We start from the raw sequence: 144179 nt of genomic DNA, 5'->3' as shown, positions 1-144179 counted from the left end.
GTTCAGAGCCACAGAGAAGGCAGGGCCAGGCTAGGATGTTGAACTGAAAACTGGAGATAGCTTTTGCTGCTAGAATAGAAGAGAATGATAATATTTTAAATTACTTAAATGAATCTTTCAGATCTTGCCTGTTAGAATCTTAGTTATGCTCATGTGTGTTCAAGTTTACCTGTGTTAGTTGAAAAATCAGGAAATCATGGAAAATCAGGTTGTAGTTACAACTGCGATATCACATTATTTTTTTACATTCAGACTGCAATTTCTCTATATTTATGTATATTGCAACTGTTTCAGGCCATTAGGTGAGGCAGTTCTTCCAGGCCATGTGTGTTTTCATCTTCCACTTATCTCTGTGAAGTTCTGAGCACCATTCTCAGTGCCAATCAACGTAAGACTGTTTAATTTAAATCATATATATTGTTCTGATATCTAGCTTTAGAGGATGTGTTTCTTCCTTTCAGATAGTTATTGAATTAGCCTTTGAAACTTTGCATCTCTGTTAGCTCTTAGGTATCACACTAACATTCTCTAAAATGACTAAATTATCTTAAATTCTCTTGAAATTCTCTTTAATTATCTTTTTTATTTTGGGGGTGTTTAACAAATTCAATGTATTGTTTGTTTATTTTATTCTCAATGGAAAAGATAATAATTCCTCCAAGTACATAAAACTATGAGACACATCATGTTTGAACCTGTATCTTAATAAATTCTGGAACCACAGCAGAAACTGTGACTGTAGACAGGTAAATAAAACCAACCCATCACCTTATAAATGTGACCTGTGTGACATTGGTAAAATAATGTTATTGCCACTTTAATTTGCCCCAGAAGTTTGAATACTAAACTTGGTGAAGATTGGTATGTATGTTGAAGACTAAACTTGGGGAAAATTTGTTTGTCCTCTACATCTTTACTTACAGGGCATCTGCTGAGTCTCTAAAACTGAAATGTGATCTGTGAGAATCATAAGAATTAAATCAACCAACTGAGGCTTTCTCCTTCCCTTGGGTCAGAATGCTACATGTTATAGCCCTAAGCAAAACAAGTCCATTGTAGTGGTCTGTTTTTGTGTCGTGTCTTGTCTTATCCCTTTTCTGATAAAAAAAGGTTATGCCTAGAAGGTGTAGTTTTTTCAAGTGAATGAATTTAAATAACGTAAATATATTTAATATATTAAATAACATCTTTTAAAAAATTAAGTCCCTATAGAAGAGTTTTCAGTCATGCTGTGATATCAGTTTAAACATTACTACAGAAAGTATTTTAAAAGCAATTTTTAGTCAGAGAATAAGGGACAAATAACTATACTTTCATTTAATGCTTATTTCAGCTGCTGAAATGGTTTATGACCTAATCTCTTTGTGTAATTTTGTCAATTCATTCTGTTTTGTTTTGTTGATTATGAGGCATTTGGGGCTGTAATATTTGTCAGCCTTTTTGCAGCATTAGGATCTGGCCCAACTTTCGGCCAGCAATAAATATTCTACCACAAAAGTAGAGTTCTTTGAGCTCAGTGTTCAGTTCTCTGAAATTTTTCTTATTATTCACAGACATCTTCATAATGCTTTTGACTTTTTAGGAAACTAACTTTTTTTTCAGAAAAGGTTTTCCACTTCGTTTTTGGTTTAATGCTTTGAACCACATCCATATACTTTTCTAATGTGCAAAACAAGTGAGTTTCTAAGAACACATTTCTTGTATCTAAGGACATCTCTGTATTGAACTACACATGCAATGCTACATATGAAATAGTTCTGTATATTATATTCTTCTATGCATTTGTGGTTGGTTGACTAGCAGCTGTATTGGTTGGCCAGCAGCTAAACACCACACAGTTCTTTGTTGACAGGGGCTGCTCCCTTGCCCCAGGAGGACTGGGAAAAGAACAGAATGAGCAAAAGTGAGAAAACCTGTGTACTTGTGTGTTGGTACGGACAGTTTAATGAAGGAAAAACAGGAGAATAAATCCCCCAAGGAACGTAGATCAATACCTAGCCAGTCTCTGAGCAGACAAATCACCATCTCCCTTAGATTTTATTGTTACGTGGTGTATGTGGGAAATGCCCATTTGGTCATTTGGGACCAGTTGTCCATCCCAGCTGCGTTCCCTCCCTACATTTTCTGCATCCCCAGCCCACTTGCTGAGGTGACAGTATGAGAAACAGGAGACCCTGACACTGTGCCAGTGCTACTTAGCAATGGCTGGTATGTTAGCAGCACTGATTTAGTTACAAATCCCAAACACTGCACCTTAGAAGCTGTTGAAAGACAATTAACTACATCTCCATTTGTGCTGGAGGAAGCCAGCAGGAAAAATACTGGTCTGGTTTAACAGAGACCTTAGGCTCGAACTTGTGACAAAAAGTTCGAGTGTAGCATCTCTGGAAAGATGAACAGGTAATTTTGGGGGAAATACAAAGATGTTGTCAAGTATGTGGGGAGAAAATTAGAAGGGCCAAAGCTAAACTGAACCTTGATTTGGCCACTGTGGTTGAAGACTAGGTGATGCTGAAGGTCTCTTCCAACTTTGATGATTCTGTGATCTCAGTCAGATGCAGCACACTCTTATTACTATAGTACAAAACACAGTAAAGCTTTAAATTATCCATGACTCATGAGCCATGGCCTCTGACATGAGATCTGCACCAGTTCAGGACTGAAATCTGGCTATATATAGGTACAGTGCTAGCTAGTGTCAGAAATTGTCTTGGGACCATTAAGTTTTATTATGCTACAAACAATAATAGTATACAAATTAACATGGTAATTACAGGAAAAATTTTTGGCCTTGCCTTGGTCATACAACATTACTTAAGGCCATTGATCAAGTTGTGTTAATTCCAGGATCAACGAGTGTCAGTGTGAGTGTCACTGTTTTGGGATGCGAAGGCCTTATTAATAGTGTGCTGTCAGGGTGTTTGTGCCACCAAGGCTTCTTTGAGTGTTTAATTAAATATGACCTTCTAATTGAAAGAAGACCTTTGTCTTTATACATCTCAAAACTGGCAAAAGATGCAGTGCTAAGAAGTGATTACATGCTGAGGCCATATTTGAAAACAATATATTCTTAAGAATGAGTATTTGAGGAAGTGAAAATAAAGTAAAAAGGTTTGTAATGGAGATATCTCAGAATTATTTGTAACCCAACATCTGTAATGTTTATTATAGGAAATATATGGAGTTGGTTGGTAACTCAACAATTGTAATGATTAAAAAGGACTAGGAATCTTAAGGTAATTTTGTTAGAATTTTAAGCTTCTTTTTTTCTTGTCAGATCAGGAATAGTTGCACTGGTCTGACAAGAAATGGTATAGATTCGTTTCAGGAATTAATCAAGAATTCCTATTCTAGTTGGCTGGTAGCAGCAAAGTGTGTCCCGCAGGACTAACTCTGATAGTAACATCTGAGTTAGGAAAATGGCTTTCCTAACAAAATATCCTATACATTTGATGGCAAAAGAAAAAAAAACAAAGATAAAATCTCAAATCCTAGTGTTACTGGTACTAATAAAGGCATTGTTACAAATCAGTGTAGTAAAGAAGTCATGTGCTGCACTGATTTCATTTTAGGTACCTTGCATCACCTATGTATGCTTATTAGTTTAAAAATAAACAATTTTGTAATACACAGAGGGAAATGTTTTCGTTCAAAATCCTACACCTAGCTCCAGAATGCATTGGATCAAATTCTTAATCACAGAACAATGTTGTACTGCCTTCAGTACACTCATCAGCAAAACCTGGGTTGCTTAACTCTTGAGTCTGTACTTTTGAGTTTGGAAATGGGTCTTTCAGTTTCTAAAAGCTGTGTGGCTTGAGACTGAACATATCTGTATTGGTGCATGAACTGACATATGAATTAAATCACTAATAAGTAAACAATTTAGCACATGAATACATTAGCATATGAAGGTTGAGAAAATAACAGAAGAAAAAGCAACTTAAAATCATAGGAAAACTATAAATTTCAAGGCACTTATTTTGTGATAAAATTTATATCAAAACATTATATCAATAACATGAAGGAGGGAGGTTCAAAAATAGCTAGTCTCTCAGAGTCCAGTTTTAAAGTCCATAAAGTAGCCTTATTTTTCACATATGCTTTGTGCTTTGCATATGCTTTAGTGTATTTGAACTGCTCAAGGGTAAGAGAAATTGAAATGCAAGTCCTCCATATGAATGATTTGCTGTGATTATATATAAAGTATATACTTGCATATTAAAATCTATTTGTTGTAATTTTCTCTTTCTAAGATTTTTGTTTAAACTTGGTTTTTCTTTTTTCTTTTCTTAATTTTTTTTTCAATTTTTTATTTCTTTTTTAAAAATTGATGCTATAAATTCTTCCATGTCTTTCTGATACCTTTCTTTCTGGCACCTTCATTTCTGGAACCATGGGCTAAAAGCCAATCACACTGAAGTTGCAGTTTCTGAGTTCCACTGTTGCTATCAGCTTGTTCATTCATCATTAACTTCTTTTGGAATTTGGATACACCAATAACATTTATGTACTAATGTCAAATGGCTGTTGCCTGGCAATGTTTCTGTGTTTTCTAAGGCATTCGAACAAATGTTTAACATTGTTTATTATCATGGGGTTTTTTGTTTGTTTTTGGTTTTGGTTTTTGTTGTTTTGTGTAGCCTTTCCAAGTAGCTTTGCAGGTAATTTTTTTGCTATTTTGCTCCTTTAATTTACATTTCCTCTTTGCATCAGGTTACACATGTGCATGTTCTAGAGTGATCAGTTATGCCTGAGAGAGATGTCTTTTTAAAACATGGGAAGCTGATTCAATTTGATTGAAAAAGTATGGTTGAACTTATTTTTCCATTGTCAAATACATCTCCTATATGTTGCAAGAGCAAATTTACTCTTAGACCATTTCAAATGCTACAAAAACATGCGATTTAACTGTATTGTTTTTCATAGTGTGTGCTTTTCCTGGGGGGGCTCCCTCTTCTCTTAGTCTATTTCCTTCTGTGAGCTTAGTTCAAGTTGCTCTAGGTCCCTGCCCATTACACTTCAAGTTTCTTCATTCCTCTCAGCTCTGCACTTGCAGATAGCTTTATGTCCAAAATAGTTTGTTGGAAATTCTGTGGATGAAGGGACCCACACTTGAATAAGAAAATTGGACAAATTTCACTGTACCTTCTCTTCCCAGATTTGTGGCAGGATGTTTTTATTTTTAATAATTAAATTTTATTAAGTACAGAAAAATGTTAAGTTGGGAAGTGGTAGGAAGAAAAAATCTTGGAATTGGATGAGTCTGCTGCGCCTTTGTTGAAATGTGTTAGCAAATACTCTCTAATAACTGTTTCAAATACACTAGAGGCTGTAAAATACTTTACCCAAAATGCCAGTAAACAGGCTTCATTATCCTGTAGTCAGTTTTTATGAGATGAAGGTATTCTGTATGATACGAATTTTGAGGATCTGATCAGCTACTGTTGAGATGTATCTTAATAAGATGAGCTTCACTAGGATGATCAAAAGAAAATCTTCTTTGCTCATTTTCAGCTCAGCCAAGGTGTTTGTGTTGACCATCATGGCTCTACTTGAGTCATGGCAGTTGAATATTTTAGGAGGATCTTCTGAAAATGGATTAGTACTCTTGTTTGTTAGTCAACAATTTTTAAATAAAATTGTCATGTTCAGCTTTTGATGAAATCTTTTTGTCATAGTTACATAAATATTAAACCAAAATTGCTTCATTTATAAAACTGATTAATTACGCTGATATTTAGTTTAATTTCATTAAACCAAAGAATCTAAGAAATAGATAAGATAGGAGCTTGGTAGCCAGGACAATTTTGAATAACTCTCTCCTGGTGGGAAACAAATTTCAGATTTTGAATAAAGAGGTGTACTGGTGCTTCTGCATGCAGAGAATATCAATAAGCTTTTAAAAAAAATAAATCCCTATTTGACCACAATGAAGCCTGACACTTATGTTCTTATTTCAAGAACATTTCTGTTAGACTGTGTCAGAAAAGGATTTTGATTCTGTGGAAGTTGCTTTTTCTTACTAATGATGGCATTATAAGAATAATTACTTTGCTAAAGACATACCAAAACAGTATGTACATTTAAGAACATTTTTGGCTTACTGTATTAATTCATATTTTTTGTTTTAAGCAGCATGTTGTTTAATATTCCAGCACATATCCTGTTGAACAAATAAATCCAGCACATATCCTGTTGAACAAATAACACAGAATGAAGATAATTCCCATCTAAAGGAGCTTAGTCTAAATGATACTGGTTTTCCATCTTATTTGCACTATTAAAATATGACAGTATTTTTTTGCTTATGCCTTCTAAAAACTAACCAGAGAGTTACATCACAGTGGACAATAGCTGAGAACAAAAATTAAACTGGCAAAAAAAAAAAAGGGAGAAATGAAAGCATGCAAAAAGTGTCTTTTCCAAGAGAGTATTCAATTAGCGTCTATCCTTAATGTTTCAACAACTGATCTTTATGAAATACTACAAGAAGGAGATGATGAGGTAAGTTATTTTAAGGACTTCAGTAAAAAAGGCATAGATGAGGAGATGCTGACTATATCCCTCCTTGAAGAAAAGGATTTGCAGGTAAAGACTGAAATTTCATTGTGCAAGATACAGTACAGAAATCAAGAAGGGTTTAATCTAAATGAAAAGGTCAGGTTAGAGATTTGTAAAGTGGCAAGACTTAGAGCATACATAAATATACACATAACTGCTTTGAGCATATGTATGTAGAGATATTATTCAGTATTTTCCTCTTTTGTGAGGCTATTTGGCAAGATTGTATGTTTTAAATAGACTTCAGCATTAAAGGAAACAGAATTAGAATGTATGTCTTGCTGTGCCAGATTGATTTTGTTGATACTTCCTCTCTGAATTGTGATACCTATTACAGGTATTTCTGGTAGACAGATGGTTTCTGGGTGAATTCATAGCCTTTTTTGTTGATTCTATCATACATTTTGCTATGAAATATTTGATAGTGTTTCATCAAATCACTCTATTAAATAGATGCAGTGATGGGATTTCTTATCCAGATTTGTTTAGTCCTGATCCAATAATATATGAAAATCCTGTGCAGGTACCTTAGCAAGTGTCTAGGAGCTGGCCATTATTGGCCTGTAAGGGTACTCTGGTGATGACTTAGATTTAGCCTTGTTGGAGCTTTATATTAAAGAGGCCACAAAAAGGAAGCTTTCCTGTTGGTGAAACAACTGTGCATGGTATGTATATGCACTGATAGGGATTACACTCATGAATACAAATAAAATGGGCTGATTCCTGCTTTGTTTACTAACATTTATACAACCCTATAAAGTGATTCACTTTGACAGAGCTGTTCCATGCTTATCTCATTCTCAGAGTAATTTCTACATCCTGTATCTTTTTTGTTATAGTCACTGTGAATATATGTGTAAAACACATAAACATACTTAACTATAAATATAAAACAAATTTGTTAGACAGGAGATGAATTTACACTACACATACACTACATATTCTATCTATCAGAGCATAGACTTAGGCACCTTTATCTAGAACTCATACAATTTAGACATAGATCACACATACACCAGTATATTCATATGAAAAGAACATGCTATGCACATTTCTAGAGGCATGCACAGACAAGGGTAGGTTTAAAAATTTAATAGAGCACTGATACTTGATGAGTATGCTTCAGATAACTAATTTTGCAAATGTGATTCCGACTTCCACATGCTCTATATTTAGTGTATACCCAGTTACACATTTCCTTTATTGCTCCTAATGTTTTTATGTTTTTAGGAAACAGCAGAAATGGAAAAATGGAATTTGAAAAAAATAAAAAATGGCTACAGCGCATACAGAAACTTCTTGAAGCACAGGTGCTCAATTTATATAATCCCACAATGAATTATAATTTTCTGCTCTGATTAGCTACAACATTTTAGGTTGTAATTAATACATTGTATTTGTAATTATGGTGCTGTTGATGGTCTCAAAGTATACTGTGATGAGCAATGTGAAATCCTTGTTTTGTAGCATTCCCTTTGTATTTCTCTTAAAATCAGAGTTACTGTGTAAAACTCAAGATATGTTAATCAAGGATTTGTGATAGCTAATTTAACAGCTAACTTAAGCTAACATAACCAGTAAAACAATGCTGGCGAAAACCAGCGCAGATTTTGGCAAATGTGTTAATTGAATTATTGAAACACTGTATAATGCTTGCTAGAGTGAAAATGATCTGTTCTCTCATGCCTCTTAGGAAAAAGAGACTTTTTTTAATGTGCCTTTAAAGTTACTAGTTGTTATGGACACCTGAGGAGTTCATGGGTTTCTGTGACCTTTTACTGTGGACCTGTTTCCAGTCAATTCATGTTTTCCTCATAGCCAGACAGCTGTTTATTATCGTGTCTTCTCGCATTCTCTACAATATTTTCTACTGAGACCTCGAGCAGCTTGTTAGTGGGAAGTAAATATTGATTTGGCATCCTGTCAATGCAGAAAGAATGAAAAAATTTCCACCAGAGGCCCCTCAAACATTTTCCTATCGACATTTTCTGGGCAGAGAGGAAAGCTGCATAGAGGATGACAAGTCTGAGACTAGCAGAAATCCCTGAGGGGTCCATTGAGACTGCTGCTGTGACCTGTGTGATACTTTTTCTTCTCTTTCAAGTCTTTTTTTTTAATACACACAGAGTCTGCTGGGATGCTCCCCTCTTGTAAGTGATCAAGGGCAGTTTATTGGCAGGTGAGAGCCCAGCTTTTCTACCCATAGTCAGCTTTTGTTTGGACATCACTGAAAACATACCCTGACTCTTAAAACTTTTCTGCTACATTTTTAGTTTTCTCTTTTATTTAAATGATGGGCAGTTGATGTCTGGGAAGAAATAACACTTGATTTGTAAATCCAGTGCATAATGCATATTCACTAGCATGGGTCCGTTAGTGATGTAGTTGGTATCAGTTAAGAATGCGAATGATTGAAAATATTTTGAAAGCCATTTTAAAGAAACACACACATCAGACTTATGTATTTAACCATCAGTAACTTTTGTGTTGAGATTGTATCCTGTGACCAGATTTTTAAAAAATGACAGGTTTTCCTTTCATTATCAAAACTTACTACCGTGAAGACTGCTTAATTGCTGCAGCAGAGGAAATAGAAATATCAGTGTGCTTTTACTGGCTTTGTCAAAAAAACTGGCATTTTAATTAAACCTCATAATGCTATGTGAAACTCAGCATTAAAAGCACAGTTATTTATATTCACTTTATTGCCTTCATTTTAAGAATTTAAAAAAATATATATAAACTTCAATATCCTGTTCATATTACAGGCTCCAAAACATGAATCAGATCCATGGAATACAATGAAGACTTCTTGTTCTGTTTTTCATTGTTATTTGGTAAATTGCTAAAAAATATGAAGCAGAATTTTATCACTTTTCTTCATCTGCTATAGACAGACAGCAAAAAGCAGGGGATGGAGAGTGAAGGAATTGTTGAATGAAACCAGGTATATTAAGATTGCAAATGTTATATAAGGATAGAAGACCTCATTGTTCTTAGCCACATACATTTGTGTACAAGTTAATAGCGATTTTCTGTGATTTTTGCTCCATCTTGTGGGGTTCCTCAGAAGAAACACTGAGGGTAGAAGTAATTTTTGGCAAGCAGACCATTTTTAGAATTGCAAGAGGGTTATAGTGGTTTTGGGGAGCAGCCAGCTCTGCTTTTCATTTCTGTCCATGCTAAGGCATGTAGATGGAAACAGTTAAGATTTCTTCATCTGTATTTGAAAGCGGCTCATGGAACAGCTCTGTGCCCTTTAAAATGCTTTACTCACATCCTGCAGAGTTTGGTTGTGGTTTCTTCTAGTAAGATTTGGTAATATTTCTGATCAGCAAACTAATAAAGCCCATGGTGAAATGTAAGCTTTCTGCAGGGTTTTGCTCATAACCAACTGCCTGCTAAGTGTTACATGTTGGCAAACTGTGCTAGCCATTTGCATCTTGAACAAAGATGCAGGATTGCTCTTTTCTGTTTTTCTGAGTAAACGTTCAGTGGAAAATTGCATCAGATCACTTAATATTGCAGTTTGATATAGTGTCTTTTTGTGCCATTGAGCCAGGACTTTGAAACATAATTGCCCAGCAGTATTGATTTAATTGCCTAGGTTTATTTGTGGACTCCTAATTATTGACTGGAGGTAAATTTAATGGAGAAACCTTTATGAACACTGGGAAACTGCTGCTATTGCTGTTATACATAATGAACTGCATCATATCCCTTTAGATCATTCTTCAAGCTAATTTTATTCTACTGTGACAGTACGATAACATTTAAAATGTCATAGACATTTTATTTTTATTACTGACATACACCATTTTACTGCTGCTCTAGAATTTTGGGGGGGGACTGAGTGAAGCACTCCTTGCTTTTTACTGTCATTTTATAGGTTCCCCTAAGTGTGATGATAAAGGATGCCACAAATCTGTTTTCACTTCATCTGTACCTTTATTTTCCATACTCTTATGACTTGGAAAAGTCTCATATCTGTCAGCTTTACAAGATTATTAATATTTTAGTGACAAATACTCTTGTGTTCCTGAAACTCACAGATACCAGTCTGTGTCCTTGTTTTATCAACTGCTATGTCAAGAAACCAGACTACTACTAAGAGGCTTATGATTTGAAAGAGACATCTCTGCATAGTGATGTTATTATGTAAACAAGAATCATATAATAGGAAAATGCAGTCATATTATAAACTCTGCAGAGCTGGTAAAAATTACTTCTTGTCTAAATCTACATCTTGAATGGCCAAGAAGTTTTTTTTCTATTGTCTCTGTATTTATACAGTAACACTCTAGATTGTTCTCACTAAAGAATGAAAGAATAAAAATAAATCATCTCAATAACTGACACTGGGATAAAAGTAAAAGGTTCTCTGGCCTGTGAAGAAGTTGTATGTGGAGAGTTTTCACACAACTGCACAAAAATACCTGATACCTGCACATGGGTAGAGGCATCAGACTAATTATACATAACTGGTTGGACTTGGGAGGAGTCTCAAGTTATAGATGTTTAAGCTTTTAGTGGTTTATATTATTTAGGGGGGAATAAGTATGGTTATCTCAACATGCATGTGTATTTACATCCTGTAAGGCAAGTGATGAGGCTTTTACCCCCTTTATCCCTCACATCTGAGTGTGTATGTCTTATTAATTGAGCCAGGCTCTTCATAGTAGCACTCTCTTCTTATAATCATAAACAATCCCCCTAAAACTCAAACAAAAGCAATCTTTCTAGCTTTTTCCCATCATAGGAAACTTATGGCTAAACCAAGAGGATGACTTCTTCTCATGTAACTTAAACATGATTTCTTATACTACCCTTGGCTTTCACTTACTGTGACTTATTGTAAGGCACACGGTCTCAGAAAAATCTGTTAATAATTTTGTGTGTGAGTACAGCATGGTAGCCCAGTATTCCACATTAATGCCTGAAGTCTCCAAGAATTATTTTTTAATAAAATACAAATCATCTGTCTAAGTTTTTACAGCAGCACTTGCCTTTCCTCCGTCTTCATACACTCCTTGGGATATGACATATCGCACTAACAAAGCTGCCTACTAAAATCTTTCCTCACATGACTTCATTATGGGTCTGAAAGTCATATTCCAATAGTTAAAACCTCTAGAAAGGCTCCCTTTTCCTCTATTCTGTCGACACTCTCTGTGAAACAGATCTCTAGAATAGGGTTTAGAACAATGTATTCACTAATCATCATTAAGGATTTTCCCCAATACCTTTTTAGGATTTGCACTGGCTTCTAAGGGCATGTTGCTGTTGCTGTCATCTGGGAAGGACATTAATGGCCACAGTTGTTTCCTTCCAAATTTCTTGGCTTGTAACTCGCCTGCTCTACCTTCATTAGTCTCTCTGCAGTCTGTGTGTGCTGTTCAACAGCTCAGATCCAGAAATGAGGATTCACCCATGTACAAACACCTGTGCACAATCAACACTGACACCATCACCAGGGCTTTCAAGTACCTGCACCTCAAAAAGCAGCACCAGTCTGAACCACATTCTGGGCACCAGTAGCACCGATACCAGGTCATGATTTGCTTCTCATTATGAGAATAAGAGCCTAGTCCTGTGCACTGACAATGCATTATGGCATAAATCTATGTTTTATCAGATGAAAAAACCTGAATACCTCTATTATATTACTCATCCTAAACTGAAAACAAGGAGAAATTGGCTTGGTCACTCATGATAAAAGGCATATATGTATTTATATAATGATGTATATGCAGCCACCATGAAGCAGAATAAGAGCAAAGAGTAAGACAACAACAATAAAGTGAAGCATTTCTCTCTCTTTTTTTTTTTTTAATTTTGACTTTATTTTTTCGTTATTTTAGGATATTTTAATTACTAGTTCTAGCGCCTAGTTTTATTTCATATTATTTTTTGTTGTTCACTTAATTCAATCTAAGGCAGCTCTGCAGTGTGTTTGAAGAGTATTTGTTGGGAAAAATGTATTGTACTGATGATCCATATGGGAAGGTGTAAAATAGTTGTAACCACTAATTTGTATATTCCAAAACCTAAATACTTTTACATTTATGCTAACACATTTTAGAGTTTGTGAAACAGAAGCCGAAGTTATGCTACACTCTGCAAATGGAGATTCTGTGTCTCATTAGAAAAAAAACATTGCCTTCCATTCATTATAATACTTTCCACTGGCAGACTGGTCTATATTTATGCACTTGTGCTGACAGAGACTAAGTCATGTGGTTTAAGGTCAATAAATATTACTAGTTTGTTTTTCTACAGAAGGGATCTCCAAAAGAAGAAAATTTAGAGTTGGAATAAATAGGTGAGAGAAGGAGAATTAACTGTCACTATTTCTGACTCTTTAGGATCACATTACCTTCCATTTATCCATACACCCAGATATCTGGCTGATGGGTTGTGTAAGCAATATGCCTTTCACTCATATGTGTTCCTACTATAAAGAAGAAATTTGTCAATCTGGGAAGTCAAATAAATAAAATTCTTCTATTCCAGATGTAGTTTGCACATTCAGATGTTGTGAAATCTTACAGATCAATTAAATACTAGTTCTGTTAAAGCCTACCATAATGTATGGATTGCGGATCACCACAATTAATGTTAAGTGGGTTGTGGCACAGATAATTGTAAAAAATCTGAAAGTATCATTCTGTACTAAAATATCTCACGATCAGTGGTAAAAACAAGCTTTCACTCCTTAGGCGTGCGCTTATCACTCCCTGAACTTGCAAAGCCTTCCCCAAGCACATATGGCAGGTTTTGAAGCTGGGATGAATGCTTTAGAGAAGAGATTACTTCAATGGTTGTGAAGATCTGGAGAGAAATGCAAAGGGAGGTTTCCCAGGATAGTTACAGACCCATCATTAAAAGTAAATCTGACAAGCTTCTATTAAAGATTAAGATTGTAGAGATCATCCAGTTCTGGGTGTCTGCAAGAAAAGAAAACCAGAGAGAAACATACAGCACTTTCTCTGAAACCAACAAATATTGAAAGAATGACATAATGTTCCACTTTCAAATCCTCTTGATTTAAATGAATCACTTCAATGGCAAGAGTTCCTGAAAGATCACTTTGCTATGACATGGGAGACACAGAGAGTAGTGAGCAGCAAGTAAAATGTACTTAGAACGATACAATCCAGAGACATCAATAAAAAGCCATTCATCTCAGGCATGGCATTAAGGAGGTGAAATGTATCAGAAATGGATGTAGTCAAGGTAGGCAAGAAGAATTAGAGACTTTGAGATAATGACACAGTGTTCTTGTCCTAAACATACCTAGAAAAAAAGGGAGAGAAATTAGAGTGAACAGGATGCTGGAGTCAGTGTTTTTAAAGCATAGTAGCAAGTGTCAGAGAATTTCAGAGAAGATTATGTTTTATATTAAACCAAATAGATTTGTGATCAGTGAATTTAAGCCCTCTATTCCCCAAAAAGTCATCACAATAGCACACAGGAGAAAGCTGGCAGGTGTAGGTGTCTTCTAGAAATGTCTTACTATACACATAAGTTATTTATGACAGATGGAGGCATGTCTGGCCAGCAAGCACCAGCCCTTGAAAATCCCCTTCCCTGTAGAAAAAGGAAATAATACATATTGTTGTCCTTTCTCTATAACTATAAAGTGACTGTTGAGCAGCACTTAGGATACTATTTTATCTCTTCACAGTACATGCCTTCTATTAACAATATTTTCCTTTTTTAGATGTTTTTTTTGACTTGTTAGCAATTATAAGTATCAGTATATAGATTTGTGTCTGTATATCAGTTCAAATGTTACATTTTGTATTTGATGTGCTGTATATCTGCATTTTTTATTTGTTTCTTTTATAATTTTCAATTCATGTCTATTTAGGAAACGAGCACTACTCTATCTGGAGTAAGGACCATACAATTTTCTCTTTCAGATGGCATAGAGAAGTGAAAAAATGAAACTAGAGCAGCAATACTGAAGTGTGGAACTAGACAGGAGATCTAGATGGAAAAGTGTTGTTTTGAACTAAAGTTGTGAAAAACAGAAAATGATGATTGGCCAGCAGCTTGTTTCACCAGCTACTACATTTTACCTTATTCATTTCTGGTGGCTTTATAATGTAAAATTATCTCTCCTCCTGAATGAGCTGTTACTTTTGGTGTAGTAGTGACCCCTCACTTACCACTGTCTCACCATGTGTCCAGGAAGCTGACAGAGTTCTGTGAAGTTGATAGAGACTTTTCAACAGTGTAGGGAAACTGTCCTGTTCTCCTCTGGCACAGCACTGGCCCCTCAGGATGGACCTGCCACGACCACTCTTCTGTACCACCTCTAAAAATGCTTCCCAGCAAACAGTGCACTGATATACCAAGACTTTGAAAGAAAACCTCTTTAAGCGTTAAAGTGATGACACTGAAAAATATACCAAATCTCCTTTGAAGGCATTGCTTGTGCAAATGCATCTTTTATATCAGAGAAGTTAAAAGAGGTTTTAATTTTTCTCTGTACATACGTCACTACAATTTTTTGGTATCATGTTTTAGAGAAGCAGACATTTGTGTCATATTCCAGTTAATGCAGTTGGAGGTTTGGGATTTTACTTTGCTTTGAGAGATTTTTTTGTGGTTTTGTTTGTTTTGTTTTGGGGTTTTGTTCTTGGTTTTTTGGGGTTTTTGTTGTTGTTTGTTGTTGTTGTTTAATTATTTACAAGGTTTTGTGTGTGAGTCTAAGGCAATTTGCTATAGCATTGAGAATTATACTGGTAGTTCTGTCTCATCCTCCTGAGAGTAGCAAACTTACACTCATACACTACCATTTCTGCATGCCCTAGAGGTGACTGTAACCTTTTATTGATCAGCTGATTGAAGATAAATGACAGAGATGCTGGTACTGCAGTTTACATCATTAACATGGTCAGTAAAGCATGAATTGTTCAATAAGGAGTTTATCTTTTTTCATTTTACACTGCTCTTTTATCATTTTTATGATAGAGAGCAAATTTTCAGACACTAACCAGGCAGATGAACTTTAAAGATCAGAAATGTGTGTGTGGTAGTTGTCAGAACTAAGTGAAATCTGATAGTTTAAAGATATTTTGTAAATGTATTTCACAAGAAAAAAAAAGTTTAATGATCATTTTTCCTACTCTATTTCTTTCTCAGTTTCCTTTTGCCTCATACTTAATGGATGCTGTACTGGAAAAATTAAATGAGAAGAAGAAATTGGTGGAAGAGTACAGTTCCCTCATGAACTGTATGATATTGCAAAGATTTATATTTGCAAAGTGTGACTAAATTGTGTGCTGTTTCCTCATGTCTTTCCTCTTCTCATAAAGAACTGTCAATATGCATGTTCAATACATGCACAGAAACCATGAACTAATTAATTGTTGAACAAGAAGAATTAATTAAATTCCTATTAGAAAGCAGTGTGGTATTTGATTCCTGAAGAGAAAAATTGCTGCAAATCAATGCAAAGCTCAAAATTGTTTGCCTTTAAATGCATTGGCAGTGAACACATGTGCAGGCTCTGTAGAGAGAGGATGTCTTTGTTATGACTAATACACATCTGTGCAATTTTGAAAGAACAAAAAGCAGCCAAGTAACACCTGATTGTACTAATCAGAACAGTAGAAGTAGGATTTACAAAGGAACTTATTCATTTTAGATTCCTTGTAAAGCCCAACTTTATGACATATGCTGCATAAAACTATATGCTTTTATGTTAGAAAAAATGAATTATTATAGAATAAAAATATTCTGTGTGGAGTAATACAGGAAAAACTGTACTTACCTCTGAGCATACTGGAGCAAAATGTGTGCAATGCATTTTAAAAATTCAAAAAAATAAAGTTTTTTCTATTATGGTTTTTTTCACTAGTAGATCCAGTTATTTCTCAGCTAGAAAGTAGGTGCAAGCTCTTACTTTCCTTGGGGAAGTAGTGTACAGTTTTAGCCAGTTATTTCCACCAAGATTTCTATGGCACTAGTGACGAATAATTGCTGCTGCTTCAGATTTTTGATTTTAGTGTTTGAATTCCTCTGGACGAACCTACCTTGTGTCTTTTAGGAAAAAAAAAGACACAATTTCTGAGTTCATGTGTAAATAATGTTCAGCCGTTATATTTGTCTCATTTATGGATGTCAAGTTGTTTTACAACAGATATCATTATCTGACCCGTATTGTGTGGGGAATCATAATAAAGATCTATTTGGACTAAGTTCACTTAAGTCAAGCATGAAACAGAGGTTTTCTGCATGTCAGTCCAGTGTTTTCCTAGGATGTCATCATGTATCTTCTAATTTATGGAGTTTGGTATTTGGGGTCTCTGACAAAACGAAGACATCTCTAAACTTTTGCTCAGTTGAGCCTGGTGAACACAGGGGCTTGAGGGAATTTTTATTGGAATTAGAGAAAATCATGCAAACATACTCCACCTACACCTGTAAATTAAGACTGGGAACTGTCCCTGTATGAAAAACTGCTGGAGCTCTAGGAATGGTTGATCAATATAAGAAATAAGGGCCATCATATGAAATTGTTTGGTGATACATTCAAGTAAGCCAAAGGATGCCACCCACACGCAAATGAAATGGAACAGTTGGAACTGTTTGCCTCGGGTTTTACGTGAACTAAACATTTACATAGGCTCCAATGCCAATAAAACAATGACAACAAAAATTAGGGAAGATAAATCCATCAAGACATGTGGAAACTGTGCTCGAATTTTGTTCAGTAATTCCAGCAAGATGTATTTGAACTTAATTTCATCAAAGTGTGTATTGCAGTTTAGTGAAAAGGGCTTCAGGAGGCCAATGATCTCTGAAAATTTTCCCCACTGTCTTCATTTCCACATTGCCAAACACCCATTGTTGCAAGTCTGCTCTTGGTGCTGATCTTTAACACTTGGTCTTTTGTCATAGTGAAAATGCAGGGAGCAGCAGCTAATTCATGTAGAAAATATGCCTCAGACAGAGGGAATTTTCCAGACTACTGTGTTTTTCTCAAATATCTTGCTTTACTGCACTTGAAATTTTCTGTATCTCCTGGGCAACTGGGTACAAAAAGACATCTTCTCTTGATGCCAGAGTAAGCAAGAGCACGGCATAACCAAATTGCTATTTACTTCATCTGAAAAGAGAGAGCAAAATGAAATCCTTAAATCCACCTGGAGACAGATTTATGCACACATGCTCCTGAAACTATAACATTGCTGTCTTTCTTAAAACTTTTCTGGAAAGTTTGCCAAATACCATTAAAATGCCTTTTAAAGATTAAGATTATATTTTCATTCCAAAATTATTTTCTTCTCTAATTTGACATAAACAAATGAAAACGGAAACACCAGTCTGTGGGAATCCACAAAATCAGAGGATTTGGGGAAAGCTGCAAAAGGCAGGCCTCAGAGACAGCAGAGATGTGACCGGAGCGAAGCAGTAGCCATGAGATAGATCAGCAGAAAAATTATTTACAAAGTAGAAAAGCAAGGACAAATAGAACAATGATCTGTGTATTAACCCCTGTCTAGAATAACTCCCTAAGCTACAGAAAAGTTTATCTAGCAAGATATTAGGAAGTTTTAAGCTTAATAATGGAGCTCTTGCATTGTGTTTTAAGGCTTATAAGCAGGTATTGTATTCAAAACAAGCAGGCATTGTTTTAACCAAAGGTACGTGTGCTCACAATGGTTGGATAGAACTACTGTCAATGTGCTTTTGCTTTGTGTGATTGGTCAAAAAACTTATAAAGTATGTTGTAACATTAAGTTCTTGGTCTGCTGCCTGGGATGTGAGCTGATGGCATCTTCCCATTGTCATAATCATGTAATGAGACTGATGCTGGAAAACAAAACAGCTCAAGGCACGTTCCTCAGCAGTCCTGTCCCATTTGTGATTTGCACATAAACCCCCAGCCAGCAATACCAGTCAACATTTTTCAGAAATAAAAATTCATGTAGATTGATAGATATTTGTAAGGAAAACAAAAAGGATGATACTTCAAAGAAAATAAATTTTTGCCTTTTGCTGACACAAATGTTAAATTCTGTCTGCGATGATCATACTTGTTTTTACTACTTATTTGATCTTTCTTGCACCAGCAGAGCAGGAGATGGTCTCTGAAAAGATCTTTATTGCAATAAAAAGATTAAGATTAATTATTTTGTTTCTATTTTATGAATATTTTTAAAATTTCCTTTCATTATAACCAAGCTCATTACACTGAGTGAAGAACTGATTCTGATTTGGGGAAAAGCTCAACACTTTCAGATGCTACTGCTAACAAAGCTAAACATTAAAGATATTAAAGGCATTCCTCTTTAGAACTAAATATGCCTACGGACATCCAGAAAATCCACTTAATCTGTTTTTTGTTTTGTTAAGGTGGTTTCCTCTCCCGGTGCTGCCTGATACGGCCTCTAGATGGCAAACTCTCCCAAAAAATGAGCTCAGTGCTTTGGACCCTGCCGCGCCCCCGATGCTGAGTCAGGCAGGCCCGTCCTTCGGGCAGCAGAGCTGACATCTGTGCGTGTGAAATTAATGGGGTCTTTACGGTCCTTGCGTACCGTGACACAAGGGTGAGGCCCTGAAACAATGCACCTTTTATATTCATACATATATAAAAAATTTGTATGTATATAGAAACACATATATATATATATGTATCTATATATATATCTATGTAGAAACACGTGAGTATGGCTCTGTGTGTGTGTGTGTGTGTGTGTGTGTTTATGCACACGTTCATTACATATGAAATAAACAAAGTTGTACGGTGGTTCGAACTTGTTTAAATGTTTAGTCCTTCCAAAAACTTTTATTGTGCACTAGCAGGTCCACAGGAGGGTGTGAGACACTGAAACATTAATGGTTAATGTCTCAGACAATCTGGGTGTTTTGCTGTCAATGCTCAAGAAGCAGCCTGTGTGCAGGGGGTGTGAGCACCAGATGACCACGACAAATCAACCTTTGCTTAGCAAGAAGCTGGGATTTCAGCTGGATAAGGGAGGAGGCTGATAAGCAGATCCTGCAAGGTGGGATAACGCTTTTAATTCTAGTACTGTCATCCCTTCTGATGGAGTGTAAATGACTCTATTATACTGATGTGAGAGACAGTGTCATAAACTATCAGAGACCCCCAGAATGTCCCCAGAGTAATTTCTGGGGCCTTCCAGCAGAGGAATGGGCATAATCCACAGTTTTACAATATGATTCACAGCATTGCATTAGACAGTGTGAAAGTCCCCACCCCAGGGAAAGTACCTGGGTGTTCCACCTGAACTTGAGTGTATATTAACCCACTGAAATTTGTGTTTTGTGGTCTTCCCCTACCGCAGATCAATGAAGACTGGCCATCACTTTGACAATGGACATCAAAATTGCAACATTGAAGTTTCATTGATGGATCCACAAGTGGTGATGTTTTTCTACCATTATCCTTTCTTTCTCTTTCTTTCCCTCTTTCTTCTCCTATTTTTTCTCAAAACATATTGCAAACCAGACTAAAAAATTCCAGTCAATGCCTTAGGAAGTGCCTTGTTGTGTCTGGATAGGTTGAAGTTGGCTAATTGTAAGTTTGCTAAGTTCAAGTTTATGAAGTGCCTTACTTACTTTGTTGGTATTTTAAAATTTGCCACATTGCCCAGAGTGAATTAAACAACATTCCCCTAAACCTGCTGAGGGGACAGGGACATAACTGAGAGCTGCAAAGATAATCTGGGGGCTGGAGCACCTTTCCTGTGAGAAGGACCAAGTTGGGGTGATTCGATGTGGAGAAGAGGAGGCTCTGGGGAAACTTTAGAGCAGCCTTCCAGTTCCTGAAGGGGACCAGCAAGGAGGCTGGAAAGAAAGGCTACGTTGTAGTAGTAGGACAAAGGGGAATGGCTTCAAGCTGAAGGAGAATGTGTAAAGGTGAGATACTAGGAGGAAGTTCTTTACTGTGAGGATGGTGAGGCACTGGCACAGGTTGCCCAGGGAAGTTCTGGATGAACACAATTCCACATCCCTGGAATTGTTCAAGGCCAGGCTGGATGAGGCTCTGAGCAACCTGTGGAAGGTGCCCCTGCACATGGCAGGAGGTTGGAATGATGATCTTTAAGGTCCCTTCCAACCCAAACCATTCTATGATTTTGTACTCTAAAATGTAAAAATTAAAGTCAAAGCATCTGCCAATAGTCACTTCTCACAGTATGTTTCTATAGTGCCATCTGTTTAACCCACACAAATCCTAATTTACCTTGACAGGAATAAAGATATGAGTCTTCCTAAATGCAGAACTCATACAAATGAGATCCATTTTCTTCTGTATGAGGATTCTTTGTTAGAAAAGGCACTGTGTGTATCTCCCCATGTGTCTCTGGACTTCCTCATTGTCTGAATGGTTTGCAACTTCCAAGGCTAGGTATTCTAAATGAGACTGAAGTGTAAGTGTAGGCTCTAACAAGAGGAGTTAAGGGAGAGATTTAAAATGTCTCAAAGCATTCATATAGCCACCATGTAATATCTCATTTTTTGTATTCTTGAAATAAAGAAATTTCAGTGAACAATTATTTTTTCTCTGTAGTGTCCATGTTCCCATACATAGAGTAAGGATCTATTTGTGAGGTTTCCTCAAATTTGTGATTTGAGAATTTGCAGTGTGTAACTATTTGAAATAACTTGTAGCATAGTAAGTGATTGAGAGAGCTGGGGACGCTTCTTGGCTCCTGTTATAATCACATACTTAGAAATTAATTAATTTGTGTTGCTGTGTCAATTTTTTGGCTTTTGTCTTCAGGATTGCAGAAAAGCTATGGAGGAAGGAAGGAAGGTCTGAATTTTGATTCTGTCATACCTTCAGTTAGGTTATTTCTCTTTTCTGTTTCACTTCTACAACTGAATTAATATCTAGCTACACTCCAGGCTAAACATCAGAACAAGGAAAACAAAAGCTAATTTCCATAGTTGTGTGCCATGGTACACAGTTTCTGCATCACCATTGGATTGCTCTATGTGATTTAAAATTGATATGTAACTATTATTTGTAGGGAATATAGCTCCAAATGGGTCCAGAGCCAGGTATGCAAAGGGCCCAGTTCTCTGAGGATATTTACTGAGTATCTTGGTTCTTAGGTGAAGATAGCAAGCTTTCTGATATAAGAAAACAAGTATTCACATCTTGCTCAGCTACATATAAGTCCAGCATTCTGTGAGGGTTACTTTACAGAACATTTAACAGGTTGGGGAAATGTAAGGCTCCTGTCTTTGTGAAAGAATAAGCTTATGGGATTAAGAGCCTACTTGGAAATCTCTATCAGACAGTATAAAGTAGAGGTTTAAGTGACTCTGAACTATTGAACCTATTGCAGATTTGACATTTTTCTGGTATAGGAAATCTCTCTTGTTAAAGGAATCACAAAACACTATCTATAATTCAACAAATCCTTCATTTTGAGGGATGACAGATTTCTTTCATGATTGTTTGTTGTGGAGGAAAACAGAACTTTTAGCATAAACCACTTAAATTTGTATTTAAAAACAGTACTCAGCCTGGGCTGAAGAAATTATGTGATAGAAAACCCACCAGAGTAGCTCTATGATCAAGAATTCTCACAGCTCAAGATTTCCCATTGACATTTTCTAGATTCAGTTTCAAAGCCTGGTATTTATGAGTGTCAAAAAAAAATCCCTCCACACTGGTAATGAAGGCTTTGAGCTAGACAGAACTTATGAGTCATGGTGTACATATGGGGACAAAGGGCATCAGTGGACCTCAAGCCTTAAAATGCATCTTTGACGTATCATTGCACATTGCTTATTCTGCAGAAAAACTTTTAAAAATATCTGTCAAGTAATAAACTCAGTATGTGATGATAATTATTGAAAAAGTACTATTTTCTTATTCTCTTTGATCTTTCTCTAGTTATACATGCACAGACTACATTTACCCTCTTAGCTACAACTCTACATTTGAAACTGGTTTTTTTTCAAGGGATTAGCCGTTATTCTATAAGGATTTTTTCTTCTATTGATAACCACACATCAGAAATAACTGCAGCCAACAGGAGCTCTAACTATAGCTTATCCATATGAAAATCAAGGTTTGAAGGTGTCAGTTGAAAATGTAATTATTTTATGCTAAAAATATTGATTTTTTTTATGATCTACCTTTTAAGAATGCAAATTGGAGAATAATGTTGACCTTCTAGAAAAGCTTGGGTGAATGGTTGGTTGAATGCTTATTTATGTAAATCACTATCTCTATTAAATTTAATTTGAGATGTTCATGTAATGAAGCTGCTGATTCTGAGCTTGTTTTTCAAATTAGAATTTTTAACTTTTGAAGAAAAGTAATACATGAAAAAGGAAATCAGTTGTTGTACTAGCCAAATATCACATATATCAGAAATTTTCTGATTTGGGGAGTGCAATTTTGTGTTCTCCATACTCCCAACCCTTGAGCATCTGGCTCAAGACAGGAATTTGTCTTGTCCATTTCTCTGTTTTCGTGCATGTTTACCCAGGCCTAAGAAGCCTGTGAGGCTGCCAGCTGGCACGGGAACTGGTGTGTTTAGAACAGGACAGTTTGATGTTCTGACACAGATACTGGATGAGCTGGGCTCACCCTTTGGCTCCCTGGGCCCTGAAATGTGCTTGCTCCAGGAGCACAGTCTGCTCCGGCGCCTGGATCCAGGATCTGTGTCAGCAGGCTTTTAGTGAGCATGCATTGAGTGACAGCCTGCAATCATCAGGCAACTGAAGTGTTGGCTCACGCCCAGCATCAGCCCAGGAAAGCCAACAGGAGACAGGACTGGAGGCAAGAATCCCTGGGGTATAGCTCAGCCTGGGCTGAGACACTTCCTCTTGCTTTTCCTGCAGAGCAGGTTTCACTTCCCACTTCAGCCCATCAGGCTGCTTCTCTCTGAGCTCTGCTTTGATTCCTTGCTCTCTCTTTGCTCATGCTCTGCTTCCAGTATGATTTTCCAAGCCTTCACAGTTATGATACCATGGCTGTAAGTTAAAGAATGTTTGTATGTCATTGTTGTGGCTATTGTTGCATTCATTTATTATTTTAGAAGAAATCTATATTTGATAAGAATGCCTGTGAAGTGTTAGTCTGAGCTAGAGCTCGTAAAAAAATCTAGTACATCAGTTCAACACTGACTGAAGATCATGATCTTTAAAGACAGCAAAATGAAGTAACATGGTCCCTTCCTCATGGAAGAGATTCCACGGTGTGTCAGTTCAAAGAGAAAATAAGCAGTGATAATTCTTTAAATATTTTGCCAATAAAATTCTCTCCTTCAGAGGAAGTTTTTAGTGGGGTTTTCTATGGAAGGAAGTGGCCACAGAGTAAGTTCTCAGCCTTCTAATATGGACACAGCCATTCCCTCCAGATAATACAGACTTCTCCTCCAAAAAATGAACGAACAGGGAGCACGTTGCTTGCAACTGATATGAGCTGCCACTAAGAGAAATAGGAGTCAAATGATCTTTTATTTTTTCAGGACACAGAATTTCTCAGATCACTGTGATTGTCTTCCTTTTCTATGTTTATCACGTTCAATTTTGCAATTGAATTTAAAAACTAATGCTTCTACAAGATTTTTCATTAGTGTGTATTGAACATATGTGCTATAAACTGGGAGAGGTAACTTAGAAACTGAAGTATTAAAGCATCAGATTCTTTTTTTAGGTAAATGACCTTGTATCTAACACTGGATGGCTCTGAAGTACACACTATGGAGCCAAGTAGGGTTCAGGAAGTGGCTAAGTTCCATTACAAAGCTTCATTCTGCATGGAACTAACTGGATAAGGAGTTTTCATGGTATTAACCTCTCTCAAAATAGTATCTCTTTAAGGTGCTATGCAAAGAGGATTTGTAAGTCATCTGTGAGGTCTGATTCAGAATTTATTCTGGCATTATGACAGAAACTTAGCAGGCACTTGATATAGCGACAATTTAAAAATTTACATTGAGACTTCAAGGCAGAGTGCAAACTCTGTCTTGACTCAGTGTGGGCTAAGTTTCTGTCTGGTTTCCTGTGAAGCTGTCTTACCTACTGACTGACATATGTGGTTTGCTGAGAGTTGAATATATGCCTTCTATTTAAGAGGGATATTTCAATGTTCATTAATATGAAAGATTTGCAATGATGCAATCCAGATGAGGACGTGACCTGAGAGTGTGCTGAATTTTGAGCACATTAGAAGTCCTCTAGAGGGTATTAAATATCCTCTTGCTTCAGAGCTGCCTGTGTGAGAAGGATGAAGAACGAAGAATGATGCTGCAATGCAAACATCAGATGCCTGTCTAGGTCTCTTTCCTGCCCTCTTCAATCTGTGCCCACTGTGTATTCTACAGAAGAAATGTCTTAAAACATTCCATTTTGGGGTGATTTTGAAGAAATCATTTTAAGTTTTCCATTTTTCTTATTCTTAGAATTTCTGTGTCTTCAGAAGTCTTGTGTCTAGCAGAGCAATAAAAGGGCAGGATCCCTCCTATTTTGTACTTGTCGAGTTCCTTGTCATTTGCTATGACACAAAGGCCATCTGCAGGAGCTGGGCTGAGTCTTTCACGTAACTCCCTTTAAAAAAAAAAAATCACAGTCATTCTTGGTATTGCAAGGAATACATGCATGTCCCTTGTTCTTTTTGAAACCATAATGATTAATTTTTAGCCTTGTCCTTAACCACATACTGTTAATTTTGATGCTTGTACTACCTTGGAATATGATCCTGTATTTTGTCAGAGATACATAAAGTATCAGAGACTGCTCAGTTCATACAAAAAAAATCATTTTCCTCAAACAAGCGTAGTGCAGTAATAATGTTAAGATTATAATTTTTATAGCCATCATTACCTGGATGAGGTCTTCCAGCTTCCTGTTTATGCAAAGCTTCTTTTGTAACAACTTTTCAGTGGCCTCCAAAACACCTTCTTAGTTATGACTTCTAAGTGGGGATGTTCTGTGTTGGTAACATAAACAAACCGAAGCCTAATTTTGCCACCATTTTCCACAAATTACTGAGATCAGTAAGATTTTATCTTGTGTGATGGAGACTGGCACATGGCAGCAGCATCTGGAACTGTACTAGCATCAGCATCTGGCTAGTAATTAATATTTAAACGCACTGATTAAAGCCAATACACAGATGTAAAGTAGCAGAAGGTCTAGTAGTGCTTATGTCTTACATCCAAAACCTGAAATTTGGCAATGGGACTACTGTGTCCATGTAGAGGTGTGGAATGAGCCAGTCATACTCCAAGACAGACATAAAAACCAGAGCTGTGTTTTCCAGCTTCGCACCACATGGACCTCAGATCATAATAAGATATGACAGCCTGTGGAGTTCCTCTTTCCATGCTGGGGCACCCACGCTGCTTTTCCTACATTTTAATTCTCCTGTCATGCTGCATTGTTGCAGGCTCCTGTGCTGGCAGGTTGTACATTAGATACCTGACCTAGAGGACTAGAGATTGCCTCGAATCTGTGATCAAAGAATTACAAGTTTATGCAGGTGTTAAGATAAGGATGGGAAAACTATCCAAGAGGGAGATAAACTTAGAAGCACTTTTTAGTAGTTAAGAACTTGTCTCTTACAAACAGTTCCAAGGAAAAAAGCACACAAATATAGAACATGGTTTTAAAATGTATATATTTATATAATTCATAAAGTGAGATGCAAACATGTCATAACATAATTTTTATATTATCCAGCAATAAATTCCGACATCAACGACTCATTCCTTCACTTCCTAGTCCTTCAAAACTTTTGAAAAGTTTTTTTGACAGTGACAAGTAATGGCTGTTAACTTTTAAGGTCTATTCTTCTGAAACGTGCCAACTGAAAAAACAATAGTGACTCATTGTTCTTGTGTGTGGTTCTTTGCTGCACAATATTTTTTGATAGTGTGTGAAATGCCACATACATAAATCAAAATAAATATGCCCCTCTTTATGCTCTTTTTGTATTTTGTATCTTATGTATTTTGAAGTCAAAAATCCTGAAACACTGCTAAAACCACAGTGACTTTCCTATGAATGAATAAAAAGTGTCTCACCTTTTCATCAGCTGCTGATGTTCCTAAGTAAACAATTACTTGGTCTAAAAGGAAATGTAGATGGATAGAAAAACAAGTCTTCCTTCTTGTGAAATATCCAATAGCATTTACTTCACAGGGGTTACACAGAAGTCTATCAAACCAGGGAAAGGAAAATAAATCAATTGTAATGTGTCTATAGATCGTGCCACAAAATAATCCTGATCGATGCTCATGAAATTTTCAGTGTAGTTCAACCCTGAGAAGCCTTAAATTGTTTCTGACATTGCAGTGGTTTATATATCATTTTTATTGGCTTAATGAAATATACATGTGTACATTCTTCCTTGCCTACCCTTGACTTTTCCTAATGAGCTCATCTTTTTGTAGCTTTCATTTGCCATAACAACCACCTTAAAGCAAAAGGAACAGCATAAATAACTTGCTAACTACTGGGAGTTAAACTTGATATTAAGATGTATTCTCAGTATTATATATATTCTAGACTTCGTACAGTTGCCCATTCAAGCTATCTGTCCTAACTCTGCTCATGAAAAAATCTGATTTCATTGATAAAAAAATTCTTACATAAAATTATTTGACTACAGTTATGTTTATCATCCATCTTATTATTTACTGCTTACTAGTATTTATATTAAAATTTTATGACCCACTGTAAACCCAAGAAAACAGTTAGCAAGAAGAGGTAATTTTTAATGAAGAACAGGACTAAGATTTAGGTGTTGATTCCTAATCAAACTCAAGGCACAGGATAAATGATCGTGTTTGTTTTGAATATGGGATAATGCTGAGATCTTTGAATTTAGGAAACCAAAAGCAGCAGTGTATACCTTGCTGGTTGATCAACCCACAGTGATGTTCATTTACAGCATGGTTTTCATACTAGAGGTAACAGAAGGGGAAAGTGCGAAGAACATAATTAGTTTATTTAAATTCTGATGGTATTGCTACATTAGGGTAAACTCATAATTGTATTTTATTTGCCTTCTTTATCATACTTTCTGTTTTGCTGTGACACTGTTTTTGCCTCCAGTGTCTGATGCATAAGTGCCACAATTATACAGCCTTTTCCATTGACAGAGCTCATCTGAGCACATATATGTGCAGTGAACATGCTTGGCTGATGTTTCTAAACTTACAAATTTTATTTCTTGGTTGATTATCTTGGTTAGTAAGAATTGAGAGAGAAAGAGGGAGCAAGAGGAAGTTACGGTATTTGATATTCCCAAGTCATTGCCAAATGTGATGGGGCCATGCTTTCCTGGGGATGACTGAATACCTGCCTACATGGGAAGTGGTGAATGAATTCCTGCTTTTGATTTGTTTGTGTGCACAGCTTTTGCTTTACCTATTAAACTGTTTTTGTCTCCAGCCATGACTTTTCTCACTTTTACTCTTCCAATTCTCTCCCTCATCCCCCCAGGGTGGCAGTGAATGAGCAGCAGCTTGGGACTCAGCTGCCCACCAGAGTTAAACTTGGCACCTGTCTTCTTCAGACATTGTTTCTTTTCAGATTGGACGCTCAGATAGAGAGTGCTGTGAACTCTTGCGTAGCTTCATTACAGGCTCTGACTTCCTGCCCCTGAGAGTCTCTTATTGTTCTGTCAGAAATTCATTGTGTTCACCTGCCTCACCTGATCCATGACGTCTTTGAACTTCTTGTCCCAGAACCTTCTCCTGATCTGCTGTCTCAATAGTTATTTGGTCCTTCAAAATCATAAGACTGTTTCTTTTTCTAACCTCATCTCTAATGAGGTTAGCCACATGCTCTTTTTTGCACTTTCCTTAAAATAGAATTTTTTTTCTTATATTTCACTTTTTGTATGGAGTACTATTGTCTCTGGTTTCATAGAATTCAGTTACCATTGCCCAACAAAAAGGCATTTAATTTATCATGTGCTTCAAAGCCAAATATCATCCTTTATTCTCCTTGCAAAGTGAGGTTTTGTTTAAAATTTTTCCAACAGCCATGTCTATAGCTCCAAAGTCTGTACTCATCTGTACAGATTTTAAACTATATTTGGGGTTTTAGCTGCTCCATCTTTCCAATTTGGGTTTCTTTCCTCTGTGGTGACCAGGCAGTGCGGTTTTACAATTTCCCTAAACCAACAAAATAACTGGCTGCCATTAAAGGTAATGATCTCTCTGTTATTTCCCTGCTTTGGCTGCACGTCCTGCTACTGTCTATGGCTTGGTGCTAGCAGCTGTCTACATAAATGAAAACTCAACCTTTTTTCTTTTCTTTGGCACCTTTTCATCTGTGTAAGTTTCCTGATCCAGACTGTTGTACAGATTCAGAAATCCAGCCTGTCATAGCAGGCCTGGGGAGAAGAAGAAGTGTCAGAAACTTTAGGTCTTAATCTTTCCACTAGAAATCTATTTACCTTGTGTTCACCTTGTACAGCAACATGCCCCATCCAGATTCAGATGTAATAATGAGCTTTTAAATTTCAGGATTTTCTATGTGGCAAGAATGAGAAAATGGACCAGATTCTTTTGACAATGGATGTAAAATCTCTTTTGATTTCAATATAATAAAGATTTCACTTTGGGCAACACAGAAATCAAAGCAGACCTTGTTGGTTGTTGTGTGCTTAACATCTTTCAATCTGTTTGGCCATGTTTAGACTGTGCAGGTGAGAGATGATCTTGCAGGCAGAATTGGGAACCTGTAGAAAACTAATTAGTTTGTATGTGACAAAAAAAGTAGTACAGGCAAAGAGGTTCCATTGTTAGAATACTGAGGTTTATAAACATAGCCTTCCGTTTAGCCTTTGATTGTGCAGATGGCTCCACCTCTGATTCAGACCTTGTGGCTATGTCTACAGTGCAGATTTTATAGGTCACCTCCCAGCAGTGTAATGGTGTGCTGGGGGTTGACTCTCAGTGGATACCTGGTGCCCTCCAAAATTGCTCCATCACTCCCCCTCTTCAGCTGGACAGGAGAGAGAGAGAAAATATAAAGAAAGACTCATGGATTAGGATCAGGATGGAGAGATCACTCACCAATTACTGTCACAGGCAAAATGGACTCAGCCCAGGGAAACTGACTTAATTTGTTGCCAGTCAAGTCAGAGTAGGACAATAAGAAACAAAAAAAATTTTAAAACACGTTCACCCCATCCCTCCCTTCTTCCCAACCTCAACTTTTCTCCACTTTACCTTTCCCCAAGAGTAGCGCAGGTGCACTGGAAATGGAGACTGTGGTTAGTTCAAAACTCTTCTGTATGGCTCCTTCCTCCTGTCTCTTCCCTTCCTCCAGTGTGGTGTCCTTCCCATGGGACACAGTTCTTTATGAACTTTTTCAACATGGATTCTTACCATAGGCTGCAGTTTCTCACCAACTTCTCAGTGTGAGTCCCCCATGATTTGTCGTTCTTCAAGAGCAGGCTGCTCCAGCATGAGTTCCCTGTGGGGTCAACAATCATGCTGCATACCTGCTCCAGGCTGGGCTCCTTCCCATGGGGTCACAGCTTTGGTGTGGGCTTTTGCATCAGTTCTAGCTGAGTATCTCCTCCACCCTGGAGCACAGCTGCCTCATTGTGGTCTGCACCATGGGCTGCAGGGAATCTCAGCTCCAGTGCCCAGAGTACCTCCTGCCCCTTTTCTCCACTGACCTTCGTGTCTGCAGGGCTGCTTCTCTCACAGGCTGTCACTCCTCTCTCCAGCTGCAGCTGCTCTTGCACAGTTTGATTTCACTCCCTGCTCTGCTCCTCCTCCCACCACTTCTTAAACAAGTTATCTCAGAGGTGCTGACACTGTCACCAGTGGGGTGGCACTGGCTCTGTCACAAGGGACAGCTGCTGGCTGTTGCTCAAAAAGTCAAAAACAGCCAAAACTTTGCCAAGACAAATGGCAAAAGTACAGCAGGAGCATCACAAAATCTTTCATGCGCCTTCTGCAAATGTATCATCACATAGAAATGCCCTGTGTGCTACTAGTTCACAAAAGACAAATCTGTCTTAAATTCAATAGGAAAATTGTTGTCTCCAGGAAGTTTTAGATTAAGTAGCACCCAAGGTGCTATTTCAGTAAGTTCTTAAAATAGTGACTGCATCATTTCATTAAAACAAAGAAACAAAGAAACAAAGAAACACAAGAACAAAACCCCCCACCACTGTTGCTACAGCAATGTTAAAAAATACTTTGTGACACAGAGTTTCAAAATGTTTTACTCTTTTTACTTTTTCTTACAAAAAAACCCTGTTTGTATCTGAAGAACTTTTCTTCCTTTCAAATCCATTTTCAAAACACCTAAGGAATGCATTAATAAGGATATTAGAGTGCCAGGGATGTATGAAGAATTCACACCGTCACTGCAAAGATCATGACACAAAGGAAGAGTGTGCCCTGAGAGTAGTTAATGATGTTATAACTGTTCTTAACTCAGCCAGATGTTTTAATTTGAAATCTGAACACAGGACACTGCTGCAGAATTTGCAAGTATACAGGGAATCAAAATGAAGGAAAACTATTCTTCATATAATTGTTAAAAAAGGCAGATAGAAATGTTTTCTTTCTCTATTTCCAGCTGAAAACAAAGATGCTTATCCCGTAATGACTAGTTCCTAGTGAATTCAAAGTGCTCAGTTTTTTTTCTGGAAACTTCAGGCAGATTATGAACATGATTACTGCACTAACCAAAGAGGAGACTGCTTTGGGAACCATCCTATAATTCTGTCTTTCCTTCGGAAATGACTCACTCTTACAGAGATAATATTCTATTATATTTAACAAAAAAATTTTGTAGTATTTAAAATATCTCACTACTCTTTCTCTCATCTGAAATAAGGTAATCTGAATTTCCATCTGAAGCCTCTCCATACATTGGCTTTTATACTGAGAATTAAAAAATATGTTGGTAACCATATCTGACAGAAGCACATACATTATAACACAGGCCATTATTTTTAAGATATTTGTTTGATGACTTGGACATTAATTTTTCTAGTTTCCTCTCTACTTACCATCAGAAGGAAAGGTATCATCCCAGGTGCATGTAACTTCCTTCTGCATCCTCATGCCTGAAGGGAAAGAAACAGAAAGATCCAAGATGGCATATAGATAAAGTAAAACATATACATTGGAGAGTAAAACAGCTGGCAAGAAGAATCAAGACAAAAGTGTAACAATGCACCAAATAGATAAAATGTGCAGGGAAAGAACAATTATGAAAGAACAAAGAAAAAAAGACAGTTAGAAAATAGTTTATTGAATGAGGGTCAGGAGGAAAAACACAAGGGAAAACAGATTTCATGGTTGTGAATTTGTCAATGACTGCTTTGTCAGTATGTGAAATGTATGTGAAAGACTGTTCCTTGAATGATTAATACAAGTTGGGTATCTGATATGATGCATATTTTTATCCTCTTTCTACAGTGGCATAACTGAAACTATCTAAACATGTGATAAAAATAATGTAGTAGATTGATCACACAGAATAGGAATTGGAAAGATTTGGATTTGGGCCTCTTTGTAAGTATTCCATAGAATAACATTTGTACTTGGTCTTTTCCCATATGCTATGAATAACTTCTGAAAGCACGATGTCCAGATTTTGGAAGTGATCTAAAATAAGGGTTTGTTAATAACTGTAAGAACAAAGCTGAAAAATTTTAGCCTAATATTCTTGGAGCACAGAATCACAATATACAGTTTCAGTACTTAATTGCTGTGTGACAGTTATTCTATACTGTTTTTTGCTTTCCAAACATGTCTAGTAATTGTGATGATAAGAGAGTTTAATGCACTGAGGTTTTTTTACTGTTAATGCTAATCCACTGGCCTTAAGCAGCTTGAACTGAAGATATTTATAGTTTGGCACTGTCTGAAGTCTTGGATGTTGAATGGGAAAGCAGTAAGTGCTTCCTTCAATTGTTTGTTTCTGACTATCGGGTTAGACTCGGCATTCCATCAACATCTAGAAGCAGGTGGTCTGTTTTGTCTTGTATTCACTAATGTTGCTGAAGTATTTAAAATTACATTTGTGAGAATGGTGTGATGACAGCACTGTGCTACATGACCTGTGATCCAGGGTCAGTTTCCAGTTTTCAAGCGTTATGACAGAGGCAAGTGCAGAGCAGCTCCACTTTGAGCAGTTCTGAAGACCCTAGGGGCTCTAAAAAACTAAACAAAGGATGGAAAGGAGCATTTAGCATTTCTCTTTATAGCAGGCCTAAGGCAAGTCTTCTTATTCTTTTTCATTGTTCTTCTTCAAAGAATATAAAGAATAAGTTTTTAATACTTGGATTAATTTATTGAAAAATATGTGGAGTTTTTTTTTTTGGTTGGTTGGTTTTGTTTCTTGGTTTTTTACATTTAACTTCATGAAACCAAATGAAATTTTGGGAGATAAAAGTGATTCTGCACAATTTCTATCTCCTCTGCAGCAGGTCTGGTTCAGTTTGCAAATGAAACTGTGCACAAAAATAGGGATTCTTAAAATACACCTTACTTTTAATATGGATGATTAATTTAAGGATAGACCAAGAAGTAGTAGGAGAGTTCAGGGTAGAATGTCAGTAATACATTATAGTTAATGTGCTGAGCAAGGACTGCACCCCTGAAAGTTTAATATAATCTTTTAGAAGGTTCTTCAAGTCTGCAGGGAAAGATATCTCCCCTTATATTGGATCTCCAGACTGGAATACTTGGAAAAAGAAGCCTTCTGCAGAAGTTATGGACACTTTAAATGTACCAAAAACCTGCCTGATTTTACCAATGTTATCCTTTGTTCTAACAACCTGCCTATAAAATATGGTCTGTGTGCATTTCAACAAAATATTATAGGTACTAAATTAACCACAGTTTAATTGTCTGTTTACATACATGTCCTATGGAAGTTTCATTGGGACTTCAGCAAAGCATGCCTCTGTTTGTTTAACTGGGAGAGGAGATACTTCCCATGTTATCCAGATCTCTCCTTCCTTCCTCCTCCCATGTTATCCAGATCTCTCCTTCCTCACTCCCACATAATATTTCCTTTAGAAAATATTTTCAAAATAGTTTCCACTGTTATAAATGATCAAATAGGAAACCAAATGTATAAGAAAATTTAGCAATGATTTTTTGGATCGTTAACAAACTAGAATTTCGAGAAAAAGCCGCCACATCCAAGGCAGCGTCAACCCCGGGTGTCGGTGCTGGGTGAGCCCGGATCCGTCTGACAAAGTGTCAGGGCTTCCCCGTGGGTTCACCCCCGGCTGCTTCTCGCAGCAAGCTTGTATGCAGTTTATTCTGCCTGAGGCAGAGATGACCGAATGTTCCTTTGTGTCCCTTCACATGCAGAACTGGGGCCATACATGTGCAGGGATACACAAAAGTGAGTCCAGGTGTCCAGATGGTTGTCTGAACACTTCGGAAGAGTCCGTATTCACATGTAGCAGAGTGGTGACGGTGCTTGAGTGTGGTAGATGCAATCTCCCAGGTGCGGATCCCTTGTGAGTGGTTCTGACATTCCAGGGAAGTCAGTGATCATGGCCCGGGAAGGTTTCATTCATACGTTAACGGAACTTGATATTATCTTAATGTTGTCCGTGAACAAATTGAATAAACATAAGACTCTGCTCCCAGCCAGGGTGGTCAAAGACATAGCTTGGATTTTACAATATTTTATACATAAATAGCATGAATTATCTCTACCATATACTACATCCATCAAAATTATTTTTTAAAAATGCCAAATGTTTATACCAGCATATTTTTATTGAATCTGGGGTATTGTTTTGGCAGTTTAGCGAAGCCTCAGTGTAAATTGCTGCTACATTTAAAAGACAAATTGACTGATTGCAGTGAATGTGGCATTACTAGCAAAGAGGTTATATTGCAAACATAACAAACCCACAAATGATCTTTCTTTGAAACCATGAGGAAAATACATTATTAGAAAAAGATTCTTGCTTCAAAAAGTGTCATACATTTTTAAGTTATTGTATTATTTCAAGATTTTTTTCTTCTAGAAGACAGCTTCCAAGACTTGCCCCTCTAAACTTACTATTCAGCAAAAAATTAAGGTCACTTATAAGTGAAAAAACACCAAACAAGTGATTTTTTTCAACAATCAGCTGCAGTCCTCTAATGGAAAATTATTAACTATCTTAAATAGATGCAAACTAAAAAAAAAAAAAGGAAATGTTAATGAAAAAGCGATAGGAAATTTCAGATTACGAGGATTCCTCAAATATTATGAAAGAGGCAACTCAAATTAAAATGTTTCTGCCTCTATTTCTATAATTAGCTCTTCAGTCTCTTTCTTTTCCCCTCCATCATGATGAGGTTTCAGGTTATTTTCGTAATGAATTAAATAATCTCTTTATAGCACTTTGCAGTCTCTTTAGGAAAACAATAGCATTGGGAAAATCCTGTGGACTTAACAGGTAAGTAGTGAATTCTGTGTCTTGAAAACCTAACATTTTCTGCTATGTGAGTGTCAACGACTGGTTTAGTTACACAACCTTCAGTTAGTAAGAAGTGGAAATATCTGTCTATATCTATCCCATTGTAACACTGTCTTCTGCATATCTTTTGTATTTTTAATACAATAAACAAATGTACTTCCCTCTCTCTACACAAGACTCTTCTCTTCTACTCTGTCCCCAGTGTTATAAATTATCAAATCGGTAGCCAAATTTATGAAAAAATTTAACAATGATTTATTAGATCAATGACAAAAATAGAAATTTTGAGAAAAAAGAACCCACCACAGCAAAGACAGCACCAGCCCCGGGTGCAAATGCTGGGTGAACTAGGGTTCTGGCCGACAGAGTGACAGCATTTCCCCAGGAGCTCACCCCAAGTGCTTCCAGCAGCCAGCTTATATACAGTTTATTCTGCCGGGGGTGTTATGAACAAAATTCGGGTAATATTTTTTTTGTGAGAAAAAGTTACAAAAAGCAGCCAGACCACGGGTAGCTGCTGAAGTTCTTCGTGTTTTGTTATTGTAATCACGAGTCGTTGTGGCTAATCGCTCCTTTTGTATCAGCAGAGCCTCACCCGAGGCTAAGTTGTACCTTTCCCAGAAGGGTGGGAACCTTCCCGAACAGTAGAAGAGACCTGAGAAGGTGGGGGGGGCTATGCAAAGTGACTCCAAGACCACAATGCAGCATGGGTCCCCCGGTGTACGGAGAAAACCCCAAAACAACGAGCCACCTAAGAGTTGAGAGACTAGAGTGATGTCTAGACGTGAAGAGCCGAATGCTGAACCTGCAGAGATGCAAAACACCTTCAGAGCCTCTCGCCCTGACCAAGAGAGACGACCCCGGCGGTGAGACCAGGCTGACTGAGCTGGCAAAGGTACCATCTGACGGGATCAGCAGGCCCTAAAAGCTCCCACGAGGACGTGATCCCCAGCTCTGCCCCTAGTGGACAGAGCTGCGCATATCCTCCTCCTCTGAGCCGCCCGGGAAGACGACGGAGACTGCAGACCCGTCGAGCCACCCAATCCTGAGCTGATCACTTTTAATAAAGGCATTGAAAAAGGAGAAGAAGTCTCCTGGCCCTGTTTATTTCAGCTGGGGGCTCGTCCGGGATAGCCACGCCGCAAGAAGACTCAGGACTGGCCATCTTGGATCTTCAGAGGACAGCTGGCTACTAGGACCAGGGATCGGCTCAGGACAGCGACGCAGAGGAGCACCGGAGCACCGGACTGGTGAGAAACTCAGTGGCGGGAGTGGGAGACGTGCGCAAGTGTGTGAGTGAGACGAGGGCCGGCAGCCGGACCTTCGAAGTGAGTGGGACCCCTCAGTACCGCGTTTCCTGACTCCTGCGAAGGGGCAGGCCGGAAACAGGGGAAAGCGAGTGGAATTAGCGTGAGTGAAGCCGTCTCCCAAGGGGGAATAAAGGGCCCCCCCACTCCGGGCGTGCGGAGTGAATTACTGTGTATGAGTGGCACGCACCCCAAAGTCCTGACAAAGGGAGGTCAGGCACTTTTGTAAGTCTCGAGAAGGATTCGCGTAAGATTTGTCAGTCCCGAGAAGGATTCGGGTGTTTTCACAAGCCCTGCAGGCAAAGTAAGTCCTGACAAAGGGAGTCAGGCACAAACCCCAGCGAAGGAGGCTGTGGTTTGCTTTTAAGTCCTGATACGGTGGAGCCTAAAAATTGGCGAGTTAGGCAAACTAAAAATCAGGCAGTTGTTTTTCCTGACTGAGGGAGTCAGGCACGACCCGGATTCTTGGCCGAGGCATCGTGTGTTCAAGTCCCGATAGATATAAGACCTGACGAAAGTTGGGCAATCAAGAGATTGGGTAGTTGTTTCAGTATAAAGTCCTGAGCATCAGGCAGAAATTTGAAGTTCAGTGGAGGAGGCTGAACCTCCTCAAACAAGGTTTTTTTGAAATTAGCGGTCAGTTGAGGCACCTTTGAGACTTTGTTATTGAGACCTGAAAAATGGGATGTTGTAGTAGTAAAAAGACCGGCAAGAGACTGAGGTATGTACATCCCAATAGTCCCTTAGGAGAACTGTTAGAAAAATGGGATTCTATAGAGGCCACGGAGGGATTAGATAAAGTGAAAATGATCCATTATTGTATGGAAGTCTGGCCAGAATTAGAGGTGCAAGGAGGATGGCCTTGGTGTGGGACAAAGGATAAGTGGATGTGCCAACAATTAAATAATTATCTGACAGCTCGAAGAGATACTGATCCTGAGCAATTACTGTATATATCTTGCTGGGTAAAGAGTGCTATTGGGGATGAAGGGGTGCGAATTTGTAAGGTACAGAAGAAGAAAGAGGGGAACGAAGGAGGGGATGATAGAACTAGTAAAAGATGGGACCCCCTGGATTATTTGCCTCCTTCTGCCCCTCCACCTTATAATCCTCTTCTACAAGCACCTCAAATGGCAGGTCCGGTTCCTCCCCCGGCTGCCATCTCACTACCACCTGCTCAAATTCCTCCTTCTACCTCTTCAGCTTCTGCTATGGTAAACCCAGTATCTCCTCCAACCACTCCCTCACCGCCCCCTTCAGCTCCTCCAGATCCTTCTGCATCACCACAAGCGCCTACTCCACCTGCTGCATTCTCCACCCCTTCTCCAGCTCCGCTGAATATTCACTCAGGCTCTTCTCCCCTTCCTATTGCTGTCCCTTTTCCTCCTCCTAGTTGGGGCACACATGCCTCCTTGCCCGATGAACAGCTATCAGCAAATACACTTGCTGATGGGCAGAAAGTTCAGGGTAACCCAGATATTCCTCAAAGTAGTTTGGCATTTGAAGATGGGCCGTACTGTAGCACCAGATCCAAGACCTCCAAGGCAGAGAGACTCTTTCCCCTCAGAGAGGTTCCTATGGGAGGAGTAGCGGGAGGTGTTGGCTTTGTGAATGCTCCCCTAACTGCTTCTGAGGTGAGAGGATTCAAGAAAGAGTTGGGGCATTTAGTGGAGGACCCAGTGGGCATAGCCAACCAAGTGGATCAATTTCTAGGTCCAAATATCTACACTTGGGGGGAGATGAACTCCATCCTGAGTATATTATTTTCCCCAGAAGAGGTCCAGATGATAAGGGCGGCTGGCATAAGAATATGGGAGAAAGATAACAGTCCAGGACCCCAGGTGCCAACAGGTGAACAGAAATTGCCACTAACGGAGCCCAGCTGGAACCCTAACCAGGAGGAGGGGAGGAAGGCCATGAGGGAATATAGATCTTTGATAATACGGGGGATCAAAGAGTCAGTTCCCAAAGGAACTAACACCCAATTGGCATTTGAGGGTGCACAAGAGAAGGATGAAGCTCCTGCTGCTTGGCTAAATCGCCTAAGGCGGAACTTCCAGTTGTACTCTAAAATAGACACAGACACCCCAGAAGGTCAAATGCTGTTAAAAGTCCAATTTGTTACCAAATCTTGGCCTGATATAAGGAGAAAACTGGAGAAGATGGAAGATTGGCAAGAGAAGGACATAAATGAATTGTTAAAAGAGGCACTGAAGGTGTATTTAAAGAGGGGAGGAAGGCCATGAGGGAATATAGGTCTTTGATAATACGGGGGATCAAAGAGTCAGTTCCCAAAGGAACTAACACCCAATTGGCGTTTGAGGGTACACAGGAGAAGGATGAAGCTCCTGCTGCCTGGCTTAATCGCCTAAGGCGGAACTTCCAGTTGTACTCTAGAATAGACCCAGACACCTCAGAAGGTCAAATGCTGCTAAAAGTCCAATTTGTTACCAAATCTTGGCCTGATATAAGGAGAAAACTAGAAAAGATGGAAGATTGGCAAGAGAAGGACATAAATGAATTATTAAAAGAGGCATTGAAGGTGTATTTAAGGAGGGAGGAAGAAAAAGCAAAGGCCAAGGCTAAGATCATGGTTGCTGTAGCTAGAGAAAGTGCAGGGTGGGCGGGTCCACCACCAGGAGGAGGCAAGGATAGGTCAGTACTGTCAGGTGCAAGAGGGATGGAAACACCTCAAGGCTCTTTGAGAGAGCGACATTGCTATTACTGTGGAGAGCCAGGACACATCAGGAGGTTTTGTAGAAAGCTCAGTCTCGATGTGGCAATAGCCAGGGAACAAGATAATTTAGGGAAGATCCTTAGAGGTGACGATTAGAGGGTCAGGGGCTTTACACTATAGGGGACCCGATGCAACATCTAGAAGAGCCCTTGGTAAACTTTGAAGTGGGCCCCCTAAATGAAGAATTTGAATTTTTGAGTAGATACAGGAGCAGATAAGTCCTGTCTCAACAAAGTACTAAGAAGTATAGTATAGAATAGTGAAAAACATCTGAAGTTAGACAAAAAAACAGCTAGGTAGAAAGGATATCCAATAGCACCAAAACTGGCCAGTAATACTTAATGTGTAATAAATTATGTGAAAGTAAAAGGTACCTTTTTGTTGTCTTGTTGTGTGTGTGAGAGTGAGTCACGAAGTCAGCCTCAACTTCCCGGGCAGGTGGGAAGGGGGCAGTGCAAGTGTGTGTATGTGTGACCTGCAAACCAGACTTGTGTCCCCCGGGCGGGTGGGGGCTGTGGCCAAAGAGCATGTGTGACCTGCAAACCAGACTAGTGCTCCCCAGGTGTGTGAGAGAGCCGTAGCTGTAAGAACGTGAGTGACACACAGACAGCCTCACAGGTGAATGTGCACCAGAGGCAACCAGAGTCAGGGCCCTTCCAAGAGGCCCAGGGATACTGAGACCTGTGGGCCAACCCCAGGGTGAAGGGGGGCTACAGGGACCCGTGATTTTCTAGCAATAATGATCCAGTTTGTGTCTTGAAGGTGTGAAGGAATGTGTGGGAGTGAATATAGACAAATTAGAATAGAGGTAATGTAGATTGTGCATTATAAGTTTTACCACATTTCCTTAGAGAGAAGTGTATTGTGTAGAAGAATGGTGTAAGAAAAAAACCCCAAAAATTTAAGTGTAAGGGGTTGAAAGAAATATTTAAGCTCTAAGTGAAAGTAAGAAACAGAAGCAAGAGATAAATAAGATCTTGAAAATAGAACAGAAAACCAGTGAATTAAATACACAGAGATATAAGAGAATAAAAATACTTTGGGAGTAAAGTTAGCTGAGAAATACAACTCCTTGCAAAATACAGAGTATGCAGAAGTTGATGAGAGAAACATGCAAGCTATGGAAAAAGAAATTAACCAATAACATTAGACAGAGAAACTGAGTTTTGATAAAATCATTAAATAGCAGACCATTAATGCCTGTGTTTGAAAGCCCGTTTCAGGTACTCTTCATTACTAATTCGACTGTGCAGACCAAAAGGAAAAAGGTTGGACTCACATCACTCTCACCCCCTGGCATTGGACCAGGATTCAACATAAGGTTTTTTCTCCCTCTGGCATTCTGGCATTGGACTGAACTGCACCCCATTCTCCTCCTGGCATTGGACCAGGATTCAACATCAGGGTTTTTTTTTTCCTCTGGCATTGGGCCAGAGTCCACACCACTCACCCCCGGGCACTGGATAAGGATTCATCTGCTTCACAAGTTAAATCACCTGAGTATACTGTGGTAAAAGGACCAAAGGATTTAAAGTTGACTCTCAGAAGGAAGAGTCAAAAAGACTGAACTGTGTGAGAAAAATTGGTATCAGAGTTCTAATATTGCTTAAAATGTTTCAAAACTGTTTTGTGTAAACTATGTGGGTAAAAAGTTTAAGACTGTAAATAAGTAATTCTGGTTAAGTTCCCCAATTTATTTCTAAAGACTCCAGGTTAATCCTCTACAGAGCACTCCCCTGGGAGGGGAAACCAAAATTAGTAGGGAACAGACCAAGAGGGGTTTAACCAGAGAAGCAGGTAGAAGGGACTCTAAAGAGCTTGGAAGCTTTTCCTCAGTAAAATTCCCCAAGAGGCAAGGCCGGGTGGGCAAGCTCTGCAAGATGACCCATACCGGACTCTTGGGAAGGGTAGTACTGATGGCTCTGATTGCTGGTGGTGCTCTGGGAAGCCCAGCTGAGCGGTGCAGTGAATGCTACCAACTTCTCTGTGCGGAGGAAGTGAGCTCCTTGTCGAGAGTCCACATCAGTTCTGACCCTGATCGTGTTAACCCCTCCCAATTGGTCCTTTATCAGAAAAATAAGAGAGTGTATTGGAGAGCATACAATATTGCCACTTTCGGGCAGCCACTCCTAGGAGAGTGTACTGTAAGGGAAGCCTGGTTGTGCTTTGAATGTGATGCTGCTGAAACGAGCTCAGCAGATCTAGTAAAAAGTAAAGAAATGGTGAAAATGGTAAGAAAAATTGTTTGTTACAAGTATTTATATAAGTGTACTGGAAAGGAGATCAACCCCTTTTGGAACACATTTCAGGGGAGCCCAAAATCCCTAAGTTTGATCTCATCTGGCAACTGCATTGCTAGAGTGATGAAACCAATTCTCTTATTACCCAAAGAAACTGGATCAAGTTTGGGAGTTCCTATATATAATGATTTGGGAGAAAATAAACAGAACCGGGAAAGTGAAATAGAAATTGAGAAAATCCAAAATTGTAAAAGCCAAATTGGGATTCCAATATCTATGTTAAACAAATTAATCCGGCTCCAGGCAGTATTAAAAATAAAGAATTCAATTATTAGGAACATTTCAAATGAAATAAAAAGATTAGCATGTGTAAATAATCAAGATCAAACTCCTACACTTGATCCCAGTGGGTGGGAGAACCTGGAGATTTTCAAAAAGGATGTATGGGAAAAGGTAGTTTTTCTCACTGTGTGTGTACTTGGAGGATTGCTTTTTTTACTATGCTTATTTATCTGTTTTAGTAGAATAGTACTTGCCGTGCAGACCAACCTGAAGAAACCAAGGAAAGTAACAAAGTTAAGTAACTATGATTACCAAACTGCACAAGAGATTTATAGTAGATTCAAAACAAAAAAAAATTTGTGAGTTGATGCGAGCTTAGAATTTAAGCTCGATCAAAGAAAAAGAGGGGGGACTGTTATGAACAAAATTCGGGTAATATTTTTTTTGTGAGAAAAAGTTACAAAAAGCAGCCAGACCACGGGTAGCTGCTGAAGTTCTTCGTGTTTTGTTATTGTAATCACGAGTCGTTGTGGCTAATCGCTCCTTTTGTATCAGCAGAGCCTCACCCGAGGCTAAGTTGTACCTTTCCCAGAAGGGTGGGAACCTTCCCGAACAGTAGAAGAGACCTGAGAAGGTGGGGGGGGCTATGCAAAGTGACTCCAAGACCACAATGCAGCATGGGTCCCCCGGTGTACGGAGAAAACCCCAAAACAACGAGCCACCTAAGAGTTGAGAGACTAGAGTGATGTCTAGACGTGAAGAGCCGAATGCTGAACCTGCAGAGATGCAAAACACCTTCAGAGCCTCTCGCCCTGATCAAGAGAGACGACCCCGGCGGTGAGACCAGGCTGACTGAGCTGGCAAAGGTACCATCTGACGGGATCAGCAGGCCCTAAAAGCTCCCACGAGGACGTGATCCCCAGCTCTGCCCCTAGTGGACAGAGCTGCGCATATCCTCCTCCTCTGAGCCGCCCGGGAAGACGACGGAGACTGCAGACCCGTCGAGCCACCCAATCCTGAGCTGATCACTTTTAATAAAGGCATTGAAAAAGGAGAAGAAGTCTCCTGGCCCTGTTTATTTCAGGGGGCAAAGTTGACCACACATATCTATACGTTTCTTCACATGCAGAGCGGGATTCATACATGTGCAGCAATAGACAAAGACGAATCCAGAGTGTCTGAGTACCCAGGCAGAAGCTGCATTCACATGTAATAGAGTGATATCAGTCCCTGAGTGCTACAGATATAATCAAGTCCAGGTGTGGGTCTTGTAAGATTCTTGAGACATTCCATTAATCATGTTCCAGGAAGGCCTAGATGTTATCTCCCAGGTGTAGATGCCAGGGAAATCATCCATGATTGTCCGGGGCTGTCCCATTCATACGGTAACAGGTCTGATAACACTGTCCGGGAACTGGTTACAATTACAATAGAACTCTGCTCCCAGCCAGAGTGGTCAAAGCTATAATTTCCACAATATTTTTTACACACACATATCTAGTTATATAGCATGAATTATCTCTACCATATGTAACACCCAGCAATACTAGAATTAGCAAAAGGCCTAATTTTAGGCATTTAATTACTAAAGAGTCCCCATCTAAGGTGACAATCTAGTTATCCTTTAGAGACTATTGACAGAATGGAAAGTAGTCCTGTCGTCTGAAAACAGATGGATGAATCAGCTAACTTCTGATTTAGAAGTAGATTTATCTCTTAATTAAATATAGTTAGTTAATTAAATAGAGAGATACAGAGATAGCTTAGATGCATCCTTTGTGACTTTGCAGATGACACCAAGCTGAATGATGCAGTTGATACTTTAGAGGGAAGAGATGCCATCCAGGTGTACAGTGATAGGCTTGAGAGGTGGGCCCATGTGGACCTCATGAAGTTCAACAAGGACAAGTGTAAGAAACTGCACCTGTTTTGGGGCAAACCCAAACACAAATTAAGACTGGTTGAGAGAAGCCCTGCAGAGGACTTGGGGTTTTGATGGGCACAAAGCTGAATATGACCTGTAAATGAGCACTCACAGCCCAGAAAACCAGTTGTGTCCTGGGCTGTATCAACGGCAGTGTGGGTAGCAGGGCCAGGGAGGGAACTCTGCCCCTCTGCTCTGGGGAGACCCTACCTGGAGCAGTCTCTTAATTCAGCTCTGGTGCCTCTGGCTTGGAAAGGACATGGAGAAAAGGACATCTGTTGGAGTGAGTACAGAGGAGAGCCACCAAGCTGACCAGAAGACTGGAATGCCTGTCCCGTGAGGAAGGTATTCAGCCCAGAGAACAAAAGGCTCCATGGAGGCCTTTTAGTAACTTCCCAGTTCCTGAAGGAACTGGAAAGTCCCTGTAAGGTGGCTTACAAGAGAGCTGGGGGGCCTTCTGACCAGGGCATGTAGTAGATAGGACAAGGGGGAGTGGCTGGTGTAGATTAGATGTTAGGAAGAAATTATTTACTGTGAGGGTGGTGAGGCCCTGGAACAGGCTGCCCAGAGAAGCTGTGGATGGTGCATCCCTGGCAGTGTTGGGCCAGGCTGGCTGTGGTTCTGAGCAACTTGAACTACGGAAAGGGATTCCTGCCCATGGCAGGGGCATATTCTTTGGAAAAGAATTATCTTTAAGGTTCTTTTCAGCCCATGCTATGATTCTATGTCTCTGTTGTATGTATCTAGACTTGGGTGAGGAGATTTTTATTCCTCAATATTTACAATTTGTTTTTTCTTGTTTTCAATGCAATTTGCAACAGGAATCAAGAAAGATCATTTAGTTCAAAGTTCATTTTGTTCCACCTTAGGGATTTCCATAGCCTCATATACTGCACCAGTTTCATGTAAATCAGAGTTGTACTAAAAATATAATGTGGTTTTAGCTTTGTGACATCACACTTGAACACAATGTAGAGGAAGGCTACTTTTATTGAAAAAAACTGGGAAAATGCTCATGAATTTGCTAAATACTGTCTCCTTGGAGTGTATAATGCACCAATGTCTTGTAAAAGACACTTTTTTCCTAATTTTCTTTTGTTTTTGTGCAAGGCTTGGTGGTTCAAATATCATACACAAGACTACAAAGGAACTGAGAAATCTGATAATGGCGTGTGGAAAAAAAATGCATAGTTTTCAAATAACAGGGGGAAGTGGTTGTGAATTCCTGCAACAGTTGGATATTAAAGCTCTGGCATAAGCATATCCATGAGAACTAGTTATTTTCTGAATTGTTCTCAGAAATAGCAGTATCACTCTCTAGGATAAAGACGATTGTTGTGGGTCTATATGTTGGAGATAAAACAGGAAACAAAAAAACTGTAGCTTTTGGCTAGAATGTAGACAGGAAGGAATTAAAAGAGCCAGCCAGTGCTTCAAAGAAACGATCGCAGAATCCCAGAGATAATGTAATATTATAAAATATGGTCTAGGCACTGATGGCCCCTTTAGGCTACTCAGAAAGAGAGATGAGTTGAGGAGTTTGGAGAGGGCTCAAGATTTATTCTTTTCTCATTGATATCCTGCTCCTACTTCTTGTGGGGTGTTTACATTTATTGCATTTTAAATGCTGAAATGCTGAAGACTGGATCCTTTCTGAAAAGATATTGTGCTCTGACAGGCATCTGCTGCCTGCTGTTATGATGCTTGGTCTTGCCTACAGTGCAGTGCAAGCTTAGAAGAAACACCAGGAACTTTGCTGGTTTCACCTTGTCTTGCCTCCTGAGGTTGCCTTGAGCTCCTCATGCAGATATAGAAAAAGTTGTGAGAAAACACAGCTTGATAATCCCACTACATTTTTGTGAGTTACTTTGTCACGTTTTTTAGGAAAATGCCTGAGAGGCCCTGCAGCAAAAAGCACAAGCAACAGAGAATAGGCAAGTAATCTTTGTATCTGCAGGGTAAGACTGGTTTTGGGGTTTTTTATAGTCATTGGAGCAGAGGGACTTGTTTGTTATCTATTTTGTGTTTGTAGAAGCAGAAAATTAATTCCTATTTCTTCTTCTCTCTAGTTTAAGCCTTGAGGTTAGTCTAAATAGTGGTTCCTAATCAATTAAAATAAGGCAATTTCATTAATTGTATGACTTCACTTTATCCACTGGAGATGTCGGCAGTCGATTAGACACTTTCTGTACAACTGTACAAACTCTGTTACAACTCAAGCCCAGTCATACTAATGATGGACAAAAAAACCTACATGGGAATTCTGAAAGCCCCTCTTGTGTAGGGAAGAGACAGAATATGAATCATCTTGATAGCTGACAGAAGTGTACCGGTTACTTAATTAACAGAAAAGAATCTATAAAGTGAATGCTGTGTGGGTGATGCCAAGCTGTGGCTTGGATGCTCTCCCTGTTTCAGCTTCTCTTACTCACTGAGGGGATGGAAACATAAGGCTGGGAACCTGGAACCTTCTATGCTCATATTACCAGTGGTGCTTGTACAGTAGCAAGCCTAGAGAGCGTAGAACAGTCCACTTAATGAGGGCATGATGTATGCTGAATAACAAAGGCTTCTTTCTTTCCAGCTTGAACATCAAGGCTAGAGAACTGAAGGCACATGTGTTTTTGATTGAAGTCCCTGGCTCAGTTCTTACCAGGGATCAGGTACATGGTACAGTATTATTATTAGGTGATAATTATTGCAAGATTTTTAGTGAAGCTCTTGATCTTTACATTACTGGTGGAAAGAAAAAAACAACACGAGCTCAGAATGGAGGGACAGGGATCTGGATGCAACATCCAAAGCAACAGGTCAAAATCCAGATATTCAAGGATCATCTTATTTCAGCTGAAGCATTTGAGTACACCAATCACTCCTGCATTGTTTTTTTTGTGTCCATTGTCTGGCCTTTTTGATCCATTCAAAAGTCTCAGAAATTATCTTTCTGCAATTAGGTCAAACTCATGTTTATTTCAAGCTTGTGGAGCCATGGACTTGCTTTAGTGTCTTAGCATTGTCCTTTCAGTGAGGACCACTGGGAATAGCTCACAATATCTGTGAACTTTGTTGCTAATCTCTGTCAAGGGTGGCAGATAATTCTTCTTAATACACCAAATAAGCACAGATGGGGTAGCCTCTAAATCCATGGACAGCAAGATGAACAACTGGGCACAAGACTGACATAAACTGGATATTCGACAGTAAAGTAAGTCCAGTTGGTGCCCAAATATCACACAGATTTGGGGTAATTGAAACACAAATATCTGGGCGAGAAATTGTCATGACAGAGGTTAATGGCACATCAATGAATCAGAATTCATTGCTTCAGTGACTGCTGCAAACCTGAAAGATCTCTTTGTGATTTAAAGCTCATATTCGAATATAATTTGTTGTAAAACTTTGTTTGTTTCATGCTGACTGCACTGGTTATTTGAATCTCTGAATATTATTTTCACTGTAATGAAATCCCTTAGAAAGGGTACATTGGAAGATTCTGCAGTTTCATTTAGTATTTCTGTGATTCCCTCCCAACACAACTTGGCTGTAATGTTTTGTCCTTACTAAACAACGTATGTCTCCATAAAAGAAAAGAAATTTGAAAAGTGAGCAGAATCATAGATTCTGTTTGGATTGGAAAGGACCTTAAAAATCATCTAGCTCCAAATCCCCTGCCATGGGCGGGAAACCTTTTGCTAGACCAGGTTGTTCAGAGCCCAGTCCAACCTGAACTTGGAACCTGCAGTAATGGGGCATCCAAAACTTATCTGGGAAAGCTGTGCCAGTGTCCCACCACCCTCATAGCAAAGAATTTCTTTTAAATGCCTAATCTAAATCTACTCTCAGTTTGAGGCTATTTCCCTTAGTCCTCTCACTACATGCTCTTGTAAACAATCTCCATGTTTCTTGTAGGTTCCCTTTCTGTACTTGGAAGGCTGCAGTCAGGTCACTTCAAACCCTTTTCTTCTCCTGGCTGAACAATGCCAATTCTCTCAGTCTTCCCTCATACAAGAGGCACTCCATCCCTCTGATCAACTTGGTGGCCCTTTCTGGACTCTCTCCATCAGTTCCATGTCCTTCCTGTGCTGGGACCCCAGAGCTGATGCAGCCCTGCAGGTGGGGTCTCAGCAGAGCAGAGCGGAGGGGCAGAATCCCCTCCCTGGCCCTGCTGCCCACGCTGCTTTAGATGGACACAGTTGGCTGTCTGGACTGGGTCATGTCCAGCCTCTCATCCCTCACCACCCAAAGCCCCCCTGGGCAGGGCTGCTCTGATCTGTTCATCCCCAACTGTGTTGACACCAGAGGTTGCCCTGACTCAGGTGCAGCACTTTGCACTTGGTCTTGTTAAATCTCATTAGATTATTTACCTTGGATCCACTTCTCAAGGTTGTCCAGGTCCCTCTAGAAGGCACTTCTAGTGCCCTAAGATGTTTTTTCCAGCAAGCTGAGAAGAAATGGCCCATCACTGATTCTCCGGCCTAATAGTCTCAAGAGTCAGAATCTTCTTTAGAAGGTATGCATCGGCTTGTGTTAGCTGCTTGTGCATCATAATGAGACAAAGACAGTGGGCTAAAAGTATCTAAAGGTTGAAATACTTAGAAACATCTCCACTGGGATTAAAAATAAAAGTAAATATAAAAAGTCATTTCAGTAAACTGAAATTACAGCACAGAATTGAAAACCTGAGTTAGAATTTTTCAACATGAATATAATTGCAACAACTTCTCGCTCAGTATGATCTATATCTGAACATATTGTTGTTGTACATCTATATGTAATGAAGCTGTAAATAAGCAAACAGATGAAATATATCACTATGCCCACATTAGATTAAGTCATTGAAATATGTCTATCCTTTCTGCAGTTCTTTGTTTATGACAATCTTGCTGATATGGCATTGCGGGGAACTGCTTACCAACACAGAGATCAGAAGGAGCACTCATTAATTCAATGAAGAACAAATTATGCTTACCTTTTCATGTGCTGGGTTTCCCTGGAGCTGGGGATGTGGCCGTGCTGGCATCTGTGCAGCTTAGTAGCTCATCGTCTGTTGCAAAGAGACAAGGGAACATGAGCAATTTAGTCTAACTGTTCTGCTGATTAAAATTTTTGATTCAGAAATCTAAGTTAACTGATCACCTAAGGCATGCTTCTTGCTCTTCTGTATGCACACAAACACGGGCATATGTGTGCATGCATCTTGTCTGCACTAGAAACAACGTGAAGATGTCCAAAATCCACTTTCAAAATCCACTCACAAAATCCACAGAACTTCTGGCCTAGTAAGACACCAATGCCTAGACAATGCATCAAGTACATAAGCAACTGTTTAAGGTCATCCAGCATCTCTGAAATTGATCCAGCTTATTCTGTGTTGCTAGGTGCCCTAGCTGTAAACTTATGCTAAACTTATTGGCCAAAGACTCTGCCTTGTCTGCAGGTATTTTTCTAATATTTCTTGGCTGTTATGCTGAAGTGGCTGCTCCTACAAACCATAGCTAAGAATTCCTGTTTAAAGAAATGAAGGTGGCGGAAAATTACTTTTAGATGAGATTCTTAAAGATCTATTTATTATCCAGACTAGGCAGTATTCAGTAAATGAGAGATTTAGCTACTTACTTAACTTCTTGCAAAATTGAAATTAAAGGAAATCTGGAGCTTGAAAAGAACCAGTCCATGCTCTTTTCCTTACTAATGGAGCAATCAACAAGAATTTACTAACTTACTGCTGGTGGTTAACCAGAAAGACAAAATTCATTATTGCAATGTCCTGTATTTTTCAAGTATCTAATCACAATGGACATGGTATGACATTCACATAGGACAGCAGGATTAATAACACACCTCATACAACATGGACCAGAAGTAAATATGCATCTTTGGTAACAGGGAGGACAGAGCTCAGCAATAATCTTATTTTAAAAAGTATCCTGTCAGAAAAGGCTCTCATCAATTAAAACAAACAAAAAAGTGCTTGTTACTAGGGTAAGATGGAAAACAACACAGACCTTGTTTTCTTTTGATCATTAGGACAAAAGAACCTGTGGAGCTTTAATGAACAGTGTTTGAGGAAGAATACCATGAGAGCAATGGTATTGTGTCAAGATTTTTGTACTTTTATAAAGAAGAACTCTTGGGCATTGTAGGAAATCTCATCTGTTGATCATCTATTAAGAAAAAAAAAAGACATTGTAAATTCATGAGACTGGAGATTGATGACTGGGAAGGGTGAATCTACCAAACCTGGATAATCTATGTCATGCTTGAAACACACAAAAATTCAGCTATTCAATCTATATCTACTGTGGTTAGAAGAGTAATAGTACTTAACTGATAAGAACAACGCTGTTAATCCTTCTTAATTTTATTGGTTTGTGTGAAATGAAATTAAAGGGTTCTTGTAATTAAAAAAAAAAAAATGATAGGGGTTATTGATATTTTTCTGCCTTGGTTCATTCCTTGTTAGGCGTTTCCATCTTCCCTTGCTTGTAACTTATTGCCTATGTTTTGTGCACATTTTTATCTTAATAAGTTGACAACATATTTCCTAATCAGTGAAGGAATTAATTTTTTAAAGAGATAATACAATAACAGATTTTTTTTGTTTGCTTCCTTTATGTCTCACACTTACATGGCCGTCTTTCACGGTTTTTAGAAGAAAGCATTATTTTAATCTTCATGCAATTATTAATTTCCTGCTGTTTTACACTGCTTGGATTTAGATGTCTTTGCCTCTGACGTGTAGTAGTGTGGCCCAGATTAGATTTCAAATGAGGGTTCTGATTTTTAATTTCTGGCATAATTTCTGACTGAGATACACAGTTCCTGATCAGTTGTGGGTGGTTAACCAAACCTTTTGTGGAGCCTTTCCTGTCAATAAGGATGTTTTTCTGTCTTACTCAAGTATTGTGAAAATATAAAAAAATATTTCATGTACAATTTTTGACATAGCACCATACAGAACTCAATACGGGTAATATGTAGCTTAAGACGTAATTTAATTTGGGTATTAATAAATACCCAAATTCTTCCCCAGTAAAATATGAATGAATGCTCTAAGAATATTAAGGGTTTTTTTGGTGTTAATTACCTGGAAAATTTTGTATTCATGATGCTGTCTGGTATCCTTTTTTAGGTTTATTATATTTACCTTTGGTTTTCAATGTGATTTTATTACCAGAGTGATGAACGAGTGATTTGCTTCCACAGCAATTTCTGCAAGGACTTAGCATCCATGCCATCTTCTCCTGGAATTAGTTTTTTGGTTTTGCAAACACTTTTTGCTAATGTTTTAATTGTACTTTTTGCATTTTATTTTTTTTTGATAGGCAACTTATCAAGTGGATTTTATTATGCTTTACATGACTTTGTGCAGTTTAAATATTACCTACCTGATTTTTTAAGAGAAAAAAAATTTTTAAAAAGCTGTATAAATTGAAAGATGAATCAAATTCTTGAAGGCCTATTGAAGTGAATATTTCCATTTTTCATTTAATGAATCATTTCACTAAATGACTGTCAGAATGAGAATGCAGTTCTAAATTTGCAGATTCAACTCTATGTTATGTAAGAACTATAGTGATTCACAACCTTATGGCATAAGTCCATGAAACAAAAGGATTAGACTTGCACCTACAAAAGTCTTTGTCTTTCCTGCACCTGATTGTTTCTTGCAGCTGCAACAATGGCAGTATTCTTAGATTATTGTTAGAATTTTTCTTTCCATATGAAATAAAAAGAAGTGTTTAGCCTATCATAATTATTCATTTTAAAATAGGATTTGGACTTACAGATAAAGATCTCATAATTACATAAAAATATTTTAGAATCAGATGTGATACATTGTAGGCAAACATTTGTTGTTTGCTATAGTTTATTAAAACCAGAAGTTGTCTCAGTAAAGCAGATTTCAAAGCATTATTTAGATTCCTCCAAGAGAAGAAATCACAAATGACATGATATACCAAAGAGAAGTCACTAAATTAATTTCTCTTTTTGCAAGAAATGTCACCATTTAGTTTATATAAAGGGGTTTTAAGTCCATTGACACTGATACACATGAACTATGCTTTAACAAAGATTAATAAAAATTTCCACTCCCAGGAATATAGATATTCTAGAAGAAAAAGAAAAGAAGTGTGAGCAGAAGTATCAGATAAAGCTGTGAGAATACACAGACAATAATATTGGTGAGTCAGGGCATTCAACTACGATTTAGGCATTGATTTATAGCCAGGTATCATTTCAATCAACAGGCAGTGGGAGCAGCGGGGCTTCTAATACCCTTGAAAATGAGGGATACTTTATATCTCCAGCTCATCACCTGGATACTGAATTTGGCGGACATTTAAATGTCCATTTATTTATTATTAATTTATAACATTTTCACATTAAATTTGTAGTGGACAGGAATGTACTCTTTTGAAATAGCCAACAAAAGTTAGATCCTGAAATGTTACCTGAAAAAGCCATTTATCTAGTAATATATAAACACTGAAAGACAGTTATTTAGTAACATACAAATATACTCTTAATTTTATAAAAATAATTCAAAGTTATGTTGCATTTATCATAGGTTTACTTTTTACTTCTCGCTGTGTTTCCAGACTGAAGCGCCCGTTCCCAAGTACTAGGTACAATGGGAGTTTTCTATTTAAAGCACAATGGCTGGCACAAGAGACTCCCACTCTCTGCCTAGTATCTCCATATGGTCTTATTTTTCGTCCTTTAAAACAGTATTACTACTAGAGTGGATGGAAGTGTTTCTGTGGGGCCCTGGGACAAGGCTAGAAAGCAGTGCCTCCTACTTGTGCTCAGGATGAGGTTGTTACCATCTCCCACTCTCCAGTGAGAAGAGAGGTATTATTTTCTTGACAATGAACAACTTTGATAATGCTTCCAAAAGTGCCCACAGGACTTCCATTTCAGATCGTTTTCTTTGCCGCAAGTAACTTCCAAGAATGGCACTGTGTCAGTGATCTGGAGGCCTGGCTCTGCCTCTGGGAACCCAGAGGTGTGCTATCATCCCTGTACCCATATCTGGTAAGGCTGAGATGGTACACGCGCCTCGAGACTGCAGCAGTGCAGCTTGGTTAGGTGCAACAACCCTGCGTGGAGTACCATGGCAAGCCCTCACAGGGTTTATAAACAGCTTTAGGTGCTTCTGAAAATGCTAACTAGCTTGAGAGATTCGTGTTTGTTGTGATGGAATCAAATGCCAATGTAGCATGGCTGCCTTCAAACAGCTGAGGAGCTGTGAGTATGCATCTCCGTTGTGCTAATTTGCAGCACACATATGCAGTGACTGGTTCAGCCTGCAGAGAAGGATCATTGTGTTTGGATCACATTGCTCATGTTGTTTAGTCTTTTGCTGGCAGAGCCTAATAATTGCTAATTATTGCTCTGCTAGTATTTGCAACACTGAACTGCTAAAGTACATGACTTTTATCTGGGTTCTAGGCTTTTACTCTCCAGCCAACAGCCACACCAGAAGGCTGGAAGAGGCAAAATTTAGAAGCGCTTTTCTATGCATCACTGACAATCTGACGGGAGAAGAAAACAGCGCTTGTTGAGAGAATCCCAATTAGCCACGGTTTGACTACCAACTGTGCTTCAGTGAGGCACGATCAGGCCCAAATAAACTGGCCTGGCCAGAAACGTTTTGTCAGAAAATCGGCCAACATTGACATTCTCTCTGCTTTCCTCTCTTGCCCCCGTTACTGCTCCGCCAATTTTTTTCGGGTTCATTGCCGCGGATGATACCCCGCGGGGACGAGTATCCCCATCCCCGCCGGGAAGGCTGCTGAGGCGAGACCGAGCTCCGCGCAGCGCGGAGAAGACCCACGCCCGTGGCCGGGACCGCGGCGGCGAGGGCCGGGTGCCCATCCCGGGGGTGTCCGCGCCGGACAAGCGCTCTGTCCGCGCGGGTGCGAGCGCCGTCGGCCACATGCGGAGGCGGGGGCGGGTGCGGGTCCCGGGCCGGCGGTCGTGAGGCGGCGGTGGCGGCGCTGCGGCGGCCCCGGAGCCCCGCGGGGCCTCAGCCGGCGCACCTGCGGGGCGGGGGCGGCGCGTCCCGCCCTGACGTCACAGCGCTCCCGCGCCGCCGCCGCCGTCTGACAGCCTGCGCCGGGCGCGGTGCGGTGCGGGCAGGCAGAGCGCCCCGGCGGCTCGGCTCGGCTCGGCTCGGCTCGGCTCGGCTCGGCTCGGCTCGGCTCGGCTCCGCTCCGCTCCGCTCCGCTCCTCCGCGCTGCCCTCGCCATGTCTGTGGCCGGGCTGAAGAAGCAGTTCCACAAAGCCACGCAGGTACCGAGCGCTCTCCCCACGCGTGGAGCGCGCTCGGCTGCGGCCGGCGTGTGCGTGGGCATGCACGGGTTTGTGCGCGGGTCTCCGCTCGAGTGAGAGCGGGGCGAGTGGGTCTGCGCGGATGCTGTGCCCGGCCGTGCGTGATGAGTGAGCGTGCGGGGCGCCGTGTGTCTGGCCGGGTGTGCGCGGTGCGCGCAGGGATGGCTGTGCGCGGAGGGCGGGGGTCTGCAGGGGGGTCCATCTGCCGGGGGCCGGGCTCGCCGCGCCTCCCCGCTCTGGGCTCGGGGCGCGTTGCGGCAGCGGGCAGCGGCTCCCGGGGTGCCCTGACCGCCGCTCTGGGAGCCGCGGGGCAGCCGCTGCCGCAAGTACCCGCCCCGGGTCGGACCTGCCCTGCCGAAGTCTGTGCGCCGTGTTCCATAGGCGCTGTTTGTTTTAGCCTGACTTTGGGAAAACGGCAATAAACATGACCTTTTTGTTTCGTGGGTCTAGACCGCAGCTGAAATACGAGTAATGAGGTTTGGTTCTGTTGCTTTAGGCATGGTGTGATATTGCAGGAAGGTCAGGGTGAGTGTTTCACCAGTAGCTGAGTTGTTTCATAATACAAAATCTGTGTGTTAGAGTCTGCGAGGGTACAAATTCTGAATTAGTGTGCTTTAGGGCTAAATCTAAAATGATTTCATATAAGTCAGAGGAATTAATTTAGATCTAGAGAGCTGACACCAAGACCTGTGCAGTGTAGGTGGGTTTTTTTTTTGTGATTTTGGGTTTTTAATGGATTTTTGTGTGTGTGTTTTGGGGGTTTTTTTGGTTGTTGCTGTTTGTTTGTGTGTTTTTGTTTTGTCTGGTTGTTTTTTAAGTTTTGTTTTGTTTGTAACTAAATACTAAATCTCCAGTTATTTCCAATTGCTTGCCATTGCAGGCATCTTCAGCTAGGAGTCTTGGTCACTGCGAGCAATCTGTAGATCCAGGCACACAAGATACATTCCACTTTTTGACTTTTCAACACCCATGTGTTTCCCCTCCTCTTGCATCTCATCTCTTGAGCACTATGGGGAAATATTCCCTGAAAAAATGATCATTAATGCAAAAATTCTGATTTTCCATACCTTGTAGCTGCACCAGTACACACTATAACTCTGAATGCAATGGTTTTATACCAAGTCCTGCGTGGGTGCATGAAGACATTGAATAACACTGTGTCTCACCTTTCATGCCACATTGTTCTGCATCATTGGTAAAATAAGCCTTGCAAGAAAACGTCTGCACTCAAAACAGATGGCATAAGGAGCAGGTAAGGGTGCCTGAGCCCATCCAGCAGTGCCCATCTGCTGCTGCTTACTTTGTTGTTTCTTCCCCTGCTGCCCTCGGTGCTATGAGCAGCCTAGGAATCATCATTATGGCAATTCTTATTTTCTGATACTGAAAATAAGAATTTCACTGTCTTTGCTGTCCATGTTTTAGGAAGCAGGCAAGATGAAGTTCACTTTTTAGTATTAGAAATTTCAGTTCTCCATTTTTCTAAGCTAATGAGAATGCATCTGCAGCAGCAGAGGTAAACATCTTTTTTTGAGGGAGCATGGTGTGAAGGGTCTGTGCCTGCTGTTTTGTCCTTCAGATGACACTCTCACACTGATTGTCAGCAGTACTGTCATTTAGAAGGAAGGAAGAGTTTTAGCTGTCTGGAACAAAACCATTTAAGTCTCTGATGCCAGATTTAGCAGCCTGACATCTGATGACCCAGGGATTTTTGGCCCCAGCCTTGACTTTCGCAGTTTGTTTTCATGCAGGCCATGAAGACACATTCATGTATGAGAATGACTCACAAGTATGTTGAAGAGTGATCTGCTTATTGGATTGTGTGCATTATGAGTGAGAAATCTGCGACACAGTTGTGCTGACCTTGCTCCAGGGAGTAATCCTTTTGACTAGCGGTTAAACACCAGGTGAAATACAGATTGACATTGCTGGCATGAATGAAGCTTTCCAGATAGGAACAGACAAATAGGAAGTATTTAAAAATTCTAAATTATTTATTTGGTTCCTACTCATGTTTATTTATATGATGTGCTCTTTAACAGAGTCCTAAGTCATATCAAGAGCACATCTGGATTGTTTTATACAATGCAAAAACATTATTTAATTTCGTTTATTGTTTTCTGACTTGTGAAATGTCAAGCTAACCTGCATGAAGTACTGCCAGTTTCGCAGTTGTGCTGAAGAACTTAATGCCTGTCAACTTTCATGGAACACCTGCAGCAGCAGTGAGATATTGATGAGCAGGAGGACACTTTGCACCTTCTGGAATGAGTCAAGTGTTCACCCTTTTGCCTTTCAGAAAAACTAATGGGTTCACCTCTGTGCAGCAGATAAATAAAGTTTAGAGAAATCTTCCTGAGTTTGTAAAAGCAGGGTGAGTCTGGAAGCCCTGATATTAATACAGAATTGCATTAATACAGATGTTAGACTGACCATGTGGAGCAGGTTAGGTTGTTCATTTACTTCTAATATCCACAGAGCACCTAAGAAGGAGAAATTACCCCATTTGAATGTTAACATGGTGCTGCAGATCTGTCATACATCTTGAAGCTGGGAAGAGCTAAAATGTGTTTTTCCAGAAATGGGCAACAAAGTGCTGTGCCACCAAATGGTCCCTTTTTCTTTAGGCATGCAGACTCCTTTGCCAGTAGTGTTGTGCCAGTGTGACTGACAGAATATGGCTTCCTCCACGTTTATGTACAGTTGTAAAACTACCACAGTCACTTTGGGTGATACAGATTTGACAGTCTGGGGCATTTAAACACAGTTGTTTTAAAATAGCGTGAGCTTTGTTTCCACATGACTGCATTCATTGCATAATATGGCTCTTGTGAGGCACAGTCAAAACAGCTTTCAGAAAGTAATAATTTCTTAGGGAAAGAGAGTAACACAAATTCTGGGAGTGGCCACATCTGATGTTCCATTTGAAACAACTGAATAAATGTGACTGACATTTAAATAGTATTTAAATATTAATATGGTGATTTGAACCAAAAGCCTGCAGCATGGTTTATTTTCTACCACTGTATTCTGCTTTCGTGATTAACTTTGTTTCAATACCCAGATCAAATAACCCAATTTACACATTTCTATTTATATGTTTGAAAAAATGAGAGAAAAATGTTTGATATTGGAAGAAACATCTGAAGAAATGACCTCCACTCCATTCATCATTGTCAGTAGATTGTTAGATGCCATTACTTTAGGTGGAAATTACTATGCTTCTGTCTTTAACAAAGCAACCTGTGAATGGCACAGTAAGAGAATGACTGCTGTTTAATAAGAAGCAAATGAGATTCCTGCCTAGCTATGCTGTTGTCCACAAAGTTCTGTGGTCTTCCTAGGGCTTCTGTGCTAATTCAGAGCCTGTCTACACAGGTTCTCTTGTGAAAAAGAGAAGATTTGGGTTTATCTGCCAGAATGTTTTTTTTTAATTCCTTGGTCAGAAGTATGTAAAATGTTTTTCTCTGTAATGTATGACTCAGTCCACTTACTAAACAAACTGCAACTAACCAATTTTTACTGTTCTCTGTTGATATTAATATTTTCCTTAATTGCTAGCACACTCTGTATTCATAACATGTTCCTGACTGTCCTGCAGTGTTCTGTGGCAGCTGTGTTTGCTTTTCCAGTGATAGGACATCACCTGTCTTTTCCAGCTGATTGTGGTTGAATCTGTAGCTGTGGGTCTGCTTTTCTCCTTCTGTGTTTCCTCACATGCAAAGGTACATGTGGGAATTGCCCTGGAAAGCTGGGCAGCGTTATATTTTTCTTAGTGCAAGCGCTGCACCGTGTGTTGCTTTTGTGGAACTTAATGATCTCCCTTCTCATGTAGTGTGGAAACTTGCGAGCAGTGTGAGGACGGTGGAACGAGGGTGGTTTGCAGGGTGGTGTGGCTCTGAGGATAGAGCCCTGACAGGCTGCTAGAAGCCTCTGCTGGAGAGGCAGGCACTGCTGGCAGTCTGTTGGCTTCTCTTAGTGTGGAGCACTACCTTTTGGGATTAAGGAAAGGGAGCAAAATTTTGATCTGGAAATAAAGACTATTTTTAGAAAACAATACTTAGCTGCAGAGGGGATTATTTCCGCAGCAGGTAGGGAAATTCCTTCTCTTTGTGCACTCTAGCTGATTGCCAGATACATTATTCACATTTGGCATGATTCCCGTGCGTCCTTTTATTGATATTACATAATTGAAAGGGTGAAAATTGACTTTAATCTAAATTGCTCTTTAGTTGGATACTGTGTAACCCTTCTGAGTTGCTGATGGCTTAAACAGTTTGCGCCAGTTTTAAACCCTATTTCTAAATCGGATTGGAGGAGCTCCTGCTTTTTGTACTAAAAAGATCATGACTTTTTTTTTTTAAGATTTCTCAAACATCTGGAAAGTTACTGTAGTAACTTTCCGACTGACGGATACACTTTCCATTTTTATATATGTATATAAAAGTTGGAGCACTAAATGACACCCATCTCTAAGTTTTCTCCCAGTGATATCTGGAGGCAAAGAATACCCATAGATGCTGTGTTCAAAACACAGCATGCACCAAATTTTTGTTTCATATCTTGACTCCATCTAAACTGGAATTATTGCATAGCCAGGAAGAACTGGACGCTCTTGGTCACTCATGCAAAACTGTCTTTGAGTTTTAAATGTGTCCTCATGACTAGCATACTGATTGATAGCATGCTGCATAAAGTGCTGGAGCAGCATAACCAATTTTAATTGAAGAAGATTTTGCAGAGGTTACTGTGCAGAAAATTCTGTACTTTTACGTAGCTCCTAATTGCAAATGGAAGGGAGGTGCTGGGTTGGTCTGACGTATTTCTTGTGAAGGATGGAGGCTTGAGGAGCTGGAACATTGACTCTCATGACCTAGTAGTGTACCAGTGAAGTCTTTGGCTTTTAAAAGCTCGACAAGAGGGACGGAGTTGAAAATCTGCTTTGTGGGCCCCAAGGAGCTGCTGCTGCTCTGTGAGAGCATGTGAAGAGAAGCTGTATGGGCAGCATTTAGTGGGATGTGCCCTGACTCATGGCCCTCTTACCAGGGAAAGTCTGTGGTATGTTCAGGGACAGCCAAAACATCCTCCAAACCTCTTACCTTAGAACTAAAAGGTTTTCCTTCTGCTGCTTTCCAGAAACTTTTGTGGCTCTGATTCTCTTCTCAGGCAGTGGCTCCTGATGGACAGTGGTGGTGCTTATCCTTTCTTAAGTATATGTAGATAATCAGACGAAGGAAAATTGAGCTACAGTGTGGCATTATTGCAATGATGTTTGCCACAGCACAATTACCTTGCTTTCAGTGCTTATCTAATCCTGCACTTAATCTTGGAGACAAAATAATAGTGTTTTTATAATCTGAGATATAGCACATCACAGGAATCCATCCAATCTGTCATAGAAGTGCCAGAAGTTAAAATTAATTATTTTTTTCCCCTCCCCAAGCAGAGAAAAAAGAAATTGCTATTTACTGTGCTTACATTTTTCATAAAATTTCCCTTTATGGAGGCTCTACAGACCTGCATGGTAGAAAATTGAAAATTATAAGTGGTTGTTTGAAGTTCAGCATATTTTCAGTTTGTCTGTAGATGGAAATCACTGTGATGGACCTGTAGAGAGCGATATGTGGGTATGTATTTGCACTTGATGTAATAGTGATGATGTTCTTGTGTCCGTGATGGAGGACGTATCTTTATAAATAAACATATTTAAATTTTTTTTAATTCTGTAGACTGAAATTGGACTGACGTAGCTGTTGCAGCGTCATATGGTTCACACTGAGTGCAGCAGTTTGCGCGCACCTTCTTTCCCCATCATCATTTCTCCACAGAAAGGGAGTGTTATTTGATCCCAGCAAAGGTGCTGCTGAGGCAGCAGCAGTATAACCTTGTGGTTTGGTGTGATGCCAGAGGACCTTCTGAAAGAACAAGAAATTCTCATTTGGCTATTGCGCCTCTTACTAGAGGCAGGCCGGAGAATTGAATGCATATCTATTTCAGAGTATATAGGTCCCACTAACTGAGATCCTTGTCAGCATTTATGTGATTTTCATCAGGCTGTGTTTTGGTCTTGTTTTCCTTGGATTTGTTATCACTGTCAAAAGGGGTTGCTATGCTGAATTCTTTGTAAGCAGAAATTTTAAAATACAGAAAAATTACTGGTTTTCCATGCCTTTTCCTCCACAATTCTATGGCAGCAGACTGTTAAAATATTTATATTCCCTTCTGCCTCCATCATATTTTTTGTGGATTTCAGTTTGATGTTTTTAATAACTTGTGTTATTTATACATCAATTGTTACTCTTTTTGATTGCCTAATTTCCAGTTTCTATTGGCTGCAAAATATCTTTGCATGTGAAGAGTTTATCTAAACATTTTGATATAGAGCTTGTTTTTCACCTTTGGGATATGAAATTCAGTGGCTGTTGTGCAGAAACACCAGAGATACTGTTTATCTTTCAGTTTAAAGTGCCACTAAGCACTAGACATCACTTTGTTCTGCGTCTTTGCGAAAGAGTGCAGGAAACAGGTTGGAAGGAGAACAAGTTTTGTTAGAGATAAAAACTGGGGGTTTTTTTCTCTAGAAAGAAAATTTTCCTGCAAATGTTCATTTAGTCTTTTATGACTTTCAGTAGACTAACAGGATTTGCTCTTTTAAGCAACACTTAGACAGATAGATATTACTGAGTTCTTTTCCAATCTGTACACTTTTCAGCTTTAAGGTCTGTGCCAGAAATTCCTTTTCATGCAAAATCAATCTAGATGCAGAAAACCAATTAATAATTCATAAGGTATAAATGTCAAAAATAAATGGTGTTTGCCTTTCCAGATGAGTCACTTAGAGCTTGTCTGCCTTGGAAAGTTATGGCATCGTAATCTAAGGGCTGAATTGGAAATGCTGCAATTTTACAAGTATAACTCTGCAATGGATGGGTTTCTTTCTACTTGTAGAGGAGCAGCTTTTCAACTTAACTGGGTTTTTTTGAAAGGGGAATTGAGGGCATCAGACTAAGGCCTATCCTTCCACTGCAATGAAAGTGTTTGCACAGAACTGGCTAAAGCATGAGAGACAACCAACTAGTGTATTTTTATCTACTGTTTCACCATATATTTTCTTTTTCCCCCTGGGACTGTTATCTTTGTCATCCAAACGCAGTTAGCTAAAACTGTTGGTTGCTTCATCCCATTTCTTGCACTGGTCAGGAATGGATGGAATTTGGTTTTATTTTCTACTGTTATGAAAGGAATTAAGAACTTTTAACACAGAGCTGAGGCATGAAGAATGTTCTAACCAAATGCAAACATTTTAGGAATCAGAATGTTTGAATGTCGAAATGTGCCTTGATGTGCACAATAACCATGAGTGCACATTTACTGGCTAGACTCCATCATCCAAGGAGACTTTCACTAGTATTAACAAATGGAAGTTTGTCTTTCAGGAAGAGTGGTTGGATCTTATGTTATTATTTGTAGTCTAGATTTGGGTTTTAAATATGCACATAGTATTCTGAGGCTGGCAGGGAATCTTCCTTTCTCACAAAATTGCTGAAAAACATATTGCCAAATATGAGATGAATTCACCACTCTCAGAAGTGGATGTAACTGCTGCAAGTTTTAAACATAATATACCTTTCTTCTAGACTGTCATAAGTATAAATAGGTAAAATATAAATTTTTGAAGCATGGGAAGGTGTAATTGTCTCAGCTGAAGTCTGAGGGAAGCTTAGGTAAATTATATAAATCTTTAGCTTTTCAATGCAGAAAAAGTATTTTTTTCCTCTATTAGACTCTTTCTGTTTTGTTTCACCTATGTAAGATGCTGCAAAAAAAGGCAAACCAAATTAAAGTTTTGCATGGTAGCAATGGAATTTTCTTGCTAGAGAGAATAGGAGCCAAAAATATGTATGACATCAAAACATATAAAATACCAAAAGAATAATAAGGTTTTTTTTTTGTTTTATAATATTGTCATTCAGAATATGTAAGTCAGGATGGTTTTGGACCTGTGACTTTTCAAAGGCCTGAACTGGCATGTTTTAGGAAGGCTGCTCTTTTATAGCCAAAAATCTGTAACACTTGAAATAGAATAACAAAAGCTCTACAGCTTCTGGAAAGTATCCTATTTTTTTATTTAACAGTAGACTTGGGCAGAAGTAAAATACTAGAAAGGAAGATGAGTGAGGATGAAAGACTGGAGAGGTCCACAGCAGGGATCCTTGAAAACTGAGCAGAGGTGCACTGTCTGCTCCGGTATGTACGGGTGGTGACTGACTGGAGGGAGAAGGAATGGCAGATGTTCCTGAAGGAAGCTAGCGCTTGCTGTTTCCTGCTTCATTAGCCGGCTAGCTCCACGATTCCTGTTCCTGATCTGGAGACAGTGATAACGTGTACTGTTCCAGCCCAGGAGCAAAGACAACTGTTCCCCAAACACATACAGCTTAAGTATCACCAATGGGTTAACGAGGTCAGCATGAATTTAATGGTGTCCGTCAGTATAGGCAGAATCAAATGTGACTAACGAGGGAAAAAGGTAACATTGTTTCTAAGATGACAACCCCAGCTGTTACAGATTTCCTGTCTCACAGGGAGAAAGAATAAGGAAGAGACAATTGTCCTCTGCTGCTCTGATTTCAGGATGGTCTTTTAACCATAACTGCTGGACAGCCACTGAAAAATAAGCTTTCCATGACTTAGTGCTTTTTTCTTTCCCTGGGGAGAGTTCGCTGTTCTGAGTAGACTGACAGAGCCTTTATATTTTGTGTGTGGAAAGTTCCCCCAGCGCTGGCTGCCAAAGGCTCTGCTAGGTTTCTGCTGGCTCAGCCAAGTCGCTGCATCGGGTCGGTGACTCACGGGAGCAGTGCGCTGCAGCCCCCAGCCCCCGCGGGCACAGCCGAGCTCCGCGCTCCGGGCCAGCGTGCTCCGAGCTGCGGCCCCCGGGGCTCCCGGCGACTCCAGTGCCCGGCCGGGCTGCGAAGTGCCCCAACGCACACTGGCTATGCAGATGTATAGCTTTTTGAGATGAAAGGCAAGGTTGTGCCAGTGTGTCTTCCTTGTCCATAGCCATAAGGAGGGGAATGAGCCTTGTAATTCAACATGAGAAAGCATTGTTGCAGACTCTTGACGTGAGTTTCAGTGTATCTGCAGAAAAGGAGCTATCCTTCTGCTCTGTGCTGTTAAGTGACTAAACCACAAATGATCTTGTTTGACAGAAGAACATAAGTCTCTGGACATGTGTGCAGTTGTGGCTCTTGAGGCCCAGAGAGTCTCGAGGGCAGAGCTGGAGTTTGGCTGTCTCGTTTCTTGATGCACAGCCTGAATGTATTAGCCAAGAAAGGAGATGAGCATGCTTGGGTTGAGCTTCTGACTGGAGCTTGCTGGTTCCGCTGCAGAGTCTATTCTAATAATAAAAATAAGTTTTTGAGATAAAAACAAGTGGAAGTGTGCACGGACTTCTATTCGAAAATGTCTGCCAGACTATACAAGAGAATTTACGTGATGCCCAATGGCTGACCTTACACTTATGTCTTTTGGGCTGATAGGATAATTGCTCATTTACCCTTCTCATCTTAAGAACAAGACCACTTCCCAAATTATGTATTTAAAACAGCTATATGAGATTTCTAGCAACTTTTATAAAATGCAGGCTGTCTTCCTGAGCAGCTTTGAAAGCTTCCCTAGAGACATACAGATATGGTGCTGTTATATCTTGCTCTTTGTAAAAGACTCTTTCTCTCTTTTCTTCCACAGCACATTGGAGCAAGAGAGATTTGAAAATTTAATGAAGCAGCAATAAAACAGTCTATTCTAGTTCCATATTTTTCTCATTTCTGTTTGCAGATTAACTATATGTGTGCTCAGGGAAACTTCTTGATCTATAAACAGATTGACTGCTGTAGACTTTTTTTCCCCTGATTTCCTCCTGATATTTCTTTAAAACCTTTGGAAAGTATTGTTACAGTAGATTGCATTTCCTTTAAATGCTATATTAATTTTCTTGCAGTAAAATTAAAGTTGGGAAGGTAAATTAAGCAGCTAAGGGAGAAGCCATGGATGTCAAATGAGCTGTTTGTTAAAGAATGAAGATCAGATCAGGAGTATAAGTGACAGCCTTCTGGATGGCTGAGCCAGAGGGCTCTGGGATAGGAATATAGGCCTCTTGGAAGCCCTTTGGAGTATGTGATGGAGCAGGTAGCAGGGAGCTGCAGTAAGTGGGGAGAGTGGGATCAGGTGTTATCTTTGTATGCTGTGTTTTAGTAATTTTATTAGCACTACACTGAGGACTTAACAGAAGAGAATGGGATTTTTTTTCTCCTATTCTGTATTGCAAGGTCATGAATGTAGACATGGTACCACAGCACCCCGTGGCTGTATCACTATCAGAAGTCGTCAGGTGTTTGGTATGTCCCTTGAAAGTGACTGGGTCTGTGGTTATAGGTTTAAGATGTGAAATATTGAGGCTTTAGAAGCATTAACAAATATGGACAAGATAATGCCAGCTTGCTCCTTAGTATTCCCAGGTCAGAGATGAGAGTGCTTTAAAATGCTGTTGCCCTGTTTTTGCTTTTGAGGTTTCTTGCTATACATTGAAGAAGAAAGTAGTAGTAATTTCTGGTGCCTGTGCTAAGCTACAGAGAAGACTTGAGAGAAAGGTGTAGGAATTCTGTTCTATCATATCACAGAGGAACCTAAGTCTGACAGAAAGTCCCAGGGAAGAGTGGAAGTGGCAGGAGGAAAAGATAAATTAAAGTATGTTTGCAGATACTTTGGTTTCCTGCCACAGCCCTCCTGAGCCTGGGCCAACAAGCAAAGCTCTGCAGTGCCCTCTTCTGCAACCATTTCTTTTCCCACATCTCTGCTGCAAAGTGACCAGGAGGGCAGGAAAAGTGACTTTTTGCTCATTTTCTGTGCCATTCTTCTATATCTGAGGAATTTCTGGTAGGGTTTGTGGGCCTAGTTTCCTCTGCAGTAGGTCAGGGTGATCAAGGAACTGAGACTTAAGCAATTAATTTATTGTTTCTATTATTGTGAGCCCTTGGCTCTACTGAAGTAATGTGATTGGTTAGCAGGCTGGAAAAGGTTGGGTTTTGTTTTGGTACCTTATTTGTTTTTAAACAGCAAGAGTCCTGGCATTAACTATTGCTCTAAATTATAAAACAATGTAGTGTAGCTATTAATTCTTTAATGTAATATTTTAAAAGATGTATAAATCATTTAAGGAAAGCAGAAAGCATTTATGTATTATCACAGGTTTTGCAAGCAGTGCATAGTCAAGATTTACAAAAATTTTCCCAGTATTTTGTTTGCAAAGGAGACTTTATACAAATGTACAATTGAGGTGACCTTGTTCTTAGTATGAAACATTCACTAATGCATGTGGTATATGCCTTTACTCAGCAGCAAAAAACATTCTGCAGACTAAATTTTGCTGATCTGCGTATTTTTGCTCATTTATCTTGAGCACTCAGAAATAATTTTTATGCAAGATTTTCATTATTATTATTAATAACAGTGTTTTAGCAGCATATAATCCCAAAAATTAAGGAGAAATTACTGAACGCAGGTGTTTTAAAATTAGTAATGCAAGAGCAAAACCTAGGGTTTCATTATAACTACATGGTTATAAGACTTAAGAGGGGGAAAGACTTATAAGTTAAGTTATAAGACTTAAGACTTTTGAGGGGGAAACCACACATAAGAGCAGACAAATGACAGGTACTGCAAAGAACCATCAGTAATTCCTCTGAGCCATTTTGTCTTCTTCAAGTTTACCTCCTTTGAGAGCTGTTCCAGTTTGAAATGTGTTCTAGATCTTTGACAGTGTGTGATTGTGCCCCTCCCTCTTGCTTTCTTTCAGACAGAGTGAAGTAGCAGCTGACCTGAACTTCTGAGGCATTGTCTATATTGGAAAGTCACACAGTGCAAAAAGCTTGTGAAAATTGCAGGAAATATTCCAGTTTTAGATAGATTTTTCTATGTCATGTGAATATTTAAAGTTTTTTTTCAGACAGTTGTGAAGAGCTCTCTGTTCAGCTGATGGCTTGACTTGAGTTTTAAATTTAGTAAATTGATTGACTACTATTAACTTCCTTTGCAGGCAAGGTGGTGGAAGATGCCAGAAGAAAAGTAACATCATCCACACAGAAAAGAAATCATGTGAATTTATGAATCAAGAGGGCATTTTAAGAAATGATGTAATAAATTAACGGATGTGGCAGAGCAGGTTTCTTTACCGTTATCTCATTTTAAAGAACTAGATTGTCTTTTTTGAGACACAGAAAACACGGGACCTTAAAGAGACGAGGATGGAACACCTGAAACACTCCCTGTGATCTCTGGTGATCCGGGTAGCACTGCTGAGTTGCCATCTAGGAGTGTCATCTTCTGGAAATCTGAGCTACTGGGTGCCCTGCTGCAGCCCTGATTGTTCACACCTCCAAGGTTTGAATAATGCAAACCAGGAGGCTGGTGATGAACCACTTCTGTGCTCCATCACGAGTTTTGATGTCTGCCGTAGATGGCCTTCACTAAGAAGTGAAGGATCCTTAACCGCGTTCTTTCTGTGCACCCAGACATAAGCTAGGCAGTGAATGGTTGTAGTAACCAAGGGGTCTGCACTGGCAGTGCAAGCTTTGCTCAGAATTCCTCTCCCTGCTTTGCAGCACTTTTGTCTCACCAGTGTGCAAAAGATGTGATAGAGGAAAAGCAGCTATAAACTCATGAGGAAACTGTGAATTCATGATCTCTGGGTATGCCAAAGAGGGTAGCTGTTGTAAACATGTCCCTGATGGCAAATGTCTATTTATTCTGCTTTTTTTGCTTTGTATTTTTTTTGTATTTTCTGATCTGAGCCATTGCTACCATGCAACCAGAACCCAATGACTAGAGTGGTGTATGATCTTGGCTGATGCTGGTCTTGCTGAAGATACATACTGCGTAGATCTAACTTGCTAATTTACCTCAGTGTGCAGTGCTAGTGAGTAATGCTACTGCCATACCTGTTTATTGTCAGTGGTTTGAAATACCTGGTTTTAAAACCTCACTTTGCAGACAAAGATAGACTTGTGACTTCTCCTTGACATGAAAACTTTGGTTTTGCTGTTGATCAAGTAATCAGTGGGACTGGAAGATCTGATGACTGTAATCCACACTCAACAGGCGAAGCTCATTGTAGAAACTGAAATATTTTAGGTGAGTGTGGGAAGACGCTGGATTCTGCATCCCTCTGAAGAGTCAAGAATAAGATGCCCCCTGGCTTCTGGAGGCTTATCTTTCCAGATACTTCCAGTAAAGCAATGCACTTCATCAGAGCCATGTGCCATGAATTTTGGTCACCTTCAAATTCTTTGTTTGCCCCTCAATCTTTTTTTGATGAGTGGTAGGAGAAAGATGTATATTCATATTATATATATATATATAGATATATATATATGTATATACATATATTTATGTTACTTTTAAGGTCTTTTATTTCTTTGAAGCATTGAAGATTTAAATGAAGAAAGTATTGGAATGGTATTGGAAAGGTAAATTTTAAGCACTGATAATGAGTTGATCATAATTCATCATCTTTTTTAAATCTGGGCTATTCAGCTACACTTCCCGAAGTTCACACAAAAGCTTGATAAATTGTAGTAAATACCGTTTCTCATGAATAATACTTGAATCAATCAGGGAATTTATAGTTTTGCTAATATATGTGGGTGAGAGCATTCTATATTTAAACTGATTGGTGTACCCCCTATTTAACCATAGCTTTGCTCATGTCATTATGTATCTGTCTGGTTCTGTAGAGTCATTGTGATCTCTGCAGTCTTGCTTGGTAGGGGCATGTGCATGGAAAAACTTCCAAGGCTGCATGGACTTTTGAAGTTTTCAGAAAGCCCTCTTTGTTACAGAGAGCCATCATGTAAAGTGGATAGTCTGGCTTTTTTCGCTTTAGATCTTCCTAAGGCAAATGTCATCATTGGTGTACTTTACTGTCATGCTGCAGAAGGAATGCTTATCTGTACTTATGCAAACAGCCTTTGTGAGAGCTCTGTTCCTTCTGGTAACTTGTGTTTCTAGGGCTGTTACAACTTTTATTCCCATAAGAACTAATGACATCACTGAGCGGTGTTACAAGTGATTTCATCCTTTAATATGAACTAATCAGTAACACAGAGTTGTCCAAGGAGTAGACCACAACCTGAATAACCTGTGTTGTATTTTTTCGGTGGATTGTTCAACAGAGTTGCACACAGCAAGATCCAAGATCATGCGTCTAAATAACAACCCAGAGATTGCTTTGCCTTCAAACTGCTGTAGCTGATGCTGCAAAGGACTGTAAAGATTGGTGTATCCCAGTGGAATCCTACAGCCCTCTACCTGTGTCCTCACTGCGGTGAGGACAAAACTAGATGGTGACAGACACTTCATACACTTCCTTCAGACTGAACATATATGTACACTAACATGGTATGCACAGTTTTATATTTTGATTTCTTGAGTGACATCATGAAAAGCTGCTGTCCCCCTGGGACTAACCCAGCTCTGCCTGTGTTCAGATGACTTAGTGTTTGTCTGCTTCTGGAGTGAAGTGTATGTGGCAATTGCTCTTCCTCTGTTCTGGTCCTCACCCTCTCTCAGGCACTGTGAAGCTCTTAGGAGCCATATAAATACATTACTTTTACTTGCTTTTTTACACTACAAATGTATTTGGGTTTATAGCATTTCTTCTACCCACATAACCTGAATTTTTCCTGCTAATTTCACATATTCATTCTCTGTGGAAAGACCTGTGAGTCAGTCTTTGCTTTTCTGCATTTGGAGATGAATTTGAAATTCTTGAATCCAATTAGAGTCTCCCTGTAGACATGCAAGCCTTTTTCATTTCATGTTCTTCTGCTTTACTTGTCCTTGTGGAACTAGCAGTGAAATTATTATGGAGCATCCCTATTCCCATATCTGTATATTATTATGTATCAAGCAGTCCCAGCTATCAGGGATGTGAATGTAGCACTCAGACAAAGGAGATAGGCTATTTTGTGTGTATGTCCATATTATTTATGAATCGGTATAGGAGATATTTAGATATGGACACCGTACCCCAGTAATCCGAAGTTCCTCTTTAGGCGATGAAGTGGTACGTCAGAGAAAATGGCTAGCTATTGTTACCATCTGACCAGAGCAGAATACCTGAAAATGGTGCATCCACTGTATATATGTGTGCTGCAAACATAAACAAAAGGGCAGATGTGGATACTAGTAGAAAAGGTATCATCAAGCTTTTTGTAGCAATCTTAAGCTTGAGCATTCAAATCGAGGGATGAAAGTGCGTTCTGAAGTGATAATTAATATTTTATGTTTTATATCCAAGTAGAAAATCATGGTAGTTTAATGAGACAAGCAGTACTATTTTTACATATATAGTGTAATCAGCTGTGAATGTTTTAAAATCTTTATGAGGGCCATTATGATACTGAGAAGCTGAATTAAAAGCATGATTTAAAAAAATATACGAGACTGAGTTTGCATCGTTCTTTATTTGAAACTTTATGTTTTGACAATTCCAAACCTTTCAAGAAATGCAGGGGCTAAATGTTTAGTTTAAAACTCCATTAAGTAGATCTTTTCAAGTAAATTGTTTGCCTCCAAGTTCTGAAGCTTTTATGAAAATAATTATGAAATTGCAGGATTTCAAAGTATAAAAATCACAGACATTTCATAATCAAAGTGAATTCCTCCATAGACTAAGTGTAATATGTGGTCTTTTCTTCCCAGTGTTGGCATTGGGATAATGACCTTCCCAACAAGTGACATCAGCCACTCATTGTAAGTCTCTCTGAAGATCTTTCACCCCCTTGGTCACCTCCCTCTGGACACGCTCCTTGAGCTGAGCTCCCAGAGCTGCACACAGAACTTGAGGTGAGGCTGCACCAGCACAAAGAGGGACAATCATTTCTCTTGCCCAGCTGGTGATGCTGTGCCTGAGGGACCCCAGAACACTCCAGTTGCCTTCCTGGCTGGCAGGACAGTGGTGGCTCATATTCAACTTGCCATCAATCCAAACTCCCTCTTGTTTTTCCATGAGGCTGCTTTCCAGGCTCTTGTCCCCCAGCTTGTACATACAACCTGGATTACCCCATCACAGGTAGAAAATCCATCACTTGCTCTTGTTCAGTTTCATGTAGCTGATGATTGCCCACCTCTCTACTTTTATCCATATCTCTCTGTGAGGCCTCTCCACCTCTGAGGAAGTTCACAGGTTTTCCTCCTTTGGTAACATCAGCAAAGTACTTAACAGACTTTCAATTTCTGTGTCCGGGTAATTTCAAATAAAAACGTCAAAGAGCACTGGCCCTAAAACTGAGCCCCATGAAGCCTACTGGTAACTGTCTGCTAGCCTGAAGTGATGTGATTTAGTACCCATCTACCCATCAGTCAATTTCTCACCCAGCATGTTATAGACTTTCCTAGCTGTGTGCTGGACATTTTGTCCAGCAGGCTACTCTGAGAGATGATTTATCAATCATGCATAATGAATCTTTCATTAAGTGCTGTACATTGTATCCTCTCCGTTATATAACGTTTTAACTATTTGTATTCACAACAGAGCGTGAAACTTCTTTATTCAGTACTTAAGACTGTCAAATAAAGTTTTCCTGAGTTGTCTATAAATTTTGCATTAAATCTCACTTCTTCTAGTTCTACTCTGTGAATTGTTTTCCTATGTCTAATGCTGCAGAGATGACTCACCTGTGCTGGGTGAAAATCTTGACCCCTATAAAGTAGTTTTATAAAAACAAAAGTATTTCAGTTCTTTTCTGCGCTGAGAGACAGACAGCTGCCCATGCTCTGTCTGTAGGATTTTGTTCAGTGACAGAGGAAAGGGGAGGCTCTAGCAAATGAAGGGTCACTGTACCAGTATGGAAATATTAGCATGTGGCACTGATAAATAACTGTGATTGCTGTATTAAAAACATGCTGGGATTAAAGCCATTATGAAGCTCTTACAAGTAAAATCAACTGTAGAAGAAGAAATTGCTTTGCTGTTTCTGTGTGAATGGCTTCTTTTGGCAGAGGTCTTCTGATCCAGAGTCAAGTCAGTTCCCAGCTAACAGTTAACTGTGTTAGGGCAAGTATGCAGTACAGATCTGCCTGAATGGAGGGTGTGAAAAAGGAAGGACAAGAGTGTAGTCACATAGTGTTACACGTGCTGGCCAAAGAGCCTGAAGCAATAATGAGTTATGAGACCAGGCTGCAGGAGGTGCTGAGAGCTGTAGTGCCAGCCTGTGTCATGGGGATCAGCACGGATCCTCAGGTTCTTGGAGGATGCAGGGCCTGGGCTTCGGGTACTGTGCAGTTAACAAAAGAGGAAGCTTTCCGAAACATTCTGTTATGCTTTCAGATTTCTCATTTAGCTTTAAGGTTTTGATTTAAGGCTAGGATGCAACAATGAAACACAACAGATGCAACAGTGTAGAAGCTTGTGGCGTAGATATTTATACCTAACATATCCACGATTTATGTATAGGCACTTTCTCTAGCTTAATTAATTCCAACTACAGAAAACATGCGGACGTTTTAAGTTCTTAGTATCCTAATTTTTATTATTAATTTATTATAACGTATAAGAGGACTTCTGTTGTACGTAATTGGGGAAAGAAAATACATTATTTTTCTGACTCAAGTTCTGCACATTGATTTTCTTTGAACTTGAATTCTCCAGTAAGTGGTTCTTAAGCTACTTCAGACGTGTTAAAGAACATTCAAAATCCAAATACTTTCAAAATTTGGTAAGGACATGAAATAATGTATCCAGTAATGATGCCAGCTATTGTGATTGTAATAGAAATAACTGTCTGTGGTTCTGGCAGAAGAGATAAGTTATACAGAAAGGTTTATGACACTTTCACTACTAAGTGATAATTGAACCATGGTTAAAGCCTTGTTATCTTGTGGTATATTTAAAGCACAGATATGTACGTGAGATTAAGCATGTTTTTTTTATGTCTGTATGAAATACAAGTTGACTGTTAAGTTCCTTATTCAGTGTTTCTTTTTCTGGTGGAGCATTGGCTGATTTGTCTTGTAGAGATGATTCTTGCTAGTGACTAATCCCATGATACAGGAGTAATGTTTTAACACCATCTATAGAATGTAGCAGTTTTGCTAAGAAATACAAACTTTCACAACATTTTTGAAAATTATTGATAAACTGCAATATCTATCAATGAGATGTGGAGGATGTAGAATAAAATCTGTACAAGAATTTTATTGGAGCAGAAATGTCTGTTTGTGTTTCAAGCAGTTTGTAAGCCAATGTTTCACCAATTTTCTGCTCTTCTTTCTTAAGCAACTTCAGTTTCTTGGAGTAGAAGAGGTAACTTACAAGTGAAAGGCTCTGAAAGCAAGAATGATCTCCAGCGACACAGCCTACCTGTGAGCAAGTAGGAGTGTAGTGTTTTAAGAGAAAAGAAGCTTACCTGCTGAAAAATTCTGTCTCTCTTTCCACACTGGCAAAGAGGACTATATTGTCTGTACCTTTGCCTTCATGCTGCTGCCATCAGCAAAATCACTTTTGCTTCAGAGTCCAAGTGAGGCACCCCCTCACCATTAGGGATGCAAGTGGCAGCAGAATCATCATTGGGAGAAAAGAAGGAGAAAGCTTCATGGAGTATCACTCTGGAAAACACTTGTCAGGAGACAAATGAGGTTAATGATGAGCATAACAGTGAGGATTAGTGGACAAGGCTGGTAAGTTAAGTGTCACTGGATTTAAAACTAAATAACAGTATTTACTATCCTTCTTCTCAGCACCTCATAGGGAAGCTCTCTAGTTGTGCAAACAGGAGAACTAGGGATTTAATTCTACTAAAAAAGAGATATTGAGTAAGCCCTTTCATGTAAATAATGGCTTTTTCATAGGAATGGAAAAAAGACCTCTTTAAAATTTGTGTTTCCATTCTAAGCTGACTAAAAGGGCAACACATACATTCTAAACACAAATGCTGGGATTAAAAAATACATTTTTTTTTCAGTTGTTTTGAGGGGGGAAAAATGCTGATGCATTTCCAAATAGGGATGCAGTTTTTATAGGAACTTCTGACATACCACAATAATCCCCTTAGTGTTACATTCACACAAGTAACTTTAGGAAACGGTAGTTAACAATTAGTTAAGAAATGAGTAATGTGTGGTAATAGATAAATAGTTTTGACTGTATAGTCCAAACTATATAGATAACAATTAGTCTTTCAATAAGAGTCTTCTTTTGTGTGATAAGAGTGCCGTGCCTTTGTGATGTGATGATGGCTAAAGTTCTGACACATACCAGCCTTTGAGACAGTCAGTGATGCTCATTATCAAAATGCCACAGCACAGCTAAGCTATAGTGACTGTTGTACATTTTACTCTGCAACAGGCCCAATCCAACCTAATTTCATAAATTAATGTGAACTTCCTTTGAGTACTCTGCAGAATCAAGCACTGTCAAAGGGATTGTTCACGGCTCCACTATGCAGAGAAAAATTCTTCAGAGGAAATCTGAAGAAAGCAGATAGATCTGGATGGGAGATTCAAGATAACTGTGTTTTGTAGGAATGGCATATCTAATTAAGACATAAATGGAAATATTTTGCAGGGAATTTTGAATGTTCAACAGCATAAAAGAGTAATGACTTTGTAGATGAACTATATATAGAAAATTCCATTTGACATTTCAGTCATATTCAAAATACCTAATTCTCAGTGTGCATACTTGAGATTTAGGTACTTGCTATGCCAAGTAAAGGAATTATCCATGAAGTAAAAGTGAAATGAGCTCTGATTTATTGCAGTCCAAAGGTAGAGAAACACTAGAAAATGTTACCGCATTTGTCACAGGAGTTTTCAAAGAAACAGTAAAGTAATGTACATTGATTTGTTGGCTTTATGGACAAGACTATGAACATATGAGCTTTTTATTTTGAGCTTTGGCAATTGAGAAATCACCGCAAAAGATATTCAGCAGAAAAGCCAATACTGGCCTTAAACTTGCGCCATTATGCTAATGAATCCTGTCTGTGGTACATTTCAAGAACACGCTTCTTCTAGGATTCCCCAGAATATTGCTGATCTGAAAATTGAGTCTTCCACTGTTTTTTGTTTTCTGCTTGCTTGTGCAGACATCAATGACATTGGAACAGTGATGCCTGTTCTGGCACTCCCATCAAATCCATGATTTTTAGAATAGAATGTGCTATGTATTGGAGTCCCAGAGCATATTGCTCCCCTGTGACCTCTACTTCAAAGAAGCTTTGCTTACTTTCAGCTCTTGCTTTTGTTTATTTCAGCCTAAGGAAAAGTTCTCTGTGGAGAAGTTTGTCTTTAGTCTGCTTTTTCCTTCCTTCCAGCAGAACACTATTTATTTTACATTACTTTTCCATTCAGATACATTTAGAATGTCCACTAAAAGAGGGACACTCAAGGAACTGCTGTCTTGTTTTTCTCTGTTCCATCTTTCCTTTGAACTCCCTTGACACTAGTCATGAGAAGGCGGTGAAAAACGCTGATTAGCAGGAAACATCATGCACTAAGAGAAGGAAAGTCAAACTTTTTGAGAAGTCTATCTAGACATAATAATGTTGTAACAAACTGGAGCTGACTACAAGTGTGGCTAGTGCTTTGAACAGCTGTGTGAATTGGGGCTCCCTGAGGGAAACAGTGACATGGTCAGTGTAAGTGAGTTGTTCAATATTATTTTCCATTCAAACTTCACACTCTTGCAAAGGCATAGAAAGTTAAAAACACTTTGCTGTTCAGACATGGAATTTTCAGGATACAGAGAAAACATCTACAGGGCCTTATCTTTGCTATCTCTTGATCTGCTTGGAAGCAGAAGCATTTGGGAATTTGCAGTTATCTGGTTCCAGCAAGATGTCACTGAAGTGAAAGGAGTTCTTTGCATTAGTTTGCCTCTCTTTGCCTTTCTGGCTATGAATGGATGAACACCACATTCAAGACTACATTTTGAAATGAAAATATCACTTTTTCAGTGTTAAGTGGTCAATTAATTTTATATGCATCTAAACAGAAAGACTTATTACAGTCTCAGTCAGAAACCTTGGCTCTGACTCCTGCTTAAATGGTGATTACTGTTGTGGCTGACTGTTGGGTGACTAAATGAGGAACATCCGTCACTAAAGGTGCAAGATGGTTTAGGTTAATCTTGGATCTGTAGGCTCCCTGTCTGGGTTTATTGTCAGTTTGCATGATGCAGAGATAGAGGATAGGAAGGAGCCATTGTTATTGGATCAGAGCTGATTCATTCTGTTCATCCCTTCAAAAAAATTTATACTCTTTGTGGCTGGCTCAAGCCAATATGCTGACAACAGAAAAAAAATTGCCCCTGTGTTTCTAAGAGGCACACGTCATTCAATTCCTGATGAGCTGTTCTTAAAACACATTTCTGCTGTAAAGAGTTTGTCAGCATCCTCATCTCCAGACAGTCAGATATGCTGTTCAGGCTGTGTCAGTAGCCTAATTAACATATTTTCTCCTGCTAGGAGTTACAGCAACCATTCTGAAATATTTTAAACTCATTTCTCGAAGACCCACATTGGTCCATTTTTAGAGTGTTGAGCAGCACATCAGCATTGCTAGGAAAGTTTTAAAGATGACACCTCTGGTGCCTGCAATGTCTGTGCCTGTGTAAGATTTATTTCCTGTGTCTTGCACTGCAGTTTTGCCCGTGTTTGGTGTGAGGTGAGGCAGCAGGGAGCAGGGGCTGATTGATGGGGAGTAGCACTGCATTGCCTGGCAGCTGGGAGCTGCCTAGTGACTTCAGCACAGCATCGGTTCAGGCCCCCACTTCACAAATTTCAGTTACCATCAGTTACGAGCGCTGAGGGAGAAGCAGGGCACAGGAGACACACTTCACCCTGTGCCTGGCCTTTTCCAGTTCGTTTAAGAGTATTACAGTGGTTATATAATGCAGTGTCCTGGGAGGCATGGGCAGCAGATAGCGTGCAGGAGGTTTCCTGATAGGAGAAATTCTGGCTTATGAGCCATTATTGGGCAGCCTTGTCCCCTACCCTCCTGAACTGATTTATTGTCAGATGACAAAGCAGCACAAGCTACTTTTATTCTCTCGATTTTTCTGATAGGATGTTAAGATTGTATTTAGTCACAGGGTATGATAAGCTCTATATGGCTTATCTGTAGGTTATGTAATGCTCCAGAAACACAGGCTGCGGTCTCAGTTGGTCTTGGGCTGGCTGTGCAGGGCTTGTGCTGTAGCACTATTGACATGGCCCATATTTATCCATTTGTTTAGAAACAGCTCATCCATTTCTGTGGGCTTTATAAAAAGTGTTAAGGACAACTCTTAAGAAGCCAAGGCATCTGGAAGAAGTCCTTTTTTCCTTTTTTATTTTTTAAGCTATAATGTTACATACGTAGAACGTGAAAAGTGAAAATGAAATAGTTGTTATCAGTGTTTTGCCATTCCTAAACTTTCATGTACCTGGGTGAGACCCATTTTAAAATATTTAAGATCATCTTTGTTACCAAAAGCTGATACAGTATTCAGTAATAAAAACCTCGAGCAGCTGAATTCTCGGAAAGCTGAACTTAAAGATTATTATTGAAATTTAACCCTGACAGAATTTTTAAGCTGTTTTCTTTGTGCTTTATAAGCACTGCTCTTTGACAGTTAAAAAATCTGTTTAATAAATGTGAACTCAAACCAGATATTGTTGTAGGTATTTATAAACTTTGTATTCCTTCTGCAGTTTATATATCTTATTTTCTTTGTGAAGCACTAGTTTTTAAGGCAACTTTAGTATTTCCTTAAGGTACTCAAAGGCTGCTTAGAAGACTTTTGCTCCTTATTAAAAGAAAGAAAATCATAGGTATGGAATGATAGTATACTGTTTGGATATTGTTTAAGACATTTTTCCTGAAAGAAGCTTGTATATGGAAATGTTTTTCAATATGTGTTTTTCTCCAAGTTGATATAAACTGCCTTATGATTGTATACCTTTTGTAATATCACTGTTTCTGAAATAAATTTCTTGCAAACACAGCATCTTATGACCTAGCAGTACTGTAATGTTGATGAGGAAGAGTCTGTGGATGTTGTAGATGTTGTCTGTCTGGACTTCAGCAATGTCTTTGACACTGTCTCCCACAGCACTGTCCTGGAAAATGACAAGTGCAGCCTTCATTTTGTTAAGATGACCAGGCTGGATAGCCAGCCCTAGAGGGTGCTGGTGAATTCAGTTTGCATTCAGTTGGCATCCAGATGCTGGCAGCATTTCCTAGGGATCAATGTTGGGCCCAGTCCTGATTAGTATCTCCCTTGGTGATCTGGGTGAGAAGAGCAAGTGTGTCCTCAATAAATTCACAGATGACGCCAAGCTGGGCAGTAGGTTGATCTGCTGTAGGGCTGGAAGGCTCTGTGAGGGGACCTGTTTAGGCTGGAGACCAGCGCCAAGGCATTCAACAAGGCCAAGTGCTAAATCTCCTCTTTGGCCACAACAACCCCAGGCTGGGGCAGAGTGACAGGAAAGTGACCCAGCAGAAAAGGCCCTGGGGGTGCTGGTGACAGCAGCTGAACATGAGCCAGCAGTGCCCAGGGGGCCAAGAAGGGCAATGGCATCCTGGCCTGTACCAGCAAGAGTGTGGCCAGCAGGAGCAGATAAGGCATTATCCCCCTGTCCTTGGCACTGGTGAGGCCACACCTCCAATCGTGTGTTCAATTTTGGGCCTCTGAGTTCAGGATGGACACTGAGATACAGGAGTATCCAGAGAAGGGAAATGGAGCTGGTTTGGAGCACAAGTCCTGTGAGTAAAGGCTGAGGGAGCTGGAATTGTTTAGCCTGGAGAAAACTAGACTCAGGGGCGACCTTGTCTCTCTAACTACTGCCTGGGTGGGGGTCAGCCTCTGTTTCCAGGCAATTAGTGACAGGATGAAAGAATGTAGTTCTAAGGCACACCAGGGGAAGTTTAGGTAGGGCATCAGGAAGAAATTCTTCACAGAAAGGGTGATCAGATATTGAATGGGCTGCCCAGAGAGATGATGGAGTCACTATCCCTGAGGGTGTGTAAGGAAAGACTGAATGTGACATTCAGTGCCATGATCTAGTTGACATAGTGGTGTTCAATTAGAGGTTGGACAATGATCTCAGAGGTGGACAATGATCTCAGAGGTTTTTTCCATCCTAATTGGTCCTGTGACAATACAAGTATCAACCTTAACAATGTCCTTTTGAATCTGGTGGCTCTTGCCATTTGCGTGAGTAATTTCTCCTGTTCCTAATCTAGTAGAAAATGACGCTTCAGCCACTGATCACAGTACCAATGTGACTACTGTGAAAGATCAAAAAATTTGAGAATCCACTACTGTAATGCAGCCAATTAACCAATAGTCTACAAATTACCTGTGTGCAGCAAACATTTATTTCTCCCAGGATTATTTCCATTGCAGCCATGAGCAATGATAGAGCAGTGGCCCTTCTTGCAGCTACTTATAGATGGTGAATAGTGTTTCAAAAGCTTTCAGATCTTGTAGAAGTTCTTTTCATCAGGTTTTGACAGATGAAATTTTGATAGCTGTAATGCTAGTATGCATTGGGAAAGTACAATATTTAAATAGAAGTGAATTGCTTACCTTTGAAGGCTTACCTGTGAGCTTTCTGTGATGTGATTTAAGTGCTTATTTATGTTATGAATATACTACTTTCTGTCTGAAAGAGAACGTTCCTGTGTTGAAAAGCTTCTGTTATGCAGATGCGATTAAAATCATAGTTTCCAGAGAAGTGCTACTAGAATTTAAACATGAAAAGTAAGAATTTGTGATAAAAATTATTATCATCCTGTAATTTAGATGATTCTCAGATTCAGACCCAGAAACTAATCTATACAGGAAAGACTATTTGTTTCCATTTCTGAATACATCGAAACTTTGCAAACTGCAACTGCACTAAAGTGACATTCTAACTTGTCATGGACTCTGTACTCTGATTCTTAGGGTACTGGCTTATTAATTGATGCTTTGTATACAAGTTATCAGTTTGCAAGGATGGGGATATAAGATTTACAAATAAGATATTCCAAAAGTAGCTATCATGATTGCATGACAAGGTAAAAGATAAGTAAGCAATGAAGATGTGAAAAGTTTAAGAAGAAGCTCAAGATGTCACAAAAACGTTCTGTCCTTATAAAAAAAGGTGCCATTACATAGGCTTTGATCAAGTTACAGGAGCCAAATTTTTGTGTGGAACTATTGCTTTAACCATGCAATAGTTTTATCAGTCACTCCAGCATTTGTAAATAATTTCTACAGATAAATTAAACTGCAATAAAGAAGTTGGATAGTCTTGCAACAGTATTGCCACTTTTTCTTTCTTTCCTTTGACTTTTTCATGTCAAAATATTCTGAAGAGTTACCTGTGACAGGATGTAGACTACACACTAAAGTGGACTCTCAGTAAATTAAAATGTCTAGTGAAGATAGACATGTGGAAAATATTTGGAACCAAGTATGAGTAATCAATGAACACATTTTACCATAAGATGTTTCAGCAGAATATGTTATCTTGCTTACTGTATTCAGATGCTGAAAGAAAAATCTCACTAAAATCAGAAATGAGAAGATTTTAATAAAAAGCTGATGGACTCATAGCAAACTCTAGGACTTGTACTTTGAATAAAGATTTTTTTTTTCAAATGTCCCACTGAAAATATGGCAATGAATCTTCTGCTGTTTTTGTGTAAGCCAGTGTCTAACCACTTGAGATTTCTCATAGGAAAGGATGAGATACGCATTAAAATTGAGAGAGCTAGAAAATGGAGGTACATAGATTTGGAGGCATGTATTTTACTTGATACAATACATGATGATTACAGAGCGTGGGATGTGTCTCAAGTAAACCCATTTCCTACCAGAAGGCATTTTTGATCTAAATAAGAAAAAAAATTATACCATTGTTTATAACAATTGTTCCTTCACAAGTGTATTCCCCATGTATAAAGATTTTAGATGGGAAATAACAATCAGTTACGGAGTAAAATATAGACAAGGTGTGCTCTAAAAAAGTTGAGAATGTAAAATTTCTATGCTTTTAATCTCCTTAAGAAAGATTAAAATGGATGTTAAGAATAGTAATTACTTTTGATAAAGAATTATTTAGAAATAATATCTTTTTTCCACTGGAAAACAGTAGGATTTTAGAAATATTTCCTTAATGTTCTAAACATTCCTCAAGCTGGACATAGCAACGGGGTTCAGTAATGGCAGCAGTTGTGGCTTTCACTGGCCTTACAGTGGTTATCTTTTTGCGTGTATGAGTAATCCGCAACCTAAATTGAACCCAGCTGTCTTAGCTGGTTATTTAACTGCTGCAGCTTCTGGAATAAGCATGTGTTCGGCAAAGGCTTCCTGGGGATTATCCATGGCTGTGAAAGGAAATTGCAAAACTCTGATATGTGCCTCACAGTACTGGAAAAATTAATTTTTGATTACTGATTTGGGCCAAATAGGTGAATTTGATTCAACTGCCTTCTAATTTTGATGTGTAATGACTTTGCCACTCATCTTGAAAGCTTTTCTTTATGTGCCCTCTTCATAGGTACTTAAATTTTTTTTTTTTTGAGATTAAACTTTTAAAAATTGTGCTTATTTAAAAAATATAAAAGAAAAAAGAAAAAAAAGAAGATGAAAAAAGAAAGGATAAACTTTGAAATCTCTGCAACTAGCCAGAAGCAAAATTCCTGGAAAACGAATGTCTTAAAGATGACATTCCCTTCCCTCTCTGGTTCTCTGTGTCAACGGGTATCAAAATGGAACATTGTCTCCAAATAATTTCTATGATTCTTTTTTAAACTAAAGCATAGATTTTGGGAAATTCCAGAAAGTCCATGTTTTAGATTAATTTTGCATGCTTTCTAGACTCAAAAATGTATAAATTCTTTTGTTTTTATTTTTGAGTCTGTGGAACCTGCCATATGTATGAATAATGTTCCTCCAACCATCTCATATCTCACCTGCAGAATATGCAGTTTGAAAGAACATTGCTTTAGAATGGCTTTTGTAGTCTTCCTAAATTCCTGTCTGTTAATATCTTGAAAGTATTTTTCCTATGGTTGGTCTTCATTTTAGATTTCTCAGTGGAGCTTCATGTTGAAATTATGTTTTATAGCAGGAACTGTATGGATTGCGTGTCAGTCCCTTATCAGTTCGTGATGATTTCTAGCTGTTGGCGAAGTCTGACTCTTCCACTCTGTTAAATTTTTAACCTGCATATAAATCAGGACCACAAGAGGATGTTTTCCCTTCTAATTTTCTAGGAGTCTAATTTCTGTTTCTCTTAATTAAAACCATAGCCAGAGGAGAAGTTAGAAGATCATGACCCATACAGGTTTTCCACTTTACGGTAGTAGAGTTTTTGTTCTTTACTTGGTGGAATACATGGTGGTTATAGAGCTTGGGATGTGTCTCTTTTATAGACACAAACAACTTTCTTTAAGAAATATTGGTTGTTTTAGGGTTTTCCCCCCCTCAGCATTTGAATAGAGGTTGTATTTTGGACTTTTGGGCAGGTGGGAGTGCAGGATTCTGTTTTTCTCACTTAGTGGAGGGTGAGTGCTCTTCTCTGGAAATTAATTCACAGACCATCTTCAGTCAAGATGTTAGATGGGATTAAACAAGCAGAGTTGACGTGCTTGTGGTAGAACTCCATTTCTGCTTAAGTTTTTTATTTTTCCTAAAAATAAAACTACTAGGTAATCTTCACTTTGACAGGAACTGTCAGCTTCTTAAGTAAAATTTTAACTTCTTATATTAAATATAAAAAAATTACGATCAGAAAATTTCAGGGAATTTAACTTCAGGAGGTATATTTCAGACGTGTTTTTTCCTCCATAGGCTAAGTTCTCCTGTGGGACTAAGCTGTGTGAAAATGGGTATGATCTGGTATGCTGTGAGTTACTGTGCTTAAAGAGCCTTCCAGAGAAGGTGAGGCTGTATGAGGCTCTTAGATTTTATTTCTTGAGGACACCATAATACCTTTGTCAAGATTTCTACCTAGAAAAGTGTAAAGATATGACTATATTTGATTTGATGCTAATAAGAAAATTTTAAGGTAATTATCAGACAGGAAAAGTAGCTTCATTCCTCAAGTCTACTAGTTCTATTAAATTCAAGACAAGGAAAGATGAAGATGATACTTTGAAAATTATGTAGATGTTACTTCTTAATTAAGTCCTTTGAATTAAAGAACTAATAATTTTTTTTTCTTTTAACAGAGTAATGCCTTTTATCAATCTTTATACAGGAGGCAGATAAATTTGTTTCAGTAAAACTTTGCCAGTTAGTAACTGAGAAAAACTGTGAACAATTTATTTAGCTAAGAGCACGCAGCTCTGAGTTTAAATCACCTGATAATTTGGTGGAAACAGCACTTTTGTGACATAGTATTTTCATAGTATTTTACTATATTTTCTTTTCCTTGCTGCTGATTTGTTTCTCAATATATGCAGGCAAGTAATGACTGTGTCATGTCTGCTTTCCTAAAACATAATAGCTGCTAAAATAGTGTGTAATGTAGATGTCTTTCAATGTCTGCCATCCTGTAATTTCTGCATTTATCTTCTGCACACTAACAGAAAGGGAGACATAAAAAGAGACTAGCCCATTTTTTTCTTTTACACAGTGGCTTTGGATTTACCCGCCAAAGTCAAAAAGTCAATGTGTATATCTGTCACCTTTGCATTCCCATACTCAGGTCAAGTGTATTCCAGTGCTTGGAAGCATGTTTGATTGCTGGAACCTGGGTATTTTAAGGGGATGTTGTCTTATTTTGAGTACAGAATTATTTAAATTGCCCAGATGAAGTGGTTTGAAATCTGCCATGAGATACATCTATTTGTTGCTTTATTCAGACACAGGTAACAAAGAACCTCAGCTAATGGGAAAAATTTCTTCCCAGCACTTAATATCTGAATCTATTATTAACATGTTCCTGACTTTTATATCCAAGAGCAAACCAAATCATCCACCTTTTGCCCCACTTTCCCACTTGTAAAAATAGTGTGATGACAATCGTTCATCTTGAAATCCTTTTTGCATTACTACTTGGATGTCGTCCACTGTACCTCTAAAATGAGTCTTTTACCACTTTTTGCAAAGAAAAATATAGACAGAAGCAGTACTAAGGAAATTCCTCACTATATAACACAATGCGATGATATTGTGCAAACTTTAGGGAATACAGCAAGGTTTATCTGCTAGATAAGTAATTTTAACTGCTTATACAACTAAGCCTGAGCCTCTTTGTATTTCTCAAGAACTACAGAAAAACCTTTTGTGCTTTTTATCATTAATTTTTAAATTTTTTAGGGGTTTTGTTGTTGTTGTTTCGTTTGTTGTTTGTTTTGGTTTTGGGTTTGTTTTCTTGTTTGTTTATTTTTTAAAGGGGCGTTGGAGATGCAGTTATTTTATTGGGCTTTTTGTTCAGACAGAAATCATAATTGAAAAGCAAGGAAAAAATAGACATTTTTACTGCAGTGTTGTGAAGTTTACAGATGCAAAACATCCTCGTATCATCTAATATAGTCTTTTCTAGGCTTCTTGAGATCCACACTTTCTACCATTCAGAGATTTTGGTAGATGTTTATTTTGAGTTAAGAAAAAGGAAGAAAAAGTCTGAAACATTAAGGGTATTCCAGAACAGATATCTGCACTCTACAATAAGAAACTTTTTGCCATAGCTACTCTGTTAGGAGGGAACATGACTTAACCATATTTGTAAGTTATATCAGAGGATCCATCACTCATTATGAAGTAATTAACTTTTTGGATTAAAATAAGGTGTGGTTTTGAGATATTTAGAGTTTTATCCAGAAAAATAAAAATAAAATCCTCTCAAAAATAAAATCATCTCTGCTGTGGAGAAGGTGATGTGGAGGTTATTGCTTGGCTGATGGCAGTATTTCAACAAATAAAAAATAAGTGGAATAAAAATGTTGTAAATCACAGTAAATCATGGTCTCACTACAAACTAGCATGTTTTGTCTCACTAAAAGCTTTCAAGTTTTTTGTTTGCTGCTATATTAAGCAGACAGCTGCTAGCTGGGATGCATATAGGTCTGTAGTTATGCTTATAATGAGTCACTCTGATTATGCTTACCTTTGGGTTACTTAAAATAAATTATCACACCTATTCATTCCTGTATCTGACACTCATCTGCTTATTATACCATTTCTTCAGTCTGAATTTCTCACCAGAAGATACATTGTAATGGCCTCATAGCAGTGAAGCTTCTTAAATTGTTATATTTTCCATTTCAAGGCTTAAATGCTTATTATTCTTGGTCCATCTAAGTTTTCTCTTTCTCATCTAAATTCTTTTACCATATAAGATGGTAAAGATTCTGCTTTCAAACTGCTAATAGAGCAAACTGTCCACTTAAGCATAAACTAAAAAATTTAGGATTTCAGAGGAATTTGATAAAACACAATGTTTTATAATACAAATTCAATGAGACCTGAAGTAATAGATACTCTGGATGTTTTGGTATTGAGGAATAAGAACAGAAAAAAATCCTGTCTCAATCACTAGGCTGGCTCCCCTTTGATTTTTCCTCATCTGTTTGGATGAGTTTGCACTGGTCTTGGACAATCGGTCATCACTTCTTTTGGGTGAAATCATGTCAGTTTTGCTTCCTCCAGTCAGAAGATGAGTCAGCCACAGTTGCCTGACAGCTGATGTTTGGGTACTTCTTAGAGTAAGGTCAGTCTTATTTTCTTTGACTGAAGAGCTTGTGCTCAGGCATTGATGGGCACAAAGATCGGTAATGAAAAGAGCCATCTGTTATTTTTCATTTGGGGCACATCAGGGATCAGGCACATCAGATCATTAACTTATAAGCCAATTTTATTCCTGCACAGGATTACCCTTCTCTGAGGGTATGGAAGGATCTTGAAATTCTCTACATAATAGGACTCTTAGCTAGGTTTTGTGAAGGTGCTGCATGTCAGTATTAGGAGATGCTTACAGTGCAGTTGTAGTTTGAGTTTGTAAGGTAGCTAAAATTGTCTTTTATAGTTTGGATTTTTTTGACATCCTAAATGCAGTGATTTTTCTCACTAAAAAATGTCAGACTTATTTTGATAAATTCAGACAGATTATCTTCTGCAGTACATACAGACATACAGTAATGTTACAGGTTTTGAAGCCATTTGCCTTTGTGGCTGTATCTGAAAGCAGATGTAGCTGAAAGATGTCTCTAAAATTTTAAAATTTAAATCCTGAAAATCTCTATTCTGCCTTCTCCCAGGCCAGAATGCCTGCAAAATTTACCAGCTTTTAAAACCTTGTCCCACCTAGTCTTTATTTTATTGACTACAGTCTGTCAGTGACTTTGGTTCTGTTTTTACTACAAACCAACTGAATTCTAAGCTTTAGGCCATTTAGTAGCTGAGCACTTTGCTTATAATTCAGAAGAACAGGGTTTAAAAAACTTGACTCTGAATTAGTCAATGCTTCATGCCTTCCATGCAGTAAGAAGATTTGGTCTCATACTCACCTTCGGAATGTCATCTTTCTTTTTGTGGTGGATTCCTTGTACCACTTCTTTTACCAGGGCCTGAAACACGCATTCAGAAAATGGGAGAATTCCTCTTAAGACTAGTAATGTTCATTGTCTGTGCCTCCTGTTTTTGTTAGCAGCCTTTCAGTCACCAGAGTGGGAATATTATACCTTATTTCTGAATCAGGTCTTACAAAGTGATCTTTTGAGTAACTGGAAACATGGCTGTGAGATGTGATCTTCTCCTACCTGGTTTCTCCATATCGGATTTGGAAGATTTGTCTAGGAACTGAGAGTAGGGCAGAGAGTCAACATTTGTAAGATCTCTGGCTTAAATTGTTTTGCCGCCATATAAATTTTGTTAAACCAAACTTTAATTTAATGCTAACCAAGACTCTGCTAAGGGTCTTAAGGGTTAGTGTTATAATTAAAAACCTAACATAAACCATAACTGTGCACAGTTAATGAAAAGTTTTTTTCTGTACTCCCCTTAAATATTCTCTGGGAGTTTGGAAGGCTGCAAATGGAACACAACCCTGGTGGTAGGCAGAAGATAACACGCAGGAAGAGCAAAAAAAAAAAATGTAGTTTGAAAATTGAACTCATTCTGGTGCATGGGGGTGTTAGTGGAGCTTCAAGTGGTCTCCAGATGAGTGAATCAGTACATTTTCCTCTTCAGCAAAACATTATAAACAATTTATTTCACAGGACACTAGGGCCTATTGGTGTCTGTAGAGGTAAAGCAAGCAGATTTTAGTAGTAAGTACTGTAAGAAAAGGAGGATTGGAGTGTGGGGGAAGGAAGTGTAATGTTTTGGCTTCCTCACAACAATATTTAAGTGCTGACTGTGTCCTAGGCCAGCTGTCTACAGTTAAACCTGTGCATTTAGAGCAATAAGGTCAAACATGTTCTGGAGACATCTGCTGCTGTGTATGAGCAGAACAGGAGACAAGGAGGGAAGTCAGTTTACAGAATATGCATCAGTGTGTCCAGGTCCTGTGATGCAAAAGGTACCCTGTCGAACAGTCAAACAAAGAATGTATGTATCTTTCCTATGCTCTTTTATCATGCTCGTATAACAAGGCCTCAGAAGTAGAACTCGACCACTTTTCCTCTTTTTCTGAAAGTGCTGCACCACTTTGCAAAGTTCTAGAAATCACATGCAATCACTTTTGTACAGGCTGTTTTTAAAAAATGAGGAGAAACATGGAGAAAATGGATCAAGGGAGGCTGGGAGATTTAATTAAACCAATTCTCTTTCATAGAGCAATAGCACTTTTCTCTTATAGTGCCTCCTGTGACAGTGTCTGAAAGATTTTTGTCTCTTTTCAAAGATAAGGAAACTGAGGCAATGGTATAGGCTCTCCTGTGCAAGTATCATTTTATGGGATATGTATTTTAAATGAATAAAATAAAAAGCTATTTTTTTAATGCTTTTAGTGGGAAAATGGGTCATGCAGAGCTCTCTCAGGATTTTGGACACAGCCTTACTGAGATTAATTTATGTGTATGTAGAAAACCCTAATAAACATGGTTTGCTTAGCAAAGGTATATCATTGCTGCTGATGTGCAGGCAGAGAAAATGCTTCTTATGTAGTTATTGCTTTTACAGTTTCATCTGTAGACTTAAAAAGCAGAATAGGTTAATGACAAAAAGATTACTAGCATGCTAGTTTTACCCTCCTGGACTTGTAAAGACCTTAAAAGGGAAATTGATGTTGCTAATAATGTTTCAACCATCAGTTTAAAGAGATTGCATATGGAGAAGGAAAGAAAAGGGAAGTACTCTTACTAATTCCTGGTTTTGTAAAAAAATTGAGCTTTTCCGTTCTGATACTGTTGTCATGATTACACAGACAACCTGCACATTTATCACTGTTTCAGTTAAGCTGCATAAACTTAGCACCAGACAGAATCACTTTTACAGAAGTTTTATTTAAAGACTACCACGGGCCTTATAAAATCTGTTTTCAGAGGAATGGGACAGACATAAGAATGCAAGTGGAGGTGTGATTATCTCACAGCTACTTACATCTGTATTAGTCAAGATCCCTGGTAAAATGTCCTAACACATTTGTTCCTTTCCAAATAAACAGACATTGCGTGTAAGTGAACAGCTTGTGTTAAAAATGTCAAGGTGCTATTTAAATTCTGTAATAGTTTTTATGTTTATTTAGTGTAATCACCCAGTGAATATAATTCTAAGAAATATCTTCCAAGAAGGAAGCTGCACTTTGTGAAACTTCATGTCCCTGACAGAACCAGAGCAATGACTGGCTCTTGACGCCCAGTTATCTCCCTACCTGCTTAAAAAAAATTTAATTTGCAAGCACCTAACCTTACATTTGATTATTCGTGTATCATCCATAACAAACAGAAGCAATGAAATATGTCCAACATGGATGATTCTTTCTAATGTTCACAACTTCTGAACCTGGTTCCTACCTTAAAACTTTCTAAAAATAACCATTCAAAAAGTGAAAGAAGGACTACTCTCTTATCTCTGGTTTTTTTATTATCATGAGCTGGATCAATGAATTTGAAATTAACTAATAGGTGGCACTGAAAACTCGTTAAGAAATCAGTCTCTTAGAAATTGAACATGAGTAATGTCCACCCCCCGTTACAGATTGTGCTACTTGAGGATGGCAGAGACAGACTATGATCATAGGAATTGCCTTATGATGAAGACATAGCGCTGTGTAACTGAAGACTGTGTCTCTGTTTCTGAAGATCACTGGAGAGTATTAACACCTGTTATCAGAAACTAAATTTTTACTTTTTTTTTAAAGAGACCAAATATTCCAAAACAAGTCAATTGAGTAATTTTATCACATGGAATATCAAGGAGAGCATGGTGTGCAGATAATGTTATGCAGTCAGGGAGTCTTGATAAGTATTCAGTTTCTTTTGGATCTGTCTTTAGCAGAAAGATTTCATCTGTTTCCTTTCAAGGAAAAATTAAAATACCTATCTTCTGAAAAAAATTGAGGACTGAGAAAGTGGTGCTTTTTCCCATCTTGCTGTTGTACATTGTGTCCTTAGAGTGTTTGTTTTTCCCTTGTTGCACTGTATTTTGAGTGTGTTACTCCAGAATAAAAGGAAATTTATGGGAAATTTGAAAAGCATCTTCTGTCTCATCTTTTAAATGCAAGTGAGTAGGTATGGAAAGAATATCTGCTGTTGTGGTTTTGTATTATATATCTTAAATGAATTACATTTGTTCTTCAAGCGCTGGCTACCATTTTGGCTGGCTAGTATGATGAGTGGAATATTTCCATATGGACCCATTAAGAAATAATCGTGAAACAGGTATTTTGTCTTTCATCCTTCAGAGAGGAGGTGATGACATCAGATCTCCTTTGAGCAAGAAGTCTTTGGGAACTATATCACACCAGTGTAAGTACAAGGTCCTTTGAGAGATGCAAAGCACAGTGCCCTACACTTGCAGACTGCAGATGACTTACCTGGATGGCCAGGACACATTTCAATATGTATTTCAAATTGGTGGCTGGCTGAAAACTCAGCTGAATAGCAGTCAGCATCCTTGAAGCTGACTCTGGGTTTAGATGAGAAGGACAGCAGTTTGCCTGGGCTGCATGTTCGCTAGCATTCTGCTCCTGTCTGTGAATTCCAGCTGCTACACCACTTTGCTTTGTGGTAGGATTTTTTTCTTTAATGAGGAAGGGGACCATGGCCAAAATGATCTTTTTCTGAGAGGGTTTGCCTCAGTTGAATTCTTGACATTTTTAATACAAGATAATGTAGTTGTGCATACTAGCAAGAAAATGCACATTTCATGGAGTAAGTGCAGATCTACCCACAGCTTTACCACCAATAATAGCCAGTATGAACTGGCACATTTTTGTCCAGATTTATTGCATCTGGAAAGAAAAACTATTTTGTTGATGGAGCTTCCTTGTCAGGACATTCACAGCTAATTAGGATGCAAACTCCTCTGATCTGTTATGCAATGAGTATCTGGGTTAGTTTATGTGTCCCTAAGATGTGGGTTTGGTTTTGGGTGCCTTGTTCATATTTGTTCAGGTGGTATCCTGAGAATGACAGTATCTCTATGTTGATATGGTCTCAGGAGATTTAAAAAGCAGCTAAGATATTAGTGCTGCAGTAGGACATTTGGGACCCAGAAACTTGTATTGCACTTTACACTAGCACACAAGCCAGACAGTGTAAGGGGACATTGCAGTGCAGTTACTCTCACTAGGACCAGATGGAGCTGCATAATCACACTGCAGTTGCTAAGGCTAACTGCAGTAAAGGCAAATTCAATCTTTGGAGGCCTGAGTTCCATATCTCAGTATTCCCATGGGACGTCGGGACCCAGTTTCTCTGCTGTCCTCTTCCTCCTGTGATCTCTCACTCACGACCTGTGCTCTATATTCTTACAAAGTAATGCTTTAACTCACTATTACAGTATTTCAATAGCATCTGAAGGTATTCTGCGCTGATGGGAGGAGCAAATACCACATGATCATTTAAGATAATGAATGAACTTGGCACAGTGCTGTTGAAGTTGTGAAAAACATTAGAGGCCAAAATCAACTTTGCTTTGTACCCTTTGCCTTCATCCAAAGTCAGGAGTAGCAGTTGAAGTTAGGTCTTAGGATTCTTTTTTGCTATTTGTATCAGGAGCATTTACAAGGCTAGCTTTTATTGAAGCTGATCAATCTGAAGCTAGATGTATGCTGAACAGGCTGCCCATTGATACAGTTGGTAACTGCAACATCCTGATCAGAAATTAAAATGTGTAAGTATTAAAATTTATCAAGATACAAGATGCTAAGAGTCTTAAACCAATGAAGAAATAAACCTTTGCCGCACCTTTGGGGCATTGTCTCCTAAACAAGAAGAAAACAAAACAAGAAAGGAAATATAGCTTTTGCATGCGATAGTTTCAAGTCTCCACAGCTTTAAAAAGCAACTAGTACAAACATTTTTTAAAAAGCATATTGCTTTTTCTGGTTAATCATTCCATTAATCATATCATTAATCATATGCAGAAGTGCAGCTTGCTTTTCAGCCCTTTAATGCTGAAGTTAGATGTTTCTGGTAGACCTTCCTGTAAAGTCCAACATGGATCTACCAAATTTAACAAAACCTTGACCCCAGGTGGTTTGTTTTCACCTCAAAATGTCCATCTTCTTTTTTGAGTAGTATCTCTCTGGCTTTTCTGCAAGTTTATATTCAATATCTCTATAACAAAGATAATTTTTACTGCAGATGGCTAGCAGGCACAGTATCTGAATATGTTTCAAAGATTGGTAGTTTTGTGCTGTGCATCCATTGAGTAATAATTGTTTATATAAACTTGCTGCAAATTATATATATGTATAGTCACAGATCCACAATATTTCTGGAACATACTCTCTTTTAAGAAAGGCTTGGTTTGGTTTGGTTTGGTTTAAATAATTCTAACTCAGCTAGTTTAAAATCCCATTAAATGTTATAAATACTGCAACCACATATGATAGACAGACTCTTCTTAGAGCTAGATAATCCTTTTGATTTTGGTTTGGAAACCACTGCAGACCAGGAAGCAGAGAAGAAATGTCTTGACCTTTCCTTTAATACTCACAGATAGCCCCCCAAAACTCACAGAAATGCTTCTGCGCAGCTCTTACTCATTGTTCTGCAGAACATGCCTTCAGCAGGTAAGGCAAGGAAAAATTTCAGCAAGGAACAAGAATAAAATAGCATAAATAGTAACCAGCCTAACCTAAAAAGTGGGTTTAGGTTCTCTCCAACTGAGACTTTGTTAGAGATCAACTGATGCAGAAATAGTACAGCTGAAATTGGTATCACAGGAGATGGAGTTTCACAGAACTTCAGCTGGGAATTGAACTCTCAGATTCTAAATCTCATTTTACTGACTGTGTATGCACTAATAATATCTTTAAGAGGACGAAATGTGCATTGAAAAGAGTTGAAGGTAAATCAGGGTCAAGACCTAGGACAGAGTAATGTACCTCAGTGTTATAGTGAGTGGCAAGCTTTTACGTATTCCATTAAAAGGTAACGAAGGCTCCAAAATTGGCAGTTCCATAAGGGAGACATCCCCATGACTCATCTTGCGTAAGCAGAGCTGAGTCCTCGTGCCAAAAATAGAATAAAGTACTCCCATTCTATGAAGTGAAAGCAACATAGTTGAGGAAATATATTTTCCCCCTTTTTTTTTCCCTTTAGCTTTACTTTAGTTGTGATTTTGTTGCTCTCAATTGAGCAAGATTTTCACAAGCTCATTAAGTCTCAGCATGGCATTAAAAAAAATCAATCAGATGTTCTTGTATGTGTAAGAAATTGTTACCTCAACCAGATTGTTCAGTACCACCTATTTTAATTGTGGTAATTTTCAATTTAGAGGGCATCTTATTAAAAATAGACATTAATTTCCCTGTGTTCCATCATGATTTTAGAAATTATGTCTCTTTAATGACATTAAAGAGTGCTTTTGTTAGATGTATGTAAAAATAATCCAAGTAAGTTTTTTATATTGTATGACTGTGAGTGGTTTAGAATAAAAAAATAAAAAAGAATTATATTTTTACTGTGTTTTCATAGCACCATGCCCAAAGATGTATTTTTTATCTCTTATATATTTTGGCATAATACTATTTTTAAACATAAGATGTTAGTCATAAGAAGTCAAGACTTTTGAAGTAGCAGTAGCCATGACAACCTTCACTCATGGGGATGCAGTACAGGGTCTGTCGCTGTGTGGCTGGACGTACACTGCATGTGACTGGATGAAATATTGATGTGTATGGTAAAATTACTTATGACTTCATTACAGACTACTTTTTCTAGGTCATGCAACAAATTAGCTGCAAGCTGCAATTCAGGAAACTAGTTGTCACTGCTGTGCTTGTTCCATCAAACAGTAGATAAAGACACTGTTGTGCAAGCAAGGTCTATTAAACAGGGCTTGTTTTGTGAGTTATTCTTTTTATTGCTTTCTATTTTCAGTTTTCTTCTCACATTCTGCTTACTTTTCTTCTTTTCTTTATTTTCTCCTCTTTGCTTATTTCTCAGGTTTTTTTTTTCTTTCTGTTTCTCTGTTTTCTGCTCTGATCATCCTTTGTACTTAGAACTGGTGATTTTGTAAAACAAGTAAATAGACATGTTTTAACCCCATCTGAATTGTACTGATCTTTAACTGCATAATTCTCACGGCAGTAATTTGGAATAATTGAGATGTCTTGTGATACCTATCTTTAAGTATTTCAGAATTAAACTACGACACGTTTTCTGAAGATGTGTTTTCCCTGAGGACATGTGGGGCTCACCAAGGCAAAATTTAGATGAGTGATGTTCTCTTGAGCACCGTCAGTATTCAGCAATGCAGTTAGAATTGTCTGAGTGAAACTCTGCAGCCCCTGTCGCTACTACTGTACTAAAAAAAAAATAAATTCTATAAGCAGGGCTTAAGCTTTGTACATAACAGCAAAGGTGTTTATGATCATCTATGTTTGTCAATCTATAAATACCAGATTAAAATAATACCAGAATTGTATTTAGTAAGCATTTTAAAAAATAGGGTTTTCTACAGAGTTTTTATCAAAATAAATTCAAACATGCTCTCAGGTAATAATTAATATGGTTAGAAATGAAGTTATGAAGAATTTAATCTTTATGCAGGTTATGGTTTTATTGTAAGACAGTTCTGTACAGATTGCACAGTAGAGCAGAAACAAAATAAAACCCATGGGTTTTTTAAAGTAGTGCTGCCCATTCTGTATAGTGAATGAGAAAATGATAATGAAACTGCAACTAGTTTAAAAATAGTAAAAGTTTATATACCTTATTGATATACACAGAGAGCATATTAGGAGCTAAATTAAAGTTACTTAGAAAATCTAAGTGTGCCATTTCTTGTATTTTTGAATGCATCTATAAAACCTTCTTTATCTTCAAAACAATTTTATGCATGTGGTTTATGTGGTTTAGTTTATGTTTTTATGTCTCTAAAATACAGTTACATAGATAGTATTTTAACAATAGAGACAGTGTTTCAGAAATAATTCTAGATTGCAAGTAACTTATTGGAAATGCAATTTATTATTAAAGATACATTCATTATGGTTCCATACTATTATAAATTTACATACTATTATAAATTTAAAATATTTATTTAATTTAAAATTTTTATACATTTATATCAAATCAAAGAATTCATATCTTCAAGTTAAGACAACTGCTACATTACTTCTTTGAATGTTAAGGAATTTTTACTTTTCAGTTGGATGACTAAAACATAGCTAACCTAGATTTTTAATAAAGTTGCTTAGGAATGAAATAGGAAAAATTGTATCCAGGCAACATCACCTTAATAATCTTACAGCCTCTTAGATCCACTTACTCAGTATTGAAACCAATTTCTGGTCAAAAAAGAACAACTTACATAAACTACTTGTTTTGTATGTTGTTCACGTGTCTGGATTTCTGGTAAATATGGGAGTTCCTGCACATTAATGCACAGCTAGCAAGAAGTTAACAGTTCACTTGTGCCTGTGAGGCGTACACATCAAGCTGCACTGACATCAGTGTAAAGTGAGATGTTTTGACAGGCAATGACCTCAGCACTTGAATGTAAATATTGCATTGGCTTTCAGATGGCAGGAGGAGGTTAGTGTAAAAACTGTCCTCCCTTTTAAGAATCTGGTGGCACCTGCTTCTCAGGGAAACCAGTGTGAGGATGTTCTGTTCTTGCTCTGTTGAGGTGTCAGGCACCCAGGGTCTCCTGTCCTTGAGCCTGTGCATGGTGACCCTGACTACTCAGAGGGAGGATGATGGGGCATTTGCTCAAGTCCCCAGAAACAGTCTTGGGGGGCAGGGGGCAGGGTGGTAATGCACTGTGGGCCATGACATTCAATAAATTTATGTGTGCTAAGCAAAACAGCTGGGAAATGCCAGACAGGAAGGGAGGAACAATTTGGGGAAGAGTTAGGTTTCACATTATGTAGTGTGGGGACAGATTGGGTGTGGCAGCTTTTCCCCAAGGGAAATGAAGGAGACCCTGGCAATTTATGGTGCTGCTGTCCAAGAACTGTCAGTACCAGCTTCTCCTTTGGCCTAGTCAATTTGGTCTCTAATGCAAACAATCACAGAGGGGACAATCTTGCTTGTGATCCATCACCTTCCACTAGTTGCTTTTCATTTTTGTTTATTTGTTCAAAGTAAGGGATAAATCTGGTCCCAGGAGAGCTTCTTGTGATCAGCACAGAATATTCTCATGCACTGCATAGGGCAGTTACATGCTGCATGTTTGTATCTCACAAGACAGTGTGAGCAATCAGATGATAGTAGTGGTACATCTGGCACAATAAATTATGTAATAACCCTCACTTCTTTGCTGAACTTGGGCCTAGTCATGTCATGTCGGTTGTCCTGATATGTTTGACTTCTTACCTTCAAGGTAGATCAGTAATTTCTGTATTTGAAGAATATCTTCTCTAAGGTATACAGTACTTGAGAGTGTGGAAGGTGAGCAAGGACTACATTATGTTCATTTTGTTTATTCTAAAAGATGATAGTTGGATTTTTCTTTTGACTGGTGGCAGATGTGACTGCTCTGTTCCTTTCTCTTTGGCATTTCTACATATCTGAAAGTCAGTAATGGCCCATGTGTAAAAGTATCTGTAATAGAAGGATTACAATTTTGATATTCCAATATTGATTCCAATATTATATTTTGTCAGGACTACCCACTCTTGGTATGTGTTTTTTGAGGTTTTTTTAATACTTAGATAAAGTTCTGTATTTGGGTTTTTTTTCATTACAAGACTGTCCCTTGGATTTGGAGGTAGTAATTTTAATTTTTTTTCTAAACTGTAAATCCAGCTGAACCAGCATAAAAGAAACCTGCCTCATAAGCGAAAAAGAACATCAATCTGCAATGCAAAATGTGGAAATGGGTAAGAATAGGAATGTATTGCTATGCATTGTTCCTATGCTTTTTGGGGATAAAAAGTTCATTGTTTCTTACTGTAGGGTTTTTTTCAGTTGGTTGGTTTTTTAGCCTTTATTTTTTGTTGTTGTTATTTTAAGTTAATTTATTGAAATAAAATGTTCTGAAATTTTTCTGAATGTTTCTAAATGGCTCAGGAAGCTTATTAAACAGCCTAGAATAATGCTGGAGTACAACAGTGGAAAAAAACCTGCTCATAAATAAATTATATTTACTGACAGGAAGTCAGTGTAGTTCTCTGATAATGATTCTAGCATGATAATGCAAAGTATCCTGTAGTTCTTCAAAGTATCCTGTAGTTCCAGAATTTTCTTTCTTTTTTTTTTTTTTATTTTATTTTGTAGCTGCTTGAGGATACCTCATTTTGTAAGAAGTCCTTATTTTGGAAGAATTTTGTCTGTATCTCAACTCTTGTGTGAAATACTTCTTTCAAATTTCACCTCTTTAAATGCTTTTAACAAAGCCACACAGTAAATTTAAAGCACAAATTATTTATTAATGATCAGGTAATGACTTCTGTTTAAAAGCTGGTAAACCTTTTTCATGGCACAACTGGTAATGTTGAGGTTGCATGTCTATGTAGACATATGCTGTGTGCTGCACACAGCAATCCCATGTTACTTATTTTGAATAATTCAGAGAAGAGAAGGGCAGTGGAGCTGGTGAAGGGTCTGGAGCTCAGGTCCTCTGAGGAGTGGCTGAAGGAGCTGGGGGTGTTTAGCCTGGACTGGAGGAGGCTCAGGGAAAACCCTATTGCTCTCTACAACTGCCTGAAAGGAGGATGTGCTGAGGTGACTCAACACTCTTCTCACAGGCAACCAGAAACAGGGCAAGAGGGAACAGCCTCGAGTTCTACCAGAAGAGGTTTGGATTGGATATTAGGAAAAACCCATTCACAGAAAGGATGATGAGACATTGAAAAAGTCTGCCTGGGTTGAATCACCATGCCCAGAGATGTTTGAAAGTCATGTGGATGTGGTACTTAGGGGCATGGTGCAGCGGTGGACTTGGCACAACCAGGTTAACTGGTTTGGGCCTGATGTTGGTATTTTTTCCAACCTAATCGAATCTATGATTCTAAGACTACCTGTGAAAAAGATGTGTTTTTAGTAGTAATTTACCTAAGAGCATGGAAAATTGTTTATAAAAGAAGAAATTGTTGACCAAATTGATTTCTGGTCATCTGTACCTGCTTTCTCACTGTTTTGAAGGTATGAAGCATCCATCCTGGGACAAAATTTACTTCAGAGACTCCCAATGCCCACCAACCTTCTCTGCTCTGTATCTGCATGAGCAGCATTGCACTGCACTGTGTAGGAGACACATCACATGAGATTCAGGCCTGGTAGATTAATTCTCAACGTCAATGGGCCACATTATTGTTTTGCAATGTGTAGAGCTCTAGAGCAAGAGCTTACTGTATTCTATATGTTTTTTTCAGAAAACCAACTTCCTTGTGATATGTATGACTCCTCTGAAACCATGCTTAATTACGAGGGAGATGGGAGGGACTTCCATCACTGATAGTATCACAAGACAGTGATTTCGTCTTAAAGATAGTTCAAAACTTCAGCAGAAGAGAGAGAACAGACCTGACTTGCTGTTCCTGGTGAGGAGCTGATGAGCTGTATTATGTATAACTGGGGCTTTTGGAAGTCCCTCTGAGCCTTGCTGAATTGCAGTAGGAAAGCTGAGAAATAGCAGGCTGTCAAATCACTGTCTCAGGACAGTGCCAAAAAGGCACCACAGCTTGAAAGCATTTTGCAATTGATGAAAGTGCTCTGCTCAGTGCTATGCTAGAGAGCTATGAGAAAGCAGATACTTCCTGCAGAAAACAAAGCAGAATTTAAAACCTCTTTAGGGCTCAGAATTCAGCATCCCTGTTATCCAAGTTAGAAAATTTTTATAAAGTAAGAACAAGGAATGAAAGTTTACTGAAGCAAGAATCTGCTTGATATAAAGAAAAGATGGTTTAAGATTAAAAGTCAATACTATAAAGAAACAAAAAAATGCTTGTCTGTTTCAGCTTTTTTGTCATCAGCAATCACAGTGGGTGTCTGTAAGCAGAGTAAGTACATTCTGTTTATAATGTGATCATAGTTATTTCTCTTTTTTTAAAATAGTGGTAGGAACAAAATTGAGTTATGTTTCTCATTTTGTACTTCAGGAAAACACAAATGTTTTCATTCTTACACTGCTAAAGAAGCAATATTAATTTATAGTATGTACAGGAATAAAATATGGAAAATTGTTCCAGTAAGTTGAATTGAAGCTTACACGTTTGAAGAAATTACTTCAGGAAGGCTATGTTTTGGGATGATTTTGTGTTCTTGAAAGTGGATATAAAACAAACCAATGAATGTAACCTAGGATGACATATGATCTGTGAATATATTGGTATATGAGTTATTAAGGTAATTAAATGGCCTGCCTCAAGGTGCTTAAATAACTCAGTACTGGTAATGAGGTTAACAGAGTTCGATCTGTAAGTCACCAACTTGTATCAAGATGAATTGTGTAGGTGGAGGTAAAAGTAATGGTGCTCCTGGCCTGCTGCAGAGCAGTCCACTGCCCTACTTTAAAACAAAACTGACCATGTTCAGGGAATTAGTCTTCTAACGCCCAGGGATGTTGCTGTGAGCACTGAGTGACATAGCATCTTATAAACAAACTTCAGCTGTTACAGGTCCAGGAATTTACGGCCCCAGAAAAAAAAACAGTTTCTCTGACAATTTTTATAATAATAACAAAATGTTTTTTTCAAATGGGTTTTGTTTATTAATATCTCCGGAACTGTGTGTTCTACTGTGTCAAAAAGATTCAGTGCAGGTTTTTGCCTGGGCTTTGTTAGAAATAGAATGAGGTAGTGTAGTATAATTTCATGGCTATTTGTAACATGAATTTGTTTTGCATGATATATTAATGTACAAGTATATCAATAACCTGATTCAAAATTTACAGAGCAAGGGCACTGTTTTAAAATTATGTTCCCTCTGGGCCAGTTTCATAAATTGAAATCACTTGCTAATGACTTGACATTTTGTGGGTTTTTTATTCAGCAATATTGTATATAGATCCAAGGTTCCTCTGCTATGCAAACAGATTGGTATTTGCCAGAAGCATGTTCTAATCTTTTGTTTACACTGCAGAATTCAAAATATATTGTTTACTTTTGCAATTTCTCTCACAGACTTCCTTATGTTTTACCTGAGGATAGAACTGACCCTTGCTGAGTTAATTGGTAACAGTGCCAGCATTTGCTAGACTTATTCCAACAACTGGACAATTAATTCTCATTAAAGCTAATATGATTTAGGAAAATTAATCCAACTGTATATTTAATTGCCGGAATACATAAACAAGTTCTAACCTTAGTATTTATAAATGAAACTGAAGCTATTCAGCTTTAAGTAATAAAATGCTATTAGACACTTCAGAATTGGAACAGAATGCTAGTACAAGGAAACAGTGGTGTGTGGAGGCACTACATCATTTTGTAACACAGGTGTCTTTTTACTTGTCAGTAGGTCAGGGGAGCGTTCATTGTGGCCTTCACTTTCCTCTCAATTTTTTGTATTAGTGTAGCAAAGTGGAACCACAACATTTATTTTCCAAACTGAAACTGGACAGCTCTTGCATAATTTAGTTTGTTCTGGTCTATGTCCTTTCAAAAGATAACACTTGTTTCTTTGACCTGGAGACTTTCCATCCACCTCATGCGTAATTACTCTGCTCGTGGGAAGTCTCTGAAATCAGTTAAAATGCATTGCTAAAACCATTGCCAAGTGCTAAGATGAAGGTAAGACTGCAGATGTTGAAATACTCTTCCAGTTCATGGTCTTGAAAAATAGTTTTTATTGCCAGAAAGATGTCTTCCACCATAAGAAGAAAAACAACACAACATTTGTATAGTGGAAAAGAGTTAGATTTAATTTCATACTCAAAAGGAAAAACATATGTAGTGGAAAGGAAAGGGAAAAATGTACGTTGTATGTACTGGGTTTTTTTTATTATACATCCAGTGCAGCTACAGGAATTACTTTGGTAGTTTCTCTATGCAAAAGTTCTAACATTAGTAATGCAGACAGACACTTTTGTAATGACAAACACCTTTTCTTGCTGTTATTCAGTCACCAGTGCACATGGACATAAATCTGAAACAGAAACAAAGTTGAATCCACCCAGGATATTGAATACTTGCTTGGGGTATAATCCTTGCCCAGTAGCAATAGATGCTGCTCAGAAAAAAATGGTGTGTTGGTGTTAGACTGAGGAAAAGTAGTTATTTGAAATTTGGTTGAAGTGGTTACTAGGAGAGGATGAGAGTTCCATTAAGAGCATTATAAAGCATTTTAACACAGTATTTATTCCTTTTAGGTCCAAGTTAAAAGAATAAAATAATTGCCGTTTCTCCAACATGTACTCTGTTGTATGTGTTTGTGCTACAGTAGTAGCACAAAAAGATCCTGCTCTCTGTGGTTGGCAGATTCTGATCCCAGAGACCTAGGGATTCTTTTAAATAATAAAACCCCTTATTCCTGGCTCTCTGACAACACATACCTTCCCTTTTATTTTCTACTTAAGAGAATTATTTTAATTCCACTGGTGCCTCTCTGGAAACCTTAACGCAGTCACAGATGAAAACTGGAGTGTGGAGCCCATGCAAGATTCAGCTCTGCAGCTCTCCCATACTTTTGAAAGTATTCTGTTAACTCCTGAGAGAACAAGCACCACATCTTTCTGTAGGCAGGTGTGACTGGGTCGTGTCCATGGCGCTGCAGGTCCCAGGTCAGGCTGCTTGGAGCTATTGCTGAATTCCGGCCAATCCCTCCTCACTAACCAAGGCATTTAGATGCCTGCTACAAAGGTGGATTTATCTTCTTACTGAACTGTGGGTCGGAGTACAGAACTTCAATTTATAAAGAGTGGTACAATTCACCCCAAAAAATTTGCTTTGAAATGAAAGTACTTAAAATTCTTCCACCTGTCCAGTTCAGCTGAAATGTAAATCACAGAGTCTAGATATCTCTTAATCTAGCAGAGATCTTGATTGTATTGCCTCCATATCTAAAAAGCACCAGCTGTAATTTTCTACACTTTCTGAGACCTTTTTTCCTCATGTTCAAACCACCTGAACTGGTATTTTTTTATGCTGGTGAACAGGAGCAGCACAGCTCCATGCTTACATTGCAGTTTCACCTATTCTTTTCCATTGTAGATTTGCATAGCTGAAAAATCTCTGCATGCACTGGCATTCTTTTTGTTTCATGCCAATTGTTTTATTCTTACATCCAGAAATTTCTCTTCAGTTTTCTGTTTCTACACTAGTTTAAATTTTTTTGTTTTGATTGTTCTAATTTTCAACACTCAATTGATACTAGATGCTTTTCTTTTTTATGTGCATTTTTGGATGTTGTTTTTATTGCCTTTACAGATCTGTTCAATGATTTTTGCTTGCACTTCCCAGTAAATCCATCTTTCATTTCATAAGTAAGAAAAGGTAAAATTTTAGCCTGTGTTTCATAGAAACAATGTTATTGGTGACTTTACTTACAGTTCAAGATTTGTATAATGACATTATAGGTTTGAAAAGTGTTATAGAACTGTCCTTGAACCTAGTTTCAGATGCTGCATATGTCTTTAATTGCCTGTTACAGAATGACATTTAAGCATCTACTCCCGTTTTTAATTTTATTTTATAGCTACTCTCTGAAAAGTCTTTACATGAGACTTACAAAGCTCTAAAAAACCTGCGAGTTTTGTAGTGTTAGATGATAGCAGTGTGGTGAACTTCAGATGAATCAGTGGCAAATCCAAGAGTTAGAATACCCACCACCATCTGTGAAGGAGAAAGAACTGTGTCCTGATGAAAAAGGCTCAAAGCTAATATTCTTTAAGTCATAGCTCCACCAAAGTTTGTATAGCTGGTGTAGTTGAAGCTAAACTGTGTACAGAGATATATCTACAATTTTTTAAGTGAAGGATTAGGTTTGCCCAGGTACAAACGCAGCATCTTGCAACACAAAGCTGGACTGTTCTTCCTGAACAGTCTTCAGACATAAAGACTTTTAATGTGTCTCTGATACCTACATCAGCCAATAGCAGTGTGACTTGTGGCTTTAAAATAATGAAGTCAGAGATTCACATAATGGTGGTACTGTCCAAGAAAATAAGATCTCTATCATCATTTTGAATATCAAAGAATACTTACAAGGTCTCCCTGTTGCTAATAGTAACTGGCAAAATTGACAACAGCCATTATAGACTGTACATCCTTATTACGCAGTTTAAAGTTCAATCAACACAGAGTTATTTTGACTGTAACAGAGATTCCTGGTAATGGGGTCCCTGTAAAGAGGGAGGAGTCAGACACTACAATCCTGAAGAATGTGAATCAGCTAAGAAATAAAATTAGGCCCTTGTGCTTAAGAAAAGCAGAATTTAACTCTTCAAGGAGATAGTCAATAGGATCCCCTGGAAAATTTTTCTCAGGGAGGAGAGAGCAGAACAGAGCTTGCAGATCTTTAAGGAAGTTCTTCCACAGAGCACAAGAGCTGGCAATCCTCAGGAGCAGGAATTCAGGCAAAGAAGGCAAGAGACTGGCATGGCTGAGTAGGGAATTTCTGGTCTAACTAAAGGAAGAGAAGCAAATGCAGACAGTGAAAACAAGGACCTGGGAAGGGTATACAGATCCATAGGTTCAGTTGTGTAGGGATGGGGTGAGGAAAGCCAAGGCAGTGCTGACCTGAAATTTGCAAGGGACATAAAGAATAGGAAGGTCTCCTTCACATATGATAACCTGAAGGAAGGAAGGGAGGAAAGGAAGGTCAAAAAAGGTGAAGCCACCCCCCCCATCCCCCATAAACAGTGCTGGAAAACTGGTAACTATGGATAAGGAGAAGGAATTTTGAGATACTCAATTTTTTTTTTTTTTTTTGCCTCAGTCTTCAGTGGCAGCCTATCTTCCCACAGCTCTCAAGGGGATGGACAGCAGGATGGGACTGGGGGGTGTCTAAGTACTCCCAACTCTAAGTAAATATCAGGTTCATGATCACCTGAGGAACATGAATATATGTAAATCTGTGGGACTTGATGAACTGCGTCCCAGAGTCCTGAGGAAATTCACTGATGTAGTTGACAAGCTGCCCTCTCTGATACTTGAGAAGTTGTGCCAGTCAGGCAAAATCTCAGGGGACTGGAAAGAGTGAAAGATTTTACCCATCTTCAAAAAGGGTAGAAATGGGAACCTGACAACTTTCCCTCTGTGCCTGTGAAGATCGTGGAACAGATCCTTCTAAAACTGTGCTAAGGCACAGGGAGGATCAGGAGGTGATATGAGACATCAAGCATGGCTTCACCAAGGACAAGACCCCACCTGGATCGCTGTGTCCAGCTCTGGGCTCCTGAGCACAGGAAGGATATTCACCACTTGAAGGACTGCCCCTAAGATGATCAGAGGGATGGAGCACCTCTCCTGTGAGGAAAGGCTGAGAGAACTGGGACTGACCACTCTGGGGGAGAGAATGCTTTGGGGTGACCTAATTGTGGCCTTTCAGTACCTGAAGGGAGCTGCAAGAAATATGGAGAGAGACTGTTTACAAGACCATGTAATGACAGGACAAGAGGAAATGGTTTCAAACTAAAAGAGAGTAGGTTTAGATTAGATATTTGGAAGAGATCTCTTACTATGAGGGTGATGAGACACTGGCACAGGTTTCCCAGGGAAGTTGTGCATGCCCCATTCCTAGAAGCATTCAGGGCCAGATGAGATAGGGTTTTGAGAAGCCTGGTCTCGTGGGAGGTATCCTTGCCTTTGAACTTGATTGGAACTTAGAAACTAATATCCACAGGTGAAATAATGTGCCAAAGCAATGAATGCAGCACTGATGATCGGCTGAGACTTGGCACAGGTATTAAAATATTTCAGTGTCATCTTGCAATAGGTTTCCTGAATTTCCTCTATGCACATGTTTCATGTATAAAGCAAACAACTAGAGTGATGTAGTTTTGATAACTGTAGTTTGTTCATTTTTTATTCTTTCTCTAAGAAACTTCTTTATATTAAGTTCCTTGATTTAATAAAAATAATTGTCACATCTTTGCAACTGTCTATTTGGTGTAAATCCTGTATAAGTATGATCAAACTGCACAGCCAGTGTGAGGATTTCAGTGCATTTCCTTCTGTGTCATATGAGCAGCAAATTGCATATTTGGAGCTTCAGCGTTTGTGATTTCTCTTTCTCTCATGTCATTTCTGCTGTACATAGATTGTTCACCAAAAGTGTAGTTAGTAAAATATTTCAGTAGGTGGGATCAGTGGCAGATAATAATTTTGGGGTTTTTTTTCACCCATTTGTTTTAGGGAGAAAGATCTTTGAGAGGGTGGGAGAGACATGTCTGCAGTACAGGGCAGCTGGGATTCAAGGAATGGAAAAGTAAGCACATGGAACGGCTGAAAGCAGAACAGTTATGTGTGGACAGTAGAAAAACTAGAGAGGAAACTCAGGGGGAAGACTAGAGTTCCACAATCACTGGACATTGGATTCTTATTTTACCATAGGCTAGTGGTACTGTATGGGCAGCTAAGGGAGCTGCCTGTAGCTGAAGCTTTATGGAGCTGAATGTCAAGTGTTCTTATAGTACCTGCTCTCTTGCATCTTCTACAAAGATACCTTTTAAAAACACCCTGTGCCTCCTGCTTGGAGTAAGAAAAGGTCAGAAAACAGTTACTTCAGCAGTAAGTTTGTGCACAAAACTATTCCATAATCCATTTTGTATCAGGACTGGAACTGTTCCAAGATGCTTCAAAAGTTTTCCACAGAGACTAAGCATTTTTGTTCTTTTTTTCCCCTTCATCCTGTTGTCTTGGGGTTTTTTTCACAGCATTGTATAATATCTCTCTTATGACTCAGGGTTTATCTGACATCTTCCCAAACAAAACTACAGCAGCTGAGGCTGACCTGATAATAAATTGGACTAGCTATTAAGAAATGCTACTTGTGTGGGAAGTGAGAGCGTTTCTATAAGACTGGATGATGATACCTCAGAGAATATCCCTCAAATCCAAACACTGGTGGGAAAGCTATGTCAGAATCAATGTACAGTTGACAGCATACCTGGAACTTTTCTGCTCTTTAGCTGCCATTGAGAGTGCTTGCGGAAAAACAAAACCCTTTTGTGGTGTGGATAGTGGATCTAAGACTTTATACTTCAATATCAGTAGTATATTTCTTCTCTGAGAGAGTAATATTTATAAAGCATAAAATTGTACAGGTGTAATAAAAAGTGAAAAAAATTTTGAGTGATGACACATTTTACTTCTGAGTTGTTGCAGTAAAACTCTATGCTGAATTCTGTGCATTAAATACATGTTAAAAACCTCTATATGATGAATGCTGTCTCCTGGCTTTGCAATCCTAACTTGAATCTAACTTAGATCTATCTGTGATTGTTTTGTTGTTCTTATGGTTTTTTAATATAAATTGGTTGCAGGTAGATTTTGAAAATAGGGCATATGTCCACTGCTTTTCTTGAATAAGAATGGTTACATGATTTAGGAGCTTTCTGGGCAAGACTTCACCGATTCTTAAAATAATTAGTGCTTTTTTAAGAAAAACCACAAAAAAAATCCACTCTTCACTCAGTTGCGGTACCTGTCTTATCTCCTAGGGTTTACAACAGGCATCAGTATTAGGAGTACAATTGTTAAAAAGGTGGTTGTTTTCAGGATTTTTCAATGCCCATAGTTTGGATCCTAGAAGTCCCTTTTCTTTGTTTATCTCTCAGTTTATAAATCAGTAAAAATGTCCTGTGTTTCTGAAAATTTATATTAACCTATGGTGCTTAGTGATTGTCAACCTTGAAGGCCAGCAGATTTCTTCTCCTGTGTGCATTTTGAGGTGATGCTTTTGTAGCTCTGCATTGCAGCTGGAGCTTAGTTATACATTGCTTTCTTAAATTTTCTTCTTTTCTAAATATTTAACTTGATAAAAAGGTGATGAACAGACAGTGAGATTCCAGGACAGACCCTTGATCGTGTCCAGTTGTTGTCAGCCTGTAGGTAGAGTATGAACCATTAGCCTGGAAGACTGATGGAGCCCTTTTTTCATTCATCTACTTGATCATGCAGACAGTAGAATGTCTGATTAATTACTGGGATGATCTCAAAAATTATCAGTACCAAGATTAGGAATGCTAGGCATTCTGGCCTTATCCACACCCTTTACATTTGTTCCTGCCCTGTTCAGCAAGGAGTCAGTCACCATTTGTCTCCTTATTCCAACACAATGAAAGAAGCTTTTCCTGCATTTCTTGGTGTTCTTTGCTCATTCTGGCTCCAGCTGAGCTCTGAAGATTTCCTTTGCTATCCCTGTATATGCAGTCAAGATTTCTGCATTCCTTTTTGCTGCCTCTCATGTTGCCCCATCCTGTGCATAGAAGCTTGGCTATCAGTGCCAGTTTAGCCAAGCCAGACCCCTGATGTGTTTGCCTGTTCCGAGTATGGAAACCCTACTTGTGCTCAGAGGTGGCTGCCCCTCAGGGCGTGCCAGGCTTGCTGCACTCCTCTGCCTTCCTGCACTGCCTTCTGTGTGATCACATCTGTCACACCCTGGCTCTCAGTGATGAGCCAGCTTTCCCAGAGGCAGCTGGGTGTATTTGTCTTGGGGTACATTATGCAGTGCAGGCATGCACATGTGCCTCAGTGGTGACAAACAGATATGTTTGATGCTAGTTTCAATTTTGCCTCTTTGTCAACACCCTTAACATCATCAAATTTTGTTGCCTCTGTTGGTGAAAGTTTTCCTGTGGGGTAACTGGGAATATGGAATTGAAAAGAAAGCATGGGAGTGGGATATCTAGACACAAAAGTTTCACTAACTGACTTAGTAGTTAAAAATTTTTACATATACTGGCTGTGATAAAACCCAGCAATCCTTTGCACTGCATTGATGCAATTGTCTCAAATATCCAGGAAGCAGCAAGGCCTATCTGAAAACCCTTATAACCATTATCTCCATTGAGAAGTTTAATAGATTTAATACGAAATTACCATTATTACTCTATCCTTCATAAAAGTGAAACCTTTAACTAGGTAAGTAGGCTACTATGCAGTAATTTTAATATTTCAGTACAATCAAAATACATTGTTTATAGCTTTTGGTTACATACAAAAGAAAGTAAGGATGGCTGTGTCTTAGCAGCAGCAAAGTCTGTAATGACAGCCAGAACGCCTTTACCTGAATATGAATGGTAGGTCATTCAACTCATCAAGATCCCAAGATGAACGGCTTTTTGGTATTCAGAGGTAGCAGAGAAATTCCGTGGAAAAAGCTGACAGCAACCTGCTTGAATATGTACTGTCCATGCAAATTTCTCCTATGCTCTAGTTGATCTTAATAGTTTCTTTTGGACCTTCTCCACTTTGAGTTCCTTCTTCCCTTCATTTGCTTCAAAATTTTAATTCAATTGAGGATTGAGAAATTCTTTAACATACCTAAATCGACTCTGTAGTGTACTGGCAGTTATTAATTATAGCTATTGTTCAGATGCCCTGAACTACAAAAATCTTCCTGTAGTTATTAATGGCGCTGATCTTCTGGGTTCCTCACTTTACAAAGGTCTTTACAAAGGGCATCTGAATCAGAAGCTGTTATGTAGAAGAGATGCAGGGAAGAACAAAGCATCATCATGCTGTATCATTTGACCTGTTTGAACAGTGCTCAGATCAGTCATCTCCTTGGCTGTATCACATGAGATGGCCAGTGTCATAAAAGCTTCAGTTTTATTGCTTTTGTCTGCAGCTTGCAGGAGGCTTTATGGCTTCATGAGGAACATGAGAGGTTTTGAAATGTATCCTTTTGCTGCATTTTATATGTCAAAATTGAGGTGTACCTCTCCTCAGCACTAGTGCTCAGCAGTGGCAAGCATACAGTCCTGACAGATTGAACTAGCATGATGATGTATATACTGTGTATAAAAATAGTCCCAGTGTTCCCCAGGCAGACTTACAGCTCCAGCATACAAAAGAGAGAAAAGTTGAGGAAGTAGGTACTACTTTTCACACAAAGAACAGTGACATAGAAACATTAGCAGCCTCTTTTCAAGAAATGGCTGTCTCTGTCAGTTTGTGGATTAATATATCTGGTCCAAACCCTGCAGTATTTAGAGGTAAAATTTCTCAGAATTTTAACTAGGATTTTTCCCCATGTTGGAATAACAAAATTGTAACTTGATATTGTTCTGTGCTGATTTATTTTTACAGTTTCAAATTTTAGGATGATTGTTAAATTTTTTTTTTATAAAGCTATGTCAGAGCATGATGTCCTTATTTTAGGGTGGGTTTTTTTCGTACTTAAAACTTACGGAATTTTTGCCTTTTTTTTTTTTCCTGACACTCCCACAGTATAAGAGAAGGGAGTACTCATTTGCAATTCTAACCATTCATTTTGCTCTGCTTGACAGAAGCAACATCGTGTGTCAAGAAAAAGTGTATTGGAAAAAGCCCAGCTTCACAAAAGAACTGTATTGAGCAAATAAGAATTAGAAACTTATCAGTTACTCCTAAAGATAAGTAAAATGTTTGTTGTAAGAGCAAATTACATGTTCTTTTCCATTAAGCACAGTAATTCTTTCTTCAATTTCCTTAGTAATTTAAAGTAGCATTATCCCTCAGAATGGCTGTGCTGTGGTAAGATAAGCTTGAGAATGAAATGTAAACTGTAGAGCAGAAAAGCCTTTTCATCCCCCCACTTTCTACTAAATAAAATGGGTCATCAGTCATGAGAGTGGAGTGCACCACCAGGTTATCTCAGCAAAGGTTATACTGCTGCTGAAACTACACAGAAACAAAGTCAGGGTAGCTTGTGACAAATAATACATGAGCAGATTCTACTGTGGTGTATAGTGGTCAGAAATAAAAGCAAATGGCTGGGTGGCCACCAGGACAGGAGCTTGTAATGTTTTTTCTGACATCTCCACAAATAGGTGCTGCTTCATGTTTGTGAAGTACAGGAGAGAGTGTATAGCTGGAGGTAGTTTTTCTTCCCTTAGAAAACAGACTTTGGGCTGTGCGTCTTTTGCCATCTTTAAAAGGAGATCCAGTTGGCTTTGGTTTTCCTAATTCCACCCCATCCCCTGCACACACACATACCACTGTCCCCTTTCACAAGCACAGTGCCAGAACCAGTTGTACATTTCTGTCGTGCTGGAAGGAAGGCTTCTCCAAGCTCCTGTTTTCCCACCATTGCAACAGCCGCAGCTTGCTTTCCCATATGTCTCTTTTGAAATTTGCAATACAAACAGGATTCAGTGGATCATGGCCCACCTTGTTGTGGTCCACATATTCATAGTGGGGAACCTAAGGATTGAAGAGTAAGAAGTGAAAAGTAGGTCTTGAGAGCACCAATAGTGCATGTATCCATACCGGTTTTTGCTCTAATTTATCAGATTGTGTCTATCAAGCTAATTTTCACAGTGTCATTGTATGTGATGTTCTTTTAGCTTTTGAAAAGTGCTGCTAAACTTGTGTGTCAAGAATCTCTTTTTGTACCTCTTATTTAGCATTTGTCCATGTTTATATTGGCATAGAGTGTCTGGATGTGGGATTCTTGGACCATAATCAGGAGGCACAACATGACAGATTTGTAAATCCATCACAACTCCTGCATATTTTAAGAAGATATAAAAATGGTTTATTTTTCTGTATCTTACCAGTCACGGAGTAGCTAAAGAATTGGTTCACAGGGAAAATGTTGTTCACAGTTCATCCATATTCACAACATAGGTTATTTATTGTCCACCACTCTACACAACTTCAAAGTGAGTGACATATTCAGCATAAATGGAGTATGAAAAATGAAATATTGCAAAATCCAGCATGATTTATCTGTCTCTGTACTTCTTAGTTTCATTTCTAGATCATTTTCAACCACTAAAATCCTTAATTTTAAGTTGCCATTAGCTAACGGTAAAAGAGATAATACTAGTACTTATATGTCTACATTTATATATATATTATATATACGATGTATATTTTTTTTTTATTATTTAAAAAAATCCCATTCATCTGTATTGAAATGTATTGTGTTACTCTGTGTTACTCTGCCCCCAGCCTGTGGTACGGCCTGGGATTGTTGTGACCAAAGGGTGGGAGCCAGCACTTGGCCGTGTTGAACTGCATCCACTTGGCCTTGGCCCATCAATCCAGCTGTTCCAGATCCCCCTGCAGAGCCTCCCTGCCCTCCAGCAGATGAACACTTCTGCTTCACTTGGTATCATCAGCAGACTCACCGAGGGTGAACTCAATCCCCTCATCTGTCATTAAGATACTAATGGTCCCAGTTCTGAGCCCTGAGGAATACCCACTGGTTACCAGCTGCCACCTGGATTTAACTCCCTTCACACCATTGTCTGGGCCCAGCCATCCAGCCAGTTTCTCACGCAGTGAAAAATGCACCCATCTGGTTTGTCCCCGAGAGTGTTGTGTGAAATGGTGTCAATGGCTTTACTAATGTCCAGGTAGACAACATCCACAGCACAACACCCACAGCCCTTCTTCCCCCATCCACTAAACAGGTCAGATGTTTAGCACTGCATCACTTCTGCTGCCTTCCTTTTGTCAAGTCAGTGAGAATTTTTCTTCTGATCTCTGTGGTAAAAGGTTAGTACTGGCAACTACAGCGTGTTTCCTAAGAAGCAGGTTTTGCTAACTTTCTGCTGAGAAAATCTGTACGTCACAAACATTCTACCTCCAAGATGCAGTGGTGACTGGGATCCTCATTTATCCATCCTTCTACTGGTGTGGTGTAGGGAAGAATGTGTATGTGCTGAAATCTGGTTGCAGGTGATTTCAGGACTTGGCTTAAGTTATGCTCATTCACTGAGTACCTCACTGTAAAAGCATTCCAAACACAGTGGCGCCCATCCACATACCAGAAGAAGTGGTGTCTTAAGATGTCTGTAGGGGTACAGTTTCAGCTGTAATACAGGGTTTCTTTGTTTGCTGGTTTTGTGAAGACTGTGAGGAAAAATGAGTTTAAAATATTTTTCACGTTACATGTACATGAGACACCATCACAAGCAGATTACAGTGCAAAGATTGTGTTCCTCATAGACTCAACAGCTATCAGGTGATACTGTAGGAGATGCAGGGGCTTCTGTCTGTCACTGAATGGTTTGTTCAGGCTGGTATAGGACTTCCTCTAGATGGAAGGTGCATTAAGGCAGCTCAAGACCAACAAAACATATTAATATGTTCAAAGCTGACCATCTCTGGATATAGTTTTTGCTTGCATGTTTCTTTCAGAAACTAATTTGAATGTAGTAGTTTAAAGCAAGAAAAAACAGTGTAAAATATTTAGAACTTCTCAGGAATTACTTTTTATTTCAGATTGTGTATACTGCTTAGCAACTTCCAAGGCAGAGTAAACCAATGAAGTATTTAGTGGCCTTTCTTTCTCTGTGTTTCTTTTATAGCCAGCTACATGTCTCAAGGCTGTGTAAGAATACAATCCAATTTACTCTTCCCCTCACCTCCACAAGATGAAACTTTGGGTGAAATTAACATGGTAATTGTCTGCAAAATGGATAGTAACTTTGAACACATTGATAATTAGGCTGCTTAGTCTCATTCATTAATTACATTTAGAGGCTACTGCTATATTTTTATTTGTGCCTGTGATGTTTAAATTCTGACATTTGAAAACCTCATCTGGTTTGCATTTTTGTTACTTTTTGCTTTTACATCACCACAGAATAACATGTGGTAAATTTCATATTGAACATAAATGTTCTCTATTTAGTTAACAGATTAATGTAAAGGATCATACATGCTTTGATATCACATGCACACTGTAATGTGTTTTTAGCCCAAAATTCATGACATGTTTTAACACTTGCCACTATGGAAAACATGGTGAGGACAGAAGAAAAAGTTCTACTTTCTGCTCTAGTGTAAGGTGATTGTCTTCTAAAACATTTCTCATTAGTTTATTTCAAATGGAAAAGGAATCCTATGCATTTCAGAGCTTTATTTTGCATATCCCTTTCATCTTATTCTGTAAAGTACAAATATTCTTTTTGCTGAAATGTAATACCTCTGGGCTAGAACCTTGAATAAAGCAAATCAGTGCCTGGCAACACAAGGTACATGTTTTTAAGAAAGCAGATGAAAGAAGAAGAAGTGAATCTTCCACTGATAGGGTAGCATAGAGCATCTGTTAGAATAACTTGTGTCATAAAATGGAAGCTGATTCATGTGTGCTACACCTACTGAAGGGCCTGTTTCCATTGTGCTCTGGTTTCCTTGCTTTTTTCACATGCCCTCTCCTCTCCTGCCAGGTAGTACTGTTTCACAGGTAGCAGATAGTAACCTCCATGTGTTTTACAGAACCAGTAAAGTCTCTGTGCATGTTGCAAGGACTGTATGACATGTCTTATGTCAGCTTTGTACTATAAAATGGAGAAAAGAGGTGTCAGTGAGGTGCCTGTAGATGTGGAGGCAAGCAGAGTCTATGGGCATGGGCCTTTCTGAGTCTCTCAAAGACAGACATGGTTTTTCTAAATGGGATGAAATAAACTAAATAAACTAATCTAAATAAACTATTGCTGTGTAGCTGAATTTGACATGAATATGCAGCTGTTTTTCTAAAAAGAAACACTCTTATGATAGCTCTTCATCTGCATTAAATGCTGAAGGAATCAGGTGGGGCTTTAGCACCAAATAATATATTTCATGTCTACATTTCTGCACTCCTAGTTGAGAACATTGTTCCCTTTATGTAGGTACGGTTTTATTCAGTGTGCCTTGTCTAAAAGATGATTTCTCATTTTTCAGAGGAACATGCCTCTGGTGTGGTTTAGGAAGGATGAAATGGCAGCATTTATAAAATCTTACCTTTATTTTTGTGAAGACTTCAGCATTCTTCAGACTTGTTTTCTCTCATCTCTGAAAGTAGCCTATTTACATGTGCATGTGCACATTAGAATCTACTTTGCTTGTTTTATTTTCTGCATGTGCTAAAGGAGTTAAAGTACATTTTCTTTATGGAGTTTAAAAACACTTTCATTGTCAGTGTGGACTTCCAGACACTGAGGGCAGGGAGTGGCCATAAAAATTAACTAACTGTTAAAGGCAATTTCAAAAAGAATCTGTTGTCACTTTTCATATTTTTGTAAAAATTAGAAAATGTAAGCAGTTCCACATTTGCATCTTCCAAGTCAGTTTTTAAAATTCAAAGTCCTCATTTTTTAGTGAGCTTGCACAGCCAGGTCTTGAAGATTTCATAAAATGCTATAGTTTATTCTCATAAACTGTTAAAATTACAGAGGTAAGGCAGAAGGCAGCAAATGAATTTGTACATGAAGAGAAACGTTCCTCTTTTCTGTGAAACTTCAGGTAGTAGTATATTATTAGATCTGCAGTGGCTCAGAGGTTTGACTGTGATGTAAGCCTGAAAGACTGATTGTAGAGGACTGCAAATATCTTGAGATACTCAACGGTGTAAATTTTTACCAGTTTTGAGCTGGCCACAGATCCTTTGAGCAAGGACCTGTGTCCTCTGTTGTTTGGGTTTTTAAAAATTCTGTTATTTTTTTTAAATCACCTTTTCACCAGGAGTCAATCAAACAAGTTGTGAGCTAACATTAGCAAAAATGACTTTTTCATTTTAACTCTCAAAAATCTGTATATCCCTTTTAGTAGTAAGACTCTGCTTTGTAAATTAGTTAAAAACTTACCGAAAGGTTCTAACTTTCCTTTGTCAGAGGAGCATCGATATCTTGAATGCAGGCTAGAACCATAGACCCATTACTGCAACTGGGGCAGAGTTTGCTTGTTGCATTGTGATCAGATGTGACAGTAGTCATGAACCAGTCAGTGAGATCAATGCTACTGTATAATTTATTTTGGGGGGATATTATGGTCATCTTTCTCATTCCTTTGGTGCCTCTTGGAGACCAGTACCCATCAGAGAGCAGCAGACTCAGGTCTGCTTTTGTCTAAAGCAGATTTATGTTTGTGTAGCTGCAGGGATGTCGGAGGTGCTTCTGGTGGGTCTCTTGTTTATTTATGCAATTTTAGTTTCCTTACATTTTAAGTGACCTTTATCATTGGTAGCTGATGCACACAGTGTTGAAAGGAGGAAAATTATCATCTTCAAATTTAGATATTAATGCCTAAGGCTGTGGTTATGCCTTCATTTTGGTAGGAAAGGTATGCTCTTCCTCCATGCCAGGGATACTGACAGGATCCCTCTGCTGACATTGCTGCAGCTGCAGAAGAAAAGCTGCCTCTGCTCTGTGTAGCGTGCTTATAGCACAATACAGTGTCAGGCTAAGTGGTGCCTCCAGTCATTTTCTTCTTTTATCTGGGTATGTTTCATCCAGTCCTAACTCACTCAGTCCCCCTTTTCTTCTTTTCCTCTTGCATATATCTCAGAAGCACAAAAAGGTACACCACCATTTCAGTCCATCAGGGGCTCACCCCAGAAATGCCCAGTGGCTCACAGAGCTGTACTGTTATATTGTGGTGCTCTCCAGCCCCAGGAACAGGCCAGTGCTTCAGGATATATTGTTCTTACATGGTGAGTTGAGACAGAGGACAGCAGTTTAACGGGAATGCATTCAGTTTAATTTAAATAGTGCTCATGTAAAAAAAAGACAAAAATGGAGCTTAAAGCAGATCTCAGCAATTTCTAAATGTGCTGCTATCAAACTGAAAGTGTTGGATGGGTTTGGCTTGTTAAGTACGTAGTTAATAAGCTATCAACACTGCCTGCCAGCAACATAAGAAAATAGTTTGGACTGGCACTTTGCTGAGCTGTGTAGACTGCCTTTTAGATGTAGTGGCAATAGGAAAACGAGAAATAAAATGCACGTCAGTACTAGCAACAGATTATGGACAGGTTTTTCCTCACAAACTTCTTTTAATGTCTTCTCTTAGACAGATAAAAATTAATTCAGTGAGAGTTTCCAACAAACTCTTTTCCAAATGTAGCAGGAGCAACTTCACAATGGCGGAGTTTGTATGGCTGCTAAATTGATGAATCATATTTGAGCCATGTTCGCTTATCCTCTAGCAGCTTCTGAATGTTCCCTGCATTCTCACATTTCCAGATGTTAAAGACTAGGCTAGCTTTCACCCAGCAGAAGGCATGTGGACTAATATACATTATATGGTGGTGTAAAATATGCCCTAAATTTGGTTGCTGTGAATTTCTCATGCTGTTATTTTGCCTGCTCTCTTCCTCTTCCTCTTCCTCTTCCTCTTCCTCTTCCTCTTTTTTTTTTTGGCTAGGTTATGCCCTCTTTATTTCTGCTAGACTTTAATTCATTCTTTTATTGAGAGAAAAATTACAAAGCTTTAACAGTCTAGAATAATGGGCTGTTGATTTGCCTAACAAAGTCATGTCTGCTTGACCAATCAATATTGTTTCATCACTACTTGCATAATGCTGATCAAATATTTGGACTCTGTATTGTGGAAATTTTAGCAAGCTGTAGACTGTACCCTAGCACTCTTTACCTGCTATGACTGATTTTCCCTGCCTGTGAAATACTCCAGTGTTTTTCAAAGTTGATGTCTAGCACATGTAAGTCTGCTGGATCAGTAGCCAAGAGTAAACATCCTTCATGAAGAGTGAGTATGAGCTCAGCCTCCCAGCTGTCAGCTTAAACCACTGCTGCAGAAAACACAGTTTTGTGCTAAAATGGAAAAGGTGAGGACAAGCAGTCTGGTGACATAGCTTAACAAACCATGGGATTATTTAAATTTCCTGTCACCTGGGCCCAGATTGTGTCTACTTTGTGGTAATGCATGTGCCAAGTGAAGCAGTGGGATGGTAGAGATCATTGCTCCTGCTGAATTTAGAAGCTACATGGATGAAGGAAACATGTTAATGTGTGTAGTTTAGCTAGGATGGATCATGATCCATAAACATGCTCCGGGTTAGGATGCTAACTGAATGGATATCTGTTTTGTGTTCTTTTCCTCTCTTTTTCCACTCCATATATTGTCATACTCTACATGTGCCACTCATCTGCCCTAAAGATTGCTTTAGAGACATGACAGAGGTATGGAAGTTTGAGTGAATATGTCATTTTAAGGTGTACACTCTTTCAAATACAAATCCCATTTACACATGATAATAGAGCATGATAGGTCAGGGGCTGGCAACTGGTGGCATTCCAGATAAGAAAGCCAGTGCTGTGTACTTTTCTAAGAAAGAGACATGAGAACTTCAGAAATTTTTAGGTGGGTTTGGACTTTGCCCCTCTCTTAGAATTTCCTTATCACCACTCAGTGGAATGAGCTGCTTACATCAGAAAACAGGCAGCTATCAAAATTTTTTTGTCACTCTCAGAAATATAGCACAGGTGTCTTCTTTCTTTGTGGCAGTGCAGTGGAGGGCAGGGCTTCCACTGCTGATGTAAGAAATGTGGGTCTGAATCCAGGTCTCTTTGCACAAAAGTAAAAAACTTGTGGGCATTTTATTGCCCACAGATTTACTATAGGGACTGACAGAATCATAGTACTGTTGTCATTGGAAGTAGAGATGTCATGTAGGAATAGATTCTCTGCTTCTTTCCTGTACTGCAAAAAAGCAGATATTGGCATGTATTCCAGCTAACACAGCCACCTTTTTAATACCAATTTCTTCCTTTTCTCATACTGGTGTCCTTCTGGGGACAGAGAGTGTTGAAAAAAGCACACAGTGTTCTGACTGTCTTCAGCTCTCTGTCAGCTTTTGAGCTTCTGCCAGCTTCTCTTTGTCAGCTCCCAAGGCCACTCTAAACTTCAGAGGTGCTGGGGTTGTGACCAGATTTCTGGCTGAACTTAAACTTTGCAGAGAGCCAGCCTCCTGAAGTGTGTGTTTGGTAAACAGGCAAGACTTCAGTAATGAGTTTAAATTTGTGAAATTAATTCTGTTATCATTGCAGTGTCTCTGCTATCAGCCCACTTCTGTCGCTGGAATGCATAACACTGATTTCAATTTTTGTCAGCCGTAGGGTAGTACCTTCCTCATCTGTCGTGGTGTGGGTGCCTCTGGACAGGAACTTCCCTTACAGAGATACAGCACGGAGCAGTACTGCACCAGTGCTTCCCCAGCAGTTCCTTCCCTGCCCTCAGCCTGCTGTGTTTCACTTGCCAGAGGACAGCCTCCAGTGTGATGCAGCAGCAGCATTGCAGCAGAGTCTCTGCAGTAACTCCTGTCAGTGCAGAAGCTTGCGGCATACTTTCATATGGTGCACTAGCGCTGAATGTGAATGACTGCCCCTGCATTGCTGGAGTTGCGGAAATTCTGCAGTATGCTCCTTGGTAGAAGTTTGAAAGCAAGAGGCTGGATCAGATTGAAGAAATGATTGCTCTAGCCACCCTTGTCCCTCTCCTTGGAATACTCTGGCTGAAGATGCAAAATCAAAAAAGAGATTGAATCTAAATGAAAAGAGTAAGAACATGGGACAGATTTACAATGCGTTTTTCTTACCACGTGGCAATGCTGGAGGTTGGGATCCTTACCTTTGTGTATCCTTCTTGAGGAGAAATAGTTTGGCTGAGATATTTTCTTTTGCTGCACACTGGCATCGCTGGACAGCCTGTCCCACAAGGAGTTTCATTCATGGCTTGACAGGCTTTAGCAATGGCCTGTCTTTCACACTGGCAGTTCTTGTGTCTTACGTATGTCCCATCTAGAGCCAATTTCCCTGGCTTTCTGACCTGCCTTCAGACTGTTAGTGGAACTCATAAACAGGGCTGTGGGCCCTACTACTAGCAGCTGTGAGGACTAGCAAGGCCAAGCTATTGTGTATATATATAAAGGGTATTTAGACGATGCTTTGTGAGAGAAGAAGGCAAGCCTTTTAGAATCCAGTCATAGCCTTCCCTGCTTGAGTTTCTAAAACTCAGTTTACTTCCTGGTCTTTGAATAGCACACTTTATTGTTCACACTCTGAATCCAACAGCAGAGTCAAGGGAACGTTTAAGGGTGAATAAAGCAAGCCAGCCTGTGGCTGGTTTGGTGTTGTGGTAGAACAGGCCAGCAAACAAAAATTTTCTAGCAGGAAGAAAGTGATTTCAGTGCCATCAGGGGACAGAGTATATTATTCCCTGATTAAATATATCTACTGAGTGACAGAAAGGAAAAAGAAAAGATAATCTCAGGCTTGTCTGGCAGATGCTTACCTAAAATACATCACGAACATTTCTGCTAGATATGCTGCTGATGGCAAGCAGTAGCAGGTGTAAATTAATGCTAACTATTTTCCCATGTGCTTTGCAAGTGCATTTCTTCATTTTGCTATGGAGAAAACAAAGCCTTAATGGCATAATCAGAGTCTCAGTGGAAACAGGACATAAAAAATTAGGTTCTCTGGACGTTCTTAGTTCTGTAAGTTTTTTTATTTTTCTCTTTCACACTGACTTCATGACCCATTACAGCTTCTGTGATAGTAGTGGTGTCACTATGCTCCTCAGTTCCGTATGGGAAGGATCTTCTGGTGCTGAGCTCCAGCTGGCATGGTGGCCTTCCATTGTGGCTCTACAGCTGAAGAAGAGAAATTCACGAATTAAATGTAAATGGGCATTACTGTAACTCCAATGTATGTAAAATTTGGATCTTATTTTCATTTTACAACTAAGGTGGCTTTTTTATATTCTCATGTTGTCTTTTATTGACAGTCTCTATTTTGCACAAGTTGTTTACATATTTAAAAGAAGAATAGAATAAAATTCAAATAATGTAAAATACAATGCTGAGTGTAACAAGCTTTCCTTGTGAAATCTGATGCATTTAATGGAAGGGTGGGGTTTGCTCAATTTTGCTAACAAATAACTACAGTATGAATGTAAGGCTTATCAAATACTTCTGGCTTCTTGTGAGATTTATCACATTTGTTGAGTTTCCTGAAGCCTTCCAAAACTCATGATACTGGGTCATTTGGCTTGTAAATGAGGACTGCCTTATCTAGATGGTTATTCTGGAAAAATTGAGTGAGATTGCTCTACATCTGCTGAAATTATTTTCAGTATATGATAAAGTGCTGTGAATCAATACTAATGTTTTCTATGGCCTCTTAATGTTTCTGAGATAAAGTATCTCCATACTGATCGGGAAAAGTCGTTTTTTATTCTATATATTGGTGCCAATTGAAAAAGAAGAAGTCTAAAATGCAGCTAATTTACATATACTTTTGTAGTGGGTTTCCTATTCTAATTTATCTGAATAAGCAGAAGAGCTCCTCTCTTGCTGACTGTTATTGCTGAGAATGTGCCATGAGATGTTTCATAATCCACAGAGAACCAGGGCCATGATCATTAATCTAAATTTCAGATGTCACTTGATTTCTGTGGTAGTAAATTCTGATACCATAAATGCCAAACAGTGCAGGATCTGCCAGACACAAAAATTAGCCTGCAGGTGGCAGTTTTTTTCTTACTCTAGTGTGTGGACAGAATTTAAAAAAAAAAAAAAGTCTTGGTTAGAAGACTGTGCTTTTTTAAAAATAAATATGTTTCTTTTCAAATACTTTCTCCTGAAAAGCCTGAAGTGTTGGAAAACCATCACCATATATAGACAGACTTCTTCCATTGAAATGTGTACTTCTTCCTTGTCTTTGAAAAGCTTACAAAGCATCACAGCATTTTAAAGCTGATCTGAAAATTTTTAACAAACCTGAAGATAATTCTGTCATTGTGCTTCCTTATTGTGAAAGAAAAAACTCAAAATGGCAAAAACAGCATGGAAGAACTGTAGAAACCTGTGGAAGAAATACTGAGCAATCAGGAATGAGAAATCAATAGGGTGACTTGAACTTGATGAGCATGAACTACAGAGGGCATTTTCTTTTTCCATTGTGAATTTGTAAGCTTCATTTAATAATCTTTCTCCCATAGCTTTCATATTAATAAAAATTTTCTTTCTACCAGTCTGTCCACTGTGTGACAATTTGATAGAACTCTGCTGTCAACAGCCTTCCTTTGAGGAATAGAAAATTGTGCCGTGGATACCTATTTGGAGTTAGAAATGCATGGAATAAGGAGACTTACTTTTCAGTGGTACTGTGGTATGACCACTTTGTGAACAGGGCATTCAGTTTGCATCACATGGAAATGCAGTGTATTGTGTTGGTAATCTATTTTAAACTGCTTTCCTCCTCCTGTATCGAGACAAAGCTGCTACCTACCTGTTTGCTGCCAAACTGGTATGTCATTAAAATAGTTGAGCTGCAAACTCAGGTTCCTAGAGGGTAGTTTAATGCAGGTCACTGCATTTTCAAGTTTAGGTAGTGTCATGTCATAGTCTTCAGGATTTTCTGGTAGCGGGCCTTTGACCTGTGAATTGTTCAGAACCTTGGTACAATTCAGTGTCCTGGAATAGTTGTATAATGCATGTTTGATTTATATTAATATTTTGTGAATAGTGAGAGATGACAGCATCAAAGACCTTTAGAGGACTGCTGCATGAGCTATTAAGTGATCATCCCTGTATTCTATAAAAGTTTACTGGAATTTTCAAGATATTCATAGTGACTGTTCAAGCACTCTTTTATCCCTTGACATATGGCATCATAACACAGCAATACATCAGAAAAGAAAAAAAGGGTTATTTGCACAAATGCATGAAAAATGGAACAAATGGCTTCATAACTATGACTTAACAAGTTTTATTGTTTCACATGAAATCCATCTACCAAACCTCATTCCTGTTACTGTGGCTTATGTTCCAGCTCTGTGAACATTTACCAAAATCTGTGTTCTTAATTTTAACTGCCAGGGAAAAAAAAGTTTATTTTTTCTCCTAAGTGTAAGAGTCATACCAATTTTTTTGTTCCTACTGAAACCATTCTGATCAGAAGATGTCAAATTCATATTCTGCCTGGGTGGAAATATGATTGTTATAAAATTGGAATTTACTCCAAGAGACTGTATAGCACTGGTTTTCAGTCAAATAAAGCATGAAGATACCAACAGTAAAACATGACATTATTAGGGGTAGAAGTAGTCTGTATATTCTTGATTTATAGAAATGTTTTCAGGATATCTCCTTGTTCCTTTAAAAAGCCCAATTTTATATCTGTTGTAAAGAAAGAATCTAAATGTTGATGCCTTAAAATGACATGGCCAGGGAGCCTTTCAGTTTCTGGGTAGCTGTAGCTGTTCGCTGACGGTGTTCCTGAGAGCTTCTTAAATCTTTGGCATGAGAGCAGATCCTGAGCTGATGGAAGCTGGCATGGCTTCGTGACCCATGATAATCAGATCTGACAAACTTAGATACTGATGGAGTGGTAGTCTGAGTGAAATGCTTTAACAATTGATTTGGAGGATGAATATAAACAGGCTGAAAAATATCTCCAAATTTAGTCAATAGTACTACAGTGGCATAGATGTGGGCCCTATTGCAAATGCCTTTCTCAGGCTCAAAGGTCCTACCTGACATCTTCTGATTTTGGCCTTGAAAAGGAGGTGTGGTACCCTCTTTTGAGCAGATTATCCCCTTCTGACCCAAGGGGAAAGAACTGTTGAGGGTTTTATTTTATCCTTAAATCTGAATTCTTAATTAGAGTTCTCATCTCTGACTGCTTGAGTAACTGTGGTCTTCAAGGAAAAATTAAAAAAAATCAAAACCAAACAGTACTTACATTTTAAGTGGGATTTTGGTTCAGCTGTTTTTTTCCTGAGGTCTGTCAGTGCTTCTCCAAAGCAGAGGTTTTTCTGCACAATGGAGTTGAGCACGGTTCCTTGAGGGTATGTGATGTAACTACCCTGAGAGAAGACACTCCCAGCCCCAGAAGGGCTGTAGACTTAACAGCTCATATTTCTCTCTCTCCTTTGACTCACCCATTTGCAACAGTACTTGTCACAGAGCTTTACAAATTAATTTTCTGCTTAGCACATAGTGTTTTTAGCTACCCTAAATGGGTGACTCTGGATGGTAACTGCGAGCCTAATATTGACAAGGTAAGCAAAAACTGAAAGGAAGTCTAGAAGAGAGGGGTGACCTGCATTTTTGACTATTCAGTGACCACTCCAGAAGACTGCTGGGCTGTGCTTTTAAGAGTGTCATACAATTCTCAGCTGGAGTAGTGATGAATGTGAAAGAAAGGAACAATTGCTCTGGTTGATAGATGTGAATTAGGATATTTAGGGCATCTGTGGGAATGAAAAGACACGTCTTTGCAAATCCTCATCAACCATGAAAATATTTCAAAATGATGAAATGTAGAGCTACAGCCCAAAAGGGCTGGGAGATTAATTCCTTTTGAGTACTTTGTTGCTTTGGAGTTGAACTACAGATATGAAAAATCTATTTTAAATATTTAAGTGCTAGCATAGAAGCATACTGTTATTTTCTGGGATGTGAAATCTTTATAGTAGGAAGCTTCTGTGCAGATTTAGCCATATTATCTGTAGTAGGATATCCATTTGCAGAAGATTCATTTATGAAACTAATTAATAAATATTTTAAAACTGAAACTATCCCTTGTCCACTACTCCAAACACAGTACTGTGTTTGATTCTTTTGTGGCACTTCACTTATCTCTGTAGATCACAAGTTTAGTAATACAGACCACACAAATTCATTCATATTCAGATTATTGATAAGAGGCTGTCTGTATGGTTTTGCACATCTCTTTTGTACAGGAAATACTGGGAAATACAGTTCCTTGTTTTTGTCATAATATTGTTGTTTCATTAATGCATCATTTTGGCTACTAATTTATGAGATGCTGACAGAAAACAAACAGAGCTGATAGCTATTTCCTATTGCACAGATAATTACAGCCTGCATTAGTAAGTGCTTGGCCATGATGCACTTGCAGCTTTGTTGTAGTGAACTGAAGTGAATTTAAAATCATACAGATGTCTGGATTTTACTAATGGCATGTGAGTGACTGTGGGTATTCCTCCTCTTTATACTAAAAAAATAAAATAAGGGAAATAGACCTTTCAAAAGGGGAAAAGTGAAATAGTTATTTTCTTTCTTCTTGTTTATTATTGGAATCACTTTACTGAAATCAGTAATTAATAACTTATATAGTGATTAATTTCTTATGACAGATACCATCCTAGTGAAAGATTAATACATTCACTGAATCATATGCACCTGATTTGGTTGAGGAAGTATAGTAGTAAAAGACTTTGTGACTGACAATGCAATTGTTAAAATCCACTTTGAATGGTGCTGTAGAGCAGTTACTCTTCAAGTCTGTTATAGTCAATGTTACTGACTGTAAAAGAAAACATAGTTCAATGTATTACATTGTATTAGGGAGATGAACCAGTAACACTATTCCATTTTCCAATTAGTTTTCAAACTTAATATTTTATAAAAAAACCAGAGCATTTGCTAAAGTTATACTAACAGAGTTCCCTTTATTTCTTTCTACCTAGATAAGTGAGTTGTGTATTTTATGTATAACATAATACTTGGGCTCTTTCATGGAATGAATATAGGGGGTTTTTAAATCAATCTCCCTATCTGTCTCTCTGTCTATCAAGTTTATATATAAACTCTTGATTTTTACTGATGATGTGCTTCAGGGTGAATCAATATCGGAAAGTTCTCAGGCATGGGTGCATCTTGCTTTCTGGATGGCTGGAGCCACTTTGTGCTTTGTGCTTAGGTGTGGCTTCTATCCTTGGTCAAAGACTGGATCTCTGAGGCTTAAGCAGTAATACGTTATTTCTGAATGTTTCACTTTAGAGTGTGTTGGAAATAAATTTTTCAGAAGGAGTAATAAGTTTTACTGTTGTACTGACTTAACAGAAAAAAGACCTCTAGCATTTCTACAAGGAAATATTGTAGCTGAATTTTTCTCAGTTGTTGCTGAATCTGTTGTTCTTTTTTTTAATTGCAGAAAGTGAGTGAAAAAGTAGGAGGTGCGGAAGGAACAAAACTAGATGATGATTTCAAAGAAATGGAAAGGGTAAGTCAAAGAACAGCATATATTCATTATTACCATGCATTTTTCTTTCTAGGACAGGAATTTGAAAGGTTTCAGTCCTGGAATCACTCAGAGAATTTTGAAACACTTAGCTTGTTGTCAGTTTTCTATTTATTTTTGTTTTCTAACCAAGGGATACATAATGTGTGGCACTCTATAATGCAAATTCTTCATTCAGAGACTGGGACTGAAGTCATCTACAAATTAGCTGCATTTAAACCTCTGTAGAGGATCTCTGGAAATGGAGTCAGTCTACAAGACAGCCACTTCAGTGGGGAAGGGTGCTGGTAATTCCTAGCTGGTAATTCAAGGCTCTAGGCATGGCCATGGCACGGGGGTATTCATTCACAGGTTCAGGGGTCCTGCTAGGCAGCCCCCACTGGCAATGTGCTTCAGGTACATGGGGAAGAACCCTCTAACAGGCTGTTTGGTGAGGCTGGCACTGATAGCACTGAGTGTCTCAGTGGAGGGGAAAAAAAAAGAAAAAAGTCCACAGCTGTGTGTGGCAGTTATAGTATTTCGCCTGAAAGGATCAGTAGGGGCAGCATTTTTTCAGGCTTCAGCTTTCAAAGGTACTATCATATCTTGTAATAAAAACTTGTGCTAGGAGATTTGTAACTTATGTATCTGATATGTAACTCTGATTAAGCGAAAAATAAGCTGTTTATCTGTACATTTGTATAATGATGTGGAGAAAAAATCTTGGATGGAAAATAAAGGGCATACACTTTGTACTTCTTACTAAGAAAGCACAGACCTGGTTTCTTCCTCTCAGCTTCTGTTTAAGTGGGTAACCAGTATAGGCATTCCTATCAGAAAATGTTAACAAGGGCTCAGAAAACTGGGATAACTTGGACATTGCAACAGCCAGGTGTGGGTCCCACATCATGCTTGTGGGCAGGATGGGTTGGCAGCCCCGGAGACAGGAGCACTGAAAGCTGTGGAAGTTATGGAGCAAATCCATCAGTTGCCCCCATGCTGCCCACCGGCCCTGTGTCCACTGCCAGCTTTTCTGCAGGTAGTGGACATGATCCTCTGCATGTCCCTGGCCTTCTGTTCCCTTGCCCCCACCACCCTCTGCAGCCTCCTGGCCATTTCTGAGTTCCCTGCCAGGCAGTTCAGCTATTTATTCACCTATGCCTGGCAGACCTCTCCTGCTTCTTGGTGTAAAGGATAGAGCAGGACCCGACAGATGGCAATGGCAACAGGAAACAGGAAGGACATGATGTCAGCACGATGCAACCAACCTATCTCAGGTGTTCTTTTTTAAAATAGGAACTTGCCATTATGATAAAGGAGTTCACTCTGTGGGACACAAGCTACCCTGCAGAGAAATGCAATGTGGCCTCATAAATACAGAGTGTAGGACATTATGGGGATCCCCCAATCTGCCAAAGCAGCATTTTTTCTCTGAGGTCTGATTCTGAGAGTAAGAATAGTTGTGTACTTTGCTACATTCCGTCTAGGATCTGGACAGGGGCTGCTTCCTAAGAAAGGAAGACTTCTTACTATAAAAGAATGTAGAAGAAAGTAATGCTATTCAGCTTTAAGTTTTTTAAAATTCTAAATATGAGAATCAGCCAGGGAGAAATAAATGGTCAGTGCATTCATGCTGATAGGTTTCTTGAAGCTGGGAACTGAGTGATATCTAGTCTTCCTTACCCCAGTTTTATCAGATGTTGCTCTGGAAGACGTATACAGCACATTTTATTGTTAGTGGTTGGTTTTGAGTGACTTCTGCTTTCCTCTCATTTTGCCAGTTTTTAGGGGATCAAAGATAGACAGCTCTCCAAAAAGCTGTCTGTGACTGTTCAAGAAATTTTCCCTATTGTGAATTGTTCCCATGGTGATATAAAGAATTAGCCCTGTACAGTAATCAAATGCATCAAATGTATCAATAACTGTACAACATATCAAATTCTTAACCCATTCTGAGTTACTCTGTACTAATGGCCTTACTTGAGCATGGACCTGCTATAAACTGAAATGGTAGACTCATACTTTAGTAGTTTTCCAGGTATTACCACCTGGTTCCAGGTTCTGGTTCCAGGGCTGTTCTGGTACCAGGGCTGTTCTGAAGAACATAAAAATAAAATTATAAGAAGAGTTTAAAAAATCTATAAGAACAAAATGAGAGAAAAACTTCTTCCTTTCGTCTAACTTCCATTTTTCTTTTTGTTTAACCCTCTGTCCTCTAGAAAGTGGATGTTACCAGCAGGGCAGTTGTGGAAATAATGGCAAAGACAATAGAGTATCTTCAGCCAAATCCAGGTAACCTAATTTCACAATTTTACAGTTTTGCACCACTTCTTGAAAACACTTTTTTTTACCGGTATAAAGTCTGACAGATCTCATCCCCACTGGTGCAATTAAGGTTGACACAAAATGGGTGAAGTTACGGTGAAGTAAACAACGGAGATGAGTACAAGCCTCTATGTTAGGAGAGAATGGAGACTGGCTTTGGAAGGCTTTGTTTCCCTCCTGAGCCTTCTTGCTCTAGGTGAGTGGGCAGCACATGCCCATGAACCAGGTGTGCTGGCTTGTAGGAGCCAGCGTGTCAGCACTGTGAGTGTGGGGCCTGCCCCGAAGCTGGTGATGACTGTGGCTGCCCAGGGCAGCAGGGCAGGGGCAGCTGGGGCAGCTGCAGCCCTGGCATCGGCACAGCTCTGTGCAGGGGCAGCTGCAGCCCTGGCATCGGCACAGCTCTATGCATGGGGCAGCTGCAGCCCTGGCATTGACACAGATCTGTGCAGGGGCAGCTGCAGCCCTGGCATCGGCACAGCTCTGTGCAGGGGCAGCTGCAGCCCTGGCATCGGCACAGCTCTGTGCATGGGGCAGCTGCAGCCCTGGCATTGACACAGATCTGTGTAGGGACAGCTGCAGCCCTGGCATCGGCACAGCTCTGTGCATGGGGCAGCTGCAGCCCTGACATTGACACAGATCTGTGCATGGGGCAGCTGCAGCCCTGGCATCGGCACAGCTCTGTGCATGGGGCAGCTGCAGCCCTGGCATTGACACAGATCTGTGCAGGGGCAGCTGCAGCCCTGGCATCGGCACAGCTCTGTGCATGGGGCAGCTGCAGCCCTGGCATTGACACAGATCTGTGCAGGGGCAGCTGCAGCCCTGGCATCGGCACAGCTCTGTGCATGGGGCAGCTGCAGCCCTGGCATTGACACAGATCTGTGCAGGGGCAGCTGCAGCCCTGGCATCGGCACAGCTCTGTGCATGGGGCAGCTGCAGCCCTGACATTGACACAGATCTGTGTAGGGACAGCTGCAGCCCTGGCATCGGCACAGCTCTATGCATGGGGCAGCTGCAGCCCTGACATTGACACAGATCTGTGTAGGGACAGCTGCAGCCCTGGCATCGGCACAGCTCTGTGCATGGGGCAGCTGCAGCCCTGGCATTGACACAGATCTGTGCAGGGGCAGCTGCAGCCCTGGCATCGGCACAGCTCTGTGCATGGGGCAGCTGCAGCCCTGGCATTGACACAGATCTGTGTAGGGACAGCTGCAGCCCTGGCATCGGCACAGCTCTGTGCATGGGGCAGCTGCAGCCCTGGCATTGACACAGATCTGTGCATGGGGCAGCTGCAGCCCTGGCATCGGCACAGCGCACACCTGGGGATCAGGGGAGGCAGGGTGGGAACCCTTTCCTTTCTGCAGGAGGCAGCCCTTGCCTTTACCTTCCCAGTCATTTGCCATGTGAAGGAAAAAGAGCGGGCAGTCCTTGCAGACCATAGAAAAGCAAAGTTCCAAAGCAACTTTCTTGATGGCACAAGAAGAGGTACCACTTTTCCTCTGGTCCTCTGGCAATTCCTATCCTTGTTACAGAAAAGGGATGGTGCAAAATAGCTGTTGATGTCATACTGGAGGAAAGGACAGAAAATCAAGTGTTACCAGACATGTCTAATTTGAACCCTCAAAATAGAAACCAATGAGTCTTTTCCATAGGGAGATGAAAGATCAGGTTCAATTGGGGTGATGCAGAACTACGTGTTCCTCTTTTGCCAGGGGTTTCTTACAGGAAGGGGTGATCTGGACCTGCAATAAACAAGGAAACAATTATATTGAATATTACAGATATTTCTGTAGTGATCTAGGAACAAAAGTGTTTTAATACTAGTGTAAGTCAATGCCAGCATCACTGTTAATGTCAATGGAGTTAGCCTGTGATAAATCACAGAATATGCAGAGTGGGAAAGGACCCTCAAGGAATATGCCTGAGAGTGTTGTACAAACACTTCCCAAACTCTGTCAGGCTGGTTCTGGGACCACTTCCCTGAAGGTAAAATTAGGTCTTCTGTCTACCCTAAGTATCTCAGAGTTTCATGGAACTACAGAAAAAATTCACACATTTACACTGAGAAATTTTATTCCTAGTAGCTAGAAATAAATTTGAACTACTGTGAAACGTTTCAGTTCCAGTGTGGTATGCTGAAGGGCTATTGCTGCTACAGATTAATTGGTGATTTTTTTATGTTTGGCCACAGAAGAGAAGATATAATTTTGATAATGCTGACAGTGGATTGAAAAAAAAAAAAGGAGGAATGGAATTTACAAGTTCAAGAAATTCTAGGTAGAAAATAATGATGACTAGAACAGTTTCTATGTCAGCAGATGAAATTCTGTTTATGACTTGAGTCCACAGCTTCATTACTCATTGTAATGTACTCTGCAGGAAAAGCAACAGGATTGGCAAACATTATGGGGATAGTGATAAAATGGTTAACTGCTGTCAAATTGCTGTTAAGCAACACTGTGTAGACTGAATAATAAGCTTTGGCTGTTTAGTGCTTCTCTGACTGCCTTCTTGACACATCTGAGTGGTTATGGTTGCTGTGAATTGTGAAACAGGCACACAATAAAAGCTGAGAGCAAAATTTCTGCAGGTAGCTATGAGTGTGATTTCAGGCACTTCAGGCAGTTTTAAATTTGCAGTGATGAATGAATGAATAGTTTCCATAGTCTAGCTGCATATCCCTTTGTCTTCTTGTGGCACATGCAAGTAGAATCAAAAAATTAACATTGTAAAAGGCGGGGGAAGATTCACTTTCATCCCTATATAATGAGATAATTTTGTTCATTCCACAGGTAAGAGGAAAGGAGAACTAAACCTTTTCAGCACTCACTTGGTCTTAGATTGTTTTATGTCAGTTGCAAAAGGGCTCCCTATAATGAGAAGAATTGTAACTTATTTTTTCAATAAAATAAATTTTTTTCTCTTTTAAATCCTCCCTACAACTGTATTACCTTTTACATGGGTCATGCCATTTTCTAGTATTTCCCATTTGCTTGCCCATTTTCATAAAAATTAGGAATATTACATTGGGAAAAGGGAGGGAATTTAATTTAAAAAATAAAAAAAAGACAACAAAACAAGCCACAAATAGGAAAAAAACCTCCTTTAACAGCAATATTTTAAAGAAAATTAAAAGTTTGCCTGGGTTTGGAAGCAAGAAGAGGAGTTGAGTTGTAGAATACATTCCTTGATAAATAACATGTACCTGGAAAACACTTGGATAACATAGTACTGTGATACTACAGATCAGCTGGTCTGTGGTGTTTTGAAACATCAATTAAAGAAGTATGCATCATTGTCTAACTTTTGCTTTCTACTCTTACCTTGCTGTCCAAAATATAGCCACTTCATTTTTTCATATTCCTTCTTATATTTCTTTCTTTAATTTATGAAAATACTCCATTTGCTCGTGATTTAATTCAGCTTGCTGCCTCCATTCTTCTGACTGATTTTGTTTGTGCCTTTTTTTCTTTTGTGCTTCTGTATTTTCTTATTGCCACCATCATTTCAATGACATTTAACTTCATTAAAATGCAGTTTCTTATATTGAACAGTCAGCAAGTCTGCTGACGGTAGTTCTGTAGTGCGTAGAAACAGAAGGCATGAAGAAATTCAGATGTTGAAAAACATAATCTGATGGCACACAAGGGTAGTGGGAAAACTAAAAAAACCATAATTACTAAATGTTAAAAATACGTTGCCCTTTCATACCTGGTTTTCAGGGAAAATAAGTACTGTAAGACTTGCCTGAGTTTCCTTTGTGTGTTTCCATGTCTGTATCTGTGTGAACAGATACAAAGGCTGAAAAGTGAAACATACTCCGCAACCAGATCTCTCTTTTGAAATCCACTTTTAGCAATAAATATATGAAAAACATTTGTTGACTCCAGTCTGCTAATATTTCATTTTGCTGAAGTGACTTGTGCAAGGCTGAGTTTTGACTAATGAAATCGGCACAGAACAGTGTGAACTAATAATGTTTTGTTGACAGGAAAACTAATTTTAAGAGCACCTTACAAAGTCAAGTGTTTGCAAGGGGGAAGGTAGAATGGTAGAATTCATAGCTGCCCTCCAGTAGCACACATAGTAATGTAGATTAGGAACATGCTCTGAGTCTGCATTGCTGGCAGTAGGATTTAGCTGGACAAATTTGAAGTCTAGTGGCATTAACCAATTCACTCTCTTCAGGCCATTCACATGCAAAAATTCACTAGAGCACAGCAGCAAACAAATTAATTCTTTTATATTTGCTGTCTTTGTTTCCATCAATTACAATATTTGTGTTGTGTCATTTAATATTTGTTCTTCAGGTGTGTGTCTGAAATAAAATGCAAGATGAAGTACAGCTGAAAACCGTATTGAAGTAGGAATTTCCCTAAATGCCCATAAAAAGCAAAAAGTGTTGGAAAGGTTGCTGCATATAATGTTTGGAGATATAGGCTTTCCTTAATGTTCACAACAAAAAAATTTTCAAACATTTAAAAAATGGGGGGTACCACAGTTTAATCTTCAGTGTAACTAGTCTGGACTTTTCCTTGAGGGGTAAGGCTGGCTCAATCTGGTATCCATCTGGTACCTAGGGATTTTAAGATTAAGATTAATCTGGAGATATTGTAAAGATTTTCTTCTCTGTTACAGGTCAAACATGCTATTTTGGGAGTGTTCCTGGGCTTTCTTCTGTCCAAGTCATTTCAAGGGAAGCTTTGTCTTAGAAGTTCAGGGCAGAGACTCCTCTCTAATCTGCCAGAAAAATAAAAACATTATTGACCAACAATATTTCATTCCTTTGCTCTAAAAATAATTTATGAAAAACAGGGCTTAGTCCTGAACTTACATAGTATCTTTAAAATAGGTTTTAAGTTGCTCAGATAAACTTAAACACAAGAATGGATTTATGCCTGTGTAGGTAAATGATTGCATGCTTGTAACCTCTGTCTCTTGCCTTCTTCAGCTTCCAGAGCTAAACTCAGCATGATCAACACTATGTCAAAAATTCGAGGCCAGGAAAAGGGACCGGGCTATCCTCAGGCAGAAGCCTTGCTGGCAGATGCAATGCTGAAGTTTGGCCGAGAACTTGGTGAAGAATGCAACTTTGGTAACTTGTTTACTTCCCTTTCCATTATAATGCAATAAAAACGGTAGGAAAATTTCATACAGCTTTCATTATTAAAGGGCTGCACTCTTATAGAGGAAAAACATCTGCAAGAAGCATTTGAGTTCTGCTTTTCTGCAAGAAGCCTTAGAATTCTGCTTCATCCAGCTTTTCCTTTAAGGTTGTTCTAGGCCTGCTTTGAGTATCTTTTGCGGATTTCGACTAGAGAAACTTTTTGTATAAATGGAAGTCAAATTGTTTCCATTTTGACCCATAGAGTTTAGCTCTCTGTCATAAATTGTGATACTTACTGTGGCTGTGTTGGATTCAAATATGTACATGTACAGAAATTCTATTGTTGTCTATGCATATATAGAACAAAGTGCTTTTGTTCTCAGAATCATTAAAACAACTGTTACTGTCATCATTGCAGGCAAGGAATAAAAACGAATAGATTTTTAATACGCTTTGGCCTTTTTTTCTGACCAAATTCCACATTTTAAGGCACTACTGAACACTCCTGTCTTATCTGTTTACTGCTTCTCCCTCCAATGAGTTTCCAGCTGTCTGGGTTACAGATGTTAAATTGACTCTTAAAACCATGTTCTGCAGTAGATTCTGATTATAAAAAGATGACATTACAACAGCATACTTTGTCTTTCTGTCTTGTTTGTGTGGACTTCTCTGTGGCCATTTTTCCATGACAACACACAGGACCTTCAAACAGGACTGTGGAAATCCTCTTCTCTATTTGAACCTTCATAAAATTGTTTTCCTGACATAAAGACATACAGAATGGAAAAAGTATTTTCTTATTTGTTTTGTGTAATTCACTAGTAAGCTTGACAGATGCAGTTTGATTTGTGCTAAATACTACTGGTTTTTTTTAAATTGGTTGGCTCTCATTTATTAAATTTCAAACAATTTTTAAAAGGAAAATGAAGAACTAATATAATTTACTTCCTGAAACTTGATTTATATTCTGTGACAACTGCATTATCATGCAGCAGAATACATACAACAATTATTTTCACATTCCTAACTAATAGCAGCTATTATGACTATTTGTCATTCTTTGTCCCCATCTGGAAGGCTCTCTCATTTTGCAGTGCATTGCTGGCATCTGCTGCTTGGGAAACAAAGCTTCTGATTTCTCACATATTTTGGTTTTCAGACCTGTCATATTCTTTGAAAGTGGTTTTATTTTTTTCTCCCTAACCTATACCTCAAACCAGGAGGTATGTTTGAGCTTCTTGTTTTTCTTTTTATGGAGCAGAAGTAAAACAGAGTGGTAGTTTTTGTGGCCCTCAAGTTAGTGTTGGAGGAAATGTCAAAAGGCAGTTAGAGTTACTGAAGTTTATGATCTTCATACACCTACACTTGAGTGGTCTGTGTAGCAGACCTCTCAAGTGTAGTAGTACTATGAAGTCTATAGTCTCATCAAAAAACCTTTCAATAAAAGAAAATTGGTGAAATTTTAAAGAATTCTTACATTTGATACTGTCACCAGTTTTACTGATAGAAATGGGGAGACCTAGACTCGAATTAAACTATTTTTAATGCAGTGTGGTGATGATACCACCAAATAAATGCAATTCTGTTCTAGCATATTTATTTCAACAGAGTGGGGAATGAACGGACAGTAAGAGATGTGGAGGAACCTGTCTTGGCACATCATAGAACCTCAAATTCAGCTGTATTATAAGGTGTGAACTCTGGTGGCTGCAGGAGTGTAAAATCTATGTTGCTCTTTCAGGCAGTGCATCATCCTCTGTGTCTTTCCTAAATTTGAGACCGAAAATGAAATACTAACTGTAATTGCCATGAAGTTTCCATGACTCAGTTTCATTCTACGATGATTTGAAATGAACTTATTTTGACTGAATCTTTTATTTCAGGACCAGCACTTGTTGATGTGGGAGAAGCTATGAAGGAGCTTTCTGAAGTCAAGGACTCTTTAGACATGGAAGTGAAGCAAAACTTTATTGATCCACTTCAAAATCTCCATGATAAAGATCTGAGAGAAATACAGGTATTGCCCTCAATGCAGCATTTTAATAATGCCAAGTGTGTGGACTGTCTATATGTTTAGAATTTTTGTTAGTTGTGTAGTTTAAAATGGGGCATTCAGGTTTGAAAATGACCTGATTTTTGTCTCTTTTGGCTTGAATTTTGCTTTCAATTCTGTATCTCTTGATGATGCATTAGAAAGGGAAAGATAAAAATTTGAACATTTTTTAGTGGCAAGATTTTCAGTCTTATGCAGGCAAGAGCACAGTACTCTAATCTTGCCATTTGAAAGCTCATTTCACAAAATAGATGTACTGATGTTCACATGCCATTTTCTAGTGTATGGCAAATGTTTATGTGCATGTAGCTGCTCTTCTCAGCTCAGTAAGGCTTTCATATTGTTAAATGTATGTGGATGAAAGATATCTTGGACTGTTTGATATCATTTAGAAAATGAGTAGTTATAAATATTATAGTGCATGATAAATTGATTCTTCTGAGAGAAGTTAAACACCTCAAGTAATCATGGTCATGCTGGTAGCATTAACTTCTGGCCAGTTGAACGTGGTAGCTGCTAAACAGAAGAACATGAACATTACCTCAGATAACAGTCTAGGAAATCTTCAGTATAAGATAGCATTAAGATAATGTAGTGATCTAGTAGAAATGATAAAAATAAATCCTGTGTTGATTTGTTTATGAATGCTGTTACACATACAAAACTGTAATAAGTTGGGCTTTTACAAGTAGTGTCTCCTGAACATCTAGTGAAAAAACAGTGTACAGGTAATTCTCATCAGAGTTAAAAAGCAAGAAACTTATATATCTTTTATGGAGATGGCAATTGAAGTTGTCATTCTGTGTTGCCTTTTATTAGTCTTGGTCTGTCATTTAGGTTGCTGCTTCTTAAATGATAGGTAAACCCACGTATTTCATTGTTCTGTATTTCTCTCCTCCGGGAAGGGTTTAGTACACAACAAACAACATATGTTTCCAAGTGTGCATGGACTACCTGCTTACAATGCAGTATCAGGAAAGTGCATCATGGGGAAGGTCCTTTATTGTCTTCTCGCATTTGTGTTTTTTGGTTTTTTAGCATCACCTGAAGAAAATGGAGGGTCGACGCCTGGATTTTGATTACAAGAAAAAAAGACAGGGCAAGCTCCCTGATGAAGAACTTCGTCAAGCTCTGGAGAAATTTGATGAATCAAAAGAAATTGCTGAGTCAAGCATGTTTAACCTTCTGGAGATGGATGTGAGATAACCCTTGCTAATCTTTGACCAGAGTCTTAGAAAGATAGTGGAGGCACTTTTCTCCTTGTTGGACACAGGGAAAGGCTCAGAACCTATAGTAATAGTCAGCATGTTTTTGTAGAAACAATTTTTTAGCTATTCTATAGATAACTGAGCTAGAGCATGTGAGTCCTCTGTAGCATCGTTGTGCTTTCTAAATGCAAAGCATTACTTACAAAACAGAAGTGTCTTTCCTCTTAGAATTATGTAAATATAACTATTTATGTTTACTTGTGATTATAGGGTTGGGACCAAGGCTTTTGCTCAAGTGTGTGGGCTGATGAGAGGACTGTAAAGATCAGAAATTATGAACTCATAACCCTATGGTCTCTGCTGTAATCAGATGCAATAGTGAATAGAAAACCCAAAGTCACTGTAACTGTTCATATCTGACTCTGCAGAATATGTTTTACTTATATATCGGTTAAGATTGAGCATTTTCTAGGTTTATCTAATGTTCTATTTATAATTAATGTTGAAATTGTTAAATTTAGCAAGAAAAAACATCTCTATAACATGTCACCTGGGGTCTGTCTTACAGAATATGTAGTAAAAGGAAATTAATTTTAAGTATTTCTGTTGATATGAATTATTTGATTTATTTTAAGTTCACACCTATTCTAACTCCTCATTTTGTTACCAGATTGCTGTAGAGAAGCTATAACAAACATGAAAATATTTGCATCTAGAATAAAATATAATAGGAATTAAATATAACTACACTGAAAGGAAGGAAATATAACTTGCTTGTAGTTTTAATCTTTGTAGTAACGTCCATACCCATGTGTGCAAAGAGTGCTGACAAACATTCCCATTACCTTTGTGGCGTTGTGCACTATGAAAACCACAAGCAATTGCACTGCCCACAAAGTGGGGATCTGGGTGTGTTTTCCCTTATGAAGTGGAATGCTGTCTGCCCTCAGTGCAATTATTCTGCATCCCAGAGTCTGCAGTAACTCTCTGTTTTGGTCTGCTTCACAGGTCAGAATACAATAGAAGCATGACCACTGTCCCTGTGGTTCTGTGCCCTTCAAAGGCAGGGAGGGAGAAGGTGTATTATACTCCCATTACAGTCTCATTTTTACTTTCATATTGTTTGCTGACTGTGGTAGGTCTGTAGGCTGCTGTTCATGCAAGTCAGCCATGGAGAGATGATCAGCGGAGAAGAGTTGCAGTTACCATTTCAGATCAGGTCATAATCAGATGTGGTAATGAATAAAGACTAATATGTAAATATTTACTGCTAACTGCAAAGATGAATCAAGGTTTTAGAGAGATGAGTTGAACTACCTTTGCAGTGGACAGTGTCTTTATTCTCTATTGCCTGAGCTTTTAGTATTCACCTAAGATCTGATGTTTCAATGTCAATCCTCAGATTGAACAAGTGAGCCAGCTTTCCGCTCTCGTGCAAGCCCAGCTGGAGTACCACAAGCAGGCCACACAGATCCTACAGCGAGTTACTTCTAAACTGGAAGATAGGTAATGCACTTTTTGTACGTTTCTTGAATAGTTTGTTTGTTTTACAGAGGTAGAAAACCTATGACTAGAATGCAATGCTGTTATCCTTCTCAGTTGGTACTTGCTCTTTAATGAAATCAATGACCATTTCATTAGATGATTGCAAGCTGATATTGGAGATGCATCTACTTCTAAGTATGAGTTCAGGAAAGCACTTCAGCTCAGTAAAGCTATCAAACGTGAGTTAACTGAAAGTGTTTATAAATATTGAACTCAATGACACTCACAACTTCGGATTCTTTACTGTTTGTGCATGTATTCGCAAAGTGTGCTGGTTCTGAAGGAAGATGTTAAAAATTGGTTTTGCAGAAGAGTATCTTGTTGCGTTCTTATCTACCTGAAGGTCTTCCTGAGCCAGTAGTGAGACCCTCATTATTAACAACTTTATTAAATATTCCTCCTATCATCAGATCAAACTTGATACAGGACTTGAGCAATCTCTTCCATCCCCATTTGTATAACTGCATATGCTATCAGAATTCCTACAACATCTTTTTTTAAGAGTCTCATCATTTTTACTTTAGAATTTTTGTTTCCATCAAAACAAATTTATTAGCTTCTCACACACACATCCTTCTTAAAAGAAATTTAACATTCAGGGAAGGTTTCTCTACTAATATGCTTCTGGCAGACTCCTAGAAAAAGCTGGATGTAATTCCCAAGAGGAGATAATGTTCACGTACTCTGCAAAGGCAGCTGTTTTCTGATGTCATTAGTATAGATCAAGTTGCTAATACTGCCAAGTCTGTCAGTATTAATTTTCTCAGAACATGCATCCTGAAAACCTTGTTCACTTCTGAGTCTTAGAGTATTTGTGACTAGGAGCAGCACTTGTTTTGGTGGGTAGGCTGTCATGCTGACTGTTCATGGATACAGTTTGCAGTGCTGTCTAAACAGCTAACAGAACAATTTTTAGCACTTGCAAAAGAGAACTGCAATTCACTTTCTTTATGGAAGCATTAAAAATTCCTCAGGGACAGGTGTTTTATCTGGTAGTCCATACATTTTGCCATTAACTGAATGTAACTGTATTGTAGACATGTCATATATGTCTACAATAGATTTCTCTTCCTGTACCAATTCAGGCGATCCTTTGCCATTTTTAAATTTCTGCTAACTGGTCAGTACTAAGTTTCAGCTGTGAATGATTTTATCTTTGCGAGGACCTCTCATCAGAATGTTATGGTAATTCAGTTGAACTAAACATTTTGCATCCCTAATTGTAAAGAGGCTGCTGGCTAAATCATACTTTGTCCACACCTCTGGACACAAATTGAGCACTGTGATGTGTTACTATCCAAACTACTAGTCTTTCCCTGCTGGTGATAGGCAGGTAGCAACTTATGCATAACCCCTGGAGTTTGGTTGTGGGTTTTTGTTTTGTTATGTTTTGTTTTGACTATACAGGCCAGAAAATAAATCATTATTCATCAATTCAATAAATTCATTATTCATCACATTCAATAAATCATTAACAAGCAAATTTGTTACTGTTCACTGTCAGTGATGTCTACAGCATACACTGCCCATTTTCTAAGTACTCTTTGAAAGAGTGAATGGAACCTGTTTATGCTGGCTCCTGGCATGGGCAATGTCTTATAAATACCAGGACTGTCCTGTGCAAAATATTCACAAAAGAATGTTTTAAAAGTATGAGATAGACTGCAAAAACTGTGAAAAATTTAAAAATGCACTTATCTTCTATTTTTTCTTGGCCGTTTAGATTAGACTTCAAGATTTCCTTCAGGAAGTACAAGTGAAAGAATTTCATTTCTTTTCTACACATTAGTAGGAAGGCATAAATGTCCCTAAAATGGCCATGATTCCAGGAACTGGGAAATATTAGGAGCCTGGCAAACATCGGGAAATTTTCAGTAAAATTAATAAAAACTAGAAGGTCAGCAAAGACTATTTAAAACTCTCTTTTTCACCAAGTGTAGTGAGGATGCATTTTTCCCAACACAGTATCATGACAGAGCAGCTGGGAAGCAGGAATGGTCTCCTTGGAGGTATTTATTTTCTCAAGAAACATGGCTCATGCTGAGCTTTTGGGTAATTTTTAGCAAATCACTAGAACTGTCACCTTATAGTTCATCATCTGAAAAAAATGGTGTTTCATGAAAGCATTAAGTGTAACTGAACTAGTTTAAGTATTTCTTTAAAATTTTACTGTCATGAATTTTGCTAATGAGTGAAACAAAACAAAGGCTTTTTATTTATTTTGACCACTTCAATTGTTTAAGTGGTGTTTTTTTTTTGTTTGTTTGTTTGTTTTGGGGGGGGTGGTTTTTTTGTTTGTTTGGTTTTTTGTTTGTTTTTTTGTGGTGGTTTTTTGGTTGGTTTGGTTGTTTTTTTTTTTTTGCTTATGGGTTTGGTTTTTTAATGTGAAAGAAAAGCACTCTCTAGGAACTGACTAACATTGGTATTTTGGATGGTGAGGAAAACTTTGTTATAGGGATCAAAAGTCAGTAAGTTAGATGAAGATCTTTGCAATAGATAAATCAAAATGTGCTACCAGCAGCAAATCTAGGGCAGATATAAAAAATGTTAGAAAAATCAACTTGTCTTGTAAGTACTTATGAAGTGCTGTTTCATATGTGGAATTAGAAATACATGTGGTAGTTATTCTGCATAAGCTGCTCTGATTCTGTTCATCCCTTCCCTGGATTTTACCCTGGAATCTATAAATAGACCCTCTCCTAGAAACTCTAGATTTCTCAATTAGAAGAAATAGTTGAAATTAATGATAAATAAATGGTTATTTTGAGAGCAGGGAAGAGTGGACTTTTGTCCCTTTGTGAAACAAGTATGCCAAACTGCAAATTAACCAAGTCTGCAGCTGAAGTCAGTACATTCCCACAGAGTCTTCTTACAAAATGACAAGAGTTGGCATCAATCAACTGAATAAATAATGCTTGCAATGATTAGAAACAAAAAGTTATGCTAAAAATGGGGACAGGGATGTTTGTCTAGCCCTTCTCTAAGCATTGATAGTCATGTAACAAGTTTTTCTTTGTTATGAGCGCTTTGTTTTTGTTAGGCAAGAGGAAGATAGACAAATTGCTAGGTTTCTAAAAGGAATGAAGAATTAACAACTTCACGGCACAGTCACATTTGCTGGTTTTGGTAATTTAAACTACTGTTATAAACAAAAAAACCCACTCCAAATGACTCAACTTGTTTACTACAGATGAGAATTTCAGCCTTGGAAATAAAGGTATTTGGTGCATCTCGTCTGCTAACAAGATATTAACTGTTGACATTTAACCTTGATTGTTTTGGCAGAATAAAAGAGGCATCATCTCAGCCCAGGCGAGAGTACCAGCCGAAACCCCGTATGAGCCTGGATTTCTCGACTGGTGACAATACACAGCACAATGGAGGGATATCCCATGCCACCACACCCAAACCATCAGGTAATGGCAGAGCTTTGTGTCCATGCAGAAGTTGCATGCTTTGTTCTGGAGATTAGTTTTTCCATGAGGGAAAATGAGAATGGGGATAGTATATAGAGGAGAGATGTTTGAACTGTTGTTTCTTTGGGAAGTATTCATATCCTCAGGCAGGAGAAAAGAGATTGATTATCTACTGCTTTAAATGTGTCTTTTGGTCAAAAATTTATTTTGTCCTAGAAGATTACCCTGAAATACAGATCTTTACAAAATAGGCATCTAGAAAACCAAAATAACAACTGAAAATTTTCCACAAAAATGCAGAAACCTAAAGCCAGCTGGACCTCCATAACCATATCCTGCTTTTTAAAATCAGGTATTACAACACAATGAACCTGAAAGTAAAAATAACTGAAAAGAAGAACTATGCTATATGAGCTATTTGCTTTGTCCAAGTAGGAGCAGCACAAGCAAGATTAACCATTAGTATGAGTGTACATAATTACTATCTTAAAGAATGGTTTATTTAATACCAGCCATACCACAGAAGTCTTATTATTTGTTTCTTACACAATAATGATCTGTTATCCCATGGTATGGTGAGGGCTGGCCTCTGTCCAGACCATGATTTTTGTTATTCCAGTTTACCTCAGTGACAATTGCTATCACATTCCACCTTGCAAGTGTAGGTGTTTTTCACTATATCTTTAGTCAGGATTTCCTTTCTTTCCATTACATCCTGATGAGAATGTTTGATTTTCTCCCACATATAGACAGGAAGAGTATCTCCATTTATCTCTGACAACCTGAAATAGTCTTACACAGCCTTGTGAACTCCTAACAATCTCCTCACTGTGCTAACAAGGAGAAGGATATAATAGAGATTCCTTGCGCATGAGTGTGGCTTGAGCCTTGCATGCTAAAGCTCTCCTCATTCCACCAGTAATTTTCTTCTTTACTCCTTTTTCATAGTCTCATGAACACTTGTCTGTGCTAAGCCAGAGCAGACTGATGTTCATGTATCTCTCCAGCATTTATATTTCCCTCTTCAGAGGGCAGTATTTAACAGTTTCTTCAGTAGGGCTTTTGTTTGGAAGTGTATACAGGTTTCAGAGGTACACCTTCTTTGAAAATTCTTGAATATATGTTTAGAGTGATTAATTAAAAGATTTTATTTGCTATTTCTTCTAAATTTCAGCTGGTAGCAATGAGGATACCAAACACACTTACTGTAAGGCTTGTTGATGAGAGCACAGTAGTCTTCATGACAAAGAAACCAAAATACACTCTGAGCATTATGTAAAGAAAAGAAAATAAGATTTCAGTATAGAATTTAATAAATTAATTCTGGTATTTGAAAAACTTGCTCTATTCAGATCCATAGAAATGGAAAATTTTTGGTATAAAATAACTAAAGCATGGGCCTTCTAACCAGAGTGAACATTCAAAACAAATATGCAGAATGTTTTAATCTGAAATTTACTAATCTTAAAGCCAGTATTCATGAAAAAGTAGAATATATATTCTTAGAACTATCATTATGGCGAAGTGGCATGTGTTGATTCATTTAGGCCGCTGAAAGTGCATGAACTTTTACTATGGAAATTCAGGTGGGGATATGATTTCTTACAATTTAGTGCTGCTAAATCTTAAGTATTTTGACCAATAACAATTTTGGATCTGGTAGGCTTGAAGCTATAGAGACTTCAGGGGGAGGGAAGAGGGAGTATATTTGTTAATTTCATATAACATGTGAAAGTCCAATCAAATTAATGACTTATAATAATATCCATTAGCTATCCTAAAGAGTTTATGGTTAGATGTTCCTGAATTAGCATATTAGAAAGCTCTCAATTTCAACCTTTTTCTGAATCTATCCTGATGGCCCTGCAATAAAGTGTTTTGTGGGAATGGAGAATAAAAATCTTTGGAAGTGTGATACTAAAATTAAGAAGATTAGCAGCAGTGGTATAGCTGTACCAGTGAAATTTCCAAATAAAGGGTAAACACACAGTTATATTTTCACGGTCATTTTAAGCTACCACTTACACTGCTTACCTGACGTAAACAGACAAAACATCTCTTTGCCAGTAAAGCTGGAAATATGTTAAAGCTTTTCCCTAATTTTTTGTGTTTTATTAACAAATAAAAATTGGATTCCAAATTGGTCATGGTTGTGCTTTCAGGTCTGGGCTTGACTATAGCTTGATTTTTTTGGGATTCTCAGTCTTCTACCAGGAGGCACTTAGAGTAACTGAAGGCTGTCAGAAGCTAATAGTTGTCTTCTAACAAAGAGTGGCAGTCCAAATATAGGTATTATCAAAGAACTGTCATCAGAATATTAGTGAGAACAGAAACAGCAAAATCTGTCATAGGTACAGTAGTAAAATGGGTACTCTTAAGTGTTGAGATTTTTAAGCCTGTTATTTCTGTGTTTCTTCTCCTTAGGTGCTCACATGGATCAGCCATGCTGCCGAGCTCTGTATGACTTCGAACCAGAGAATGAAGGGGAGCTGGGATTTAAAGAGGGTGATATTATTACCCTCACTAACCAGATTGATGAAAACTGGTACGAGGGCATGCTTCATGGCCAGTCAGGTTTCTTCCCCATCAATTATGTCGATATTCTAGTTCCATTACCCAATTAGGAATGCTGATCTACCACCTCTGACACAGATAGCTGTGTCAGTACCACTGCTTTCAAAATGCTGCTTCTTACACCTTACAAGTGCAAACTGCAGTGGTTAGAGTTACCGATTCCTAATGAGCATCTTTGGTTTACGTGTTGTCATACTATGTGGTGGTGATGCGTTGTATCTTCAGAGCCAGCATAGCGTGGATTAGTTTATTGACTGTGCTGGCCTGGTAGTAACCAGAGCCATTAGTGAGATGAAATGGGGAAGATGATGGCAAGCAAAGCAGGTAATTCATAGTGAAGTAGCAGGAAGTGAAGGTGGTGTTGGGAAGAAAATGCCTGTCACCACTGTATTACTTTTTCAGTCTTAGTTCTCTATAAAAAGAGGGAAAAGTTCTTGCCATTCCATCTTTCCCTTCCTAATGATACAGTTCACACAGGTCTAACATTGACTAACCAGAATTGTATCTTCCAACCAAACTGGCTGGCTGTTCCCATAGAGAGAGCATAAGTGTAGATCCTCTGGTTTCTCAGAAAGTGAACCACTGTACTGTGTGTCCTGCTGCTCTCTGCTAAGTTTTATATTCTTAATTATCGTTAAAAGGCCTATTTCCCTCCAGAGGTAAACTGTAAGCTATCAAATGGGGATTCCTGTAGTAGAAATGTTGGACCACAAACCACCTGAATTTGCCCTTCAGGAACTTTTAGCATGCTCACCAAAATGCCAGTAAATGGGCAAGATGGGGAATAAAACTGGCATTTATTTAATGTTTCTTGTCAAGTCTTGGCACAAAACCTTGCTGCTTAAGCACCAGATATCCTTTGCAAACTCATTCACTGAGGAATACAGTAACCAACCAAACACAACCCTCATTTCATTTGTTTCTGTCTGCCATGTGTTCTTTGAACATCATTTGTGCATACTCTCTCCTCAATGAGGACAAAATAAAACATGTTATTTTTCTGTTGAGCAATTGAAGACATGTGGCTGTATATATAAAAACATTTCCCATCTGTTTAGTTGGTTCTCCTGTGTTCCTCCTTCCTGCACTTGGTGTGTACAGTGCTGTGCCTAGCTTCTTGGCATTCTTTTGGTAACAGTTGCAGAAGTTCTGTTAGTTTAGTTATCCAGAGTTATATTTATCTAAATTGTACAGACTCTATCAGAGGTTTAATGTGCTGCTTCGAATGTGCCACTTCAGTACTGGATGATGTGAAATGAAGACAATTCCCTACTGCTTAATGTTTAAACTATATCATGGAAAGTATTGTTATTTCAAATAAATGCTGAGAGAATAACTAGAATGATGTTGTTGTGGATTATTGCTTTGTTGCTTTAAAATCTGCTTTGATAACTTCAGCTAACAAGAATTTTATTTTAGATGTATTTCTCATTTCCTGCAAATGTGAAAAATCTTTCCTTTTTTTGGCATTATCATTTTACTTCAGTCAAATAAATCTCATACAGATAATGGCCTTTATAAGCAGGATGAACTTAACAGTGACCACATTAAATTAGTCTCCTAATGACTAGCATGCAGTCTTGTAGATACAAGTTATTGCTTATTTTGCCTGGCACCCACAATGCTAATGAAGCTTAAAGAACTTGGTAACTTATAATTTATTTATGGTTTAAGTAAAAACAGAGGTATTGTTACAAGCAAGGCAAACTTGACTTGGAGAAAACTAATTTAAACCAATTCTTTTGTGCAGCGAGAACAAAAAGACTCACTTTTGCTAGCCCAGTTCCCAAGTTCAGACTCCCTCCTGACTCTCCCCACCAGCTGCTCACTGGCATGGGTACTTGTAGGTGTACAGAATGTCCACAAAAGCTCCACTCTGCTGCTTCTCCCTCCTCATTTTTTCCCCCTTCTCGGTGGTGAGTCAAGGACATTGTGAATATCTGCTAGCGTTTCATGGACTGTCTGCACCTCATTGTTCTTCAGCCTTGGTCTCCCTCTGCTAAGAGTGTTTCTCACTCTTGTTTTCCCCCTCTTCTGCACTCTGCCATACAATCACGTCCCAGTGCATGTGGACAGAGACTGACAGAGTAGCAGTCTTTCAGATGTGGCACCTCATTCAAGGCTCAGTTCAAGGCCAGGCTGGATGGAGGTCTGAGCAAAAACATGTAATTGAAGATGCACATTGCAGGGGCCTTGGGCCAGGTGACATTTTACAGTCCCTTCCAACCCAAACTACTAAAAAATATCGATACAGATAAAATTCCTCTAACTTTTTGTTACAGTTCAGTCCTAAATCCTATGGCTGGCCTCTAAGGAAGTTTCTGCCAGTGATTGGAAGAAATCTGTTTCAAACTCTATGGGCGTGAAACTTTTTTACCATTAATTGCATTAATGGTGCCATACTGCAGTTACTGTTAGTTAATATTACTATAAACAGTTACAGAATTAATAACTATGTTAGTTACCAAGGCCTAGCAGTCACAAGTACTGCACTGGCATACCTCTGTTTTGACAGATTAAAATTCAGTAGCATTTCTGGAGAGTGTGCAACCACAGGGCAACAACCTGAGAGATAAATTTACATGATTTAGAGCGAAAGGGTGGTTGGTGTGCAGTGCTGCCCCACCTGGCTGAGGGGCCCTGGTTTTTTAGGTGTAGGGAATGGTAATGTCTTTCAAAAAA

The 144179-nt window shown here is 38.8% G+C and overlaps 2 protein-coding genes across 2 annotated transcripts in view; both read left to right on the top strand.

The window, feature by feature from the left end:
• CNTLN (centlein) overlaps positions 1-23247 on the top strand; it is a 174571-nt gene extending 151324 nt beyond the window's left edge. Inside the window, 5 exon segments of the mRNA XM_054289514.1 lie at positions 6298-6511; positions 7795-7874; positions 15718-15808; positions 21579-21609; positions 23055-23247. Of these exon segments, the coding sequence (XP_054145489.1) occupies positions 6298-6511; positions 7795-7874; positions 15718-15808; positions 21579-21609; positions 23055-23247 (609 nt within the window).
• Positions 23248-53667: 30420 nt separating this feature from the next.
• Positions 53668-142839, top strand: SH3GL2 (SH3 domain containing GRB2 like 2, endophilin A1). The gene is made up of 9 exons (XM_054281633.1): positions 53668-53782; positions 123207-123275; positions 125492-125564; positions 130546-130689; positions 132585-132718; positions 133793-133951; positions 135365-135468; positions 138793-138923; positions 141348-142839. The coding sequence occupies exons 1-9, from the start codon at positions 53738-53740 to the stop codon at positions 141545-141547; spliced, it is 1059 nt and encodes a 352-aa protein (XP_054137608.1). The 5' UTR covers positions 53668-53737; the 3' UTR covers positions 141548-142839.
• The last annotated feature ends 1340 nt before the right edge of the window (positions 142840-144179 follow it).

This window comes from Melozone crissalis, unplaced genomic scaffold (assembly GCF_028551555.1).
Source record: "Melozone crissalis strain CALT ecotype California unplaced genomic scaffold, PUWL_Pcris_2 ptg000005l_1, whole genome shotgun sequence".
In the NCBI taxonomy this organism is placed as follows: Eukaryota; Metazoa; Chordata; class Aves; order Passeriformes; family Passerellidae; genus Melozone; species Melozone crissalis.
The sequence above is the reverse complement of the archived record's forward strand: the minus strand, read 5'-3'. Positions and strand labels throughout refer to the sequence as shown.

Coding starts and splice junctions, on each gene's coding strand:
- SH3GL2 (XM_054281633.1), top strand. CDS start 53,738: ATGTCTGTGGCCGGGCTGAAGAAGCAGTTCCACAAAGCCACGCAG. Junction 123,276..125,491: donor ATTTCAAAGAAATGGAAAGG/GTAAGTCAAAGA, acceptor TCTGTCCTCTAG/AAAGTGGATGTTACCAGCAG. Junction 130,690..132,584: donor TGGTGAAGAATGCAACTTTG/GTAACTTGTTTA, acceptor CTTTTATTTCAG/GACCAGCACTTGTTGATGTG.